Below are 144,179 nucleotides of genomic sequence, written 5' to 3' on the forward strand. Positions count from 1 at the left end.
TTGAGAGAATTTTACTTTCGCTTCTAAAAAAGCTAAACCGGAAGTGACACAATAGAACGGAGTGCTGTCAAGTTGAACAATAAGAAAGGAATTTTATCACAGGTTCATGCTCACCGTTTAAAAAGGAGTCTAGAAGAGATAGTAAGTGAAAGCCAACATGGCTTCATGGCCAAACATCATATTAGCTCTACTATCTGATTAAAATTATTTAAAATTATTAAAATAATTCAAACTACATAAATTCAAGTGCACTGCTTGTGTTTCTGGACTTCTATAAGGCATTCGATTCAATTGAACATTCTTTGATTATACAAGCCCTGCAGATATTTGGTTTTGGAAATTATTTTATTAATAATATTGCCATGTTTATAAGGACATAAATAGCTCCTTAATTTTATATCTCAACATTTCCAAAAGGTTTCCTATTTCAAGAGGTATACGCCAAGGATTCCCTATTCCTTGTTTTCTGATTTTGATTGTTGCTGAACTTTTGTTTTTAAATATTTCACATAGTCCAGATATTCAAAGTTTAACAATTTTTAACAGAGAGATAAAAATTACACAGCTAGCTGATGAGACAGTATTATTTTTAGGTTAATATTTATTCAAACTACATAAATTCAAGTGCACTGCTTGTGTTTCTGGACTTCTATAAGGCATTCGATTCAATTGAACATTCTTTGATTATACAAGCCCTGCAGATATTTGGTTTTGGAAATTATTTTATTAATAATATTGCCATGTTTATAAGGACATAAATAGCTCCTTAATTTTATATCTCAACATTTCCAAAAGGTTTCCTATTTCAAGAGGTATACACCAAGGATTCCCTATTCCTTGTTTTCTGATTTTGATTGTTGCTGAACTTTTGTTTTTAAATATTTCACATAGTCCAGATATTCAAAGTTTAACAATTTTTGACAGAGAGATAAAAATTACACAGCTAGCTGATGAGACAGTATTATTTTTAGGTTAATATTTATTTTTGGAGAATTTTCAGAAGCTTCAAATATTAAACTCAACATCAACAAAAATGAAATTTTATGTTTATACGAGACTGAAGAGAAACTTATGTTTAATATCCCTGTGAAACGATGTGTAAAATATCTTGGCATTCATATTTCAAAAGATATGGCTCTCAGACAGCAGCTAAATTTTCTTCCAAAAATTAAGTTAATTCTCAACATGTGGCTTTAGAGGGACCTTTCCATTTTTAGAAGAGTGTTATTGACAAAGGCTGAAGGTATGTCAACATTTGTTTATCCTTCTCTGTCACTTTTTGTTAATGATGTACTCTGTAAGGACATTAATAATTTATTTATCGAATTTGTGTGGAAGAATTGGCACCATTATCTCAAACAAGAAATGCTAAGTTTCGAGAGAATGGAAGGGGGATTGAAAATCTTAAATTTTGTTCATTTATGCTGTGCCTTTAAGATTAAGTGGCTTAAAAAATGTTTGAAACTTCTGCAATCATTATGGCATTTAATACCACATAATATATTTAAATATTTAGGTGGCTTAAATTTTCTAATGGGGTGTAACTATACTGTTTCTAAATTGCCGGTAAAACTCTCAAACTTACTCTCAAGGTTATGTTCATTCAATATGTTAATGTTTTGTTGACAATGTTGAGGATATCATTAAAATTAACAGTGAGAAAAATATTTCCCAGCAGCAGATCTTCCTGTCTGCCCACTAGACTGACGCAGACCATTGACTGCACTGATAAAATTAAAATAAAGAAATGAAAACAAGAACAAAATCTCATGATTAAATGTTAAGTAACGGAGTGGTCAAATATAGGTTGAAAATGTATAATGCCCAATGATGTTCATTCTATGGGCAGAGGACATCCCTTTTGGACAGTCTGCTCTCAACCAATTAATGAATAAAAATAAAAGTAAATAAAACTTGTACAACTTGTTCCTCGTATCGATTCACTTCACCATTTACATTCCCCTCTCACTCAAAACACACTGTTTTCCCCTGCAGTGATTGTGACATAGGCTACTATATGATCAGAACTGATAACACCTACACTTGGGTCAGTTCGGTTCCACTCAGGTATTGAACATATTGATATACAGACCTGAGACCTGTGGCAGTAAAAGGGGACCCAACCCAACTCGATTAGACTGAGTAGAATTTGGCCCCGGTCCAACTGCGGTCCCAGGACGGGTCATTATATATTTTGACAGGTGCCGTTGCCCCAGAATTGGACAAGGAGGTAACAAACTTTTGCCAACATCAACCCTTTGGTGTCATGTGTGATGAGAGTACCAACTGAAGCACAAAGAAGGAGTTTGTGATATTGGCCAGATTTTTTGATGAGGAAACTCAAGAGTTTGTCACCAAATTCCTGCATATGCCAGTGTGCAACAATGGAACAGCAGAGCTATGTTTAGGTCTCTGACCACAGTGCTAAGGTAAATGTATACTGTCTATATAAATTACAATACTCTAGGAGGCTGACCACTGACCAGTAATGTTGTACTTTGATTTCTAGTGAGAGAAACATTGACTGGAACAACATGGTGGCCTTTAACACTGATAGCACCAGTCTAATGAAAGGAAGGCATAACTCTGTGGCCAGTGGGATCAAAAAGATTCAGCCATGCCAAATCAACATAGATTGTATTTGTCATCTGGTCCAGCTGGCAACAGGATGTGGCATCAAAGCTCTCCACCAGCAAACTGAAGAGGTCTTAAGTAGCACATATGCTCACTTTGACATCAGGTAAGCATATTGATATTTTGCACATTACACTTACACATAAGAGTGCATTATAGTCTGTGTGGCACATTTGACAGATATTGGATGTCATTTTTGTCCATTTAACCATTTATTTCCTCATTTTTTCTTTAATTTACCTCAACTTTAGTGCCAAGCGATGTGAGCTCTACATGGAGTTTGTTGAGATAATTCAGAGACTCTGAAGCTTCTCAGGTATTGTGCAGCGAGGTGGCTCATCCTGCTGGCCTCCATAAAGTGTGTGCTCAACCACTGGAATGCACTGTAGGCATATTTTGACAGTCACAAGAACGTGGAGAAGCCTGGCAAGGTGAAAATGCTGGCAGGCCATTTAGCCAGCAAGGACACAAAGTTCTTCATCCCCTTCCTCTCCTGCACTCTAAAACTACTGGCAGATTTCAAAGTTGCGTTTCAGGTGAGCTGATAAGATAAATTTATCGCATCTTATCACCAGTGAATACTTGTGTTGTGGATAGCTTAAAGGATAATTCCTGCGTGATACTCAGATGGTTCTTTGGCTTGAGAATTATATTTTAATGTCCATTCTATTCCCACATTCTCTCCCAAATTAATACATTTTTTATTAAAATATGTCTCATGTCTAGGACCCCTGCTTTTGTTAGTGTATTGTTTTCATACAATTGTGTATTTGGGGTTTCCATATGTTCAATTTTATATTACTCTTTATCATTACCAACTCCTCAAGAACCACCCTTGCTAATTACATCATATTTTATAACTGATAAATCCTTCATGTGTTTCTAGGCTGAAGGGGTGATGGTGCACAGGCTGCACAAGGAGATGACCAGCCTGGTAGGAAGATGCCTGGGAAGATTTCTCCCTGCCCACCTTAAGGCTGATGTCCCACTGAAGGACATCAAATTCAAGGAGACCAGCCTACAGTGTGGAATGGATGACCTTTCCTCTTCAGTTCCAAAGATGTGTAAGTAAGCATTATTGTGTAATCCAAATCAGTTTACCTGATAAAGAAATAACTGAAATTCCATCATACAATGGCTGTAATTGTGCATCTGATCATATGTTGTAGGGCAGTGAGAGGCTTCTTTGTAGCTGTGACCACAAAGATGATGACAACATTTCTTTTGAACATCATCCTCCAAAACCGTGTTGGATCCAGACTCACAGCACCAGTTTTCCCCAAGCTCAGGTGCAGTAATGAAACTATTTTTTTTTTTTTTTAATTTATGTCATTAGTTGTTTATTTTATTATAATTAGTTACAGAAGTTACAGAAATGAAAAAAAGGGCACCTCCTCCAAGCACATCAACGTGGGGCCCCACTGGGTTGAGTGAATATTAGTTTATGCCAGAGATTCACATGAGTTCACACCAGAGGGGCAAATTATTCTGTATTCTGTCCTGAAATTCTTAAAATTAAAAGTATTTAACATAAAAATGCTGTTGCAGTGTACTTATTATTTTGTTATTTTCTTTCTTTAAAAGTCACCAGTATGCAGGAAACAAAGTCTCTGAACCTTAGACTTTTAACAACCTCCTCCCCCTTTGGTTTCAAAATTATCCCTATTTTTGAGGTCTCAAGGTGGCAACTATGGGTCTTGGTTCCTCAGAACCGGGTGGACCTGTGAAGACCTCTAGTAGTAAGTCACAAACCTCAGAGCTAGCATATGAACATGGGCACAAAATGTGGTTAAAGTATCTCAAAGTAAAGCAAAGGAAGTGATTCTTGTGTGGGCGGTCCAAACTTTTTAAGTGTAAAATGTGGTGAAGATTGAAACAAATTTGAAGGCTGCAAAAAACTTTTACATGTTTTGGACTTAAAGAGGCAATAATATGCCCCTTTTCCAAGGCCTCAATAAAAGGTCTTAATAAAATGTGTTTGTATCAACTCATCCTGTCTAAACAACCCTGCTCAGAACAGCCAGTTTTAATGTAAATAAACTTAGATTTGGTGTGATTTAATTGCAATAAATGGATCAAAAGGATCCTGAAATAACTACATCATGTCCACATGACAACAAGCAAACAACTGTTGAAATGCTTGTTTTCTGAATGGAGTTCAGATTGATCAGAGCTACGCTAACATTGTCGCTCCCCCGTCAACACTCAAAATAACGTCATCTAAAGGCATAAATACAACAGCTTTGTTATTGTTTATACACATTGATATCTACAGACTGTGTAACATTAAAATCATATAAACTCACCAGCATTTAAGATGTTTATTATTGATGACAACAGCTGAAGTGGTGTGTGACTCTGGTGTTAGCTAGGCTGAGAAGCCAGTTTGAAGATAAATCCACTTAATCCCAAAAGTTTAAAAAACAAAGTCCCCCCGCCGGTAAACTGCTCTGGATCAAAGCAGAATCAGGTTTTTATTCCTCCAGAAGACAAGGAAGCAGCTGCAGCAGCAGTGACGCAGGACACTTTGTCTGCTCCTCGGCTGGCTCTCTCCTGCAGAGCTCACTTGAGCATGTGTTGACAAGCAGTGGCTCTGTCTCCCAGTCCAGCCCTGCCATACGGGTGAATTTTTTGCCCTTAGCTTAGCTTATTTTATCCTAGCTTCGCCCCATGTTACATAAGAAGGAGCAAGAAATCTGAATGGCCTGTTGAATCACATGAGGACAGAGCAAGCCAGCCCACACCAAACTGACAGGGACCCAAATACATATGCACAAGCACTGAGAAAGTGAGTTTTTCTTAATATGACCCCTTTAAGTCAAACTGGAGGGTGTTCAAAAATGGCTGTGGCCTGCAATGAGAGGTGTATTCATCCAAGAAATCCAAAGAAAAAAGGAGTTTAGTTTTTATCTCATTTATATTCAAAGTGTAAAATTGGCTGTTCAGAGTGCCACCATGGGGTCAGGTTTTTGTTATTATCTCTGCCAGGCGTAAGTCTGGAGGGGATCATGCATTTGGTTGTGTGTCCTTTGTGTGTCTGTCCCCAGCTAATCTCACCTACTACTGGACCCATCAGCCTAATATTTTTTGTGCACATTTATGACTGGACCTCTCGTGGTTGTGGTGATTCGCAGTTTTGGAAAAATTCTTTATGAGCCTAAGCTTAGACTTTCATCTTTTCAGTAGTCCTCGCCATTTTACGATATCTGTTATGACATAGATAAAGGCATTTCTGGCCAGGCTAAAAAACAAAGCTTTGGACTTATTTTCCTGTTTATTGTTGCCTTATTAAGTTTATACAGTATGGACATTGTGTCCAAGGTTTGTCTCCATGTCGGCCAGTCTTTCTGCCGACATGGGAGTTTATTTGAGGATTTTCAGTCAGGATTTAGAGCGCATCATAGCACAGAGACAGCACTGGTGAAAGTCACAAATGATCTCCTAACTGCATCAGACAAAGGATTTCTCTCAATACTTGTCTTGTTAGATCTTAGTGCCGCATTCGACACAACTTACCATCACATCCTATTACAGAGACTGGAACATTTAATTGGCATTAAAGGAACTACATTAAGCTGGTTTAAGTCCTATTTATCAGACCAATTTCAGTTTGTACACGTTAATGATGAATCCTCCATCAAGGCAAAAGTTAGACACAGAGTTCCACAAGGTTCTGTGCTTGGACCAATACTATTTGCCTTGTATATGCTTTCTTTAGGTAATATTATTAGGAAACACTCCATAAATTTTCATTGTTGATACCCAATTATATTTATCAATGAAACCTGATGAAACCAATCAGTTAAACAAACTCTAAGCATGCCTTAAGGACATAAAGACCCGGATGACCTGCAACTTTCTACCATTAAACCCAGATAAAACTGAAATTATTGTGCTTGGCCCTAAACACCTTAGAAACACATTATCTAATGATATTGCTACTCTGGATGGCATTACCCTGGCCTCCAGCACCACCGTAAGGCGTCTGGGAGTTATCTTTGATCAGGATATGTCCTTTAACTCCCACATAAATCAAATTTCAAAGACTACCTTTTTCATTTACCTAATATTGATGATTGAAAGATGCAGAAAAACGAGTCCATGCATTTGTTACTTCTAGGCCGGGTTATTGCAATTCCTTATTATCAGGCTGCCCTAACAAGTCCCTAAAGACTCTCCAGCTGGTCCAGAATGCAGCTGCATGTGTACTAACAAAAACTAGAAAAAGAGATCATATTACTCCCATTTTAGCTTCGCTACATTGGCTTCCTGTAAAATCTAGAATAGAATTTAAAATCCTTCTCTTAACTTACAAAGCCCTTAATGGTCAGGCACCATCATATCTTGAAGAGCTCATAGTACCGTATTACCCCACTAGAACACTGCACTCCCAGAATGCAGACTTGCTGCTGTCCTAGTCTTTAAAAGTAGAATGGGAGGCAGAGCTTTCAGCTATCAGGCTCCTCTCCTATGGAACCATCTTCCAGGTTTGGTCCGGGGGACAGACACCCTCTCTGCGTTTAAGAGTAGGCTTAAAACTTTCCTTTTTGATAAAGCTTGTAATTAGAGCCGGTCAGGTCGCCTCCTCCTCCTCCTCAACATCTGTATGCATTCATGTACCATCATTGTGTTGATGGCATGTTACTAACTTGGCTTCTTCCCCAGAGTTTTTTGTCCTTTCTTTCTTTCTCAACCCAAAGCAGATGGCCTCCCACCAAGAGCTGGGTTCTGCTTGAGGTTTCTACCCGTTAAAGGGGAGTTTTTCCTTACCACTGTCGCCAAGTGCTTGCTCATGGGGGAATTGTTGGTCTCTGTAAATTAAAGAGTACAAGAGTACAGTCTAGAGCTGCTCTATGTGAAAAGTGCCCTGAGATGACTTTTGTTGTGATTTGGCACTATATAAATAAAAATTGATTGATTGATTGATTGACTTTGTGCCAGGGAGCTGGTAAGGTAAAGTCCATTTGGTGTCTGGTCCAACTGGATGTGTATATATATATATATATATATATATATATATATATATATATATACACAGTATTTATGTATATGCATGAGAGTATGCATGTTTGTGTAAGTGATTAGAACCTGTATATACTGTATGTATGTGCAAGTGAAGTTTTCAATTTTGGCTGAGGTGGCTTCTCATAGATTTTCCACCTCACATTCACACACCATTTGTTATTGTACCAAGGGGACACTAGGACCCATGCAGTGGTGATGTAAGGGTAGTGGTAGGTATTCAAACACAGTGAGATATTGTAATAATTAAATAATAATTAAATGGGTCTGTTTTAACTTTTATTGTAGGATGAGAAGCTGTAAAAAAGATACCTGGTACATAACATATTCATTTAAAATATCGCAAATTCATCTTTATGTTGCACCTAATTTGTAACAGTGCTCTTGTGGTTATTTTAGTATTGTTTTGTTATGATTCATAGCAGTTATTGACAGGTGTGGTCTGTGTACTGGGAGTCCTGTCACTGTTGATAGTGGTATGGTTTGATAGCACTGTGTTTTTATTTGAATTATTGTTTTTTTTTTTAATCCCTTTTCACAGGTAGGATACTCCCAGCACTCTACCATTGGGTGGTTGGTTCCCCGGCCGTGGTACACCTGTCTGCCCTCTCCTTTTCCTCCCTTTTTAGAGGTATTAATTCCTGTTTTTAATAAATTAAGTTTATACACTTATAAACAAAGTTCGGGAACCAAAGACCACGCCTTGTACGCAACCCATTTCTGCACCACAGGGTATTTAAACACACCATATCCGCAGCTTGCAAGCATCCTGTGACACACCAGCATAAACTTAAAAAACTTCTTACTCACATCATGGAGTCCCCCGGCGTCCGATCTTTCCGGCAGCCTCGCCTGCGCTCCTCGGTTTCCCTCATCCCGGCCTCTCGGCCCTCATCATCCGTCAACGACAGTATCGTCGAGCCCTCGATCCCCAGCGGCTCCAGGGGAAGGTCCCGTACTCGGCATATACATCCCACCACCCCAGCATCCCTTCCTCCTCAGTGGCTCCTATCTCTGCTGCCCCTTCCCTCCCGGCCATCTCAGCCGCTCCTCCACCTGCACCAACCTCGGCAGCCGGTCAGACAGCACAAACAACAGCTGGCCCCAACAGCTCCACGAGTTATACCCAACCTTTTCCCCCCCTTTCTTCTCTTCATCCTCCCTGCCACCTCCCCTACCTCCCTCCTCCCCACCACCCGCACGCTAGCATTACCTGTACTACAGCACCTGCACCTCCTTATCCAACTGCCTCACACACGGCCAGCCTCTGCCTTTTCCTGGCTCCCGCACATCCATCTAGCAACTACACCCTGGTCACCGCCCAGCCACCAGTGCGCCCCCCAGCATCCGCCCGGCCCTCCCCTGTGTCTCCCACCCTCAGGCAGCAGATCCTAACCGGTAATTACATTTATCTCGCTCAACTCATTCACCCTACATCAATCAATCCTCACATCCCTAGGGAACTGCTCACCTCATTCGGCCCCTTGGAACTTAAACAGCCACTTCCTGCCCGCTCCAAGGACCTCACAGTCGCCGAGTTCGCTTTTGCTTTCTCACTGTATAGGGACATAATTTGTTCAGCCTTCCCCGACCGCAGGTCCGAGCTCGATGATTACTTGTCATTAATTCTCGACCTGGCCTTGCGTTTCGGAGGCAACGGTTTCTATACCTATCATATCCTCTTCGCCTCCCAAGCCGCCGGTCGCCTCCAACAGTTCAACCAGGGCACGTACTGGGGAACACTGGACCACGAGCTATACTGCCGAGTTTTTGCAGCTCGCGATTCTCTGCACTGCGAAATGTGCGGCGCCCCTTCCCATCCCGCCGCAGCATGCACCCTCTCCGCCCCCCTGCCCCGCGCCTCGGTAACAGACAAGCGAAGCCCAGCCATGCCATACCACTTGCCATCGGCGGCTCCCCCACCATCCATCACCCCCAAACCTGCCTTAGATCACCCGTCCATCCTCGGCCCCCTCCCCAAAGGCATGGACAGGAGAGGGAGACCTTTCCTCTACCAGGGAGGACGGATGATCTGCAATAACTTCAACGACCTCGGTTGCAGCTCCTCCAGCTGCAAATTCCTCCACACTTGTTTATTCTGTGGGGGAGCCCATGCCAGAGCCACATGCCCACACAACCCGACAAAGCAACAGCTGTAGTCAGCCCAATCGGAGTGGCAACCAGGAAGTTGCTAGAGCAGCCCAAAAAAAAAAAAAAAAAAATTTCAACTCATTGTCCGAAGCCCCCGTCATACGGTCTCACCACAATGATTTCCGCATTCACTGATCTCGGCGTTCCCCTGTCTCCAGAGAAAATAGAAGGCCCAAGCACATCCTTGGAATTCCTCGGCATCACCCTCAACTCCATTACACTCCAAGCATCTCTGCCTACTGAGAAACTCCACCGCATTTCTCTACTCATTCAAAACTTTCTCATGGCCAACACATGCACCAAACGTCAATTACTCTCTCTGCTGGGCCATTTCAACTACGCCACCCGCATCATCCCTCAGGGCCAATCCTTCTTGTCACACCTTCTCTCCATAGCCACCGCCGTCCCATCCATCCATGACCACATCACGCTAGACAGCCGCCGACACCGCCCCTTCAGTCGGCTTTGGCGGTTACTACGGCGGCAGATGGTTCTCTGCCGAATGGCCACCCGACTCCTCTTCCCTGGCCCCTTCCTCCACCATTTCGGAAATGTACCCGATTATCATTGCTGTCATCCTTTGGGGGGCATGAATGGTCCAAAAAGACCATCGCCATCCACTCTGACAACAGCGCCGTCGTCGACATCCTCAACAAAGGCCGGTCACACAATCTGGACATCATGCAGTTCGTGCGCAAGCTCACATTGGTTTCAGCCCAGCACCAGTTCATCATCCGATCACTCCACATTCCAGGCCACAAAACGCAATCGCTGATTCACTCTCTCATTTCCTGTTTCAGAAATTCAGACAACTAGCTCCAGTCTCCAACCCTCTTCCAACTCCAGTCCCACCGTTTTCAGCCACAATCTACAACTGAACCCGCAACTGGAACAACTGGTCACCTTTTCATGGGACAACATCATCAACAGCGTCGCCCCTCGAACACTATCTTCGTACCTCACTGGCTGGAATTCCTTTAAAGCCTTTCACGTCTCCCACGGATTCCCTTCACTGGACATTCTTAACCTCTCCTGCTTCATTACATTCTCCCACATTCAACTCAAGATCAAGTCTTCCACCATACAGACTTACCTCAGTGGAATCAATTTCTTTGTTAAATTGATTTCCGGAGCACCATGCCCAGCCTTGTCCCACTCTCATATTAATATGTTAATTAAAGGTCTCCGCAAGGCGGAACCGCACCCCGCACCAAAACGTTCACCCCTCACGTCGGACCTTCTGGTCCGATGCATTCACACACTCCGCACAGGCTACTTGTCTCCCCACATAGACAAAACCCTAGAGTCCATGTTTTTACTAGCCTTTTTTGGCTTCCTACGCTGCTCAGAAATCACAGCTCCTTCCTACTCCTTTGATCCATCACTACACGCCACATTGTCCAACATCTCTTTCCACTCTTCAGACACACTCATCTACCACCTCAAACGCAGCAAGACTAACCAGTCGGGTCAACCTCAACCCATCTACCTTTTCCGCCTAGATTCATACATAAGTCCTTACGAACCCATCCATGAGTACATCAACACAAGACTAGCCAACTGAGCTTCCCCTCAAGACCCTCTGTTCATCACGGAAACGGGAAGGGTAGCAACACATTTTTGGTTCCATCACCACATGCGCTCAGTACTTGCCAGATCCGGAATACCCCCAGACCATTTCTCAGGACACTCATTCCGCATTGGAGCCGCTTCCACTGCCTCTAGACAAGGCATTCCCAACAACGTCATCAAAATCCTCGGCCGTTGGTCATCCCCCGCCTATCATACCTACATCCATCACGACCTGGATAACATTAAGAAATCCCATTCTCACCTCTCTGGTTGAAGTCTCTTTGGGGGCCTCGTACAGATGCCGGATCATCGAGACAGCACCCCCACCCTGAGTCTCAACCCCCTGTTCCCACTTACCTCCCCGACGTCAACGCCTCTCCTCCTTTCATCTATCACTCTCCTATCCACTCCCTCCTTCCCCTCTTTCCCGCCTGCTCTTCTTTCTCCCCATCCCTCGACCCTCATCCCCTCGACCCCTACCCCCTCATCCCGCATCCCACGACCTCGACCCTCACCCCCGCATCCTCACACCCCCGACCCTCTCCCTTCCCCCATCCATCCTTCCCTCTCCAACCATCCCTTTAACTATCCTTCCTCCTTTTCACCCTGCCTTCCATCACACTCCCAACAAAATTAAATTTAAATTAAATCCATATTCTAGAAGGAGTGGTCTTGGTTAGTGAAATAGCCATTTATAGCAACTAACCCACAGAGATGGTGTCAGATTGCAAAAGACTGCAGTAGTATTTACTTTCTAAGTATTTACAATATGTTGCAACAGATAAATGACTTGGCCTCTTGGGGATGAATCCACATGTTAAACTGCAAGGGGAGTAACGCTGCTGACTGGTCTGTGTTGATGTCACTGTTGACAGTGGAATGGTTTGTTAGTGTTGTGTTTTCATTTGAATTATTGGTTTGGTTTGTTTTATTCTTTTTCACAGATAGGATACTCCCAGCACTCAACCAATGGGTGGTTGGATTCCCTGGCTGTGGTACAACTGTCTGTCCTCTCCTCTTCCACCCTTACTAGAAGTATTAGTTCCTGCTTTTAATAAATAGCCATTTATGGCAGCTAACCCACAGATATCCTGTAAGATTGCAAAAGACTGCAGAAGCATTTACATTATGTTTCAACGGGTAAATGACTGGGCCACCTGGGGATGAATCCTCATGTTAAACTGCGAGGGGAGTGATGCTGCTGACTTTGGTTATGGCCTTGGTCGATGGTCAATCAATCAGGAATGTCCTGGGTGACTGGATTAAGGTGAGTAAAAAAGATTGAAAGAAACATACCACGCTATTTGCATGGAGATCATTTCAATGCTCATGTTAAGTTTTTGCAAGTAATCACTAACAAAAATACAGCTAAACAAGGTGTCAATTAACACTGTTTCTTTGTTTTATAGCCACAGATTAAGACTGATCGTCAATCATGAAGGCCAGAGCTTGTAGAAAAACAGTGGTCAGTTTTTGCTGTTTGAAGTTTGCTGCCATCTCCCTTTTCCTGGCTGTGTTTGTCCTCATCTTTTTTCTTTTTAACATGGACGTCCTGGAGGTGAGAATTTGGTCTTGAGTGGGACTGCTTGAAGGGTGGACCCTGTTTGAAATAGTCAGATTTAAGGACATTGTTTTCATATGCAATATGGCTTTGGATGACAGTAATGTCCTTCATCCATATTTCTAAACAAATGCAATTCGAGGAAAATGGTTCTTTTGCTAACAATCATGCATTTGGCTGACAGCAGAAACTCCTTCAAATAATTATACTTTTATATATTTTCATTTTATTATCCCATCTATATTTTTTTCTTATTGTCAATAAATCTTTTCAAAAGACCAAAACCAACAATGTGTTAGTCCATTTCTCAATATATTCCCTATCCTGTCTATGGCTCTGAGCCCCAAGCACATTAGTTTCTACTGAAGACGTACATGTAAATCTTTAAAAACAGGTCAAAAATATGCACAGCTTTTTTCCCTTATGCAGGGTAGTCACACTGAGCTAAAGCTGATGCTGTTACTCTTAAATGCCCTTCTCTATCGTCACTTGCATAAAGACATATTTTTGAGACAATCAGGCACTGATGGCATGGCTCTGTTGGTGGGGGTTGCTGCCCTGGTAGTATGCAGGACCAAAGCGGTGTGGCTATCCCCTGCTGTGAGGGTGTAGTGGAAATGCGTGTCATCATGGCATGGCTAAATCATAACAATCCAGGCCCATTCCAAAACTGCTTTAGTTTGTTGGGGACTATTCTCAACCATAGACAGATATGCATTTGCTGCACTGCTGAGTATTTATGGCAGCAGAACAGTGTATGACGTGCACATGAAAATGTTCATTCAAAATGAACTACAATGCCCATGTTAATGGTAATAAAAGAACATGTCACCCAGTGCAACAGTGTGGCTCACTGATGTGTTTTTAATCGTTTTTGGGCAACAACTGAGCTCTATGAAACAGAGGAATAATCCACATATATCAGGCCTAGGCTACACAGACAATACTTGTTAGTAGGATCAATTCATTGTTGGGTTTGGTCTTTTCATGAGTTCAGTGCAGAAATGTTTGTTTTTTGCAACATTCTTTAGTGGAAACAAATACAGTACTTCCACAATGAAAACCCAATGCATAGAAAGAGTATTGTTACAAACAGACATTTTAGACCGATTTAACATTATATTTGTACCTTCACTTCTGAGGGGAAAATCAAAACTACATTAGTTTTCCACCAGAATAACTAGTATGAACACTTAAGTTGTGTTACATATTAACATTGTAATCATATTGTAACATTGTCCTCATTTGAAAATTCATTAAGAAGGTTTTTTTTTAAAGGAGAAAAATTGCTCTCTGATAAATAGCACACCTTAAATTCATCAACCTGTATAACTGTCTGTAACAAGAAATATGAAAAGTAACATTTATTTATTGCTACAGTTGTTACTGAAATGGACTGTAAGGATATTCTGACTAGTTTTCCTTCCTTTCTCTTTTTCATGTTGCTGTTATCACTGAGTGTTTGATCAGCTTCTTTCATCAACCCCTACAAATATTCAGTGATTTTCTGATGTGGGGCAGGAAAAACAGTCTTTTTGTTTCATTTAGTTCATTGGTCTTACATTATAATTTTTTTGATATACAACTTTGTCACATCACTCTCTTGACCCCCCTCCCAGTTTCAGCATAAGGTGATCACCACCTTTCCTGTCACGAGACCTCACCTGCAACACCACTTCTACAACTTCCAGCCACGGTCCCCTGAAGATGCTCTTGAGGAACGCCTACTATTAGACTCCATTGCTTGGCCTGAAACTCCATCCCTGCCAGATCCGCTTTCCCTGGAGCAGACCACTGATCCTGCCCACAGTACCTTCACTATTCTCCCAGAGGAGAGTGGACGACAGTGGCTTGTAGGGGATCAGCTGGAAGTTATGATCAAAATGTATGACTTACAGGGTCGTCCTAAGATGTCTGGGGGAGATGTCTTACTCGCCCGTCTGCACAACCGAGCACTTGGTGCAGGTGTGGTTGGGCAAGTGCTGGATCATCTCGATGGCTCCTACTCTGCTGTATTTTCTTTACTCTGGGAGTGAAACGCACATGTTGAGGTGATGCTAAAAAATATGATGTTAAATATGATTGTGACTGTTACTCAGCTACTGTTGCTAGGCCTGTCAACTTTTCGTTCTTATATGAAACATATGCAGTTTGCAATAATACCCGGGGCAGATTTACTACTCAAAATCCTTAGTAATTTCCAAAACAGCGGGTCCTTTATTTCATGCAGTGGTTAGATTCTTCTGTATGCTGTCAATCATTCTTATCAAAATCAAGATAACCACTCTACTATCGTCTAGATTTGATTGCTAGCACAGGATTGAGAAGTGCTAAACGAATTCAGCAATCAAAGATTTGATCTGAGAAATATTATCCTGTTTAGCATCATTTAATATGTTAGTGGAAAATTTAAACTTATGTATCATCGAGTGGCAACTATTGGCAGCATATAAACCAACTAACATAATACAGCAATGAGAAACAGATGGATCTAAACCTTTGTCATCATTTAACAAAAGCAGAGTAGGAGAAAAGCTGTCAACCTCTGTGGACTTTGGTGTAGAGAAGATGAATACCTCTCTCTGACTAGTGGGGAAAGGTTAAAGTCTTACCACCCCACAGTGATGGATAACTGTTTAAAAGGGAAATACTTAGGTGACATTTACAAGGATGTTCCAAATTTCTGTTAACATCACAAGGAACAATCAGGATTTCTCAGGATTGAGCCATGAGTTCAAAGCTCTCATAGGGAAAGTCCTGAAATAAAATTTTAGATTAGCTCAGTTCTGACCACCTGCATTCCTTGCAGTATTTGATTCTGGGGGGCTTTTTTCCAAACAAGGTTATTAATAATGTGTAATTTATTCCAATATCCAGCTGGTGGTGAGAGAGGTATAGAGCTACAAAATGTGATCCTAGGCAGGATTTTCTTTTTAAGAATCAGTTCCCACCTAGTTAGATCTGCCAGTGTGTTATTAAATGTTGTGCCATAACGGTCTGTGATTATGGAAATTGCGGGAAAAATTTCAAACAAAGATAACAAAATTACTTAAAGAAATATCAGTGAGAGGCTTTGCTGCAGCTGGCATCATGTTCAGTGGACTTTTTTTAATGTAACCTGCAACCCTCAAAAGTAATGTAGTATGACATGCTCCTTGTCCTTTAGGTAATGCTGGGTTACTACTGTAGGTAGTAAACTCATTAGCCGGACATGCTAACATTTGCAAATTACATTAGAGCAGACAAACACACTAATTCATTTCTTAAGCTTTTACTCTAAAAAAGAGAGCACTTTGCAAACTCTTTGAATGTTGAGTATAGCTCAAAGCTGAGCTGTGATGCCAGGATCAACCACTCCAAGGGAGGATTCAATCAAAAACTCAAGGCTAAGGAGGAAATGCTCTTTAACAGGTAAAGGAGCAAAGAGACAGGACTGGCATTTTGCTTGACTTATAATAAATAAAAAAAACCCACAGAAGTGAACGTCGGGACACAGAAACTGAGACTCAAATGTTCCACATATTGACCCAGGCGGAGTAGCACATCAGGTTATAACTTTTTACAGATTTTGTGTAGTTACATAATACTGCTGTATAATTGTCTCTGTTACATTGTTATGGGGAATTTATCTGTTTTTCGGGTTCTAGCATACATCCATGCGACAACTGAGTGGTGCGCTGCCAAAACGTTCTGGTTGGAACATGTGCTCTAGAATTATTGTTCTGCACGTCTGAGTATGTGGATTATTAAACTATTTTGAAAGTAATTGTTTGGGTTGTAGCGTATTCTTTGTATGACTGCATGCATCAAACGGTGACATCCATACTATGACGCTTCGGGACAAATACATGGTTCTAGGAGAGACTCTTAATTAGGATATTGTATGAAGAGACAGTTGGTAGGAATGGTAGGAATGTTGGAGACATGACTGAGATCTCCTCTGTCAAGACAGGGCAAACTACTGATTTGTCACAATTTTGCAGCATTTTTGCCTTACTGAATTCCATTTGTGGATTGTACAAGGAATCTGTTGTACTTTTCTGATAAATAATGGAGCAGCCCATGTCCCAGACTGCAGCAGTACATTTCTGCCCAGCACAGAATTAAATACAGAATTTAAAAAATCTAAAATCTTATGTACAGATGGGTCACCTTTCTCCATTAAACACACACACACACACACACACACACACATATACACACATACACACACATATATATGTAGTATACATACAGTACAGTACTAGTGAACATACACTCTCTACACAAACAGATATGAAATAATCACATGTAAAGTTTGGCATTTATATTTTATTAGATGTAGATCTCTTTCTCTACACAAACAATAGCACAATTAAAATTTGCTCATTTAATTGGAAGTCTGCGGCTCAAACACATGGCATCCATACACTTTCTGACCTACAGCTGATTGTAATGTGTGAGGTCATCTGTAAACGATCTGGTGGACCGAGCCAATCTGGTTCCTATACTGGTTCTCGTGACAACGACCACGAGGAGAGGTTGACCTGACCCGGAGAAGATAAGACAGCTGGCTGCTCTCTCTATCTGCCTTGTCTAAGAAGTGATGTATGAATAGAGGATTATGATACATATATATATATTTGTACATAGTATATATATGTGAAAATTTTACACAGGTCCATTTTCAGCTACTAGCAAGAAAGCAGCAAGAAAGCAACAAGAAAGCTATGGATATTCAAGACACTTGAGGATGGAGTCAAGATGAGACCAAGTGTCTGCTCTCAATTTGTAAACAAAAGTATACAAGCAAAACGTGGCAATTATATCGCAACCGTGCCATTTATGAAGCAATGGCTAAGCAATTGGTGGAAAATGGCTACAACCAGTCCTGGCTGCAATGTCACAAATGAATGAAAACGAAAAAATTAAACACATTAAACTGGCATAAAGAAATGCTAAGGACAAGGAGAAAAGTGGCAGGGGCAGGGTAACTTGTCCCTTTTTTAATGAACTGGACGCAGTGCTGGGTGATCGACTCACGTTTTGCCCTGGTGAAGCTTGTCTTCAATTCTGATGATGCTAATGTTGGCATGGACTCCACCAACAGTGCCAGTGACGAGAACAACAGGAGTGGAATCGACGACGATAAAGATGGCATGTTGTTATCCACCTTCAACTTGCCTAAAAATACCAGTAACGTTAATACAATGTTGACTTGTTTTTGTGTGTAGATGATGAGGACCATGATGCTGCTATGTCATCTGCAACCTCAGAATCTTATAGCCGGAGGAAGCGATGCCCTGCCACTAATGACGCAATGCAACATGCCACAGCTCATTGGTCACGATGGTTATTTATTGATAATCATCTGTAAATTGATTTCACTTGCCTGTTCTTCGCTATCAAATGTTTGTGGTACAATAATACATTGGTTGACTGATTTTGTGTAAGGGAGCATAATACCTGCCAAATAGTTAGTAACATAGCCTATCTACAAGTGTCAGATATCTGTATGTAAATTTTTTTTTCTTCACCTTTACAATCATACACACACACACACACACACGTTTCTAGCATTTGCCTCAGAATAAGTCTGGGTGGGACTTTTCTTAATATTGTTTTTGTGTGTAGATAATGAGGACCATGATGCTGCTGTGTCATCTGCAGTAGTGCCCTGCAAGGGCCAAAAACTCCAGCTCTAGCCGGGTTCTGGCTTGCTGTGTACAAGCCCTAGCCTGGCCCCAGCCCGACAAAGTCTGCAATTTTCCAGCCCAAGCCCAACCCGAGACCAACACCAATATTTAAGCTCTCTCTGATGCGCGCTCTCTGATCAACACAAACGCAAGGATACTCTGTTGAGCCACACATATTTTGTCTGCATTGTCGTAGAAACATGAAGCATTATTAATGCAAAATGTAATACTTTATTTAATCAAACTTTTGAAATAAACTTATTATAGGCCTCAAACATAACAACCAGTGCCACTGACAATCATGCCCACAAATATTATATCGACTGTCTATTACAGATAAGCATAAGCATGCAGTAGAGAATAAAACAAAGCTACGTAATCCAGCAGCAAATAAGTAAATAGAGATTTATGGCCTACCTTTCTTTAATTTAAATTTACAGAAAATGAAGAACAATGCTCCAACTTCTCCCTGATTTTCTGCATGGTCAACTATCATATAATGTATGCACATATACATCTGTGTATGGGCACAGTGAAAGGAGAGGAGTTAAATGAGCCTGAGTCCGACCCGAGCCTGATCTAATAAAAAAAAAAATTGGTGCAAGCCTGACCTGAATCAACTCAGTGTGTTGGGACCCGCTGGGACCAAACAGGCTTGCAGACCTCTAATCTGCAGAAGCTGATAGCCGGAGGAAGCAATGCCCTACCGCTAATACAGGAGGTACTTGTTAATATTCTCATGACGTGTCTTTCCATACAATATTGCGCAGAGCCATAATTTATTATTTTGTTTTAAAAGTCTGTGTTTTGTCTACTTTTGTGAAGTGAAAGTCATAATAACAAAAATGATTATATTGTAAACTATTAACCTACAAATCTTCTTTCACGTTTCCATCATTCATTTGTTGAATCTATTAAATGCATTTAATAAACTTTAAGTTTGTAACTGTAACTGGCATGTGTACTGTGTTATGTGCAGTGTAGAGCAATGTGTGCTCTCAAACTTCTATGCGGTACCTTAAGGGTGTTTGTTTTATTTATTAATTTATTTTGTTAGTGTTGGGCAATGTAGCCACCTAAAACTATTACTTAATCAAAGAAAAATATTGTTAAAGTCAGCTAAAAATACAGTTCACCGTTTTTAAGGGTTGTAAGTTAAGACAAAACATTAGTCATGAGTAAACATATAGAGGCTATATGCAGTGTGAAAATTAAAGGTGGGTTAGCTATGAACTAGAATTGTCTATGAGCAGGAATTGTTAGGTGATCAGTACAGTCACAACATCTGAAGCTTGTGACTTGCAATGAACTCTGCTTGAAATGTGATGATTTGTTAAATCAGACTGTTAAATTAAATGTTTTATTATATTTGAATGTTAGATGTTTTGTTATATTTGAATGTAGGTTTATCACAGGATCACCTGTGAGAAACCTCACTGCTAATGTTTTAGAAAAATCATACAAATGTAGGAACAGTGACATCTAGTGGCAGTATACAAGTATAGAAATAGGAATAACATGATACACATGATGAGATTCAAATTTCAGCTTAAAAAACAAATAATAAAAAATATGAAATAAATCTTCATTAACAAAAATAAATCAGTATTTTCTTGATTGGAGGTTTTCTCATCCATCTTTATTAGCATTTGTTAGCCATAGTTGCCAATGCCCATCATGTCTGAAAGTCAAATATACAGAAAAGGATCTGTCAGATAATGAAAATTCAAGTCTTTATGTACTTGATTCACAGTTTATGATGCACGTTTTCTGTATGCTTTTTGATGTTTACTCTTAGTATCATTGGAAAAGCACTGTGTACATTCTGTATTATTTGCCATGAAAGTCCTCAGCCTCACACCTATTAGCCTGAACATTAAACCACACTCCCTTTAAATGTTTCAAAAGATCCCCATGACAACACAACAAGGCCTGCGAGTTAGATAGATCTCATATTACTAAGCAAGCAGATGTCAAAATACTATCACGGTCATTCAGTAACCTTTGACCTACATATTTTTGTTACTAAACCCACCTTGACCCCCTTTTATTGTAGGTTCCAGTAAAAACTTCCTCCCCTCTGACTAACAGAGTTAAAGCGTAATTTTTAGGCAGTAGGGCTTTGCCTTCAAAGTGTGGCATAGCTGTGACTTGGAAATTTGAAGGAAGAGTAATGTGATTTTATACATTTTTACAGCCACACAAGTAAGAAAAGTGTGATAAAAATTGCTTAGCTTACTTATTCCAGGCATTAGATGAATTTTCCACAAGAAATAATTTGAGGCACTTTAATCCTAAATTATTGGTAAGAGAAGCCCAACTTTGTGTGTCAGTATACTTTTTCTGTGTTAGTTTCAGAACACCCACCATTTCATTTAAACGCCAAAGATAGGATGGAAATTATTATTTCCTCCTCTAAACACTACAAAAAAAGTGACTTTATTGTATGAATATGAGAGTAATATCAAAGAGCTAAGAAAGCTACAAAGTTGTATATCTGCAAACTTTTTCCATTCTTTTTAGGAACAAAAAATCATGTTTAACAAAGAGGAACAGCAGTCATAAAGTGAAACTAACAAGGATGTGACTGACATGTCCAGAGATTGACTAACTAAAAAAAGGTTTGGGCTAAGCCCTGAATGTTTACAACGTTTGGCTCTGCCCCTGACTGGAGATGAGGACAGAGGAGCAGATTAAGGAAAATCAAGACCACTGAGGCAATTGTTGTGACAAAAAGAAAAGCACCATGTTTGAGGAGTGGCCTATGTGAGTGGTTAAGTAGAAAAGGCACCAAAAAGAATCATTACCCAATATCAAACAAAGAAAACAGACTTCCCTGTGTCGTGGAAAAATCTTCAAATGAATCTTCAGGTCACCCACAACTTAGTATTAAACTCAAAACTTATAAGAGAAAAAGTCAAAAAATACACTGGAAGCTGGTAGAGTTCAATGTGAATAGGTTTACTGTGCATAAAGAGATACAGAGCAAACCAAGGCTTCTTTGTCCCGGGACAATAAAAAAAACCTGATGCAAAATCATAAAACCTCATATTATATACTTTTCATAACTCCTCCTATCGTGGAGCTTATTTTCTAGTCTCCACCTCATTTTTCATTATATTCAACCATCTGGTCATTATTTCTGAGGTTCATAAGTGACCTTGACGCTTTGGTGATAATACAAGTGTGACTTATCTTAAAAATTACTGTCTCAGCATCTTCCACCTTTTTCTTTTCTTTTTCTTTTTTTTTCACTAAAAATGGACCTGGCGGCCTTTAATCATTTCACACAGAAAACCAAAATGCTATAACACAGATTAGCCGTCTTGCTAACTTCCTGGGAACTGTCTCTTATTGGCATAATGCTATCTTTGCACTCTCACTGGCACATTCATCATGGGAAGGCAGTTTTCCACCACACCTGCTGACCAGGAGGATATACTTCAGGGGTCTATTCCAGACAGCAGTTTTAACAAACTATGATCCCAACCCTGAACTCTGAGTCAATGAACCCTGAGATGGAAAACTCAGAGTTTCAGACATCTATTTGGATCTTGGCTCAACAGCATTTATTGACTTTTTTTCAAGTATTTTAACAAATGTAGTAAATTTAAACAGTCACTGAAATGCTGTTGAAACACGTACAGATTATAGGCAGCCTATTTAAAATACTCACTTTCAAATTACATTTAGTTTGCGGAGGCATCACAATCCTGCTCACTCATATTAATATAATCTCCAAACTGACATGAAAACTGTAATCGAAATGTTCAATCATTGCGAACAATCACATCATGAGTGACAGAGAAAATTATTCATTGATCTTCCGTCTAAAGCTTCATACATTTTTTTATCATAATTTAAACTGAGATTACACATTATGAGCCCTACCTTACGCACGGCACAAAGCAGTGCCAAGCGCGACGCAAGTGTCTTTGTTAGTTTAAGACCAACGCAGTTGTCATTTTCCAGTCCAGCGCCCACGTTGTTTAAATAGCAAATGCACTTGCGCCCATCAGAGCAGAGAAAATTGTCTGATTATTTGACCAAATCGTAGTAATACATGTAGCCAGACGGACAACAACGGATCAGACACAGATTGACTTTCTTGCTGCATCAATACATGATGACATGAGGAACACATGAGGAAATAAATGAGGTGAAAACAATGATTAAACTAAAGAAGGAAATAAATAAAAAAAAGGTGAAAACAATGATTAAACTAAAGAAGGAAATAAATATGCACAGATTCTAGCTGCTGCCAGCAGCCGGATCTGCACCTTGGAGAGCTGATCAAGACCTGATAACTGTGTTAATGAGTCTTTACATGATTAAAATTAATTATTTAATTTTTGAACAATATATAAGAAATATTCTTTAACATTTTTGAGAATACAATGATCAGGTTTCCATACTTTCAACAATTAATACCCTGCTGATTTTACCTGTTACTCCATGACTGAACAAAACAATTTTAAAGATCTGTAATCTGTGATTCAAAAAATAAACCTTTTCAAAAACCAAACGAAAATACAAATTACAAAAACAAATTAATGAACAGAATTTTAAACTGGTGGTCTGGGGCCATGGGAGGGTTCAGGAGCAGCAGGGGCCAGTGCTTTGAATCATGCAGAGCTACTCTAGTGGAGTCCAAAAATAAAAAATTACTGCTGAAATGAGCATAATAGGTCCTCTTTAACATTTCTCAACACAAAAACATGAAAGTCATTTCAATCTACCTGAACTCGATGTGCATAAATTAATTTTCAAAATAGAGAGACCCGACCAGAGGAGGACCCAAGCAGCCAGACCCAACCCAAATCGACCTGAACAGAGAGAGAGAACACAAACACTGTTGTATTGTTTAACATTGCTGCTCTTTCACTGCGGTGGGAGATTAATAAATCCCTGCTTTTGTTACAACAAGATGTTCTAAATAAATAAAAATGTTTAAACTGAAAAGTTTGGACTTATCGTACTGTTTATTGTTTATACAGTATGGACATTGTCTCTGAGGTTTGTTTCCAAATAGCCTGTCTACTGAGGTTACACCTTGATAATGTAACCTGCATATCGTCTCTCCTTCATTCCACTACTCGCATGAATAAACGCAGCCTGCCCTGCACTTCCTGTTCTCCACCCACATGGCGCCAGACACGCCTGGCAGAGATCTGCACTCTATTGAGTGCACTCTTCTAGACTGATAAGAGGTGAAACCGGATTACTATTTATGTATTTAGGAGTCAGGTGACATGGACCAGTGGAGAAGTCTGAGGGCATGTGGTGAGCAAGTAAAGATCAACAGAATACTCATACATGAATAGGCCAGGGGGAAGTAAACAGTGGCTGGGGATAAGTACAGAGGGGCAGTTTGATGAAAATCAAAACCACTAAGGCAACTGTTGTGACAAAAAGAGGAATCCTTACCCGATGTCAAGATAAGAAAACAGATTTCCTGCAAACCAGCAAAGTACACTCCAGGATCAGTCTGAGTTTATTGTGTTTCCTCGAACTGAATCTTTGCTAAGGTAAGATACATGATTTGCTTAAATGTATTTAAGTATACATGTATTTGATGACATTTGAAGTTTCAATTCATCATGACATCATGAAAACTAAATGCTAACCATTTTCAGAGTTTTAACAAGTTTAATTGCTTTAACTTGCAGCAGAAAGCCTGCCTCCTTATGTAATAAGTGATTACATTTCCCACAAATTGTTTTTGGCAAAATAAATTTTTGTAGAAAAAAAATGTCTAGGTTTGCCAACATAACATAAGCTCACAAATTTCTTTTGTTTGTGAACCAAATGATGTTTGGATATTCCTATATTGTATGTTTAACTTTACTAAGCCTTCCCTCAATGGGAAGCTAAAGTATCTCAAAACTTTTATATGTGTCCTGGTTTAACTAAAGTGCAAACTAAAGCTGAAATAAACTGAACTCTCACTTCTTTATGTTTGTTCCTGGCACGTTTCTGCACTAACACTTTATTTGGATTTTTCAATGTCTGAAACCCTGAACTGTGCATAAAAAGATGTGCGTGTGAATGAAATTATTTCATCTCTTTGCTGTATGTCTGCAGAACACTTCCTTAAATTAACTCTATCCTAAATGATACATTCAAGAATACAGTACATTAGATCAAACATATTATCAGACCTCTCTCTCATCATGGCTGTACTCTTTCAGATAAAAGTAAACAACCTGGAATCTGAAACTCAGACTTTGAATTTGACTGTTAACTATATTTGTTTACATCTGGCAAATATTCAGCATCCGCTATGCGTCCAAAAGACAAACATATTTACAGCCTCTCAAGGGGCTGAGTACCCAAACAAGCTTATGAATCAATTATGTCATTAAGTCATACATTCAACAAGTACAAGTCATACAAGTCAACATTTTTACAAACATGTCCACAGACACCTAAAAATTCTGGTGTTTTTTTGATATGTATTTTTGTCTGTTTAATACTCCACATATGGGCTGTCGCCTCAGGCCCAAGATTGCCACCCACACCACACCTACTGAGGAATTCTTTCCTGGTTAGTTAACCTGTATAACAATAATAATAATAATAATAATGATAATAATAATAATAATAATTAAAGCTGCAAGCAGCGTTGAACGGGCCCTCGCGCCTTTGCGCACGTCGGGTCGCGGCGCAGTCAAAGGGTTTCTGTCACGGGCATGTAGAGGTCGTCAGACCCGAGCTGTTTTCAGACAGTGCAAGAAGGAAATAAACATCACTTCCTTTGCCCACTATCTTACCTGCTGCTGGGGCTGCTGGGGCTGCTTTGCTGCGATTTCGTCGGGGGTGCTATTCAGCCAGTTTGATTGCACTTCTATGTGGCATATGTTTAAATGTACATTGTTACGAGTACTTGCTGGACAAAGACGTGTAACTTTAGTTTTTCACTGTTATCTAACATTGCATGAAGGATTTAATTATCATTTCCTGAGTTCACTATATGGTGCTAGAAAACACCCATTAAGTGAACATCATGTCGCTGTATATCAACTGTAGAGCACACCTTGAAAACTTCATGTGAATCAGATGATGTTTGTCATATAAGGCTGAGTTGCTCACACCTGTGTCATCAAAACTGTGCAAGTTTTGAGCCCGGTCACTTGAATTTCAATTAGTAAATTGATGAGTTTGTGTGTAAAACAAATTAATTTCCTATATTTAATCGTCTATTTTTAGAAAAGTAAAAACTTAACGCACATGATCTGGTCAAAGTTTGATTGAAATGTGTACTGTCACTGGGCTCTACAGTGTGAATATTTCACTCGCATTTGCCCCTAAAAATAGATATGTGTGAAGTGGAGAGATAATTTACTTGCACACTGTGTGACTACAAATTACAACCCTAACACTATATGAAACGCTAGAGGGATTTAAAGTTTAAACAATGGATACAGAAAGTGGTGACGCTCCTAAGGATAGCGGAGCGTAAGCTGCAGCATGACCAGAAAGAAGCACAACCAGTTAGCCTCCGCTCGACTCTCAGCTAGCCCCGGCTCTCTGTTTGGATCCAACCGTACCACCGAGCCCCGGTTTGTTATTCAGGTTAAAGTGGGAAAAACCAGTGGGTCTGTCGGCCAGCTGAGTGAAGTGAAACCTGCAGAAGAAACACCGGGACCATCATGGAGAAATAGTCCATAGAGGAGCTGCTGTGTTCAGTTGCACAGATAGGAAATCCCACGGCTGACAGGATGTACCACTCTGTTTGGAAAAATGTTTTACTCTCCTCTTTTCGGTTTATAACAGCAGTTGGCAACATTGGGACGTGATGACGTCGTTGGTCTGCGACGCGGACGTGACTGTGGGAGGAAGTCATGTCATGCGAGACCCGAGTACGGCGGTGTCTTGGCTAGACAAAAGCAAGATGGCGCCGCCTGGTGGTCAGTGTCTTGCACTCACCCAATTCCGTGAAAAGCAGATGGCGGATAAGGAAAGACAAAGCTTTGCTTTGTCCGACGTTATCCCACCATCAGATGTGCAAAAAGATGTCGGTGCGTGTATCTGTGCGCACGTGTGAGTGTGTGTGTTAGTTGCAAGAGAGGGAGGAGGGAAAGCAATCGTGAGAGGAAGAGAAGCGGTTCCTTTGTCCACAGAGAACGCACGTATGGACAGCTGTCTGTGACGCACATTGTCTGGTTTCTGATTGACAAAGCAATTTACTTTCTCACTCACCGTGGCACAAACACAGCAGTAGTCCCGAGCGGGACAAACCCAAAATAGTCTAGTGTGGTGAACACAACTAACAGGCAGCACACTTAAAATACTCCTAAGTGTAAACAGAGAAAAATGGACTCGGCGGTCCGTCAACTCACCCAACAAGAACAATAGCAATAAAGCTAAAACGCTAAATGCAAAACAACAGCAACTGATGCTGAAAAGAACACACAACTAACACTGCCTCTGCCCAGACTCATGCCTCTTACTTGGTCGCTTCAGAAAGCGAGCAGGGTGTGTGTGTGTAATCCGTCTTTCTGTCCAACTTTGTCCTTGGCTCAGATGCAGAGGGTGACCGTTCTCACACGGTCAGCGAAAATCACGGCAGCTGGCTCTCAATGGCGTCGCAGAGAGAACAGCAAAGTCAACTCGGTGAAGACGAGCGGGGAAGAGACGTTCCACGTTTTCCTGATGTAATTTTGTTTCTTCCTTTTCAAGGGAATTTGAGGACACTGGTTGCAGCAGCGGTCTCTCTCGGATCCAGGAATGTGTTCGGGTGAACACGGGCGAAGTCTCGTCTCGTCCGGCGAGGGGAGTCTTCAATGAGAGGAAAACATGTGCGTGGGGTACCCCCTTTAGTCAAGCTAACTCATACAGGAACAGAAGTTACCCCTAGTTCAGTGACATGGGAAAGACATGTGTCTCAGGGCGTGCTCAGTTTTTAAGGGGGCGGTGATGTCATGGCTGCGTCATCAGGACGCTCCACTGTGCAGGAGCGTCTCCGTCAATGAGGGACTGTATGTTGACTATTCCCTGCTGAGGTGTGAAAATCGCAAAGCATCCTTGGAAATGGAGTTTGCAATGGACTCCCATTGTCTGTAAGCAGCATTTTGGCGCTATGCCTTTGTCTCGGCGGAAACAAAATAAAAAGCACCTCGTGGTCAAGTCTCACAGGTTACATGTAGGCCTTCTCTGTGTGACCTTGTGGTTTGAGGCCCAACAGCAACCAGCATATTAGGTGCATTACTGCCACCCTTTGCTTCGGACTACTAACCAATGATTAAATCCTACACATTAATCCTGTCTGTCTAATAAACTAAAAAAAAAAACTGCTGCTCCACCCTCATGGCAGGTCCATTAAAGTTTTATTGCTGAGCTCCGGAACTCCAGTCTTCCTGAGTTCTGCCCTCATATAGGCTATACTCTTTCTTGATCATTAGTACAATATATGATTACATGTGTAATAGTCTCCTCAGCCAAGAGGGAAAAAATATGTGCATATATCAACATCAGCAATTGGCAAAAATTAAGTCAAAAAGTGATCATGTTAAATAATCATGATCTCAATATTGAACAAAAATAATCGTGATTATGATTTTTGCCATAATCAAGCACCCCTAAAAACAACATAAATTTTGAATTACATACATACACACACACACACACACACACACACACACACACACACACAGAGAGAGTTTAAATATGTATGTGATAAACTGTAAATATGTATGTAATGAATTGTTTTCTTTAAGAAACTGTTACTTGAACATTTTTCAGTGTGCTCCTAAAGTTATATGTGGTAAAAAAAGTAAGGGTTGAACACTGCTGTCAGATGTATAGAAACACTAAGTAACTGGGGTGGTGCGCAGTCCAAGGGCTTCAGAGCTCGAATTCAACCCTTCTTCGTTCACCCTTGAATGTTTATTTCTCAGATATTAACATTCTAGGTGAACTCCCATTTATGAGACTACCTTGTTCAGTTATTGGTCCCGGTTTCCGGGTGGTGCCCCGTATTTGTTAGTTCATATTAATAATTCTATTAATTGTTATAATTAGTTAATTATCTTTGATAATTGATAATTATTGCAAATAATCAACTGTGTTGCTCACAGATCCAACAGTTGGTGCCCGAATTATTGATTAAGGTTAACAATATTTTGATTTCATAATTCATAATTATTTGTGATAAACAGAGGGGTGGGCTCACAGAGAGAAACTGGTTAGTATTGTGTGTCAAAAGACTCTCAAACTGATCATCTCCAAACGTTTTCTTGGTTCCCAGAAGCTTAGGTGCCAAAATGTGCTCGAGAGCGCCACCTATGTATCTAAAACGGCTGCCACGGCCTGTAGGAATGTCGTAGAGAGATCAAACCAAAACTCAATTATTCGTCTCATCAAGCCCTACAAATCATATGCTGACACCCCTGACCTAAATCCAACAGGAAGTCCGCAATCTCATTTTCAAAGTACGACTTTGTGCCAATTTTGGACCTTGAATAAATGCTATCTCCTCCTAGGGCGTTAATGGTATCAGCTTCAGACTTTAATACATGACTTATCAGACTGTGCTGAACAAAAGTTATTAAAAACTTTGTAATAACTTGAACGGTTTAGATTTTGTAAGCCTCGAAAGTTAGAGTGACACATTGCACCTTACAATGTAAACCAATGGGGAGGCAATCTCTGGGCATGGACTTTGTGCCAATCTGAGTTGTCTTACGTCTAAACTATAAGTCCGACCACTTTCAAACCTGTGTCAATGGATTCGCGATGAAAATTCCTACAAAAAAATGTGATTTTTAATGTAAGATTTGGCCAAAGTCATGGGATTTATGAGGATATTTCACAAGAAGAGTACTCTGAAATCCTTCTCTCCAGCTGAGAGGGAGAGAGAGAGATGGGAGCGGGGGGAGATGGGTAAAGTCAGACCTGTCAGCCCAGGTCTGAAAACATCTACATGCCTGTGACAGAAGCCTTTGGACTGCGCCACACTCCAGTTACTTAGTGTTTCTACACATCTGACAGCAGTGTTCAATCCTTACTTTTTTTTTCAAAGAGTACATGTGCTCCTAAATGAAAGAAATTAGGAGCCCATATATAGCTTTAGGAGCACACTGAAAAATGTTCAAGTAACAGTTTCTTAAAGAAAACAATTCATTACATACATACAATTTATCACATACATATTTAAACTCTGTGTGTGTGTGTGTGTGTGTGTGTGTGTGTATATAAATCAAAATTTATGTTGTTTTTAGGGGTGCTCAATTATGGCAAAAATCATAATCACAATTATTTTTGTTCAATATTGAGATCATGATTATTTAAGATGATCACTTTTTGACTGCCATTTTTGCCAGTTGCCGATGTTGATATATGCACATATTTTTCCACTTGGCTGAGGAGACTATTATACATGCAATCATATATTGTACTAATGATCAAGAAAGACTATAGCCTATATGAGGGAAGAACTTTAATGCTGAGCTACTGAACTCCAGTCTTCCTAAGTTCTTCCTTCATATATTGTCTTTCTTGATCATACTATAATCTATGCTTGCATGCATAACAGCCTCCTCAGCCAGCTGGTAAAAATATGTGCATATATCGGCATCGGCAATCGGCCACAATGAGTTGGAAATATCAGCATATCGGATATCGGCAAAAATCTAATGTCGTGCATCCCAAGTTAAAAGTCTTTACATTCCTAAAAATAGACTTGATGAAAATCAGGTAATTAATTTGTTTTACACACAAAATCATCAAGGGTTTTCAATTTACTAATTGAAATTCAAGTGAATGGGCACAAAACTTGCATGATTTTTATGACACAGGTGTGAGCAAGACAGCCATGTCTCACCCTGCAGAAAATTCTCATCCTCACACAATTGAGATTTGATGTTTCGCCATGACAGAGGAAGTTGCTATAACTTTATTGTAAATGCTCCAATCTGCACCAAACTTTACATGGTTGATAAGACTCCCGGCCTGAACACGTGTACATGATATTCCATCAGTGATGCAAACTGGCTGAATAGCGCCCCCTACGAAATTTTATCCCCAACAGCGGGCAAAATAGAGGACAAAGGAAGTGATGTTTATCTCCTTCTCGCACTGTCTGAAAACAGCCTGGGTCTGAAGACATCTACATGCCCGTCACAGAAGCCCTTCGATTGCACTGCGGCCCGACGTGTGCAAGGGCGTGAAGGCCTGTTCAACGCTGCTTGCAGCTTTAATTTATATAGCACTTTTTAAAAACAAAGTTTACAAAGTGCTTTGACAGACAAAGCAAAAGCAGTACAATGCAAAGCAAAGACATGAAACAGAAGACAATAACAGATCTGACCTTAAAAAGATGGTGGCCAAAGGCAAAGAAAGACAATAAAGAGATGATAAAAAGTTTAAAAGAAAGATGAAAAGTAAAAAAAAAGAAGTTTAAAAGAAAGATGATCTAAAGACAACATTACATAGAAGCAAGTCTGTAAAAATGGGTTTTAAGAAGTGATTATTATATATTTGAGTGACATTATAACAGGTTAAGTCTAAGACCTGAATGTGACTGCAACTGTTGACTGAATTTGAATTTACATTAGACGATGTAGATTTTCACAGCTCACACTCACACACCATTTGCTATTGTAGCAAGGGGACACTAAGACCCATACAATGGTGATGTAAGGGTAACGGTAGAGGTGCAAACAGTGAGAAATTGTACTTATAGTTAAAAAATAATTCAGTGGGTCTGCTTTAACTTTTATTGAAGGGCGAGAAGCTGTAAAAAAGATATGTGATACAAGGTACATAATGTATTCATCTAAAATCACACCTATTTTGTAACAGTGCTCTTGTGGTTATTTGAAGCTTATCCAGCAAAGTTTCAGGAGCAGGACCACCCCTCAACTACGCCACTTCCGGTATTCCTATAAGTAGCACTTACCCCTTTCCTCCTCTTTCACTCTTGTGTTCTGCACTTCACATGCATGCAGTCTAACCCCTGGGACACACTGTATGCGTGAGCAGCGCGTGTGTGTCGTGGAACCTCTTGCTTTTCATTTCGGCGCCCATGTTAACAGGTTAGAGCAGCCACATTGTGCGCGTCTCACACGAGGCTGCTGCGTTGCTTCATCTAGAGATTCGAGGTCTCATCTATTTTGGCCGCGTGATGCGCACGGTTCTCAGCAGAAATAGACAGGGAACACGATAGAAAGATAGATCTGCCAATGGCAGAAACGCCGCAGCAGACACGCTCCCAGTGTGGACACTACAAGCGTGAGAGACACAGCAGTTCAGCGAAGCACGTGTGCTGCTGAGGTTCACGCATCCAGTGTGTCCCAGGCGTAAGTCTAACTTCTCGCAGTCACTCCAGAAACAAACTCAAGCTGCCACCAGCTATTAGCCGTTTTGTCTCAGATTTCTCAATAGACAAACCGTACTTCCCGCCTAATCGCATGATTGCATTATCTAAACTTGGACAAACACCGAAATCTCGATTCCAAAAAGTCAACTCACCTTGGATCACAAACTGCATGTTAACCCGTCCAAATTGGATGATTTATTTGAAACTGGTTCTCCTCCAGCCACAACACAGCAGGCAGACCACAGCCAAGCACCCCAGCGGACCTGCTGTGCTCAGTGGTTTGCGTACTGGCCTCGGAGGCACCTCCATTCAAGCTCCCTTAACATGACTCTCCATGTCCTGGTAGATCTCAGACCTCCTTTCCTCTGTCAGCGAGCAAACCATGGACGCAACAGGCAAAGACGCGAGGGCACGCGGCTTCAACTCTCTCCTCATCAGCTGCCTCTCTACAGTCTGGGATAGTAGCCACCATGGTGAACCCATGGTGCACCCTCCTCTTGATTCGGCAAATCTTTACATCCACAAACGGAGCCTGACATCTGAAACTGAACTGTCGCCCGCATCCAACAATTATTTTAAGACATTCCCATCGACCACAGTGACAATAAAGCCAGAGTATTTCATCTCCACTCAGTGACAACAATGATCACCGAGTCTCCCGCACTTCCGGCTTCCTCGCCAGAGCGAATCACTGCCATAGTTGGAAAGTGGGACATCACAGAGCCCCACTGCCTCCACAGCCACAGTCTGCATCATCAGCAGCCCCTGGTGGGGGCCAGGTTGTATCTCCCCCTGTGCAGCAAACATCGCCAAAACTTTTCCAGCAGCTTCAAGTTCCTCACTCTTCACAAACTTCCCAGTAAACAAACCATTGGCACTGGGATGCCAGGTTTTCATCATCCCTCATTCACCTCAACAACTCTTTTCTTACCTGATAAACCTAAAGCCATTACTGGCAGCGGGATACCAGGCTTGAATTATTCCTGCCCCCATTAACCTCTGGTTTCTGTGAGTGGCACCGGTTTGCCACTTTCTCATTCTATTCTCCATCAGTTTCATTTTAGAAGAGAAAAGTCAGTTATTCTCGCCACACTTTAGAAACATCCTGGCATTTCCACTATAGACACCGGGGTGCCAATTACCCGGTCATTCTCACTGACGTCACTTAAGTAATGCCTGCCTTTACATGCACAGGGCTGCCAGTTATTAATACAAACGGGTTGCCAGCAAATTACCAATACAACTAATCTAATGTCACTTCAGTAACGTCTACCGTTACGTACATTGGGATTGCAAGTTACTATACAACTAATCTAGAGTCCCTTCAGTAATGTCCACCATTACACACACTGGGTTGCCAAATACTATTACAACTAATCTAACATCACATCAGTAACGTCCATTGTTATGTGCACCAGGTTGCAAGTTAATAATACAACTAACCAAATGTCATTTCAGTAATGTCTGCCGTTATATGTACAGGGTTGCAAGTTACTAATAGAACTAATCTAACGTAACTTCATTAACTTCTATTGTTACATGCATCCAGTTGCCTATAACTAAAACTGATCTATCATCACCCTAGTTACGTCTGCCATTACCTGCACTGGGTTGCAAGTTATTAATACAACTAATGCCTACCGTCACTTACACCAGGTTGCAAGTTACCACTACAACTAATATAACATCACTTTAGTAACATCAATAGCTACTGGCACCTCTAACATGGCTTTAGTAATATCCATAGCTAATGGCACCAGGTTGCCAGTTACTAATACAACTAATCTAACGTCACCTCAGTAAGGTCTATCATTACATGCATCGGGTTGCAAGTTACTATACAACTGATCTGACATCACATCAGTAACATCTATCGTTATGTGCACTGGGTTGCAAGTTACTACCAAAACCAATTTAGCGTTACTTCAGTAACTTCACACTGTTTCCATTATTCTGCACCAGGTTGCCAGTGGCCCATTCTCGCCTCACTTAAATATTTCAGATGGAGCACCCAACACCAGAATTCCAGGGCCCTCCACCTCCCCTCAGGTTTTTCAACACCAGCACCAGCAGCCTACATCATCCAGGGTGAACAACATTAGGATGTCAGCACCCCCCGTCATCCAGCTCCAGCAATCACAACAGCCAGACTTAGCAGAGGAACCTGGCATGGGGATCACAGTGCCCCCTGCCACCCACTTCCAACGACCACAGCAACCAGCTTTAGTTGGGGCATCTGGCACTGGGATGCCAGCACCCCCTTCAGCCTATGTCCAGCGACCACAGCAGCTTGCTCTAGCCAGGGCTACAGGCACCGGGATGCCAGGATGCCCCATCTCCCAGCTTCACCGATCCCTGCAGCTCATTTCACCTGGGACCATTGGCACTGGGATGCCAGTGCCCCCTGCTGCCCACTCCCAGCAACCGCAGCAGACACAGACCCAGACAACATCAGCTCGACATAGATGTTGTTCTTCCTGACGGTTTTGGGGGTTTCCATGGTGGATGATGGTTCTCCACCAAATGGCCAAGCGAGATCACACAGTTCTTGCTTGCAGAAAATTCTTCAAACATCTCCAGCTGTTCATGAGATCTACCCAGTCATCATTGCTTCACAACAAGTACAACATAACCTACCCGTCGTTCAATCTCGTCATCATGCTCATTTTGTTACCTGCGCCCCTTCAGTGGTGGCCATCAAAACACATACCATCTATGTTTACCTTAGCGGTATCTGCTTCTTCTCCAAACTCCTAACCGCCAGCCGGGCCTGGTCTCCAGCATTCTCATTTAATTTCACTCCTCAGAGGACTTCAACACCAAGAGCCAGATAAAAATCTTCACTGCCTTCCTCTTACTGCCATCTTGCTGTCAGTCAGCATCCACACTATCTGCTCCAGATATTCAGACATTTCTCAAGTTGCTCGAACTTTAGAAGTCACATTCTTCGGTTTTCTCATATGCTCCAAATTCACTGCCTCAACTCTTCTTTCCTTGCTGCCATCGCCAAGTGCTTGCTCATGGGGGAATGTTGGGTCTCTGTAAATTAAGAGTATGTTCTTGACCTGCTCTATATGAAATGTGTCATGAGATAACTCAGCTGTAAATTGGCGCTATATAAATAAAATTGACTTGACTACTTAACTAAAACCGATCAATCCAGTGAGCCATACCCACTTTTACTTCAAAGTTCAATCTCTGCTTAATTCTTCTGAGACCAATGCAAAATACTTGCAATTCCAGAAATCCTAGAGTTTATCATTGACAGAGCCTCTCTTCATCTCTGAATCCAGACAAGTAGCTTCTCATTTCTGGCTCCACCAGCACTTCTGCCACATACTCTGCTTGTCTGGTATTTCTGCTATTGATTACCCCAGACACTTCTTCAGGATCAGAGCCACCACTTCAGCCTCCCATAATGACATCCCAAAGCATTTCATACAACTTATGGGCCAATCCTCCCAAACATATCATCGCTACACCCATTCAGAACTCAAATATCTCAGTTCTGCTCAATCTTATCTTAAGTAACTGGAGGTTTTTGGCGGCCCGTTGTGCACTATAGCGGATTTCCTATAAGCTTCCCCACAATGCAGTCAGCAAGCGGAAGAACTACACACATTAATTGTTTTTCTTAATAAATCATTGAAATGCATCTTGCTGATGGTGTGGTCCTTGCTGGTGAAGTGAAGCTAATCCAGTGAAGTTTCAGGACCACACCTCAACTACGCCACTTCCAGCATTCCTATAAATACCATTTAATCCTCTCCTCACTCTTGTATTCTGCTCTTGTTGATGGTGTGGTCCTCGCTAGTGAATTTAGTATTGTTTTGCTATGATTCATAGCAGTTATTCACATGTGTGGTCTGTGTTGATGTCACTGTTGATAGTGGAATGGTTTGTTAGTGTTGTGTTTTTATTTGAATTATTGGTTTGGTTTGTTTTATCCTTTTTCACAGATAGGATACTCCCAGCACTCAACCAATGGGTGGTTGGATTCCCTGGCTGTGATACAACTGTCTGTCCTCTCCTCTTCCACCCTTACTAGAAGTATTAGTTCCTGTTTTTAATAGCCATTTATGGCAGCTAACCCACAGATATCGTGTAAGATTGCAAAAGATTGCAGAAGTATTTATATTATGTTTCAACGGGTAAATGACTGGGCCACCTGGGGATGAATCCTCATGTTAAACTGCAAGGGGAGTGACCCTGCTGACTTTGGTTATGGTTATGACCTTGGTTGATGTTGATCAATCAGGGGAATGTCCTGGGTGACTGGATTAAGTTCAGTAGAAACAAGCGATAGGGAATCCTACCATACTATTTGCATAGAGATCATTTCACTGCACAGGTTAAATTTTTGCAAGTAATCACGAACAAAAATACAGCTGAACAAAGTGTCAATTAACACTGTTTGTTTGTGTCATTTTATAGCCACAGATGAATGATCAGCTCTCACTTCCTCGCTCTATATGCAAATAAACATGTACATCATTTCTGTTTGAAAAGACCAAATTCATTTGCGGGAGGACTGGGGGTCTGTGAACCTTCTGTCCAAAGTTGTGTTGAACTTGTTTGATAACAGGATAAACAAATATACAATGCATGTGCCCCCTCACAAAAATCTACTGCCCATCCTATTGATTTGCTCTAGTGCCGTGTCGGTACAGATATGTGTAACAAATACAATTATATGCAGCGATCTCCCCGCAACTGCATCTCCCCTTTGAGAGACACTGCACGTTCATGCACAAGACGCAGCAGACAGGATTGGTCAGGACCTAATGTTAATTAATGTTCTATGTTCTTCTACACATCCAAAAAGTCAGTAGGCAGTCCTTCAATATGGCCCACGACACATTTGCATTTACACTGCTAAATGAATGTGGCCACATGCGTCCCAGACCACCTCCAAATGTGGTCTAAGTTTTAAAAGTTTTGATAACTTTATTTTGCAAAATGTTGTATTTAATGCCTGCTATTACCTGCTATTAAATATATTGGTGGCTCTCACTGCCGTAGATCAAAGAATCTGTCCAGCTGGACATCTTATACCAGATGATGAGATGACAAGATATCAGCACACACAATTGTCAAACCTTCCAGGTTTGATGATTTGCATGTGACCGCTACAGTGGGCAGGTCTGTGCCCATTAGGAGTGACTTGGATTTGTATTGGATTTTCATTTGATTCTTGATGGCGAGTTCATGGAACTTAACCATTTTCAGTGCAACACCTATGGAATAATGAAGGCTGCTGCCTCTTTGCTGCCTACGTCAGACTTGTTTGGCCAGATGGAAATACTACTACTACTACTAAGCAAGCATTATGACCTTGGAGTGGAAGTGCCTGAAATAACAGTGTTTAGGCAACTGATCAAACAATAGGTGAATTGTGGTCACTCATACCCATCCCCAATTGAAGTCCCAGACTCATGTAATAAACATGTATTCCCCAATGTGAACAGTTTACATTGTGTTTTGATCGTAGTGCCTGTTACAAGCTGTTCCATTGAGTGCCTGTTCTCAACAGTCAACAGGTAACCATCCAGCAGAGCAACTGTTGTATCAGATTGTTGCAGAAAAATGTACCAGAGCAAAAAACTATCTTTTGAAAATAAAAAGGGAGTCAGAGGTCCAAGCAGCAAAGTGTTCTTTAATGCCGGCAAAAAAAGGGAGCAATTAGCACTTTTACAACAAACCAAATCGCTCCGAAGGTTTTTCCTTCGGGGCGTAGTTTTTAATTCCCTTGGGTCGGCATAGGTCACACCTATCATCCACCCTCCCTAATTTTTGACTAGTTATTCTGTAACTTTTATCTCTGTCACTCGTTGTTGGTCAAAACTCTTCAAAACAGGTTTTGAGCTGTTTGAGGATATGTACTGGCATATTCAATTCTACCTGATTATATCCAATTTTTATATAAGTATTGGGAATCTTTTTACACCATTATTGCCAAGTTGTCTTCTGGCCTTTTATTTTTTAGTTAGTTATTCTAGTCATTTTACACCCTTATTTCTTGATCTCCTCCAGAGAGTATTTTTTTTAAAAGGTGAAGACTTTAATGCAGACCCAAGCAAAGTGACATGTAATACAAACACACTCAAATTTCCCCAGTGTATGATTATGATTCTTCTACCGTGCCTCTATACGTACATTGTGATTAAATATGGTTCATGAGATTATAACTACACCAATACAAATTGTATCACACTAGCCCTTATTGCTTATAAACTTATAAAATCAATCTGCATAGTTTAATTTTGTCTTTAAGCACACCAATGACATTTAATGAAAATACACCACATTTCCCCCCTTTGGGACTAAAAGTCCCATCGATAATGCTTGGGGATGATAAGGTCCCATTGCCAATCGATGTATATATACACTGTATTCAGGTTCACATACCATGTCATATCTTAATAACAGGGATCCTGCAATATGGGGAATGGGTGACAAATACATCAAAGTCATAGGGGTTCAAGCACATCCATTTAGTTTCAGTATCATAAGTATTAGTAGTAGTCTTAAGTAGCAAGGAAAATGAATCAAAAACAATCATTGGACAATACAGTAGTTAGTTGATTGTAGGACTATCTGATTTATCATTAGCAGCTAAATGTCAGATTTTATGACTAATCACTATATGCAATCAAGCACACTTATTTATTGATTAAAATCAGTACATGTTCACATAACACAGGTAACTTAAGGTTACTCAAAATTGCAGAATATGCTGTTTTTTTGGTCAAGCAACCTAAAGTAATAGCAAGCTTAATACGCACTACTTTACGTTTCATCTGAGCCCACAGGCCCCTTGAAATACATTTTAACTCTGTTAACAATTGCCTTTATGGATGCCATTGCGTCATCTATTACATACAAGAATTCTTTTACCAATTCCATCAAGGGCAGAAGGGTGGACAAGCACTGACAATATTCATGGCAGTGGTAGGAGTTCGAATACGTCGCGTTCCGTTGCAGACGACCATTGAGATTGACAGTTAGTACTCAGCTGTCCTATCTGCTGAGGACAAGCAGGTGCCTGGGTGACCATAACACGTTCTGCAAAGATTCGGGGCCAACACAGTTCTGTCAGACCATCTCTCTTGAGGTGATACATCAGCACAATCAGAAAGGAGAGTATGACCACAGTGGTCAACCCTGCCGCAATGGACTTGTATGTTGTGGGGGAAGCAACCGTCGTGTTTGGGGCGTATCCTGTTGGTAGAGAAAATAAAATCCTTTGGGCTTTCCGACCTTCCTTTCCCCATGTTACTAGACAGTACACATCTCCGTCGTAGTCAACAGAGACTGCCAGGGTGAGATTGCCTTTGCTTGTGAACGTGTGGTCTGTATTCATCAGTGTTGTGACTGCAGTATCATTACTGGCCTTTACCAAGGGAAAAAAGAGCCATTGGATTTCCAGGGTAGGCTTGCCTGTAGCTGAGCAACTGAACATAATCCTCACAAGTCCTTTTGCAGGGGTGCTATCGAGCACTTTGGCATCAGTTCTTATTCTGGACAGTCCTTGTACTGAAAGACAAGTCTGCTGTCTTTGAGACCCACTTGGATAGATATTGAAAGAACAGACGTAACAGCCCTCACCAGTGTAATGCCCATGTAATGTTGCTCAGTGCAATGGATGAGGAGCGGTGAGATGGGCAAGAGTCAATGTCTTTTGATAGGGATTATTTACGTGAGGTCCATGTTTCTTGCTGTAGGTGGCCAAGTTCTCTAGGGAACCATCTTCAGACAGTTTTTGCCATGTGACCTGGAGCACATCTGTAGAGTTCTGTAGTGTACATCTGTAGTAGGCGTCTCCGCCATATTCAGCTGTTGTATCTCCGTGTGTTATAATGTGGTTACCCCGACCCTCACCAGCAAAGTAGATAGTAGAAGGAGATGTAGCACAGCCATTTGGGTTCCAATTTTTATCCGTCTTGTATGGCTTCGTTTGGCAGGGTCAGCCCAATCTGGAGCTGCATTTCCCCCTGGTGTTGGTCCTGTTGGCATGTGTAGGCCATCCTGGTAATCTGCATTGGATTGCCCATCCATGCCGTAATAGCACAGCCACTGTTCAGCCATGTCTATCTAGGGTGGAACATCACATAATGAGGATTGACACAGACTTCTGCCAGCTATTACTCCTCTTCCTCCTCTGCTTCAGCATCCATCTCCTTGCCAAGCTGCCATAACTCAAGTATCCTTTTATACTTCTACTCGTATCTAGTTGATAGTTGTTCTAGTCCTGCCATACCATATCTTTGTAGGAACATGTGAGAGCTAAACAATATGTCTTCTCCATAGAATATAGTAATCATGTTGACTGTATATTTAGTGCTGAGGGGAAAGTAGGGAAAATAAGGATAGTCGTGATATCTTGCTGTTGCCTGATTATATCCTGCTGTTACTAAATCATATTCATATGTTAATGAGATTTTAGCACAGTCCACCACAATGCCTTGTTCCATTTGGTAGGATTGAATTTTCCATGCATTAGACTTTATGGACCATATGTATATATTGTGAGGGGATACGGGCAATGGTGGGTTTTAGACTGCGTCACTGGGACAGGCCCAAAAGGTAGTTGGTTCAGAAAGTTCTGTAGGTCTTTATGATATTCGTGTGATCGTTGTGACTTTGATTTTCCTCTTCACTGTCTGCGCTTCATAACTACTTAAATATTGTCTGACTGTCCTGCATCTCATCGTCATACCAGTTGTCTAATCCTGTCTCTAGAGTCACGTGCCCCTGAATTTGTGGGGGGAACTGTCCGGGAAGCATTTTTGTGGCTTTGTTGACCATAGCTGAAATTATGGGTAGTATACAACACATGATGATGGCTACTATCAATAAGAAGCCCCCCATGAACATTCCCACCACCTGTAGGATTTTTTTCCAGGATAGATTGCTTAGCCAGTCCCAAAGCTGGGATAGTGCTTGAGACTTGGTATTCCAATTAGAATTTGTCACATGTTCATCTCTGAGGGTTTTTATTTTATTCAATAATTTTGTTAAATTGCCATCTTTTCCTGTCACTGTAGGTATCACTGTACAACACTCGTCTCCAAAGTAACTACAGACTCCATGTTCTTCAGCCATTATTTTGTCAATTGCAAATCTGTTCTGTAAGGTCATTGTAGTAGTAGCATGTAACTGGAGGTTTACACCTTCCAAAGCTGACAGAGTCCAATTTATGTGGCGCTGCTGATTATACCATAAGTAGTTCACCCATCGGCTGTTGCGAACGATATATTGCGAATTCATCATTGTTCCCACTATGGGTATCCACCCTGTTCCTTGTCCTGATTTTATCCAGTCTTCCCCTACCGCCTGATGGTCTTTTGGTACTCCAATGGGCTCCTGGTTCCATGCTATATATATGTTATCATCCAATTTCCATGGAGTCTGAGCCGTTCGCCTAATTCTTTTGGTTGTTCTATCTTTTGCTGCTTGCTCACTAATTACAGTAACTTGTCCGGTTACCATAACTAGCACGCATATCCCTGTCCACTTTTTAGGTAACGTTACTTTTACTTGTTGGTTGTCATCACACAGCCAAAATATATCTGCTAGTGGTCTTGTGCTGTTGTCTATGGATGGTAAGATGAACTGATTGTAGTACGTATTATTGTTCATAACAATCAGTGCTGGCCCTTGGTCTATTATAACTTGCTCACATTGTATTGCCGCAGTGTTTGTAGTACTATAAAGTAAGGCATGTTGGTTGGTAGAAGTTTAGCTCTCCCCTGTTCTGGCATACGCAGCCACCTATAACTTAGCTGTAGACTGTCTTCTGATTCTACACTTAGCACTATTCCCAAGTTGCTAACATTATCCGTCGTTGCCCCCATTTGTTCCAATGTTATCTTTTCAGTTTGTTGCAGTAGCTTACTACTGAGCGCTGCCATTTTCTTTTTTATTTCTTGTTATACAGAAGGGATGTTTTATCTTTTTGGTTATTTTGGTTAAGGATGGTGTCCATGTGTTCAGTTCATTATCTACTCGTTGAGGGCATATAGATGTATTTTTAGTCCAACTCATATTTGTTATACTCTCCCAACTTGCCATTACCGTTGCACAGTATGCAAAGCAAGTGGATTTATTCGAACATATTTCCTCTTTTATCCCTGGTATTGGTTTTATTTCTGGCAGTCTTTTTGAGTTATAGCATGTAATACAAGCGCGTTGGCTGACCTGTCTAGCAGAATATTTTACCAATTGATAAAATAATTTGCTCTCCCATCCTAATACCTCCTCTTCATCAATTTGGTGCACTGTTTCCTGCAAGCTTCTAACTTTACGATGGTTCACATACACCCGAGTCAATTTGATCGCTTCTTCAGCAGTCATTGTACGATTGGACCTTATGTTTGTACACTGATTGTGAGAGCATTGCACCCGTATTTGTACTATCCCCTCTGTCAGGCATTGTTGGTGGACTGCATATGTGTCTATTTTCACGTCTCAAGGCCCTAATGTTGGGGTTTGATTGTACTGGGCTGATCTTATGTATGTGAGTGTAATTACTTCTTCCTTCCATATCTTTCCCTCTAATGCTGCTACTAGGCCTGTGGCTAGGGCGCACTCTACCAACTGCTCTTCTTCTGACACTCTTCCTGTGCTACTATACCTAGTGAGCATTACACCCATCCCCAAAACTACTAGTAGCAAAGCTTTCCATCTGTCACTCCCTGGACTTCTCCCATGCTCTTGTCTCCCAATTATAGTAACTCTGTGGGTCACATTCAATGCGAATGGCTCCGACTGACACTCCCTCTCCTGATGAGGCACCTGAAGTCTCCCTGACTTCTGTTGGATCCTCATGACTCTGTCTGACTGGGGTTGAGCTACTACTCATTGGCTCACCACTGGTTGACCCTCTATCTGTCTCTCCTCCCACTGCTTACTGACTCTCTACGTCTAGCAGCTAATCTTTGTGATCTTCTTTCTCCTTGAGGCCCGTACTACTGTCTCTCCTCTTGTCGGGAGGCGTTGCCGTCCCTTTCTGGTTCTTGTTGGTGCTGTTGTCTATCTTCCAGTTGGGAGGCGTTGCCGTCCCTTTCTGGTTCTCCTGGACTTCATGCTCTACAGCAATGGTTGAGATGAAACCAAAATCTCTTACCCTCTACTTTCAGTGCAGTTGGGGTAGCTAGGATCACCTTAAACGGTCCTTCTCGTCTTGGCTGATCTCACTTTCATTTGAATACTTTCACGTAGACCCAGTCACCAGGCTCGACTGTCCTCAGTTGTTCTGGGAGTTCCACATCCTTGCTCTCGGCCACAGTTTTTATCTGTTGAAACACAACCTTGTGTATTTGAGTTAGATGTTGCAGATAACATGTTAGTTCTCTTTCACATTGTTCAAGGGGTGGCCCTTCATATGGCCCCCTACGATAGGGAACCGGCATCGGTCTCCCTGTAAGCACTTCATGCGGTGTTAGATGCGTTAGTCGGTTAGCTTGTATTCACATAGACATAAATGCCAACGGCAAAGCATCCACCCAGTTAACCTTGTATTGGCCATCTGCCATAATTTTCCTGAGCTTCGTCTTTAAGGTACCATTGGCCCTTTCCACAGCCCCCTGAGACTGTGGATGGTACACACACCCAAACTTTTGTTTGATCCCTAACATCTTTAAGGCTATTTTGAGTGTCTCTGCTACAAATGACGGCCCATTATCAGAACTGATAGTATCTGGTAATCCAAATCTCGGAAAAACCTCTTTGCACAAGAATTTAGCTACTGATCTACAGTCCGGACCTTTCATCAGGATCGCTTCTATCAATCTGCTGAATCTGTCAATTACCACCAGGATGTATCTGAACCCTTTTACTCGTTCTGTCATGTCTATGAAATCTAACATTAAGTGGCGAAACGGTCCTTCTGGTGGTGGGATGTGTGCTATTGGTGCTGAAAATGCTTTCCTTACATTATGCTGTGCACACACCTCACATTCATGCAATGTTCTATCCACCATAGCCGCTTAATATGGTGACCACCATACCTTCTGAAGCCTTCTCAATACCTCCCCCCTTGCACAATGGTCCTGACCATGTGCATCACGAATTGCAACTTGTATCAGTGATGTGGGGAGAACAAAGTGGCCTTGTGCACTGCGCCATAGCCCCTGTGAGGGACCCTCATCTGTTATTTTAACCGCCCCCCTTTGAAGCCATGCAGAGTGTACATATGGACCTGACTGCTGTTGTGCTGCAATAAGGGATGCTAAGTTTGTTAGGGGTTCACAATCTTCTGCCACTAGCTGTGGTCCCATACATGTGGACGTAGCTACGCGTTTTGCAGCCTCGTCTGCCAAGTTGTTACCCTTGGCAATCAATGAGTTTGGTTTTTGGTGTGCTGCGCATTTGATGATGGCTAGTGCCTTAGGGTGATGTATAGCTTCCAATAGAGCTGATATAGCCTCCTCATGGGTTACTGGGGAGCCATCTGCTCTCAAAAAACCTCTTTGTTTCCAAATGACTCCATGAACATGGCATACTGCGTATGCATACTGTGAGTCTGTGTAAACACTCAGCGTTTTGTCTGCAGCCAAATGACATGCCGCAGTCAAAGCATTAATTTCTGCCAATTGTGCTGAACAAGGCTGAGGCAATTTCAATTTTTGTACTTCCGTAAAGGTATCATCGGGATGCAACTGTATTATAGCATATCCAGCGTGGTTTCCTGTAGCATCCCTGAAACAAGAACCATCTACAAAAAGTGTAAGTTCTGCAATTAGAGGCTGGTTATGTAGGTCTTGACGAGGACGTAGGAACACATCTGTAGACTGGACATAATCATGTGGTGTGCCTTCTATAGGCAGCATCATGCGTGTGGCTGGATTAACTATAGTGCATCGTTGAACTGTGAGTTCTGGGGCTGAGAGGATTACCTCATAGCCTGTTCGTCTTGCTTGTGTTAACACAAATCTGGGGCTCGTGATCAAAGCGTACAGCTGATGAGATGTGTACAAAATGGTTGGATGGCCCATTGTGATAGCTGATGCCTTCTGAAAGGCAAAGGCAGCTGCTGCTAACCCCTGATAGCAGGGTGGCAGACCTGTTTCAATGTTGTCCAATTTGGTACTATAGTATGCTAGAGTATGCTAGTGGTTGCTTACCTGTTGGAGTATCCTGCATTAGTACCGCACATGCATAGCCTGCTTTTTCTGCAACATATAAATGAAAAACATAGCATAGTCGCAGATCCACGGTCGACTAAATCCAGTCATTCCCAGGAATGACAGCATGTGGCCCACTGTCTGAGGTTTTGGAGCTTTTGATACTGCCTCGATTTGTGAGGGAGCCACATAGCCACATAGCTGTCTTCCTAAATACTCTACCTGTGTTTGGCAAAACTGCAATTTGTCTTTGCTCACCTTATGTCCCCCTCTTGCTAAAGCCTGTAGAACTGAGAGTGAGTCTTGTACACATTGTTCTTTTGTCAGACTACAAACCAGCAGATCATCTACATACTGTAGCACTGTGCTAGTGACGTTTAGATGTTGCAAATCATTAGCTAGAACTCTGTTAAAAATTGATGGGCTGTCCACGTAGCCTTGCGCAAGACGTGTATAAGTATACTGCTGGTTTTTATATGTAAAGGCAAACAAGTATTGTGAGTCTAGATGTAATGGTACACTGAAGAATGCTGAACATAGATCAATGACTGTGTACCAGCAGGCATCATGAGGAATATTAGATAACAGAGTGTGTGGGTCTGGTACCACTGGCGTTTCTGCGTCTACAATAGCGTTGATGGCACGCAAATCATGTACCAATCGATAATCATTTGAGTGTGGTTTCTTGATTGGAAAAATTGGTGTTACACGGACTTTTTGTTGGTTTTAGCACGCCTGCTGCTACCAAGCCCTTGATAGTGGGTTCTATACCTGCTATTTGATGGGGCTTTAGCGGGTATTGTTTCTTATATGGCAATATGATGCCCTGCTTTGTTTTAATTTGGACCGGCTGCGCTGACCTAACCAGCCCTATATCTGTTTTATGTTGTGACCACAGCCCCTGGGGTATCTGTAGCAATAGCACACTGTGCTCTTCGGAGAGTGGCGCTTGAGTAGGAGATCTCTGGCTGAGCAACACTTGGATCCCAGTGCCTTCATCATATGTTCGTAGGGATATTTTCAGATATTGTCCACTGGCAGAGGACTGCACATGGACTTTTTGAGTTGGTTTCCATGTTGTTATTTGTAAGGCTTCCTTCACCATAGGTCCCATGTTCTTAGCCTTTTTTCCAACTGCAACCAGAGAGTGACATGTGGGGTGGAGTTGGCCGCTTGGAACCAATTGCGCAATTCTGGTGGCAGGATGACTGCTGCTGCAGCTCCTTGTGGTCCTACATAGAGGTCCAGACACACCATGGAGAATATTTTTCCACCCACCAGCTCTTCCCAACATTCTCTGTAATCCGCGTGTTGTTGGGTTTCATCATACATCATAGTACAGTGCAGTGGCAGTTGTGGTTCAGATGCAGAGGGCAGCTCCCTTTGTACCCACGCTTTCCAGGTGTTCCACTGGTGTATTAGCTCTGAGTTGGGTGGCCATTGAATCCAATATACTGCAGGCTGAACATGAGTAGTTGGTTTTTCAGATTCCTTTAGCACTTGGACTACCATCATGCCTGAAACACTGTCTCTTAAGTCCAATTTGAGACCTGTGTGGGTGCAAGTGATAGTTGCCTTTAGTGGACACAGGATGTCTCGTCCCAATAGGTTGACAGGGGTGCTCTCTGAATAGAGTAGGGGTATTGATTTTCCTGATACTATCATATGCACCGGTCGTGTTAGGGGAATTATTTGGGTTGTCCCAGAGAAGCCTACAGTTTGGATGGATTGTCCTGAGAGGGGAAGTGAGGAACCTCTGCTGCCAATACAGGAGTATGTGGCTCCTGTGTCCACCATGAAGGTGTATTTTCGACTCTGTATTTCAACGGCAACAGTGGGTTCTTCTTGTGGTTGTGTTGAGACGACCGGTGTCATGTGTACCCCCTCTGGCCTCTCTAGGCGCCCCTATTGCCAATCTTTGGCTGTTCCCACCCATGGATTGGTGGGGCAGTCCCTTCGGCGGTGTCCTTTCTGGTCGCACCCCCAACACAACATTTCTTCGTCTTGGTTTGGGTCGGACTGGTTTTGGGACTGTGTTTGTCTGTTCATCTGTGGATTTTGTCCTCTTCCTCTCCCTGGGCAATAGTTTCCTCCCCTTGACCTCGGCTGTCCTCTATAGGGCCCTTGATTTACCTGAGGCTGGTTAACATGTACATGAATAGGTGGTAGGGAAGCAGGTGGCGTCACAGGTGTAACTTCAGGCTGCGCTTGGGGCTGTTTGGGCGTCTGGGGTGTTGCAGACTGGAGCTAAAGGTTGTTCCACTGCCACTACTGGAGCCTGTATTTTTGTTTTTTCCTTTTTTTGTTTGGAGTGTAGATCATTCAATTGGAGCTGGGTGAGCTTACTAGCCAGGCTTTTATTTACTTCCGCTTCTTTCTGTTTTTCTTTTCTCACATTTTCCACATGATGTACAAGATGTTCAGAAAACAGAGGCCAGTCCATTTTCATCAGCCCTACTATATTATCCAAGCGCTTTTGCACTTCTTGTGGCATGGCTTTCTTTGCCATAACCTTGAACAGGCTTTCAGTTGTGTTGTTCTCGTTCCATGCTCCGCCAGTTTCCTCCCTCCATTTATTTTGAAAAGACCTTAGGAATTTTGCAGGACACTCTTCATCCCTTAGCCTCTCTCCCTCCAATTTAGTTGGGTCCATCTTTTCAGGGTATTGTTTCCTCAGCTGGGCCCATATTCGGCTCCGATATCCATTGAATCCTAATGGATCGTGGCTGTTTCCTAACAGTACCGCAGGCATGTGTGCTCCCTTAAAAACTTCTTCTGTAGCAGCAGTTCCTGCCATGTGCATGAGCAAAGCTTTGATGTCACCCAAAGCCAAAGTGACTCCTGCTGTGCTTTCTTCTAATGCTGTGATCCACTTATTTGCTCCCTCATTCAAGTCTGACAGTCTTCCTGCTAGACCAATCATGTCACAGAAGGACCACGGAGTATATTGAGGAATCTGGTTTCGACCCTTGGTCACTAATGGCATCTGGCAAAGGGGTGTCTGTTTAGCGTTTGGTCCTGTAGTTTTTCCATTTCGGAGTTGCATATCTAAGGGGCTGAAAGAGGCTTCTGGCCTGGTTGTCCATTCCGCCAATTCTATTGATTCCCCTTCTAATACTCTTGAATGTCTTTGCATCTCTTCCAGTTGTTCCATCTCCTCCAGATGTTCCAGCACCAGCCATTTTTTTCCAAATCTTTTAGCATTTCTCGTTCTCTCTGCTCTTTCTGCAGACGCTTCTCTAGGCGTTCTTTTGCTCTCGTAAACTCCTCACGTAATATTGCTCGGCATCTTTTTCCCTCCACTTCATCTTCCACTGTGTGAGCTCCTCTTGGTGATGGGAGCTGAGTCCCCTCACATTTTGGGAGGGAATGAGCACGGGGTGTCATTAGGTCGTCAGTTGGGTATCGTTCTGTATATTGTGACCCCTTCTGGCTGCATTCCTCCTTTTTCTGGCTCTGTACAGGTAAGGTGTGTCGTCTCTCCGATCCACAGGCTGTCATTTCCTTATCGTTATATGTTGTTCTGGCTTTGTTTGGATCTAATTTGTCCACCAGGGAGCGTGTCTTCTGTCCGTATGTTTCACAGGCATCGAGATATGCAGTCCTGGCTTTATCTGTATCTAATTCATCCTCCAGGGAGCGTGTAGTTTGCCTGTAAGTCTCATAGGCGTTGTCGAACCGCACACTTCCTCTTTCTTCCTCACAGAGAGAGGAGGCAGCTGATGCCCTTGATGACTGATTGCGCGCTGGAAGATCTTGTGTGTCCCAGTTCATTATGAATCGTCCAGTGATTTCTCCCTCTGCTTTAGCTTCTCGTCCCACCAGTGGGCACTGTTTTACTCGTACAGCTTCTTGCTGGGGGGAATATGGAGGTGGCTGGCTTGTTTCCATCGGAGCTGAGGGGGTAATTTGCTGCTCTGCCTCCTTTTTCTTGCTTCTCAAAGCGGGCATCTGTTTTATGTCCAATATATGTTGCTTAGCAGTGTCTCTAAACCATCTGAGCACTTCACGTTCTCTGGCGCGCTTTCCTTCCCTGGTGTTGCTGGTGTCTTTTGCCTGGTAGTGTTTGATGTTAGCTTCTACTTCTTTACAGCAGGCCACATCGAAAGTCCCCTTCTCAGGCCACTGAAGGATGCCTGTTGTTCGCTTATGCCACGTCTTCATACAATGTCTTATTTGTTTGACCTGGTCTGGATGCTGTCTTGTCACTAACTCCACTGGGGTTAGCAGTCCTTCCTGTTTTGTTATTTTAGCTCCCATCACTCCTTGTTTAGCACTGCCTTCTTGCCTGGTGATTTCTGGCTGTCAGTCCTCCCTTGTTCGTATTAAAACTAATATTTTGCCTACTGTAGTAGCCTGTTTTAACTTTGGTACTAACTCTGGGTTGTACTTTAAGAACTCACTCCCGTCTTCGGCTCAGGTTTTTTCGAGATACCCAAATTTACCTGTTTCCCACTCTACGTTCCTGGGAACAATCCAAATCTGCAGCCGCAGATCTATTGCCCCCCTATGTCTCCCCGCGATTGTTAAATTTTCAGAGATTCCTAAAAAAGGGCGCAAAGGAAGAATAGCTGCACTCTTGGGGGTTAGGCACAGGTTTTCTAATATTACGGCTAGGGTGAATGGCACCCATAAACTGCGTATCACGCCTTCCCAAGGTACTGCTGGGAACTCTTCTTTTGTTTGATTCAAATTTATGATCTTTGTCAGTTGCCACAATTTCTGGTTAATTTCTTGTTCAGTTTGCCAGTGTTCTATGCCATCTTCATCAAAATATGTGCGTTCCAGCCAAAAATGTGTTTTTACGGCTTTAGTTTCCACATTTCCCTTATTTAAAAAATGACTGGGGGTCAATACCTCATCATCACTATCACTTTCTTCTCTCTGTTGAGCCATTCACTGTTTTTACACTCTGTTCTATTTATTTAGTTTTACTCTTGTGTGTTTGTGTCTTTTTCCCCTTTATTCTGCAATATTTTATGTCGTTCGGAGCTATTCTAGTATGTTCAATACAATCATACACCTTTTCTGCACTTGTGTATGTGTGTATGTGTGTGTATGTGCGTGAGTGTGAGTGCGTGTGCGTATGTGTGTGTGTGTGTGTGTGTGTGTGTGCTCTGCACTCCTTATCTACAAAAGTTCTGGCTTCGCGCCCAGACTCATGCACAGGCTTGAAGGACCCTGCGTTGGCACTACGCCCAGGCTTATTATCGGTTGTTTTCTTTGTTGTTGTTTCTTTTTCTTCTCTCTTTTTTAGGCTCAGGTTCATACACTTTTTAACACTAAAAAAGGGCCTTTTGATTACATTTCGCACATTTATATATATTTATGTACACCACTTCATGCTAGCTTTAACAGAATTATCACTTCTTCTGGATGATGTAAAAAGATATGCCCTTATCCTAGAGGCATAACTTTTATCAGCTCGTTTTATCCTAAAACAATAATTTCTTATTCTTAAGATATATTTTGTTCACCCTTGCAGACCTCCCACCCTTGGAAGTGGTATCCGTGAACTTTCAGATATGCCCTTATCCTAGAGGCATAACTTTATCAGCTCATTTTACCCTAAAACACTGACTTCTAATTCTCGAGATGTATTTTGTTCACCCGTGCAGACCTCCCACCCTTGGAAGCGGTATCCATGAACCTACAGATATGCCCTTATCCTAGAGGCATAACTTTTATCAGCTCGTTTTGTCCTAAAATGCTGATTTCTAATTCTCGAGATATATTTTGTTCACCCGTGCAGACCTCCCACTCTTGGAAGCGGTATCCGTGAACCTATAGATATGCCCTTATCCTAGAGGCATAACTTTTATCAGCTCGTTTTGTCCTAAAACGCTGATTTCTAATTCTCGAGATATATTTTGTTCACCCATGCAGACCTCCCACCCTTGGAAGCGGTATCCGTGAACCTACAGATATGCCCTTATCCTAGAGGCATAACTTTTAACAGCTCGTTTTGTCCTAAAACGCTGATTTCTAATTCTCGAGATATATTTTGTTCACCCGTGCAGACCTCCCACCCTTGGAAGTGGTATCCGTGAACCTTTTTTTTCTTTGACTCTAAGCGCTTACAAAAACTCACACTTGTGTTTGTTTTGATTAGGTATGGCGCAATACTGGCAACAGTCTATTTTACTATACAAAACCGTTAGTTTAAGAAAACCTCAACATTTGATCTGTTGGGCTGGTTGCGTTCCATGGTATTCCAATCCACCAGATTCAACTTAATGAATGGTCCAGGATGGAGATACCATGCAACTCCCAACTCAACCCTTCATTAATTTTTACATTGGGTTAAGAAAAACTTCAACACTTAAATCTTTTTTGCTCGTTGAGTCCCATAGTATTCCAATCTACCAGATTCAACTTAATGAATGGTCCAGGATGGAGATCTCATGCAACCCAACCTAACCTAACCCTTCATTGATTTTTACATTGGGTGTCAGGGAAATACTGCTCTGATCTTTCTAGCTATCCGTGATTTATTGCCAACCTAATCAACCCTCCCGCAAAAACCACAGTTGCTAACATCCAAACAGCTATACATACATTAAATATGATCTCATCACATTCATTTCTTTCCGCACCATGGTTTTGCTGAGGCATAGCAAACACAAACAACAAAAGACAGACAAAAACATTTAACACATATTACACCAGCTACTTGGCCTCTTATAATTGCTTAAATTTAGACAGGTTAGGTTCAGAGGAATAGATCATTTACCTGGGCGGATCACATCTCCCACACAGACACCACTATTAATTGGCAGATATTAAAAAGGCTCTGCTTACCTCAAAGGATTTGGGGGCCCGTAGGTCTGGGGGAGGTGAGAGTGCCGCCTGGCAAAGGATCCGACTTCCTCCTGGCTGGCTCACCATTTATGTTGTATCAGATTGTTGCAGAAAAATGTACCAGAGCAAAAAACTATCTTTTGAAAATAAAAAGGGAGTCAGAGGTCCAAGCAGCAGTGTTCTTTAATGCCGGCAAAAAAGGGGAGCAATTAGCACTTTTACAACAAACCAAATCGCTCCGAAGGTTTTTCCTTCAGGGCGTAGTTTTTATTCCCTTGGGTCGGCATAGGTCACACCTATCATCCACCCTCCCTAATTTTTGACCAATTATTCTGTTACTTTTATCTCCGTCACTCCTTGTTGGTCAAAACTCTTCAAAACAGGTTTTGAGCTGTTTGAGGATATGCACTGGCATATTCAATTCTACCTGATTATATCCAATTTTATATAAGTATTGGGAATCATTTTACACCATTATTGCCAAGTTGTCTTCTGGCCTTTTATTTTTTATAAATTCTAGTCATTTTACACCCTTATTTCTTGATCTCCTCCAGAGAGTTTTTTTTTTTAAAAGGTGAAGACTTTAATGCAGACCCAAGCAAAGTGACATGTAATACAAAAACACTCAAATTTCCCCAGTGTATGATTATGATTCTTCTACCGTGCCTCTTATAAAACTAATCTGCATAGCTTAATATTGTCTTTAAGCACACCAATGACATTTAATGAAAATGCACCATACAACCATGCTCACAGGAAGATTAAATTGCCTCATTGCTGGCATTTGAAAGTAAATTTCTAATCTTGTGTTTCGTTTTTAGTCAAATGAAATAATTGAATCATTTAAGGCCAAGCCACACCATCTTGCCCTTTAAACTGTCAACTTACACGGGTAGGCTGTGTCCCAATGAATTTTCATGTAAATGTCATGTGGGGGAATGTTGTGTAGGCTTATGAGCCTTGGTAATTCATCAGATTCAGTTCTAGTCATCTTGTCTACTTGCTGTTGTGCTATTGAAGGCCTGTTTAGTTTTACTTGATAAGCATATGCAAATAATGACTGCACTCATTTAAAGTATCCATTAAATGAATGGATGTTTTATGGCTATGTTATAGACAAGCTTATATTGAGAGTGACAGATGGTTATGGCTCTGGGTCAGAATAGGCTAATTTATTGCACTGAAAGTCAAAATAGACAACAACAGCATGGCAGCTACTTCACAAAGGTGCTGTTTAGCGTTGTTAACCTAATCTTTGTTGTAGAAAAAAATATATGTGGCATACACAGTTTTTCTGATGCACACTCACAGTCATTTTTCTGTAATGATAGTGGATAGACTGTATCTATCTACCATACATCTTAATCTAAAATATTGGAAATTCATGTACCTTGCACCTACTTTGTAATGATGTGTTCAGACAGAACATGATGCAAATTTTCATGTTGGCCTAACGTGCAAGTTTGACTGCTGGACCATTTGTGTTTATTTGCTCCAAAAAGCCAAAAAAAATTACTGCACATTAGCTGTAAGCTACCTCTCAATGGAAGGCACTAGGATGTGCAGGGAGCCCAGTATTTACGTTTGTATCTATATTTGTCAGCAAAATCATTTATATTTGTGTTTGTATTCGAATAAAAGTGGAAAAATCCAGCTATTGTTTTATTACGCTTTTAATTTTAGGATATTAAAGTGTTAAAGTGTTTATGAATAAACTATCTTATGAAGTAGGTCCCCACACCGGGTCTCAAACTTGAGTCTCCTAAATCATACATGACTGCGCTGACTACTGAGCTAAAACCAAGTGCATCACAAATGCGCAGACAGACCTCTACTTATCTATACACCCATAACACAGAGACTGTACAGCATGTAACGTGTTGAGAAGAACTTCAAAGGCGATTGTTGCTTTGCACTTTTCATTTATTGCCTATTTTTTACAACCTAAGTTTGTGGAAAGGAGAAAGGGAACAACAGGTTATGGAGAGTCCCTTGGGAGCACTTTGCTTGTGTCAGTAGCTCAACTTTATCTCTGGGGAACACCCCCAACTTTGGGAGTGATGTCCAAGTAAGGAAATGTGCATGTAGCAGGTGGATGTGACTTCCCTCGTTGAGACATGCTGATAGACGTATCAGCAGAGCAGAAGAGAGAGACTGAGATATCGATGTAACCGACCTGCACACTGGTATTTGACATGGGTTTTTTTTCACTCAGAAACAAATAATTTTCAAAATATTTGTACTAAATAAATGTTTGTAAAAAACCCATTATTTGTGCTTTGCTGAATAACATCATTGGATTCAGGCCCCCCCTAGAAGGCATGGGCCATTTCTGTGGGAGTGTGCCTGTCTGTTTGTGGTCAGTTCAGCCTCTGACCTAACTGACTCCAGTTCTTTCTGTTATTTCCCTCAAGTCTATCTCCTTTTCCTTCTCCTTTCTGTACGTTTTATGGGGTACATTCATAAAGGCCTGGGATACATGTAGATTTTTTGCTCAAACATTTTCAACCCAGACAGAAATGCATTTGTGTGTAACACACATAAACACTTGTTGCTTATGGCCTTTGTGACAGTTGATCAATCTGAGGAATTTCCTGGATGACTGGATTAAGTTTAGTTGAAATGATGGAAAGGCAAAGGTATCACACCATTTGTATAGAGATGAATTCACAAGTCAGTTTCTGTCTTTGCAAGTAATCACTAACAAAAATGCAGCCAAGCAAGTTGTTAATTTTTTTGTGTTTGTGTTTGTGTGTCATTTTATAGCCACAGGTGAAGACTGATCATCAATCATGAAGGCTGTTTGCTGTTCAAAGTATACTGCCATCTCCCTTTTCCTGGTTGTGTTTGTCTTCATCCTTGTGCTTTTTAACATGGACGTCCTGGAGGTGAGCATTAGGTCTTGAGTGGAACTGCTTGAGGGGTGGACCCTGTTTGAAATAGTCAGATTTCAGGATATTGTTTTCATATGCAATGTGGCTTTGGATAAGTAATGTTCTTCATCAACATTTGTAAACAAATGCAATTTAAGGCAAATGGTACTTTTGCTAACAATCCTGCATTTGGCTGACAGCACCAACCTCTAATTAAAATATTTATATTTAGGGCCTGAGCCCAAAGGGCTAAAATGGCCGCCACGGCCCCTAGGAATGTCATAGAGAGATCGAACCAAAACCCAATTATTCGTCTCATCAAGACCTACAAATCATATGCTGACACCCCTGACCTAAATCCAACAGGAAATCCGCAGTGCGCTCATCAAAGTATGACTTTGTGCCAATTTTGGACCTTAAATAAACGCTAGCCTCCTCAGCCAGCTGGTAAAAATATGTGCAGATATCGGCAATCGGCCACAATGAGTTGGAAATATCAGCATATCGGATATCGGCAAAAATCCAATGTCGTGCATCCCTAGTTAAAAGTTTTTACATTCCTAAAAATAGACTTGATGAAAATAAGGAAATTATTTTGTTTTATACACAAACTCATCAAGGGTTTTCAATTTACTAATTGAAATTCAAGTGAATGGGCCCAAACTTGCATGACTTTTATGACACAGGTGTGAGCAAGACAGACATGTCTCACCCTGCAGAAAATTCTCATCCTCACACCGTTGAGATTTGATGTTTCGCCATGACAGAGGAAGTTGCTATAACTTTATTGTAAATGCTCCCGTCTGCACCAAACTTTACATGTTTGATAAGACTCCCGGCATGAACACGTGTACATGACATTATTCCATCAGTGATGCAAACTGGCTGAATAGCGCCCCCTACGAAATTTCAGTAAAGCAGCCCCAACAGTGGGCAAAATAGTGGACAAAGGAAGTGACGTTTATCTCCTTGAACGGTCTGAAGACATTTACATGCCCGTCACAGAAACCCTTAGACTGTGCCGCGACCCGACATGCGCAAAGGCGTGAGGGCCTGTTCAATGCTGCTTGCAGCTTTAATTTTATATACTTTTATTAGTGTAATTGCTGCCCAGCAGTCACACTCATGTTCTTTTGCATACTCATTATTATTATTATTATTATTATTATTAATAATATTGTTATTTTATTCTGCATTTCTTTGCACAATGCTCATCTGCAACTCGAAAATCGTTCAACCAACACATACCATTCTTATATCAAACTGTGCAGAATTATGTGTAGATTATGCAATGACTTTGAATATTTAATGACTTATTGCAGAAAAACATGATTTTTAAAATATTTTTGTCACCTATCTCTTCATTGACTGTCATGAAGCCCATACATACAATGCAGTGGAAACTCCATTCAAATATTCAACTTCATTCAATCTCCACATGCTTATCACCCCTTTATGAACTCATGATTACAACACTCATAGTTTGACATACAACATACGTTAAGCTAATGAGCTGTTTTCATTTCCAGTGCGTTAATAACAGGCATCATTTAAAGTAGCAACTTCACGCAAGTTTCTAAATATTTACTTCAACATGCAAATGAACTGTAGTGGACTACATAATTCTAGGAATTATTTTTGAGTTTATGAGGGTGATTACAGACAAGTAGCTGCATTCAAATGCAAATATAAGTCACTCAAATATTTTACTACATTGAACGCTTCAAATGCATATAATAGCCTTCCAAACTACTGAAAACACATCAATGCAAAACCAAACTAATCAATCATATGCATTGTCTTCAGGAAATGCTCTTCTAGTTTTTCATTTTATTATTTTCATCTATATTTTTCTTATTGTCAATAAGTCCTTTGAAAAGACCAAAACCAACAATGTTTTAGTCCATCTCTCAATACTTTCCCTACCCTGTCTATGACTCTCAGACCCAAGCCCATTAATTCCTGCTGAAGATGTACATGTAAATCTTTAAAAACAAGTCACAAATATCTACAGCTTTTTTTTCCTTTATCGAGGATGTTTGGAGGGTGTATGGAGTTGTTTTGAGCTAAGGCTGATGCTGTGACTCTTAAATGCCCTTCTCTCTTGTCACTTGCATACAATGACATATTTTTGAGCCAATCAGAGGCCTGTACCACGAAGCAAGTTCAACATACCCAGGATATCTTTTCGTTATCTGGCTTCACTGAGCCTAACATTGGCTGCCCAGATAACCAGTACTACGAAGCTGGTTATCAACCTGCTCAGTCAACCCGGGGTTTTCCTATCCAGCTATGGGCACGTTCATGTGAAAGAGGCGGGGTTTGTAATTACGAGCGACATCGTCAGAGCCATGAATGAAGTACCTCATGATATGAAGTGAAACGGTGATACCAAGTACTTGTGGGAAACTTCTGCTAAAAACAGCAAAAAAGTTATATTCAACCAAGTGCGATGTAAATGACAGCCTGTGATCATACAACAGAATAAGAAGATGCAGAAACACTAGCAATAATTTCCACATAAGTAGGCTACGGCTTAAAATACATGTAGGAATTATTATATATATGACTTTAGTACAGAGAGATTTTTTTGCTATTTAGTTGGATGATGAAGAAACCATTCTGAATATGTCACATAAAAAAGAAACTTAAAAGTAATGTCAGACTGTTTCTGCTACTGAAGCAATTAACAGTGTGTGGATTATTTATTTCGAGTTATCATCACACAGTTGTCTCTGTTATTCTGAGCTGCAGTGGTGGAATCGGAGTGTAAAATCATCCACACTGTCAGTTATCACTCCAGGGATAAAATTGACTTTGCACAATTAAAATGCAGCTAAAATCATCATTATGTGATTATTGTCGTAAACGATCTCTCTGTTTGTTAGGAGCTCTGTTTTGAAACCAGAGTGGAAATAGAAAGTCTGGAACAATAAAATGTTTCCACTGACCTATTAAAATATATATCGCTCTTTTTACTCGTCACTTTATTGTAAACTCAGGACTTTTGTCCATGTCGGGATCTTGTAAGAATGATGACTCTTTTTTTTCCAGTGATCTGATTGGTCAGCGGTCGGAGTGTTGACAGGTTGTGATCAAATCCTCTGAAGTTAACCTGCTCCGGAGCAGGTTAGCTGTTAAGCATAAGTTACCATGGTGATGAACCCCAGTAAGAAGTGAACCAGCGTCATAGGACTGAAAACCCAGATTTAAACGTGAAGTTACCTCGCTAACCCCAAATCCTGCTTCGTAGTACAGGCCTCAGGTGCTGATGACATGGTTCTGTTGGTGGGGGTTGCTGCCCTGCTAGCAAGCAAGACCAAAGTGGTGCAGCTAACCCCTGTTGTGAGAGTATAGTGGAAATGTCAAATATCATCATGGTGCGGCTAAAACGTAGCTAAACGGGCCCATTGAAAAACTTCTATGGTTTCATTATCCACTTTCTTAAATCTACTGTAGTTTTTAGCCAACATTAGTCAATCAGTTGAAAATAGTGAATTTGTTGGGGACTATTCTCAGTGACAGATAAATATGCATTTGCTGCATTACCCAGTATTTATGGCAGCAGAACAGTGTATGTGGGATTGACTCTAAATTAACTACAATCTCCATGTAAATGGTAATAAAAGAACATGTCACCCAGTGCAACAGTGTGGCTCACTGATTAATTAATTGATATTAATCGTTTTTGGGCAACAATGGAGCTCTGTGGCACAGAGGAATAATGCACATATATCAGGCCTTTGCAACACAGACAATACTTGTTAGTACAACCACTTAATTCAGGAAACAAAAAACTGTATTAATTTTCCATCAGAATAAGTAGTATGAACCCTGTTAAATACACTGTTGTGTTAAATATTAACATCATAATCAAATTGTAACATTGTCCTAATTTGAAAATTAATTAAGAAGGATTTAGAAAAGGAGGAAAATTCCTCTCTGATAAATAACACACCTTAAATTCATCAGCCTGTATAACTGCAGACAAGCAATATGAAAAGTAACATTTAAATTATTGCTACAGTTGTTACTGAAATGGATTATAAGGATATTCTGACTGTAGTTTTCCACTCTTTCCCTTTTTCATGTCACAGTTATCACTGAGTGTTTGATCAGCTTCGCTCATCAACCCCTACAAATATTCGGTGATTTTCTGACGTGGGGCAGGAAAATTCTTCCTTTTGTGTCATTTAGTTCATCTGTCTTACATTAGAAAGTTTTTTATATATATATCTTTGTCACATCACTCTCTTGACCCCCTGCCAGTTTCAGCATAAAACTATCACCACCTTCCCTGCTCCAAGACCTCACCTGCAACACCGCTTCTGCAGCTTCCAGCCACGGACCCCTGAAGATGCTCTGGAGGAACGCCTCCTATTAGACTCCATTGCTTGGCCTGAAACTCCGTCCCTGCCAGATCCTCTTTCCCTGGAGCAGACCACCGATCCTGCCCACTGCACCTTCACTATTCTCCCAGAGAAAGGTGGACAACAGTGGCATGTAGGGGATCAGCTGGAAGTTATGATCAAAATGTATGACTTCCACGGCTGTCCTAAGAAGTCTGGGGGAGATGTCTTATTCGCCCGTCTGCACAACCGAGTACTTGGTGCAGGTGTGGCTGGACAAGTGCTGGATCATCTCAATGGCTCCTACTCTGCTGTATTTTCTTTACTCTGGGAAGGAAGCGCACAGGTTGAGGTGATGCTAAAAACTATGATGTTAAATGTGATTGTGTCAATCTTCTAACTGACCATTAGCTAAGCCCCACCCCCCAGTTAGTATTGCTGGACTGGCCTATCGACTTTTTGGTTTTGCATGGCACATATGCAGTTTACAATGATATCGGGGGCAGATTTACTACTCAGAATCCTTAGGAATTTTCAAAATAGTGGGTCCTTTATTTCATACAGTGGTTGGATTATTCTGTATGCTGTCAATCATTCTCATCAAAATCAAAATGACAGTCTACCTATGATGGCATATCTGCAAAAATCTGCAAAATCTGTACAAACAAGATCCACAAGTGTGGATGTAGAAGAGCTGCACACAGAACTCAAACAGCTGCGCATACATATTATTTTTGCGAGTGTTTTCACAGCACTCGTGTGCAAAATATCTCTGCATGCACAAGCAATATTGTAGCCTGCAAAGAGAAAACAATGCTTTGAGTGCAAGCAGAATCTGAAAGAGAGCGTGACTGTTATCCACGAGTGCACAGACATTGCTCTCCTGCTTGCAAAACTTTCATGTGCTCACTCGCAAGTGATTTTTCTTTTTGACAGTAAGTGGGTGGACCCAGTCACCATTGTATCCCTAAATATAATTGGTTGAGCGGGTCTGCCATCTTGGACAGCTAGGTACAGCAACACCATTTGGACAAACCACATAGACCAGTTCTATATGAAAAGTGCCCTGTGGTAATTTCTGTCCTGATTTGGCACTATATAAATACAATTGACTTGACTTGGCAGAGATATGTCGTCATATCTACCATAGTCCAGATTTGATTGCTAGCATAGGAGAGAGGTGCTAAACCAATTCAGTAATCAAAGATTTGATCCGCTCTCTAGCACCATCTGGAAAAGAAATATCCTGTTTAGCGTCATTTAATGTGGCAGTGGAAATTTTAAACACACTATGTCCAAGAGTAATAAATACCATCAACATATTGAGAAATCAGTGTTTTCCATCAAGTGGCAACTAATTTATTGGCAGCGTATAATCAAGCTAACATAATACAGCAGTGAGAAACAAATGCATCTAAATCTGTGTCATCATTTATAAAACAGAGTAGGGGTTTCTGGCACAACTTCACCTCCTTCCAAGGTGCACAGAAAAGGGAAAAAAGTCTAAAGAGGTAAAAACTCCAGCAACACTTACAATATATAGAACTACTTTATTGCTAGACCAACACTGTGACCCTGATGAAGGCCACAAGCTGAAACAATTACAATAAAGTTGTTCTATATATCACAAGTGAGTTTTGACCTCTTCATCATTTAACAAAAGCAAAGCAGGAGAAAAGGACATATTTTTATTAACAATACTTGTTTGAGCAGATGCCATTGACTCAAGATTCAGATTCAGATTCAGACAACTTTATTTCTCCCAAAATGGCAATTCGGTTTCACAGTCTACGTGGTTCACATAAATAGAAAAACAGAATGAAATAAAAATAAAATAAATACAACTCAGTCAAGCAGCAGCATTCCAACATGCACATCAACACATCAACATGTCAGTGACAACAGGTCAACGAATGGTAGAGTTCACAGTTTACATGTTTATGGGGACTGGACCACATTTCATTTACTGCTGTCGGCATTTAGCACCCTGATAGCAGAAGGAATGAAAGAATTTCATTCCTCCTGCCACACCATGGCAGAAGCAGCATCGTCACACAAAGGAGTGCAAAAAACTGTACAAATGTTCCGACAATCTGCATCACTGAATTGCTGACAAGTTCTTTCACACACAAATGTTAAAAACTGGTTAAAAGAGCAGTTAAAATCTGTTAGATACACAGTCAAGGGAATAGGTAGACTGCTGGGTTGCACACTGTGAAGCAGTGGGAGCCCAATTCGTCTGGATCAGTCAGAGAGTGGGAAATCCAAGACTTTCAAGTCTTTTCGACAAATATTACACATTACACAGTGAGTTGTATTACAAAACAGTAAAATTTGGAAACTAAGGTAAAAAAGTAAAAGAGAAAGGCAGAGCCGAGCAGACCATAAACATCTTTCATGTCCTGGAATGCTTGGAGTCTGTTGTCATGTATAATGTTGTTAAAAAGATGAATACCTCTCTCTGACCAGTGGGGAAAGGTTAAAGCCTTACCACACCACAGTGATGGCATAACTGTTAAAAAGAGGACTACTTAGGCGACATTTACAAGGATGGTCCAATATTCTGTTAACATCACAACAAAAAATCTCGATTTCTCAGGATTTAGCAATGAGTTCAAAGTTCTCAGAAATAAAATTTGAGATCAGGTCAGTTCTGACCACCTGTAATGCAATATTTGATTCTGAAAACTTTTTTTCCAAACATGGTTATTGATAACATGTAATTTATTGCAATACCCAGCTGGTGGTGAGAGAGAAACAGAGCTGCAAAATTTGATCCTTGGCAAGATATTCTATAGGAAATGAGAAATGATCTGCTAGTATTTTATTGAGGTAACACTTTACAATAAAGGTACATTAATTAATATTAGTTAATGCAGTAATAAGCATTAACTAACGGTTAATCAATAGTTTACTAATGTTTCTAGTAATCATTTACTAATGGTGTTCATGTTAACTAAGGTGTTCATTTAGACACTATTTAATAGTGTATAAAGATGTTATTAACATTTGTTAATGCAGTAATAAGCATTAACTAACAATAATTTACAATAGGCAAGAAACTGTTAACAAATGTTTCTTGTTAACATTTATTAAGGGTTTACATGTTAATTAGGATACTAATTAATAGTAGTAAATGGTTGATAAAGATATTAATTAACATGTATGTCATGAAGTTTGCCGCTAAGCCATTTCATTAAGAAAAAAATGATTTTATAAATCTTTATTTAAGGGTAATGATTGTCCACTTACTTGTCCATGTTCAACTCATGACATATTTTGTAAAGTTGAGATCAGTGGACACACATCATGGTCTTCATGTAGAAGTTTGCTTGTTCCTTTATCTTCATGTAGATGTTCCTTAACTTATAGCCTATCATATCATAAATGCATAAGAATACTGAATAGTGTTACTTAACCACAATTAACCATGTATTACTGCCCATTGTGACCCTTGTAAATTTGAAACAAACAATCACACAGCTATTAGAGTGAAACATTTCCAACTGGAAATCAGTTCATCATGACAACCATCTGTTATCAACATGATTCATTCCAAATTTAAAAAGATGAAGACTTTATGCTTCATGTTTAAAGGAAATGCAATTACTTTCTTTGGAAAATGTAACAATTTTGGCGTTCTTTGAAAGGAATAATGAAAAAGTGATTCAACAATTTCACTGTTCTATGACAATAACCACAAAAAAGTTTTTCTCACAGACATGCCAATTGCATGTTATTTTGATAAAAAATAATACATTTTGAATTAAAATCAAAGAGCTTTTAAGAGGAGTTAACCATGAAAAACATGGCTTTGAGTGAAGGGGATTTCTGAAAAAGGGGACCGTATATTTTACCATATATGTTCTGCAATGTTTCTAAGACAGTATAATTACAGAGTAAGTAAACTGAAACTGTACTGTAGTGTTCTATAATGTTACGAATTATCTGTCCTGCTTAAAGTGAAGCCACCACATGTAGACAGCTAGCCAAACCCAATTCACAAACAACATGAGAGTCAGAATGAAGCCTTCAGCTCTAAATATTTATTGCAGACTCAAGGTGCATGAAGATGTGAAAACAGGGTGAAAGTGAAAGGACAAAATACAACGTAATTACTGTAATGTTTGCTATACAGAGATAAGTATCCAAGTGCACAAGCATGGTCAGCTCTGTGCTAAATCTTATGTAATGATGATCAATAAAAGGCTCATAACTAAATGAATAGTAATTAAACAGCTACATACACACAGCATCACTAAGGATGAAGGCTAAAATCTAAATATTAATTGTTAGTCATTGAAGAAACCAATATGGCTGAGTTAAACACTAACATAGAAACAATACTTTCTATTATGGCACAACAATACCTATTAGAAACAATATCTTCTTTTATGGTACAACTTTTACAAAAGTTTCATTAATACACATTGTTGAATTGATTATTAATAGATTCCAACTTACAGGCAATGCTTTCTATTGCACAACAACCAGGATAGCAGCGGACGAACATTCAGTGCTCTGGTTTGACTGAAATCTAACCTCCTGTGGCCAACATATGTTTTCTTTTCCTTACAAGGAAGTTTTCCCAAAAGGTTGTACAATTAACCAAATATAATTATAAATGCCTGGAGGGCAGGATACTAACTGAAGCATGACATTTTATTGAATAAGTATGCTGAAACAGGAGAACTGCCACTGAAATGTTTAATGACGTGTGAGACCCATCATCTTTGGTTTGCTGTTTATTCACCTGTCTGTCTGCTCTACAGGTGGTTTGTTAGCCCAACTGGGAACACCTGGCCCAATAAAGCCTGGCCTGATGATTTTGTGCTGAAGCATTAGGGAAATTTTTCAGAAATGTGCTCCTGGGGTGATGGGACAAATGGGGATGACAGCTGTGGTAACTCCCATGGTGGTGCAAAATTTTCACCTGCTTCCTCAGGTAAGCCTGCATTTATGGGGCGACCTGAAGGTGCCAGAGTGTGTAATTACTGTCATGGGGACGGTCATTGGAGTCGCGAGCTAAGTGTCATTATCCATCTGCATCTTTTGCCTTTGCCTCGTTCGCTGTTGTATGCTCCAGCTGTGCTATGTACTACAGTTCTGGAACAGAGACCATTGTGTGTGGATTTGAGTACTAGTTCTGATTCCCAAAACTGGCTCTGTACAGTTCATCACTGATGCTGCTATGTCATTGGCTGGTACTGACAAGCGTGTTACGATTAAGATGTGACACTGGTGCTAAACACTTATTTATTGTGGAGTTGGTGCTGCCTTTTTCGCCCGAGGATTTTGTACTGATGCAGGGTATGGAGCTGGGCTTAATTCCTATGTTGTGCCATTATATTGTGCTGGATTGTGAGCTGGTACAGAGCATTGTTCCTGTCATAGTGCGTCCTGCACTGCTACTTGATGATGTGGTTATGATTTTGGGCAACAACTTGGCTGGTAATGCTGTGTTGGCCGATGTGCTGCTGTCTCCTGTGATTATTTCCAAACTGCTAGCATCTGGGGGGCTGGATGACACTGCGCCGTGACATGTCCATTGACCCATAATGTTTCTGCTGTGGACCCACCTGATCCAGGTGTTTTCTCAGCAGTGATGCATGAATAGAGCTGTGACATGTCTGATCCAGACCCGTCTGTTCTGGGGTATAGTTAAGGTCTTCCTCTGTCCGTTTCAAGGGAGAATAGGGTGAAGAGTCAGAGGGCTGACTCATCTCTGTTTGCTTTGTGGGATGAGGTTTTGCCAGCTGAAAAGTACAAGATGTTGCTCATGGGTACTTTGTCCAGGAGGATTTGCTGGTGAGGAAGTGGGTGCCCTGTGTTTTCGACTTTGTTGTTGAAGCAATTATTCAGGTTGTGAACATTTGGGGGTAAAGAAAACCTATGACCGTGTCCTGCGCTATTTCTTTTGGACTCGATTGAAATGTGATGTCTCCAAATATGGTAAGTCATGCCATACTTGCCAGCTCACTGGGAGGGTTGTTGAGCATGCTCTTCTTTGTCCCATTCCAGTTGTTAGCCAGCCGTCTGAGCATTTGACCATAGTTGGTGTAGCGGCATGAAGAAATATGGAAGGTGCACAGGCTGATATGAAGGAACTGCATGACCTTCAAACTGAGCACCACCAGTTTAGCCCTGGTGATCAAGTTCTAGCTCTAACCTGTAATGCAAGTGACTCTGTAGCTAAGGAAGTGAATGTTACTCCTGTACTTGTTATAGCTTCTGTGCTTTCAGATCCTGAGGTTCCTGCTGTGAGTTTGGATGGTGAGAGGGACCTTTAAAGCTCCTGATCCTGTCATATGTGGTAGGCTAAAAACCCTGAGTCTTAGTAATGTAATGTCCACACACTGCTTCATTTAGCTCTGGTAGATAAGATCTATCAGCGAGTGGTTAACGTTGGCAGGTTTATTACAGTACATTTCAGTTTATGCAAAACTGAAAAAAAACACAATGAAAAAAATCAAAATTGCTCTTGTAACCAAGAATGAAAAAAAATAAAATAAAATGTCCTTAGTTTTTTTTAGTACAATGTATTTGTTAATGACATTGTACATGTCATCAAATGTTACTTTCTTTGACAGTTCTCCTGTTTCAGTGTACTTATTCAATAAAATGTCACGTTTTAGTTAGTGTTCTGCCCTCCAGGCATCTATATTCTGTAATGTTATTTGGCTAATTGTACAGCTGTTTGGGACAGGAAGCAGGAAAAGTAAAAAGCATATCTTTGCCACAGGATGTTAGATTTTAGCCCAACCTCATCTGCTGCCATCAGGGCTCAACATTAGGGCTTGTCTGCTTGTCTGACGAGAAATTTACTTGCCCCACTGGACAAGTTAAAAGTCATAAACAAACAAACAAAAAAACAAAAAACAAAATGTGTCTTCACATTATATCAGGGTTTCCCTTAACATTGGCTGACCTCCCACCCCTCCTGAAAGACCCAAATAAAAACAAATGGTAGGCTCCCGCGTATTCATATCTGTGTTGCATGTACTGTATATGATGTATTGTAATCAGGGCTGTAGTGGAGGCTAAACGCACATAAATGCCATTTAGCCACCTTTGAAATTCAGAAATTGCATTTACACAAATTTTCCATCACTTAACAGCTATTAGCTCAAACTAGCTCCTATTGCAGTTCCTGTTGCAGCTTTTAGGAGCGCTCATTTTGTTTTCATCTGAACACTGTAGCCTTGTATCAGACACGGAGACGGCTGTTACTGTTAGCATAGACCAACAAACCACCACCTGCTCCTGCTAAATGGGTATTTAAAACAAAAGAAACCCTCTGTGCTGAAGCAGGCAGACTGGAGCCACTTTCATGAGACAGACAAATGAATCAAAGTTCAGAGGATCATATATGACATAAACTGACGTGCAACATCAAATAATAATGTCAGGCAAAGGACCACAAAGTAAGTAGCTAGAAAAGCTCTTCAGTGAAGCTAAAGTTTTAGGTAGATAGTTTCAGTTATTATGAAACACAGAATGCTGATTCATCATTCATCTGACTCATTCATGTATAAGTCAAACTTTTGTCTTGATTTGGCTTTAAGTTTGAGCAAATGAATTCCCCAAAAGTAAGTTTTGTTATTTTGTTATATTACAAACACTGATCTATATTAAAGACCATATAGACAGTGTGAGAATTGAGGTTTGTTTTTAAGATAGAAGCTGATTGATCCATCTATCATCCATAAGGCCTACGTTTATCAATGTGTTGTGAATAAATATTGTTTATTTATTTATTATTTATTTACTTTACAAATAAATATTGTTATTATTTACTTACAAAAATATTGTTAACATTTATTTATTTAAAATATTTAAGTTAATAATATTTATTTACCTAATTTATGTGCACTTGATTCATTTCAGCTCAGTGTAGAGAAATACACCCATGCAGACAACCACCTCTCTGCATGCATCCATGACAATATTGTCAACACCACATATCCGTGACACGCCCACCCCATGACAAAAGTAGTAGTTTCAGGGGCCTTACACCGTTTGGATGCTATTGTCATTTTTACCCAGAGAAGTAACTTTTGTGCCTGGACAAGTGCAAGATAAGTTTATGGTCTGAATGACAAGTACCTCAAAAAGTTAAAGTTGAGCCCTGTGCCATCCTGTTGTTGTGTCATGGAAAACATTGCCTGTAAGTAGGACTCTTAAATAAGCAGCTGGACTTATTAATAAGCAGTTCAACAACGTGTATTAATGAAACCTTTGTGAAAGTTGTACTGTGAAAGTAACTTTTGAAGGTATTGGTTCTATATTAGTGTTTAACTCAGTCATGCTGGTTTCTTCAGTGACTAGCTATTGATATTCAGTATTTAGCCTTCATTCTCGGTAGTGCTGTGTGTATGTAGCTGTTTAGTTATTAATCATTTGTTTTTGAGCCTTTTATTGATAATCATTACACAAGATTTAGTACAGAGCTGACCATGCTTGTTCACTTCGATACTAACCTCTTAGTTAGGGAATACATGTTTTCAACTTTACAATAAGCATCACAAAGAACATTAATAAATGGTTAATTATGGTTAAGTAATGCTTATTCAGCATTCTTTTACATTTATGAAGTGTTACTTTTTCTCTTAATGAAATGACTTAGCTGTGAACTTCATGACCTACATGTTAATATCTTTATCAACCATTTACTAATATTAGTGCCTTAATTAACATGTAAATCCTTAATAAATGTTAACAAGAGACATTTGTTAACAGTTACTTAATACTTATTATTGTATAAATTAACTTTTAGTGAATGCTTATTACTGTAACAATGTAAATAATGTATACATTAATACCTTAGTTAACATGAACACTACCATTTAATGATTACTAGACACATTAGTTAACTCTTGGTTAATGCTTGACCAATGTTAATTAATGTACCCTTATTGTAAAGTGTTACTGTTATTGAGTGTTGTGCCATAATTGTCCATGGTGATAATGGAAATTGTGGGAAAATATTTGAATTAAGATAACAAAATTGCCTAAGGGTTAGGGTTTTTAAAGGAATATCAGTGGGAGGCTTTGCGCAGCCAGCATCTTATTCAGTGAACTTTTTTAACGTAACATGTAACCCCACAAAATAATGTCGTATGAAACATTACTTGGCCTAGGGTTACTACTGTTGGTAGTAAGCTCGTTAGCCAGACTGGTTTCAATCTGGTTTACACTTGGAAAAAAGTGTGTACCTTTAAGTAGTGTTCATTTTATTTGTTTTTAATGCCATGACAGACACCAAATAATGGGGTTGAACTTTGAACTGTGGTTCTCTGTCCTATCAGGTGACACTGGTTCACCCCAGTGAGGCTGTAACGGTGCTGCACAGGCTAACCAGAGAACAGCCAGATAGGATTTATTTTCAGAGTGTCTTCCGCTCAGGCTCAGTCTCTGAAACTACCACATGTAATGTCTGCCTGCGTCCGACCCAACAGCCACTGTGCAACTACACTGACCTCCACACAGGCGAGCCATGGTTCTGCTACAAGCCAAAGAAGCTGAGCTGTGATGCCAGGATCAGCCACTCAGTGGGAGAATTCAAGCAAAAGCTCAAGGCTAAGGAGGAGAAGCTCTTTCAAAGGTGAGTGAGCAGAAAGACAGGACTGGCATTTTGTTTGACTTCTAATAAATATGTATCTAAAGTTTTACTTACGTATCTCCTTAGTGGAAAACTGTGTAATTTCAGACAGTAAAGATTGAATCTAGAGATGTTTCCAGTATAAAATAATACCAAGTGGGAGGTCTCTGAGGTGTTTTTCACCATTCTGCTCCCATTTCAAATTTCTTTCTAAACAATATCCCCGATGTTATATACTGTAGAAACACAGGACACTGCAGGATAAAGTAAGGTTCCTGTAGAGTGAAGTTAGTCAGTTTTAATTATTTCAGCCTCGCCTCTGAGAAATCCTGTTTTGTCCATCATTTTGGGATGGCGCACGGCTCAAACTACTACAATAATACAAGTTGACAATAAAGCACAGTGGCATAGTTGTTGAATTCTTTGACAGTTGACCCAAAACTCAAAACAGAAATGACGCATAATTGAAGGCTTGAAATGAAGGCTTATATTTTCTGGTATGGCGGTCAGGTAAACGGTGGCAGGTGGAGTAAAGTCCTTTTGGCGTGTGAGAAAAAACTTTGTAATTCTCGCTTTTATTCTTCAATTTTGCAAGTCCGGTACACACATTTAATAACCTCCCTAACACTGCCTCTGAAAATGTCACAATCAAATGGTATATAGTACCAGAAGAAAAAGACACAAACAGTCCACGCCAGTGGAGGACCCAGCAAACATGGAAATTATAATGTTTTTGACTGAAATGTGCAAGGGAAACAAAAACATTTCCTTGGAAATAAAGGATGTCATTACAGAGGTAAAGAAAATCTAGATTGAAATGACTATGTTTGGAAAGGGGATGACCAAGCAGAGTCAGCAACGTGGAAGACGCCAACACTGCCCTGAGGGAAATGGTGAAAAGCCAAGGAGACATCATAAAGAGGTTGGAGATAAGAATTGGCAATGTGGAGAATAGGAGCCGCCGCTTCAACCTCTGCTTCCGAGGCTTCCCAGGAAGTTGTGGGACCCAGGAAATTGAGAGTTTCCTAGAGGAAACTTCACTAGAGATGCTGGGCCAAGATAACTTTCCAACTCGGCCTATGATAGAATGCACACACCAAATTGGACCACGAGCAGAGGAGGGAGGTAAACCAAGAAGCATTATCGACAAATTTCTCAACTACCGGGAGAAGGACAAAATTCTGCACCTGGCCACTCAAGCAAACAAAACCAACCCATTGCTCTACGAGGGCCACAAGATCTTCATCAGTGCAGACATGTCTATGGAGTTGTACCAAAAGTGCAAAAAATACACTGTGGTGAAGCAATAGCTTTGGGAAAAATGCATCCCATTCACATATATATATATTTTTTTTATTATTGGTTTGTACTAGCAGGGCACTATGGACTTTTTAAAAAAATCCTTTTTCTTTTGTTACTGAGAATTACAAAGATGAAACTGATAAGGAATACATCAGGATGTGCCAGGGGTGTCCTTAAAAGAGCTCCCACCTATACAGAGGTGCAGGTGAACCATGCAGGAAATTTCAGGGTTGGGTTTGGGGAAGGGGGGTTGTTAAATGTTACAAGTTATGTGTTTTTTGTCAGGCTAGGACTAGCTACAGTTTATTTAAGCAATTCACATTTACATCGTTACTTTCACCCTTTTAGGAGGATCTTGTCATATAGTTTACCGGCCATAGTATGGCCAGTAAACTCCCTCCTGGCAAGGTAGAATACAACAACTGATGGATTTCATTTGTAACATGGAATGTTAGAGGGATTAATCAACTGGTCAAGAGAGGCAGGCTTTCAGAATATTTGAAAGAACATAAAGTAAATATCTGTTTTTTACAAGAAACCCACCTCCCAACTTAATCAACAGTTAGACAGATCTGCCCCTCAGAAACAACCCCTCTCAATATGTCCATGATGTTAACTGAAAACTTAAAAGATGTAGGCCTATGGAGAACAATGCACCCTACCAGGAGGGAGTACTCATACTACTCCCAAGCATAATTCTTACTCAAGGACTGACTTTTTTATGATAAATATTGCTCTTATAGACTGTATCTCAGAATGCAAGTATTTACCTGGAATTATATCTGAACATTCAACTTTGTTATCGACTATAGCACCAACAAGAACATGGTGTTTTAACACTATGCTTGTAGCAGACACAAAATTTGTGGAATTTAAGAATACACAGATTGATAGTAGCTCATTTTAAAGTGGAAGTGGACCCAGAAATACATAAAGTACTTGGTGTCCTGATTTCAAATAATTTGGATGAAACATATAAGATTAACTGTACCCCAGCACTGGAAAACATACTTCGCTCTGTGAGAATGAGAATATGGGATTGTGCTCATAAATATGTGACCTGGAATCACCCTAATCAGCCTCTATCACCCTGCTCTCCTGTATGGAAGAACCCAGCACTACCTTCTATATTCTGTGACAGTGTTTTCAAACGTTGGGCAGAAAGAGGCATTCTAACTTTTGCTATCTTTGTATGAAAATGGAGAACTTATTTCATTTAAACATATCCTGGAAAAATATGTGTACCTCACAAAGGCTTTATTCAGTAGACACAGCAAACACTGGAGGAACTAAAGCCCTCTGTAATAGAGAAAAGACTAAGACACTAAGACTTAGACATCTGTCTAAACTTTACCAAGGTTTGATAGAGGCTTATTGAGATGATACTCTTTCTACAAAAAAAATGGGAAGTTTACCTTGAGGAAAACATTGATGAGGAGAAGTTGTTACAGATTGGTTCAAATGTACATTCTGCAATCTACAATTGGAGGCACAACCAAGCAGGGTGATTAAACTTATCTGATCCCCTTCCAGCAGTCAAATTGCTGCACATATAATAGCTGACAAGGGTCAGAGCAATACCACACCAAAGGTATTCAATTTACTGCTCTGGATGAAGATGCTCTCATGGCAGGAACAACACACATAATTCACTGGCACTGCTGTTCCTCATCTGCTCCGGGAGCTGTGTGTAGAGCAGCAGCTGCATGGAAAACTGCTTCTGTGGAAGACAGTACCGTTACACATAGAGTTAATTTACTATTTCATACATTTTATACAGTTGTACATGTGAAAATAGTGATATTTAACCAAGAGTAGGACTTACAGGGTAAGTTAATATGCTACATAGGCAAACAAATGTGTATCACTTACCTAGACCTCTCCTTATTTGGTCTGCAATACTTCTGATATGGCGGGTGCGAATGTCACAGACATGGTGAATAATGCCAACCCATAGTGCCTGAGAAAAATAAAACAGCACAAATGAATGAACTTACTATTATAAATCATCTATCTATCTATCTATTTTATTATTATTTTATTTATTACTTATTTCATACAGATTTTCATCCCAACAACAGACTTGATGAGGTTATTTAATTGATTAACACACTTTCAGCCAGAGACGAATAGCTATTCAGTGAAATCAACTTTTGTTGTCTTTGGTTGTAATGAAAAACAAAGTACTCCCAGCCATCAATGGCACATGGTGAAATACCCCTGACCTATTACACAGTCACTTTAGGATGAAGATAAAGGCAATACCATGCATTGATGCTACAGGACCTCTCTCATAGCTGGAGAAACAACAGCAACATCAAGAAAATAAGTGCTACATGACACAGTCACAAACCCTTGTAATACATTATGTTACATCCTAAGATGCTGGGAGCCTTGGCTGGCCTGGATAAACACATCAAAATAAATAACAGAAAAATTCTGTTCTGACTGATGAATGTAAAATTAAAATTCTGGTTGCAATTAGCCTACATATTTTTCAACATTGAAACGGGGAAAACGTTACTTGTGTTGGACTATAAGCTAACTTTGCCCCCTAATGTGTACATGTGCTCTTAAATGACAAATTAGGAGCAAACAATGAAGTCATGGAGCACTGTGAAAAATATAAATATAAATTCACAGGATGTATTAACTCGGTGATGAGCAGACTTCTCCTCAGTTTATCTTTCACACTAACTCATTACTCTGACTTACTGTCTTTATCACATTACCAGCACTAAATATCTTAGTTATCAGTCAATGTGTTGTCTTACTGCCACAGAAAATGAATAAATTGTTGGGTTATTAGCACGACGTTGCCTCCCTGTTGTCTCTTAGCAGACCACCAGCTCCGTGAGAGGCACAAACTGAGGCTAAAGTGTGCTAATATTTAACATTACGTGGTGGCATTTCTTTTCAGGGAAACTAATGTACTGCTAATAAACATTGTACATCATCTAGGTTTTGAACCGTTACCAGCGGGGCAAAATAAATATACATTACACTCTTACCTGTCCAGCAGTAAACAGGAAACTTCGGCGTCAGTCTGCAAACATTTCTCTCATCAGGGATTTCCATCTGGGTTTATCCTCGTTTTATGCCGCTGCTTGTCCCGATTTCGTTTAGCTTCTTCATGTTTTCGTTTCTTTGACGACGACAATTCACGCTCCTCTGATTTTCTAAATAAGTATTATCCTCCATTTATCAGATCTTGGTTTCAAAAACGTCTCACAATACAAAATGTTTGGTGCGCTCTTCTTCTTTGTTTTAAAACCGGTGCATTTCCAGTAATCGCCCACTAAATTGCGTAAGGCCCTCACTGGAGCCAGTGTTAGGTTTGTCCGTTCTGCGCTACTGTAGAAACATGGTGATGCAACATGGCGGCCACCGTGGAGGGTGACCCACTCCCATGTAGATATAAAGGGCTTATTTCTAAGGTAACGAAAACACAACAATTATTATTTTCAGCTGATTAGACACTAATTAAGATATACTTATAAATAATCTATTCAATTTTTACCAAGTCTGTTCTTTTAGATGTTACTAAATACTACACACTGGACCTTTAATTCCAGACAGAAACTTCACCCGTTAGACTAAACTAAGGTTGAACCGTAAAAGCAGTTTACCTCCGTTGGTTCATCCTGCTGCCCATCAAACATGTCTGCGCTCCCATTGGGTCCCACTTATACTGCCTCGGTCTCTGTTTTTTCTCCTGTGTATGCTCGCTCTTCTCTCTAGGGCAGTTTAACTTAAGTTTATTAATATTGAACATGTTGCATGTCCCAATTGCACCAAATTTTGACAATGCACTCCCTTGTATTCCCAGCAATACACCCACCAAGTCTGAAGTACATTGGATGAACGGTTCTCGAGATATGCAAAGGACAAACATACATACATACAGACAGGCAGACAGAGATTCCTTGCTTTATATAGAAAGATGCATAACAAAGGTTACGGTATTGTAACCCTAGTTCTAATAGCACAGGCAGCACCATCCACTGGACTCTATGGGTAATACTCTCCTCCAATCACACTCACATATTTGCCCATTGAGGGTGGGGGGCAGCGTTAGCCCAACATGACCGTTCATGTCGGTGGCAGACTACTGTGGGACGCTGACGCACTGGGCACCAATGTTGTTGTCATCATCTACAAACGGAGCTGTCATCTCAGTGGGGATGACCAGAAGTGGCGATAGTGTGTCATCAGCTGGAGTGGGGGTCTTGGCGTCATCAATCATTCATGAGGAAGTGACATTCATGCCAGTGAGGAAGCTGGCATCTAATCTTGGGCAGCTCTCAGCAGTCCGTGCAGAATGGTGGCTGCTGAACACCTCTCTCCGTGCAGTCTCATCCAAGGCACTTCAAGCAGAATTCATGAGGTTGTGCTGGCTATGGGGCCGGGACACAACAAGTGACAAGTTTTTTGTGGTGGCAACTCCATCCTAGGAGAAAGCAGATAAATAGGTAAACCTCACTGTCAACGAAGAGCAAAGGATGGCAGACAGTGGTCTCGCTGCCTTATATACTGTCGGTTCCATATGTATTCAGGTAGGCATGTCCTGACTGGCCAGCTACATCTATGCAAATTTCAGTGGGCAAATACATGCATGTGATTGGAGGAGAGTATTACCCATAGAGTCCGGTGGAGGAAGGAGCCTGTGTGAGATAGGAAATCCAGTTATATGTAATGTTGAATATTTACTTCCAAGCAGTTGTTTCCCATATTAGTGCTTGATTGAACTTCATAAAATAATTTAACATTTTTGTCTTCTTTTCTTGTGTCTTCCTTTCTTATGTTGTGAGTCTTGTAATGTGTGTTAAACATTTTATTATGCATGTTTTTCTTCAGTGGTGTCAACATGAAAATCTCCATTCGAACTTCAGGATCTGACAGTGTCACCGTGTTGCCAAAAAAGAAAGGTAATGCACAATTTTTACTACTACACTCACCATAACCTGTATGAATAGTAATTCAAAATTGAATGTTTTACAGATTATTTGAAATAAAACAGTCAGAGAAATTAACATTTGTAAAACAACAACAAAAAAAAGAAAATAAATCTAACTACCACTTTATTGTAGATAGCATTCTCCTGTAGAGCTGCCAGTTTGAAAAGAGTGATGGAAGCATGAAGCACTAGGCTAAAAGTATTAGCTGTCAGCAGTATATCTAGTCATTGGGGAATAAAGATAAGCCATAAGAGGTTTTTAAATGACTGTATACCATTTATACTATTTGCATGTACCAGTGCCCCATTAGAAATAAATCTACATGATTATTATTTATCTTCTACATATGTAGACTACTTTTTAAATAAACACACACAATTAAGTTTCTGCACAGCCAAATCTCAAAGAGCATATTATGAAGATGCTCTCATTTCATCTTCCAGTCACAGCAGTGTAACATGTAATATATACTTGAATAACCACTTGAATAAAATAAATAATATTCCTCGTATCAAAATACTGGGTGAATTTTAGAAAGAATGAAGAACACAGACATCAGTCAGTATCAGTCATTCCTCTTGTCCTCTGTCCTCCTCCCTCTGCTGCTGATGTAAATCAATACCTGCAGGTGCCCTCTAGTAGAGAGAGCAGAGGCTGGTTTGTCTCAGCCAGTAGCTAAGTTTATAAGAATATGCCAAATTTTAATTTAATGCTACATACAAACAGCGTTCGTTTTAGCTTGTTCATGACAATTAGCTGTTAGCCTAACCAGCATGCTATGGTTGTGTAAACCAGTGGTGGATGGGACACGGTGGACCAAGCAGTTGAAAATATCGCTTTTCTACATGTTTATGCCTGTTGAGTTGGTGGTTTGATAAATTGCTTATTTGCTTTTATTGCACCTACAGCAACGAGATGTCATCAACTTGAGTAAAACATTATTATCACTTCACCTGGTTCACTGTCTCCTCTCTGCTGCCCACTCAGTGCCGCTGTGTGTGTGTGTGTGTGTGTGAGCCCCGCCATAGGTCAAACACAGAGAGCAGGGAAAGGGACAGAGAAGCTAGCACAACCACAAATGACACCAAAACGTGGTAGAGAACTCTCTACATAGTTTTTGTCTGTTCATTTTGCACTAAGTGTTATAATGGTAACTGGAAAGTTTCCAAGTGACAATGTTGTTGATGCAGGAGACTTTGTGTGTTGGACCAATCAGGTGTCACAATAAACATGGATCTTACCATCAGGTCAAAAGCAATGAAAGGGAGGGGGGACTGCTTGTCAACAGATCTGAAGAATGTGGCTGTCCCGTGTTGTTTTTGCTATGATTAACCATAATAATTTTGTGTTTTGACATTTGTGCTCCTGATGGCCAGTCTGGACCTGTGTTTGTTTCTTGTTTCTTGCAGTTTTGAAGAAAGTTTTCTACATTCATATGTCTAGTTAGCCATATCCTTTAACTCCTCCTCAGATCAACCCGAGGTAAAGAGCAGCACTGTGCAGTTTGGACCCGCTGGTTATTACTACCAGGGTGTGTGGCAAGCACTAAGTGGCACCACAGTCCGCCAGTTCAATACTCCTTCTGCCATCAACCAGTGTCTAAAAGGGAAGTTTGTTCACCTTCGTGGAGACTCCACCATCAGGCAGTGGTTTGAGCACCTCAACGCAGTACTACCAGGTAGTTCATCTACAGAAAATCTCTGGCAAAGTTTTGATTTTGTTCACACTGCAGATTAATGTGTCCCAATTTTGTCCTTCTGTAATACTTTTAGATCTAAAGGAGTTTAATCTGCACAGCCTGAGGAACCTTGGACCTTTCATGGCCTTAGACTATGCAAACAACATTTTGATTAAGTACCGATTCCACGGTCCCCCTGTCCGTTCTCCCAACCACGTCCCAGCCATCGAGCTGCACTACATTGCCAATGAACTAGACCGCTTAGTTGGAGGCACCAACACTGTTGTCATTTTTGGCATCTGGGCACACTTTGGCTCTTTCCCTATTGAGCTCTACATCCGACGGCTGCAGAGCATTCGCAGGGCAGTGGTGCGGCTGCTGGACAGGGCTCCAGGTACACTAGTTATCATCCGGACTGGAAACCCCAGAGCTTTGACGCTTTATGTGGCACTGACCAACAGTGACTGGTACTCGCTACAGCGTGACAAGGTGCTCAGAGCCATGTTCAAAGGACTAAATGTTCATCTGGTTGATGCCTGGGAGATGGTCTTGGCCCACCACCTGCCGCACATCATCCATCCACAACCTCCCATTATTAAGAATATGATCAATGTTGTCTTGTCCTACATATGCCCTCAAAAGGGTGGCTAGATTTGTATTTGGTGGGGGAAAGGAGTGGGAATCCAAGTACTCGTGCTGAGTTTACATGTTTCTGTTTTCGCCAGATGCTGAAATGGACCTAATATTTCATGCCTTAACCTCAGTTTTAAGTTGAACGTGGAGAAACTTTCCCCCTTCAGCAGATGAATGACAGAACAGCCTTCTAGTGTCAAACTCTGCACATACATCATTCTGCATAGTGAAGCTGTGCATCCAACTGAAGTGAAAAAAGCGAAACACATTTTTGAGTGAGGCAGGACTTTAAAAAAAGACCTTGCAAGATTACATTTTAACTGCACAAAGTATTCAATTGTTACTGTATCTTTGTTGCAACATTTAAATGCCTTGTTCATTAATCAGGACCACGCGAACAAGAATATGGATTTGAAATAGTTTAATTGAGAATAATGAAAGAGAGCTGAGATGTTGAATGATGGGTGGGTTGTGGGACCGGAGGAAGGGATTAGGGATGGAGGGATGAAGGAATGGATGGAAGAAGGGGTGAGGGTCGAGGCATATGGGATGGAGCATTGAGGGGATGAAGGTCGAGGGATGAGATATCCCCCCTCATGTTAATGGAGTGGACAAAATATTAGGAACACCATTCAATATAATGCACCCCATTACACCACCATCACCACCAGCCCCTATGACCTCAATAATAAGCATAAAGTAGAATTATCACCTTTCTGATAATGTTGACTAAATCTGCAAATCTATAAGCTTCATAAATGTAGAATTTATGGTAGAGTTGTTGTATTGGATGGCATTAGATTGCACAGTCGTTCCTAATAAAGTGTCAGGTGAGTGTATGTTCTTTTATTATATTCCAATTTGATATATTGACATATCTGACAATTAAAATGAACTTTGAACCTACGTACCACTCTGAAGAGTATGTGTATTTCAATTTGTAGGGTGAATCTGTGAAATGGTTTAGATGTAGATTTCAAGCAAGGTACAAATATATATCAGTTCAAGAAGATGTACAAAAAATATGTTTTGAGAGGTACAGGGATGAGGAAGGGGCCTTGTTTCCCTCAGGACTGTGATGCTCATTGTTGATGATGATGTTGTTGTTATTCCTTTTTTTCTCTGTGAGTGTTGGGACATGCTGGGTGGGCACCTGCATGATGATTATGTATGTTTATATAGGATAAACATTAAGGAAATTATTTAAGTTATATTTGATTAATACTGAGGTAAATTACCTCAGTATTAATCATGTATAACTTAAATATTATACATACATTATAAATATTATATTATACAACTTAAATATTTATCTTAGATAAATATTCAAGTTATACATGTATACTTTTTCCTTCTCCTTTTCAGACATGTAATATTTATCTATGTTGTTTATTGAGAATTTGCTGTATATGTTTACCGTTCATTTTACTGGTTATACTTGTTTTGTATTCTTACTAATTATTTGTTGCATATTGGAAATTAAAAAAACAAAAAATAAAAAACCCTTGAACAATTCCAAGAGGGTTCCTGCACCTTCAGCAGTTGGAAGCGTAATGAAGTCAGCTGTTAAATCCCCAAAATAAGAAGGAGAGGTAGCAGAAGAATGAATAGTGAGGAGAACATAATTGTGATTGTGAGAACTTGTCTTTCTTAACCATCTCACTGTCACACATGTGATTCGCTAAAATTGTATATTCTTATGAAGCTACTATCTCCTATCTCTTTTTGTTTGTTTGTTTTGTTTTTATTTTTACAGCTATGCTGGTAAGAGACAAGTGTCACAATCTGCTCCTCAGTCCCTCTATGCAGCCATGTTCTCTTATCCCCAGGCCTCTGCATTGCTCTCTGACTCTGTCTCCAGTCCCTGCTCACTTCTCCCAGTGTACTTTCCTCCAACTCCCCAGACCTGCCGTCCTCAACCTGTCCACCAGATGCCCTCAGACTTTCCCTCCTTTCCCAATCTAGACACCTGTTCCCACTTCTTATCAGTCCTGCAGTTACCTGGCCTGTCCGCCCACTCCTCACCTGCAACTCATTCCCTCATCAGCCACTCACTACTTATACCAGTCCACTTCCATTGTTCCATAGCCTCTGTATCTGTGTTTTGTTCATCTGTTGTTCCTGAGTCCTGTTGCCTGCCTGTTTTGGACTTTGTCCGTTTACTGCACTTTTTTATTACTGCCTGTTCCTTGTCAGATTACTTTGCCTGTTTGGACTGCTTTCTCTGGTTTTGACCCTTACCCACCTCACCATCCAGTAAGCCTTTGTACCTCCATTTTGTGTATTAAATCATTGAATTGCATCAAGCTTTGCTTCAGATGTCTGCATTTGGGTCCTTCCCCTGTATCTCTGTTCCCCCTCTTGCACCAGCTGTGACAACAAGCACCATGCATACTGGGGCAGTTTTTATGTGACATGGCATATGGGAGTGGTTTAGAATATTATTGCTGTGGGAGGGATATATGCTATAGTGTTTTATTTGCTCACTACCCATAAATTACCTGGATGTCAAGCAAAGAGAACAGACTTTGCTGCAAACCAGTGGGCTATACTTCAGGATCAAGCTGGGTTTTTTCCGGAGTTTGCTGTGGTAAGACATGTATTCATCTTGTAAAATTGTATTTTCTTGTCTTTTATAATTAATATTGATTTTACTTGTGTTTTGTTTTTTAATCTAATATAGTTTTAAATCATTTTTTCACTGTTATTATTATTATTATTATTATTATTATAGCTTTTGTATTAGTCTCGAACTGTTTTACTGTTTACTGTCTACACTTGTTTATTATTTGATTGATTTGTGATGGCAACGGGTACAGTGCAGGTAGAAATATGAATGCATGTGCATGTGGGCTGTGCTCATTTATCTTTATAAACACAACAATAGTGAAATACCCTGAGTTGAAGTGGGGATAAGTGTCAATATGTTAACATAATAAATCATAGTCCATTAATTCATCATTTACCACACATGAATTTCCTTAGTGTATGATCAAGTGGTGAAATCTTTTTTTTTTTTTAGGCAATACGCCATAAAAGGCCTATATTTAGTTTTAATCTGATAGGGACAAAACACGGGGGCAGCAACCGAAGATGAAAAATACTGAAACAATTTCAAACAGATAAAGTAATGGCTCAAAAACACAGGGCTCAAGTGCAAGACTCAGAGATACTGTTAAAAAGTTCAAATTGTTCACCTTTATTAAGGTAACACAGGCAAGAGCGGGTTTGGGGAAAAGGCAATGGGCAAAGACAGCTAGCAGGCAGGTAGGTAACAGGCAGGCAAAAGGCAAAGTCAAAAAAACGAACAGGTCATAAAAGAGGCAGGATAAAGATAAGGACACAATGGAGTTAACGAAGGAATGGGCAGCAGGTGGATGTGGGGAATCAGTTAACTGGGAAAGGTGGGAGGGGCTGGGGTTACTCCAGGGCAGATGGGACTTACTGGGTACATCTCAAGTCTCTTATTTTATGGCTCCCTGCTCCTCGTCTGAACCGGAAGTTGTTCCTGATGCGCCATTTTGACGAGCGTCCCAAGTCTCTTATTTTGCTCGGAGGAGCGAGGAGCGAGGAAACACGAGAGCAGTCTTCACGGAAGTCTTTTACCGGCCAACATGCACCCTTATTCGATATCAATTATTGATTGGATGCTGCAGCTGATCACATCACTGCAGTTTAATACCGAAGTGGAGACAGATTACAGATTAAATTTAAGTGTATCATTCCCAAGTTTTATGTTTTATTTGTTTTCTGATTCATCATATAGTTAAAAATCTGTTAATTGTCGGTCTTATCAACAAAAGAACCATACCGAACTTTCTTCATTTATTAGAAAGATTTTTTTATTTCTTCCATTAAACTGTTTCTTGCTGACAGATAGACTCTTCTTGACTTTAATTTTTATCCATAATAACAGTTAAACACATTTATATTTTACATCATTTATGAAAATTCCTGAGCGTCGGGTTTGATATGAGTTACATCATTTCCATTTGCCCTGAAACATTTAGCCAAATAAATATTTTCCAGTGTTCAGAAGGCACCCTGATCATATTCTGGGTTATTGAATGATGAATTCACTAACAGGATTATCAAAAGATACAGATGCAAATAATCAATAAATAGTAAACGCATTCTGCAAGTAGAAATGGTTCCTGTGCGTCTGAGCAGGACACAGTATAAATGCAGGACGCAGGTTTTTATTTAGGTGTTTGTTAAACAGATAACAGGCTGCAGAGAGGAAACAGCTGCTCTAGCGGTGATAACTGCGAACCTTTATTAGTGTCAGCACAGTGCACGTGTGCAGACACAAACTCCATCACAAGTTTCTACAGCTGTTAAAGCCGACTGACAGCTGATCCAGCTGTGATCAGCTGTCACCGTCATCAGAAACGGACGTCGCCTCACATGACGCTTCAGAGGAGAGGACGTCTCATATCTCTAAACAAATGTTCTAGTTTCCTCTCTCCTCGCTTGGTTTCCTTGCGTCTCTCCTTGCATCCACGGTGGGAGGGACTAAGACGCAAGGAAAAGACGCAAGTGAAGGAAACGTGGATGCAATTTAAGAGACTTGGGATGCACCCACTGAATCTGAAATGACAGGACAATTAGTGCAGATGGCAAAGGGTAAACAGAAAAGTTAATAACTGAATGAAAAGATGAACTGTGAAAGATACATAAAGACATATGATTGTAACCTCACAGTCTGATTCAATAACAATGAGTTTGGAATTTGCATTTGAAAATGTGTTGAGGTTAAAACTGAGAGTACATTTTTAGATGTCTTTTTGAATCTTGGCTTGACAGCATCCCATCACCATATTTTAGCTATTTCAACAAATATATTAAATTTAAACATAGTCACTGAAATGCCAGTAAAACCCGTTAAGAAGATATGCATTGTATTAAAAAAACAACTCACTTTCCAGCTACATTTAATTTAATTATCTTAACATCTGCAGTGCACCACAATCCTGCTCACTCAGAAATATTAATCTCTAATATATGAAAACTATGATACACATTGGTCCATTAGTGTGACCAATTATAACATGAGAAATATGAGGTGATTATTCATTGATCTTATGTGTCTAAAGCTTCATACAGATTTCTTTTATTACCACATTATATGCAATAAACATTTCAGTGCAGAGGAACTGCTCTAACAAGCTGACAATCAGCTAAATTACAATCAGCCAAAATTAAAGCGGCAAGCAGCAACAAACAGGCTTTAGACTTCACAAGGGTGAGCAAAGTCACTTCAGCTAGTTTAATTCTGTTGAGGAGTGAGACCAATCACACACTTGTTTCATCATCTCAAAACCTGCAGCATTTCAATAATTGCACACTGAGTTATGCCATTCGTCCCCCCCTTCATTGAAAATGAACGAAATTCGGTGTGTATGTTCAAGAGACTGTAAGTTTAATCAGGATTGCTCAAAGGCGTCTTGAGTTATGAGCCAATATGTGATAGGCCACAACCACGTGCACCAATCAATATGGCACTTCAGATTTTGGGTAATACTCACGCCCAAAGCATGCATGCCAATTTTAGTGAAATTCTGTCCATGGGGTTTTCAGATATACATTTATGGCATTTGCTGCACCCCCTATGGGTCGGGCTCACAATGCTTTGGTAGAACTATTCCCAAACATGGACTGAAGTAATGATTTATGATGACTGGACAAATGGTTAATGAGTTATGGCAAATATTTGCTAAGCCCTGCCCTTTGCAAGGATATTTTGGTTGATGTTTTTCGACCAATCTTGCCAATTTAACCTGAACTGGCTGACTACTGCATCCGACCATCTGAAAGATGTGTATAACAACCTCAGTTTAACACAGTTAATCACTAATCCTACAGGGCCAAATCCAAAAGATCATACAAAATCAACCCTAATAGATTTAATCCTCTGCAATAGAGATGTCAAAATTACTGCTCATGGTGTATTTGACCAGTATCACTGTCCGACAACTTGTGTTAGAAACACAAAACTAAAAAGAACACAGTCACACATAGTTACTAAAAGAAATTTGAAAGCTTTTAATGAACAAGCCCTTTTAAATGACATATTTCACTGTGATATTCACTGCACCTCTTTTATCCTAGACGTCGAACTGGCTCTTGACCACTTCAGAAAATCCTTCCTTTTCATCGCCAATAAAAATGCACCATTTAAAAAATTTTAGAATAAAAAACAGGCTAAGTCCTTGGTTCTCCCCTGACTTATCTGCTCTTTTTAAGGAAAGTAATGAAGCGTCTACGAAACAAATGTACAGCTGCAGTTAGAGCTGCCAAGTCATCATACTATCTGGACTTAATTACTAACTCATATTCAGATTCAGCAAAATTCTGGAAAGCAGTCAAAAATAACAAAGCCACCATTCCTCTTCCCCCAAATCAAGTTTTACAGTTATTTTGTGACTGGACTGAATGATGTCTGTTCAGCTTTTAATAATCACTTTGCTGCTATTGCCCACTTATCTGAGGACAGACTGACAGAGACTCATTTCACAATTACAGACTGTGCACATACAGCTAGCCCAACATTATAGTTCTCTATTCAACCTTTCCCCGTTGAGCATGTTCTTTCCTTGTTCTGGAAGCACAGCAAGCCATCGACATCAGGAAGTCAGTTGGTGAGAGACTGGTGGTATTTTGGACCCATTTCTTTTAAGACTGTCTGCACCTATTATTAAGGAACATATTTTCAACCTTTCTATCTTATCAGGCATAATCCCCAGTGTTTCAGCCCACGTGGTCCCTATGCACAAAGGTGGAGATATCAACGATCCCAATAATTATCGTCCAATTTCAAAACTGTCTCATCTCTTAAAAATCCTAGAATCATTGGTGAATCATCAGCTGAAATCATTCCTCTCAGAATAGTTGTCAGCTGTCACACTTATACACTTACGTATTAAATGATCTCATCCCCAGCATAGGTAACAAGAAACATTGTGCTGCTATATTCATAGACTTAGAGAAAGCATTTGACAGAGTCAATCATTCTCTAATTATAGATAGACTGCTCACTACTGACTATGATAAGGATGCTTGCAGATGGTTCCAGAATTACTTGTGTGACAGACATCAATGTGTGAGGATGGGGGGAGCCCTGTCTGGATTCTTACCTGTTACTAAGGGCATGCAGCAGGTATCCATTCTGGGCCCTTTCCTGTTCACCATTTATATTAATGAAATTGTGTTTTCCCTACATGGCTGCCAAACTGTACACGGACGATACTATTTTATACTGTATCACTGATTCTGTTCAATTAGCCATTGAGAAACTGCGACTTTCCTTTCTTGCACTGCAACATTCCTTCATTAATCTCGGACTGATACTTAACGCAAATAAATCAAAATTTGTTTTTTTCAAGATCCAAAAACTCAGACTACAGCAATCTGCATATCTCTACTATCAATGGTTCAAACATCAAAAGGGTTACAGAATACAAATACCTACAAATACAAATTCACATTCAGTCACCATATCAAGAACTTTGTTGACAAATTAAAACAAAAAATTGACTTTCAAAACAGGAATAAATCCAACTCTCCCCTGATCTGTTGGAAGAGGATTGTTGAATCAACTATCTTATCAGTGTTAAATTATGAGGATATAATTTACAGAAATGCTGCTGCCTCCATACTTAGTAGACTTAGTTTACCACTCAGCCCTGAGATTTATTACCAGTGATGGCTACAATACTCACCATTGTATCCTCTATGATAAGGTCGGCTGGCTCTCTCTGACTGAAAGATGCAATAATCACTGGTATCTGTATATCTATAAAGCGCTGACTGGAAAATTAACATCATACATCACATCTCTGTTGCACTGGAAGTCTGGTCCACTTCTAACCTGCTTCAGTGACTGTCTGGCTCTTCAGGTACCTCGTGCCAGGAAAGACTGTTTTTAGTGTTAATGCAGCAAACTGATGGAACCTCATCAGGTAGAGAAGGGCAATTTGATTCTGAAATTAAACTGAGTACATTTGAGACTATTCCTTTATTGTTCATCTTAGAGGACATGATGGCATCCAATACATCATTTGGTGGGTTTTGAGGGAACTTTGGGATTACATCCTTGATATAGTACATATAACCTGCAAATATCTAAAAAAAAACAATCAGAATCACAAAGCACTTGGTTGCTCATTAGCTCAATGAATTCCTCCTCTTCCTGTGAAAAAGGGGTCAAACTCACTTATCAATTCTAATATGTCCAGAATATCTTGAATAGAAAGAAAAGCATATTTTATACAGGAAATGATCAGGAAAAGAAAGCTGTCTTCGGAGAGGTGTGAAATGAGATAAAGAGAGCACAAATAAGGTAAAGAATAAGATAAAGGTATAGTATGGTAGTGGGGACCTTCAGGTAGCTTGCCAAGGGGTCAAGGCTGTCTTCAGTTAAGCAGTGACAGTGATAGGAAAATTATTAGACTGGAAGCTCTAGATTATTTAGAATTACCTGATGCTTTTAATTCCTTTTACTATGACTTCTATGCAAATATTTTCACAACACTACTAAAATTGCTCTTACAAGAATAAATTAAGTTGTATTGAACTGAATATAACCAAAAATTGAGTTGAGGTGTAATGGACCACCAATCCACATTTAAATGGGCATGTACTGTATTTCAAGAGCACATCAATTCATAAATGTGCCTGCCTGTCAAATATAAGCACCCCCATTATTAAGTAATCATATTAGCTTAACTTGCCTTGCCAAATACCTAGTTGCACAGTTCCAGACAACTTCATCAGAGTAACACAAAATCCACACATTCAAGCTTTCAGTTTAACCGATTAATATGCCTGGGTTCCAAAATAAAAGGTGGTGTCTACCTATATCATAAAATGTCCGTTAAAACAGACAGTGAGAATGAAGGCTCATGGGTATAAACGGTTACTAAAGTGTCTGATTGTAGGTGGGCTACTATTCAATTTTCCCCATTCACAAAAACAAACAAACAAACAAAAAAAAATCAGTCCACAGCTTGGTTCAGTCGTAAACAGAACACTAACTAGCTGGTTATATAGTGGAAAGAGAGAATGAAGTGCATACTTAATCCGGATTTATTCAACATTAACATCAGTGCCAGTCACAAAAACAATAGAAGGGAAGTAAGGAATACTTTCTATCAGGGTCCATGATTAAGACATTTTCTTATAAGCCTCTGCTACTGATTCAAGCCAGATCTGCAACTCTTGCTAGTCAGAGCAGAATTGGTTTCAGTTCTATTATGTAAAGTTTGTTCATCACCTCCTTGTCCTAAGCTTGTTAGTTGGCAACATCTTGAGGGTAGTCTTCGTACGTATGAAAAGTGTGCTGCTGGTACTTCAAAGACCCCTTCTTTTGGATTTCACATACCAGTATCTCCTTGGCTTGGAATCAGTGGAAGCAAAGCAGCACAGGCTGCGATTTTTTTTTTTCAATAGAAGGGTCAGTGTTCTCTTTTTGTTTTGTTATAGCAGATTTATGTGAGATATTTAGCGATGCACTGGGAAACTAGTTATCATTCGGATCGCTAGGAAGTACCCTTGTGGAAAGGTCCGGGGGAATATTTTGTAGCAAGAAGGCAGAGGGCATGCAGAAACTGCAAGTGCATGCTTCTACTCCATGCGTGATCCAAAATAGAAGTCCAGTAAAGATAATCCTTGAGTATCAAACTAATATCCCACTTAGATTTTGATTCCTTTGCAGATTGATCATCTTTGATATATGCTTTGATATCAACTAAATGAATAAGAAAATTAAACAGCATGTCTGACAGCTCCTTCGGGCACTGCAGGAGGGAGGAGACAAGAGAAGAAAGAGAAATTCTGGATTTGTTGAAAAATGCTGTAAGTAATTAATGTAACTATAGATGTGTGTGACTGAAAGATGACCATCATTACAGTTTAAACAGAAGGGTAGCCTGCCTTCCGCCTACTCTCAAGACTGAGAACCTACTCTTGAGACTGAGAGAAGGTGATGTAAACAAAATTATGTCCATGACCCAAGGCGGAACTCGACCTTCGCGCACTATACAAGCAGGGTCAGCTTCTGGCTTGTCCTCTTATGTTGACCGCCTCGGGGTGTTCTGACCAACAAGGATAGTGATGGTCATTCTTCTGTCTCACAGATCTATAGTTAAGTTCATAATCTACGATCTGTTTCAATCAATAACCATTTGTGATCCTAAAGCTAAGTCAAAGGAACTTTTGGGTGGGCATTTGAACATAAGAAGTATTAAATCTAAAAGTGATCAAATCCATCATCTTTTACTAGACTCTAATTTAGACTTCCTTTGTTTATCTGAGACTTGGCTTCACGAAAACACTCCAGCAGCATTAAAAGTTGGTTTTAACATTTACAGGAGAGACAGAGTGGGCTCAAAGGGAGGTGGAGTTATGATTTATGTGAAAGATAGTATCCAGTGTAATGAAATCCATTGGTCAAACTGTAAGGAATTGGAATATATTGGTCTAAGTATCATTTTGTCACCACAAAAGTCCTTTGTTCTTATTGTAATTTACCATCCTCCCTCTAGTAGTTTCTATGAGAAATTATTGAAAGAATGTAATTTCAACAAAGAGGTAATTATTATGTGAGATTTTAACATCAAGTGGGAGGACAAATCCTCTAGAAAGAACCTCAAACAGATAACCGACTCTGGTGGCCAGAAAGCTAATCAATAAGCGATTCAGCCCTTTTGCCAGGGAATATGAATCTTTTGGAATTCCCAAAAATGAACAGGGGAACTTTAAAAATGCTATGCAACAGATTGATTGGGATGACCTACTGTTGGGAATAGACCATGAGGAAGACAGTCAAATATTCTCAAAAAAACTAGAGAGCACTACTAAAGATTTTAATTTCAAATTTAGGCACAAAAATAATAAAAACACTGTCTCTTGGATAAATGTGGACATTTTAAGACTGATGAAAGAACAGGATCTTGTCTTAAAAATTGCAATAACAACTAATTTGAGTCATGACAGACACCACTTTGCTAGTTTAAGGAACAAGGTGGTAAACGTAATAGAAAAGGCAAGAGGTAATTCTAAAATGATCTGGAACCAGTTAAAAAAAATTAACAGGACATTGCAATAAAGAAAGGAAACAATCCAGGGGAAGTAGTGGAAGCTCTTAACCACTACTTTATTGACTCTGTAGCTACCATAGCACAATGTTTTTCACCTTAGCACACAAATGTTTGTCCAGTTAATACAATGGAACCGGCTTTCAGCATAAGGAATGCCACTGAATCAGAGGTTACCAGAATGATTAGATATCTCAAGCCATCCAGAGCAAAGGGTATATTTGGTTGGAGGCTGACTGGCAACAAGCCCGTTGGACAGTTTCCCTCAAAGTAAGGCCCTGTTTACACCTGGCATTAACATGCTTCTCGGGTGATCCGATCACAAGTGGACATCTCTAAGTACGCCTGTTCACACCTGGCATTAATATGCGTTTTGAGTGACCACTTGTGATCGGCATTGAACACAGCTTTGGACCAAGGGGAAGCAATGCAATTCCCGTGCCTAGTCTATAGGAAGAGGACGTCAGTTGAGTAGGCATTCCTTCAATGTGGCCCACGACAAAGGACAGACAAGTTTTGATAACTTTAATTTACATCATGTTGTATTTAATACCTGCTATTACCTGCTATTAAATATATTGGTGGCTCTCACTGCCATAGATCAAAGAATCTGTCCAGCTGGACATCTTATACCAGTTGATGAGATGACAACATATCAGCACACACAATTGCTGATTTGCATGTGACCGCTACAGTGGGCAGGTCTGTGCCCATTAGGAGTGACTTGGATTTGTATTGGATTTTCATTTGATTCTTGATGGCGAGTTAATGGAACTAAACCATTTTCAGTGCAACACCTATGGAATAATGAAGGCTGCTGCCTCTTTGCTGCCTACATCAGACTCATTTTGCCAGATGGAAATACTACAGGTTCAAAGCAAGCATTATGGACTTGGAGTGGAAGGGCCTGAAATAACAGTGTTTAGGCAATTGATCAAACATGGGTCACTCATACCCATCCCTAATTGAAGTCTTAGACTCATGTAATAAACATGTATTCCCCAATGTGAACAGTTTACATTGTGTTTTGATCATAGTGCCTGTTAGAAGCTGCTCCATTGAGCGCCTGTTGAGACAGGATAAGATCCAGCAGAGCAACCATGCTCACAGGAAGATTAAATTGCCTCATTGCTGGCATTTGAAAGTGAATTTCTAATCTTGTGTTTCGTTTTTAGTCAAATGAAATAATTTAATCATTTAAGGCCAAGCCACACCATCTTGCCCTTTAAACTGTCAACTTGCACAGGTAGGCTGTGTCCCAATGAATTTTCATGTAAATGTCATGTGGGGGAATGTTGTGTAGGCCTATGAGCCTTGGTTAATTCATCAGATTCACTTCTAGTCTTGTCTACTTGCTGTTGTACTATTGAAGGCCTTTTTAGTTTTATTTGATAATGACTGCTCTCATTTAAAGTATCCATTAAATGAATGGATGTTTTATGGCTATGTTATAGACAAGCCTATATTGAGAGTGACAGATGGTTATGGCTCTGGGTCAGAGTAGGCTAATTTATCGCACTGAAAGTCAAAATTTTCACATTTGCCTAACATGTGCAAGTTTGACCGCTGGACCGCTTGTGTTTATTTGCCCCAAAAAGCCAAAAAACATTGCTGCACATTAGCTGTAAGCTACCTCGCTATGGAAGGCACTAGGATGTGCAGGGAGCCCAGTATTTGTGTTTATCTATATTTGTTGAGTGAGCAAAATTATTTATATTTGTGTTTATATTCAAATAAAAGTGGAAAAATCCAGCTATTGTTTTATTACGCTTTTAATTTTAGGATATTAAAGTGTTAAAGTGTTTATGAATAAACTATCTTATGAAGTAGGTCCCCACACCAGGTCTCAAACTTGAGTCTCCCAGATCATACATGACTGCGCTGACTACTGAGCTAAAACCAAGTGCATCACAAATGCGCAGACAGACCTCTACTTATCTATACACCCATAACACAGAGACTGTGCAGCATGCAACATGTTGAGAAGAACTTCAAAGGCGATAATTGCTTTGCACTTTTCATTTATTATTTCATTTATTTTTTACAACCTAACTTTGTGGAAAGGAGAAAGGGAACAACAGGTTATGGAGAGTCCCTTGGGAGCACTTTGCTTGTGTCAGTAGCTCAGCTTTATCTCTGGGGAACACCCCCAACTTTGGGAGTGATGTTCAAATAAGGAAATGTGCATGTAGCAGGTGGATGTGACTTCCTTCGTTGAGACTCGCTGTTAGACGTATCAGCAGAGCAGAGGAGAGAGACTGAGATAGCGACGTAAACAACCTGCACACTGGTATTTGACATGGGTTTTTTTTTCACTCAGAAACAAATAATTTTCAAAATATTTGTACTAAATAAATGTTCGTAAAAAACCCATTATTTGTGCTTTGCTGAATAACATCATTGGATTCAGGCCCACCCCTAGAAGGCATGGGCCGTTTCTATGGGAGTGTGCCTGTCTGTTTGTGGTCAGTTCAGCCTCTGACCTAAGTGACTCCAGTTCTTTCTGTTATTTCCCTCAAGTCTATCTCCTTTTCCTTCTCCTTTCTGTACGTTTTATGGGGTACATTCATAAAGGACTGGGATACACGTAGATTTTTTGCTCAAGTTGCTCTAATATTTTCAACCCAGACAGAAATGTATTTGCATCAGTTTGTATGTAACACACGTAAACACTTGTTGCTTATGGCCTTTGTGACAGTTGATCAATCTGAGGAATTTCCTGGATGACTGGATTAAGTTTAGTTGAAATGATGGAAAGGCAAAGGTATCACACCATTTATATAGAGATGAATTCAAAAGTCAGTTTCTGTCTTCGCAAGTAATCATTAACATAAATGCAGCCAAACAAGTTGTTAATTTTTTTGTGTTTGTGTGTCATTTTATAGTCACAGATGAAGACTGATCATCAATCATGAAGGCCAGAGCTTGTAAAGAAAGGATGGTCCGTATTTGCTGTTCAAAGTATGCTGCCATCTCCCTTTTCCTGGTTATGTTTGTCTTCATCCTTGTGCTTTTTAACATGGATGTCCTGGAGGTGAGCATTAGGTCTTGAGTGGAACTGCTTGAAGGGTGGACCCTGTTTGAAATACTCAGATTTCAGGATATTGTTTTCATATGCAATGTGGCTTTGGACAACAGTAATATTCTTTATCAACATTTGTAAACAAATGCAATTTAAGACAAATGGTACTTTTGCTAACAATCCTGCATTTGGCTGACAGCACCAACTCCTCTAATTAAAATATTTATATTTTTATATACTTTTATTAGTGTATTTGATGCCTAGCAGTCACACTCGTGTTATCTTGCATACTCATAATTATTATTATTATTATTATTATTTTATTCTGTGCATTTCTTTGCACAATGCTCGTCTGCAACTTGAAAACCGTTCAATCAACACGTACCATTCTTATATCAAACTGTGCAGAATTATGTGTAGATTATGCAATGACTTTGAATATTTAATGACTTATTGCAGAAAAACATGATTTTTAAAATATTTTTGTCACCTATCTCTTCATTGACTGTCATGAAGCCCATACATACAATGCAGTGGAAACTCCACTTCAAATGTTCAACTTCAATCTCCACATGCTTATCACCCCTTTATGAACTCATGATTACAACACTCATAGTTTGACATACAACATACATTAAGCTCATGAGCTGTTTTCATTTCCAGTGCACTAATAACAGGCATAATTTAAAGTAGCAACTTCATGCAAGTTTCTAAATATTTACTTCAACATGCAAGTGAACTGTGGTGGACTACACAATTCTAGGAATTATTTTTGAGTTTATGAGTGTGATTACAGACAAGCAGCTGCATTCAAATGCAAAACATCAATGCAAAACCAAACTAATCAATCACATGCATTGTCTTCAGGAAATGCTCTTCTAGTTTTTCATTTTATTATTTTCATCCATATTTTTCTTATTGTCAATAAATCCCTCGAAAAGACCAAAACCAATAATGTTTTAGTCCATCTCTCAATACTTTCCCTACCCTGTCTGTGACTCTCAGACCCAAGCCCATTAATTCTTGCTGAAGATGTACGTGTAAATCTTTAAAAACAAGTCACAAATATCTACAGCTTTTTTTCCCTTATCGAGAGTGTTTGGAGGGTGTATGGAGTTGTTTTTAGCTAAGGCTGATGCTGTGACTCTTAAATGCCCTTCTCTCTTGTCACTTGCATACAATGACATATTTTTGAGCCAATCAGAGGCCTATACCACGAAGCAAGTTCAACATACCCAGGATATCTTTTCGTTATCTGGCTTCACTGAGCCTAAAATTGGCTGTCCAGAGAACCAGTACTACGAAGCTGGTTATCAACCTGCTCAGTCAACCCGGGGTTTTCCTATCCAGCTATGGGTGCGTTCATGTGAAAGAGGCAGGGTTTGTAATTACGAGCGACATCGTCAGAACCATGAATGAAGTACCTCATGATATGAGATGCAATGGTGATACCAAGTACTTGTGGGAAACTTCTGTTAATAACAGCAAAAAAGTTATATTCAACCAAGTGCGATGTAAATGACAGCCTGTGATCATACAACAGAATAAGAAGATGTAGAAACACTAGCAATAATTTCCACATATTAAAAGTATGCTACAGCTTAAAAAACATGTAGGAATTATTATATATGACTTAAGTACAGAGAGATTTTTTTGCTATTTAGTTGGATGATGAAGAAACCATTCTGAATATGTCACATAAAAAAGAAACTTAAAGTAATGTCAGACTGTTTCTGCTACCGAAGCAATTAACAGTGTGTGGATTATTTTTCTGATAAAAGACAATATTTTGTTTTTATTTCCAGTTATCATCACACAGTTGTCTCATGTTATTCTGAGCTGCAGTGATGAAATCAGAGTGTAAAATCATCCACACTGTCAGTTATCACTCCAGGGATAAAATCGACTTTGCACAATTAAAATGCAGCTAAAATCATCATTATGTGATTATTGTCGTAAACGATCTCTCTGTTTGTTAGAAGCTCTGTTTTGAAACCAGAGTGGAAATAGAAAGTCTGGAACAATAAAATGTTTCCACTGACCTATTAAAATATATATCGCTCTTTTTACTTGTCACTTTATTGTAAACTCAGGACTTTTGTCCATGTCAGGATCTTGTAAGAATGATGACTCTTTTTTTTCCAGTGATCTGATTGGTCAGTGGTCGGAGTGTTGACAGGTTGTGATCCGATCCTCTGAAGTTAACCTGCTCCGGAGCAGGTTAGCTGTTAAGCATAAGCTACCATGGTGATGAACCCCAGTAAGAAGTGAACCAGCGTCATAGGACTGAAAACCAGATTTAAACCTGAAGTTACCTACACTAACCCCAAATCCTGCTTCGTAGTACAGGCCTCAGGTGCTGATGACATGGTTCTGTTGGTGGGGGTTGCTGCCCTGCTAGCACAACCAAACTGGTGCAGACCGCTCCTGCTGTGAGGGTGTAGGGGAAATGCATATCATCATGGTGCAGCAACCTTGGTCCATTGAAAAACTACTATAGTTTCATTTTCTTTAAAAGCCAATTTCTCAGATCAGTTGGCTACTGTAGTTTTTAGCCCACATTAGTCAATCAGTTAAAAATAGTGAATTTGTTGAGGACTATTTGTCTTACATTATGCTTGTCTTACATTATTATTATCTTTGTCACATCACTCTCTTGACCCCCTGCCAGTTTCAGCATGAAATGATCACCACCTTCCCTGCTCCAAGACCTCACTTACAACACCATATCTGCTGCTTCCAACCACGGTCCTCTGAAGATGCTCTGGAGGAACGCCTCCTATTAGACTCCATTGCTTGGCCTGAAACTCCATCCTTGCCAGATCCTCTTTCCCTGGAGCAGACCACCGATCCTGCCCACAGCACCTTCACTATTCTCCCAGAGGAGGGTGGGCAACAGTGGCATGTAGGGGATCAGCTGGAAGTTATGATCAAAACGTATGACTTCAAGGGCCGCCCTAAGAAATCTGGGGGAGATGTCTTACTCGCCCGTCTGCACAACCAAGTACTTGGTGCAGGTGTGGCTGGACAAGTGCTGGATCATCTCAATGGCTCCTACTCTGCTGTATTTTCTTTACTCTGGGAGGGAAGCGCACAGGTTGAGGTGATGCTATAAACTATGATGTTAAATGTGATTGTGTCAATCTTCTAACTGACCATTAGCTAAGCCCCACCCCCTCAGTTACTATTGCTAGGCTGGCCTATCAACTTTTTGGTTTTGCATGGCACATATGCAGTTTACAATGATATCGGGGGCAGATTTATGACTCAAAATCCTTAGTAATTTTCAAAATAGTGTGTTCTTTATTTCATACAGTGGTTGGATTATTCTGTATGTTGTCAGTAATTCTGATCAAAATCAAGATGACACTCTACCTATGATGGCACATCTGCCAAAATCCATGAGTGCAAATGAAATCCACGCCTGCGGATGTAGAGGAACTGCGCACAGAACTCAAACAGCTGTGCATACATATTATTTTTGCAAGTGCTTTCACAGCACTCGTGTGCAAAATATCTCTGCTTGCACAAGCAATATTGTAGCCTGCGAAGAGAAAACAATGCTTTGAGTGCAGGGATTTCTGGTGTTGGATCTGGCAGGAGTGCGTTTGGTTATTAGTAATAATTAATAATTATCAGATATAATTGTTAATCATAAAAATGTATGCAATTATTAATATTTACTCATAATTATGGGGCACTACCCGGAAAATGGGACCAATAACCAAACAATAAGGTAGTCTCATAAAGGAGTTCACCTAGAATGTTAATATCTGAGGGATATCAACATTCACAGATGAACGAAGAAGGTTTGAATTCGAGCTCTGACTCTCTCAATCAGCCACATTTCACAATAATATGTATATATATATATATATATATATAATGACAAAAGACTTCTCTTTAAAGATATAACAGTGTTTATTAAACAATAGCACAGTTAACAAAGTTAGCAGATGCTTAAACCACTGTCCTAAAATCTAATTCTACCTAAGCAATAACATACATAAAACAGCCATGTACAGTGAAAACACACGCAAGCAGGAGCATGTATGTGTGTGTTTGTGTGTGGACGGCAAGATGGTGACGTGATCTGGCATGATGACGTCAAGAATTTAGATGCGGACGTGACTCTGGGAGGAAGTCATGTCACATGAGAACCAAATGGCGGAAGTGACCGTGGTGTCTTGGTTAGAACAATAGCAGGTTAACAATAGAAGTCGGCATCTCTAAACTCACCCAATGCTGAGTAAAACACATGTGTCTGATGGCAGATAAGGAGGGACAGAGCGACGCTGTGTCCGATGTTATCTGACTGTCAGATGTGTAAGAAGATATGTGTGCATGATTATGTGTGTGCGTGTGGGTTAGAAACAAGAGGGAAGAAAGCAACTGTGGGGGGAGGGAGAGAAGCAGTTGTTTTGTCCACAGAGAGCACGTACGGACAGCAGTCGGTAACACACGTTGTCTCTTATCTCTTATCTCTTATTTCCGATCGACAAACATTACTTTCACACTCACGTTGGCACAAACACAGCAGTCCTGAGTGGGACAAACACAAAACAGTCTAGCGTGGTGAACATAACTAAACAGGCAGCAAACTTCATAATTCTCAATGGGTGTGTCACTGAGTGGGGAGGACCTGTTAGAAACGTGAACTTCTGCTAAGGACTATGCTTCCTTTGGACAGTCACTCAGCCACCCTGGCTTCCTGACTGTTTGGGAACTACCGGGGAGTAGGAGCTACTTTAGGTCGGCCTGCACCGGCTACTGGGGACTGGCTAACTACAATAGCTAATGACTGGTTTTCCATGATGTGGAGACACATTTCCTATTCGCTGAACCTTATCTCCAACACTGCAAATAAACTACATGTATTACATGTACCATTATCACTAAAAGACGCAGAGGAATAGCTAAACATGTGACACACCGAGAAAGAGAGAGCGGGAGAGGGAGAGAGAGAAGCCATTGCTCACTGCTACTGCTCACACCTTTGCTCTTTGTGTTTTCCTGTTTGGAGAAGCTAAAAAAGAGAACACCCTTCAAACTCTTTAAATGCCAAATATAGCTCTCACTACAACCCGTGCACACCACCATGTGGAGAAATCCAAAGATTGACAGATCTGCTGTGCCTAGTTGTGGTGGCTAAACTATGATTGGACAATCGCTGCTTGGGGGAGGGGTTTAGTGAATGGTTAGTTCTTCACACATGGGTATGTGTAGATCAACCTTAAACGAAATGTTCAACTTTAACTAATGTTCAGTTTATTTGTCTTTACTGCTATGACAGTTTCAAGTAATGGGGCTGAAATTTGAACTCTGGTTCTCTGTCCTATCAGGTGACACTGGTTCACCCCAGTGAGGCTGTCACGGTGCTGCAAAGGTTGACCAGAGAACAGCCAGATAGGGTTTATTTCAAGAGCGTCTTTCGCTCAGGCTTACTGTCTAAAACTACCACCTGCAATGTCTTCCTGCGTCCAACCCAGCAGCCACTGTGCAACTACACTGACCTTCACACAGGTGATCCGTGGTTCTGCTACAAGCCAAAGAAGCTGAGCTGTGATACCAGGATCAAGCACTCCAAGGGAGGATTCAATCAAAAACTCAAGGCAAAGGAGGAAATGCTCTTTAAAAGGTGAAGGGGCAGAGAGACAGGACTGGCATTTTGTTTGACTTCTAATAAATGTATGTATCTCCTTGGTGGAAATCTCAGGAGTTTGTCAGCTGGTAAAGATCGAGTCTAAAGGTGTTTTAAGGACCATTTTAGCAAAATACATTAGTCTCTGCATGAAAAAACGGTTTGGTTATTACATTTTTATTTCTTGACGTGGCGTACTTGTCAGCAAACAGTGTCATATTTACACAGAGCAATATTAGCAGTCATTTAGAGTTTCTATATACACTCACTGGCCACTTCATTGAGTACACCTGTGCAATCTAATGCAATCCAGTACAACAGCTCTGCCATAAATTCTACATTTATGAAGCTTATACATTTTCAGTTTTTGTAGACATTATCAGAAAGTTGATAATTCTACTTTATGTTTATTATTGAGGTTGTAGTGGGAGGTGGTCATGTACTGGAGTGTATTATATTGAAAAGTTTTCCTTTGAGGGGGGCAAATATTTTGCCCCCCTCATGTATGTTAATGGGGTGGACAAAATATTAGGACAATTCAGTATACCTCAACAATAAACAAAAAGTATAATTATTGTTTATCAATGCTTTTTTTGCTGAAAACAGCTGTCTGATACATATGTGTATTTTATTATGCACGTTTTATTCTTCAGTGGTGTCAACATGAAAGTCTCCATTAACGCTTCAGGATCAGCCAATGTCAACGTGTTGCCAAAAATGAAAGGTAAAGCAGAATTTTCACTAATTCAACCTCTGCCTGTAACAATAATTCAAACTTTAATGTGCTACAGACAATTACAAGTAAAAAAAGGCAGGAAGAAACATTTACAAACAACCTACCATTACCTTTACTGGCACGCTATTGGTTTTAGTCTTTTAATGGGATTTGTTTATAATAGGAAAAATATACAATAATGCCAGCTATATCCCTTAATTTCTTTTCAGGTCAACCAGAGGTAAAGAGCAGCAGTGTGAAGTCTGGCCCTTCTGGCTATTACTATCAGGATGTGTGGCGGGCCCTAGATGGCACCACAGTCCGCCAGTTCAACACATCCTCTGCTATAAGTCAGTGTCTGAAAGGCAAGGTGGTCCACCTGTATGGAGACTCTACCATCAGGCAGTGGTTTGAACACCTCAATGCAGCACTACCAGGTAGTTAATAAACAGAAATCTCAAGCAACAGTTTAAGCTGCAGTGTGAACATAATCAATGTGTCCCAATTTGTGTTCCCTGTGTGATACTTTTAGATCTCAAGGAGTTTAACCTGCACAACCTGAAGCAAGTTGGTCCCTTCATGGCCTTAGACTATGCAAACAACATTTTGGTGACATACCGCTGCCACGGTCCCCCTATCCGTTTTACCAACGTCCCAACCAATGAGCTGCGCTACATTGCCAATGAACTAGATGATTTAGTTGGAGGCATCAATACTGTTGTCGTTCTTGGCATCTGGGCACACTTCAGCACCTTCCCCATTGAGCTCTACATCCAGCGGCTGCAGAGTATCCGCAGGGCAGTGGTGCGGCTGCTGGACAGGGCTCCAGGTACGCTGGTTATCATCCGGACAGCAAATCTCAAAGCATTGTCGCTTTATGAGGCGCTGACCAACAGTGACTGGTACTCGCTGCAGCATGAAAAGGTGCTCAGGGCCATGTTCAGAGGACTGAATGTCCATCTGGTGGACGCCTGGGAGATGGTCTTGGCCTACCACCTGCCTCACAGCCTCCATCCACAACCTCCCATTATTAAGAATATGATCGACGTCCTCTTGTCCTACATATGCCCTCAAAATGGCGGCTAGATGTGTGTTTGTTAGGAGAAAGGAGTGGGAATTCAAGTACTTGTGTTCAGTTTACACATTGTCTCTGTGTTTCTGCCAGGTGCTGAAATGCACCTGATATTTTTCTATTTTTAATCAGGGAAGTTGACAGAGCACAAAATGCCTAGAAAAAAAGGAAATAGAATAGGATAAAAAGCAGCTGCATGACAGGTTGAAGTTTGAGTTGTAGTAAACTGCTGATGAACAAAAACACAAATACAACATTATGCCCCGTGTCACGGGATTGTCAAGCAGCATCCTGGGAGATGCAGGATCACTGACTGTAGAAGATTCAAATGAAGCAGATTATGAGAAGTAATGCCTTGAAATATTGATGCAGAGGCCCAGTCCTTAATTAGTTCATCTATGATAAATAGTATAGGATTCTGAGCTAACCATCTACCTCCAAGAGTCATTGCTGCATCTCTGATTGGTACAACGTGATCAGTGTAGTTCACCACAGGTATCTGAAATTAGTATTGTGGTTGCTGGAAACAATTTATGGTAAAAGATCTACTATAAATATATTTAATTGTAATGTTAATTTCTGGATCTGTCAACTCAACTACTCATCTTGCCACTTCAGAATTGACTTCTACAGGCCTGACTTAGACATCACCTGCAATTTTACATCATACCACTTAAAACTAATCAAGTGGAACTTGAACCATTTACTTTGGGAAAATATTACCTATACTTCTTCAATGAAAACTATGACGTAAACTTTTGTTGCTGAAACTTTTTTCACAATGAAAACAGGATTAAAAGTAAATAAACAGAAACGTTTGATGAAACTTATTACATTTTTCATCAACAAATATTGTAGGGCCTCACAAGCTAAACCGCATGTTCGTCACTCTAAGCAACAAAGAAAGTCCTTAAAAGACTCAGTCTCCCAGAATTCACTAGGTACTTCACACCTGGATGTTAACTCCGCCACTGGAACCAGCTTTCAGCTACCATTGGTCGAGTGTGGCCTGCGACTAATGACGTCAACTTAACAACAACACCAATAAACAATTTTAAATCCGTCTCTGTGCAATGTCCCATCACTGTTAAAAGGCCCTCTCTGTGCTGTACTTCTGCAAAGGTGACAGAGATACCCTTCTGATCAGACAAGAACAAAGAACAAAGGGACCACATTTTTCTTATCCTAACCACTTGGCCATGTATAGTGTGAGATTAACTCAGCTTTGTTCAGTACTCGTGTGATTACAAGTTTATAACGGGTTAACCACTGCAAGTCACGCAGTGTTTTTGAAGAGTGAGAGGTGATCAAATCCCTTCTATCTTCCGACGTCCACAAGATCTCTGCTTTCCTCTCCACTGCTACACACGGGACCAGAAAGAGACGTGACCCAGACCCAGCTGATGAGCCAGCACAATGGGATCACATGGTGTGCTGTGGCACAGGACCCACTTCACTATAGGATTGTGTGTTATTTTGATGCTTAACACTGATGTTAGATGGTAGATGCTAAAGCCTGATGTTAAATGTTTTGTGAGAGTTCCACCTGTTGAGCTGTGTTGTTTCGGTCAATCTAACTGTTGATTCAGTTTTCACTTTGTTGTGGTTTCACCCAGTTAGACTTTGCATGCATTTCTCTCTCTCCCTCTATCTCTTTCTTTCTCTCTCTCTTACTAACATACACACACACACAAACATAGTGAGTACCTATGGTTCACGCTCAACTCTTTTCAAATCCTTCTACCTGTGTTAGCAGCTCCTTTGTGTCTGTCTGTTTCCACACACGTGATCTCATGCACCATATGTGGTTTGTCTGCCATATTGTTGTAGTTCTTCCTTCCTTTGTCTACTTCACCCACCTGACATGGTTGAGTCAGCCATAATGCTTTGTATTTCCCCTTTTGTCTTTCATGCCACATACACATACACACAAACACACACACACACACACACACACACACACACACACACACACGCTATATATAATTACACCATTAGCTAGAATTTCCAGTTATATTGATGTTTGTTGTACTTGAATAGTTTTGGATGTAGTTGTTATTGTTGAAGTAGAATAAAATCCTGTAGTATTGTAAGTTGCATTGGTGGTTTTCGCTTGAATATTGTTGAAGTCAACCTCTGCCGTACAGTAAATTGCCTTTATTGTGTTATTTTATTGATGCTACAGACTCAGCTATAATGATGTTATGGCTGAATGTGGGTATTAATCATTTAATCATTTCATCCTCTTATTTGATTAATCTCAGTGAGTTGGTTGTCAGTTCCCTGTCTTCCAGGGTGGTGCCCCCAAGGTGGATTTAATGTGATGTAGGAAAATGATGTAGGAACTACATTTTCATAATAACGTACTTGTATACACACTACAGCGACTTCTGGAGTTGTTTTTGAGAGAATTTTACTTTTGCTTCTAAAAAAGCTAAACCGGAAGTGACACAATAGAACGGAGTGCTGTCAAGTTGAACAATAAGAAAGGAATTTTATCACAGGTTCATGCTCACCGTTTAAAAAGGAATCTAGAAGAGATAATAAGTGAAAGCCAACATGGCTTCATGGCCAAACATCATATTAGCTCTACTATCTGATTAAAATTATTTAAAATTATTAAAATAATTCAAACTACATAAATTCAAGTGCACTGCTTGTGTTTCTGGACTTCTATAAGGCATTCGATTCAATTGAACATTCTTTGATTATACAAGCCCTGCAGATATTTGGTTTTGGAAATTATTTTATTAATAATATTGCCATGTTTATAAGGACATAAATAGCTCCTTAATTTTATATCCCAACATTTCCAAAAGGTTTCCTATTTCAAGAGGTATACGCCAAGGATTCCCTATTCCTTGTTTTCTGATTTTGATTGTTGCTGAACTTTTGTTTTTAAATATTTCACATAGTCCAGATATTCAAGGTTTAACAATTTTTAACAGAGAGATAAAAATTACACAGCTAGCTGATGAGACAGTATTATTTTTAGGTTAATATTAAGGTTAAATGGCAAATACAGAGTGCATTACATGTAACTGGAGAATTTTCAGAAGCTTCAAATATTAAACTTTTATTTTTATTTGAGACTGAAGAGAAACTTATGTTTAATATCCCTGTGAAACGATGTGTAAAATATCTTGGCATTCATATTTCAAAAAATATGGCTCTCAGACAGCAGCTAAATTTTCTTCCAAAAATTACGTCAATTCTCAACATGTGGCTTTAGAGGGACCTTTCCATTTTTAGAAGAGTGTTATTGACAAAGGCTGAAGGTATGTCAACATTTGTTTATCCTGCTCTGTCACTTTTTGTTAATGATGTACTCTGTAAGGACATTAATAATTTATTTATCAAATTTGTGTGGAAGAATTGGCACCATTATCTCAAAAAAGTTTAAAGAGGATGGAAGGGGGATTGAAAATCTTAAATTTTGTTCATTTATGCTGTGCCTTTAAGATTAAGTGGCTTAAAAAATGTTTGAAACTTCTGCAATCATTATGGCATTTTATACCACATAATATATTTAAAAATTTAGGTGGCTTAAATTTTCTAATGGGGTGTAACTATGCTGTTTCTAAATTGCCGGTAAACTGAACTTCTATCAGCAGGTTATGTTCATTCGATATGTTAATGTTTTGTTGACAATGTTGAGGATATCATTAAAATTAACAGTGAGGAAAATATTTCCCAGCAGCAGATCTTCCTGTCTGCCCACTAGACTGACGCAGACCATTGACTGCACTGATAAAATTAAAATAAAGAAATGAAAACAAGAACAAAATCTCATGATTAAATGTTAAGTAACGGAGTGGTCAAATATAGGTTGAAAATTTATAATGCCCAATGACGTTCATTCTATGGGCAGAGGACATCCCTTTTGGACAGTCTGCTCTCAACCAATTAATGAATAAAAATTAAAGTAAATAAAACTTGTAAAACTTGTTCCTCATATCGATTCACTTCACCATTTACATTCTCCACTCACTCAAAACACACTGTTTTCCCCTGCAGTGATTGTGACATAGGCTACTATATGATCAGCACTGATAACACCTACACTTGGGTCAGTTTGGTTCCACTCAGGTATTGAACATATTGATATACAGACCTGAGACCCGTGGCAGCAAAAGGGAACCCAACCCAACTCGATTAGACTGAGCAGAATTTGGCCCTGGTCCAACTGCGGTCCCAGGTCGGGTCATTATATATTTTGACAGGTGCCATTGCCCCAGAACTGGACAAGGAGGTAACAAACCTTTGCCAACATCAACCCTTTGGTCTCATGTGTGATGAGAATACCAACTGAAGCACAAAGAAGGAGTTTGTGATATTGGCCAGATTTTTTGATGAGGAAACTCAAGAGTTTGTCACCAAATTCCTGCATATGCCAGTGTGCAACAATGGAACAGCAGAGCTATGTTTAGGTCCCTGACCACAGTGCTAAGGTAAATGTATGCTGTCTATATAAATTACAATACTCTAGGAGGCTGACCACTGACCAGTAATGTTGTACTTTGATTTCTAGTGAGAGAAACATTGACTGGAACAACATGGTGGCCTTTAACACTGATAGCACCAGTCTAATGAAAGGGAGGCATAACTCTGTGGCCAGTGGGATCAAAAAGATTCAGCCATGCCAAATCAACATAGATCGTATTTGTCATCTGGTCCAGCTGGCAACAGGATGTGGCATCAAAGCTCTCCACCAGCAAACTGAAGAGGTCTTAAGTAGCACATATGCTCACTTTGACATCAGGTAAGCATATTGATATTTTGCACATTACACTTACACATAAGAGTGCATTATAGTATGTGTGGCACATTTGACAGATATTGGATGTCATTTTTGTCCATTTAACCATTTATTTCCTTATTTTTTCTTTAATTTATCTCAACTTTAGTGCCAAGCGATTTGAGCTCTACATGGAGTTTGTTGAGATAATTCAGAGACTCTGAAGCTTCTCAGGTATTGTGCAACAAGGTGGCTCATCCTGCTGGCCTCCATAAAGCGTGTGCTCAACCACTGGAATGCACTGTAGGCATATTTTGACAGTCACAAGAACGTGGAGAAGCCTGGCAAGGTGAAAATGCTGGCAGGCCATTTAGCCAGCAAGGACACAAAGTTCTTCGTCCCCTTCCTCTCCTGCACTCTGAAACTACTGGCAGATTTCAATGTTGCGTTTCAGGTGAGCTGATGATAAGATAAACTTATTGCATCTTATCACCACTGAATACCTGTGTTGTGGATAGCTTAAAGGATAATTCCTGTGTGATACTCAGATGGTTCTTTGGCTTGAGAATTACATTTTAATGTCCATTCTATTCCCACATTCTCTCCCAAATTAATACATTTTTTATTAAAATATGTCTCATGTCTAGGACCCCTGCTTTTGTTAGTGTATTGTTTTCATACAATTGTGTGTTTGGGGTTTCCATATGCTCAATTTTACATTACTCTTTATCATTACCAACTCCTCAAGAACCACCCTTGCTAATTACATCATATTTTATAACTGATCAATCCTTCATGTGTTTCTAGGCTGAAGGGGTGATGGTGCACAGGCTGCACAAGGAGATGACCAGCCTGGTAGGAAGATGCCTGGGAAGATTTCTCCCTGCCCTCCTTAAGGCTGATGTCCCACTGAAGGACATCAAATTCAAGGAGACCAGCCTACAGTTGCCAGATGAAGACCTTTCTTGGAGAGAATGCACAACGATTCTTGGAGGACAAAATGGATGACCTTTCCTCTTCAGTCCCAAGGATGTTTAAGTAAGTGTTATTGTGTAATCCAAATCAGTTTACCTCATAAAGAAATAACTGAAATCCCATCATACAGTGGCTGTAATTGTGCACCTGATCATATGTCGTAGGGTAGTGAGAGGCTTCTTTGTAGCTGTGACCATAAAGATGATGACAACATTTCTCCTGGACAACATCATCCTCCAAAACCTGACCGTGTTGGACCCAGACTCACAGCACCAGTTTTCCCCAAGCTCAGGTGTAGTAATGAAACTGTTTTTTAAAATTTATGTCATTAGTTGTTTATTTTATTATAATTGGATACAGAAGTTACAGAAATGAAAAAAGGGCACGTCCTCCAAGCACATCAACGTGGGGCCCCACTGGGTAGAGTGAATATTAGTTTATGCCAGAGATTCACACGAGTTCACGCCAGAGGGGCAAATTATTCTGTATTCTGTCCTGAAATTCTTAAAATTAAAAGTATTTAACATAAAAATGCTGTTGCAGTGTACTTATTATTTTGTTATTTTCTTTCTTTAAAAGTCACCAGAATGCAGGAAACAAAGTCTCTGAACCTTAGACTTTTAACAACCCCCCCCCCCCCTTTGGTTTCAAAATTATCCCTATTTTTGAGGTCTCAAAGTTGGCAACTATGGGTCTTGGTTCCTCAGAACCGGGTGGACCTGTGAAGACCTCTAGTAGTAAGTCACAAACCTCAGAGCTAGCATATGAACATGGGCACAAAATGTGGTTAAAGTATCTCAAAGTAAAGCAAAGGAAGTGATTCTTGTGTGGGTGGTCAAAACTTTTTAAGTGTAAAATGTGGTGAAGATTGAAACAAATTTGAAGGCTGCAAAAAACTTTTACATGTTTTGGACTTAAAGAGGCAATAATATGCCCCTTTTCCAAGGCCTTAATAAAAGGTCTAATAAAATGTGTCTGTATCTTCTCATCCTTTCTAAACAACCCTGCTCAGAACGGCCAGTTTTAATGTAAATAAACTTAGATTTGGTGTGATTTAATTGCAATAAACGGATCAAAAGGATCCTGAAATAACTACATCATGATGTCGATTTGTAAAAAGCTCAAATTCAACCTTTGTCAGGTCTGTCCACATGACAACAAGCAAACAACTGTTAAAATGCTTGTTTTCTGAATGGAGTTCAGATTGATCAGAGCTATGCTAACATTGTAGCTGCTCCGTCGACACTCAAAATAACGTCATCTAAAGGCATAAATACAACAGCATTGTTATTGTTTATACACATTGATATCTACAGACTGTGTAACATTAAAATCATATAAACTCACCAGCATCTAAGATGTTTATAATTGATGACAACAGCTGAAGTGGTGTGTGACTCTGGTGTTAGCTGCGGCTAGGCTGAGAAGCCAGTTTGAAGATAAATCCACTTAATCCCAAAAGTTTAAAAAACAAAGTCCCCTCGCTGGTAAACTGCTCTGGATCAAAGCAGAATCAGGTTTTTATTCCTCCAGAAGACAAGGAAGCAGCTGCAGCAGCAGTGACGCAGGACTCTTTGTCTGCTCCTCGGCTGGCTCTCTCCTGCAGAGCTCACTTGAGCATGTGTTGACAAGCAGTGGCTCTGTCTCCCAGTCCAGCCCTGCCATACGGGTGAATTTTTCGCCCTTAGCTTAGCTTATTTTATCCTAGCTTCGCCCCATGTTACGTAAGAAGGGGCAAGAAATCTGAATGGCCTGTTGAATCACATGAGTACAGAGCAAGCCAGCCCACACCAAACTGACTGGGTGGTCTTATGTCACATCTTCTGTTAAAAGGAACATCAGGGACCCAAATATATATGCACAAGCACTGAGAAAGTGAGTTTTTCTTAATATGACCCCTTTAAGTTAAACTGGAGGTTGTTCAAAAATGGCTGTGGCCTGCAATGAGAGGTGTATTCATCCAAGAAATCCAAAGAAAAAAGGAGTTTAGTTTTTATCTCATTTATGTTCAAAGTGTAAAATTGGCTGTTCAGAGTGCCACCATGGGGTCAGGTTTTTGTTATTATCTCTGCCAGGCGTAAGTCTGGAGGGGATCATGCATTTGGTTGTGTGTCCTTTGTGTGTCTGTCCCCAGCTAATCTCACCTACTACTGGACCCATCAGCCTAATATTTTTTCTGCACATTTATGGCTGGACCTCTCGTGGTTGTGGTGATTCGCAATTTTGGAAAAATTCTTTATGAGCCTAAGCTTAGACTTTCGTCTTTTCAGTAGTCCTCGCCATTTTACGATATCAGTTATGACATAGATAAAGGCATTTCTGGCCAGGCTAAAAAACAAAGCTTTGGACTTATTTTCCTGTTTATTGTTGCCTTATTAAGCTTATACAGTATGGACATTGTGTCCAAGGTTTGTCTCCATGTAGGTTGTCTACTGTAGTTATACCTTGATAATGTAACCCGCATATTGTCTCTCCTTCATTCCAGTACTGGCATGCATACTCGCCGAACACACTTCCTGTCCTGCAATTCCTGCTCCCCACCTGAATGCCCCCAGGCTCTATTACTACTCAAAAACTAAAAAACAGGCAGAACAAGAAACAAGTCATCAGGCAGAATACAAATAGAAATATGACACAGTAGAACCGGATATACAGTTCTAACAGGATTCCACATAGGTAATTGCTCACATTTGACAGGCAGATGAGTGAGAACAGGTGAGCAGGTATATGTGGGAGTCAGGATGCTTGGGCCAGTGGAAAAGTCTGAGGGCATTTGATGGGCAGGTGAAGATTGACAGAACACTCATACATGAATGGGTCAGGGGGAGTAAACAGTGGCTGGAGATAAGGACAGAAGGGCAAATTGAGGAAAATCAAAACCAGTGAGACAACTTTCAAAAAGAGGCAACAACAAGAATCATTATGTGATGTCAAGCAAAGAAAACAGACTTCCCTGCAAACCAGCAAGATACACTCCAGGATTAATCTGAATTTACTGTGTTCCCTCAAAGTGAATCTCTGCTGAGGTAAGACACATGATATGCTTAAATGTTGCTTATTAAATGTTTGTATGCTTAGATTAAATTTGTTGACATTTGAAATTTCAATTCATACACATCATGAAAACTAAATGTGGCTGCTAACCATTTTCAGAGTTTTAACAAGTTTAATTACTTTAACTTGCAGCAGAAACCCTGCCTCCTTACGTTATAAGTGATTACATTTCCCACAAATTGTTTTTGGCGAAGCATATTTTTGTAGAATTATGTAAACACAATGTCTAGGTTTGCCAATATAACACATAACCTCACATTTTCTTTTGTTTGTTTGTGAACCAGATGGTATTTGAATATTCATATACTGTATGTTTCCTTTACTTTACTAAGCCCTCCCTCAATGGGAAACTAAAGTATGTGATAACTTTTATATGTGTCCTAATTTTAATGAAGTGCGAAGTAAAGCTGAAATGAACGGAACTCTCACTTCTTTGTGTTTGTTCCTGGCACATTTCTGTACTTACACTCACACTCTATTTGGATTTTTCAATGTCAACCCTGAAATGTGCGTCAAAATATTTGCATGTGAAAGAAATGATATCCTCTCTTTGCTGTATGTCTGCAGAACACTTCCTTAAATTAACTCTATCCTAAATGATACATTCAAGCATACAGTACATTAGATCAAATATATTATCAGATCTCTCTCTCATCATGGCTGTACTCTTTCAGATAAAAGTAAAAAACCTGGAACCTGAAACTCAGACTTTGAATTTGACTGTTAACTATATTTGTTTACACCTGGCAAATATTCAGCATCCACTATGCATCCAAAAGACAAACATATTTACAGCCTCCCAAGGGGCTGAGTACCCAACCGAGCTTATGAATCAATTATATAATAAAGTCTAAATATTTTTTTACAAACATGTTCACAGACAACTAAAAATTCTGGTGATTTTGATACAGCTGACACATCCTGATTCACAGATCTTATCTGTTGGTAAGATAAATTAAGTGTAAATTTAGCCTACAACTGCAGTCATTTAGTAGTAATTTATTATTTATTTATTTATTATTTATTTGTTATTTATTAGTGATACAAAAGCTGAAAATAAATTAACAAAATATTTTTGTCTGTATAATACTCCACATATGGGCTGCCACCTCAGGCTAAAGATGTTCCCCCACACCACACCTACTGAGTAATTATTTCCTGGTTAATAAACCTGTATAACAAAAAACATTTGAGTGACAGACACAACCTGGGTGTGTATCTGCAGTGAAATAACAGGTTAAGTCTATGATTTGAATGTAACTGCAACTGTTGATTCAATGTTTAGATTAGACATATATACCAGTACTTACCACTTGCACGCACACACACCTATCTATATCTATCTTTCTCTCTATATATATACACACACACACAACGCACACATATATATAGTACTATACATACTATATGTATACTGTGTATTTATGTATGTGTGTGCATAAATATGTTTGTACTGTATATTCCAGAGGAGGCTGGTCCATAGAGGCAGAGGAGGTTGCTCCTCTTCTATTTTTTGAGAGGCAGGAGGGAGATCAAAATATAAAAAAGAATATCTGATTGAAACAAACCATTACCAAGTCTCAGTATCATTTATAAAATATTTTTTCTCTCTTCTTTGGAAAAATGCATTATTGAAATTCTGATTAAAATGCTTCAACAGCGACACCTGCAGGGCAAGAGGAGAAAGGGCAGTCTGTGTGAAGTGGTGGTGGGGAGCAGTGGGTATAGTGGGGGGCAGAGGAGGATGGGTTCCTGCTGTTCTCCTCAGAGCGGGATTTCTTACATCAATTTAATGTACTTGCTACTCTATGATTGGCCAAGACACGTTAAATGCTCCAAGGGAGGATGTCCTCCCTAACCAATCAACAACCAGAATGCAATATTGATGTCACAATGGTCCAATGATAGTTTCCAGATTTCATCTTCAATTCTCCCTTCTTTTTCCTTCCAACTTTATTGATAACAATCAAACTCAAACAACAGTAACATAAACAAATTTAAAGAATAAAAAGAGGACACAGAATCCCAGGGAATTCAATTATGACATTAAAAAAACATTCGGAAAAGGGATTGTGCAAGAAGCTTTTTACATTCACTAAAAGCAAAATAATACATAGGAAAATAAATAAATAAAGGGGCACAGGTTAATAAAGTGATATAGTTGATAATTTTATGTTTCAAATATTGTTTGGGTCTTTGCTGCTTTTCTATTTGTCATCTTGACTATAGAGTTGTTATAGAGGCTAATATCAATTAGAAATAAAGTAAAGTTTGGTTTTCTGTTGGTATATTTCATTTTATGTATGTGGAATTTGCCAAAAAGTATAAACAGTTGGATTAAAAAGCTAACATTTTTATCTATTGAGTTATTTTTAAAATAAATGAAGCTATCACTACCAGACAGGCAGTCACTACCGGGCGCAGTGTTACCTTTTGGCCTCTGGTCGGCTCCTTGGGATGTCCAAGTTGGTGAACAACATCAATGGCAGCAACAACATAATTTTTCTCTGCCTCAGGAAGTGCAGTTCTGCAAATGTCTTTCACTTTTGAATGAATGTTCTTGTCTGTTTTCTTTGTGATGCCATACAGTCTCAGGTTTCATCTTCTGCTGAATCTGTCCGTTTCATTAACTTTTTGTTCGGTCTCAAGAACTTTCCTCTTGAGGCCACTTGTTTTTCAGTGTGGAATTTTTTTGTTTTAGATCAGATACCTCAAGAAAGCAGTGATCGATGGATTTTTTTAAGGCCCTCAATACTCAATACTATTTTTGTTAACCATGCGTTTAAGGTCATCTACGCTTTCGTTGATTTAGTTAGTTTTGGTTGTCAGGACACGAATAATGTTATCTTGTTCTTCACCTAGAGATAACTCAGGATTCATCTTTGCCTTCTTTGTCTTAGCTGATCCGTTCTTTGCTGGTGTGTTGGGGCAAGAGTCACATTCACCACCTTCGTTTGATTTGCAGAAATAGGAATGAGTCATACTTGTTTCTCCTTTCTCTTGAAATGTCCATTTCCATTTCTATCATCGGGTCTTCCATGATGAAGGTTTGTTTTTGGTCTTCCATTTTTTAAGCTAATGCTAGCTTCAAAAAGTTGATGCTAAGATGTGTTACAAGAGAAGGAGATTTTTCCAAAAAAATAGTCGGTAGCTAGTAGTTGGCAACTTTGGTAATTAATTTGACATTTAAGTACGGGTATTTGCAACCTAAATAAACTTAAACAAAATATTAGTGAGGAAAACCCGAAGAGTCGTTCCTCAGCTGAGGTCCATACAACCACTCACTCCAGTGCCATCTTGGCTCTTTCTTCAATTCTCTACCACTGTAACGTGCATGGATGTGATGAACTGCAGAGAAGAAGACCAGTGAGATATAGATAAATTGATAGAGTAGCATATTAGAAAATAAATTTACATGTGCAAATTGCAAACTATATTTTTAAACACATCAGTAAAACATTACATGTTATTTAGGCCCTTTCAACAACCAAATTTCCTTTTATCAGATTTAGAGGTTACATTTCACTTCTTTTATCAAGCACTAGATAGCTGCTTCTGTTAGCCAATACAACAGTTGGCTTGTTTTAGCAGCCTTGAAGGACTGTTAAGGATACCACTGCCCTGAGGTGAGCTCCTCTCAACAACAATAGAAAGTTAACGACATAAAACCCTCAACAGGCAACGATTTATCCCCAAACACAGGAACCTTAGAAACAGCTGTAAAACCTGACATATATTTGGACTGTTTTTTTCTTTCCTTAGCTAAATTCAATGATTTGTTCAGCTAAACCATCAACCTGTCTCTTAGACCCCATCCCAACTAGATTGGAAGCCTTACCCTTATTTAGGGCTTCTTTACTAGATATGATCAATCTGTCATTAGTAACAGGCTATGTGCCACACTCTTTTAAAGTAGCTGTAATTAAACCTCTTCTTAAGAAGCCTTCTCTTGATTCAGGCATTTTAGCCAACTATAGACCTATATCTAATCTTCCCTTTCTCTCTAAGATCCTTGAGAAAGCAGTCTCTAATCAGTTATGTGTCTCTCTACATAACAATAGTTTATTTGAGGATTTTCGGTCAGGATTTAGAGCGCATCATAGCACAGAGACAGCACTGGTGAAAGTCACAAATGATCTCCTAACTGCATCAGACAAAGGATTTCTCTCAATACTTGTCTTGTTAGATCTTAGTGCCGCATTCGACACAACTTACCATCACATCCTATTACAGAGACTGGAACATTTAATTGGCATTAAAGGAACTACATTAAGCTGGTTTAAGTCCTATTTATCAGACCAATTTCAGTTTGTACACGTTAATGATGAATCCTCCATCAAGGCAAAAGTTAGACACAGAGTTCCACAAGGTTCTGTGCTTGGACCAATACTATTTGCCTTGTATATGCTTCCTTTAGGTAGTATTATTAGGTAACACTCCATAAATTTTCATTGTTGATACCCAATTATATTTATCAATGAAGCCTGATGAAACCAATCAGTTAAACAAACTCCAAGCATGCCTTAAGGACATAAAGACCCGGGTGACCTGCAACTTTCTACTACTAAACCCAGATAAAACTAAAATTATTGTGCTTGGCCCTAAACACCTTAGAAACACATTATCTAATGATATAGCTACTCTGGATGGCATTACCCTGGCCTCCAGCACCACCGTAAGGCATCTGGGAGTTATCTTTGATCAGGATATGTCCTTTAACTCCCACATAAATCAAATTTCAAGGACTGCCTTTTTTCACTTACCTAATATTGCAAAAATCAGGCACATCCTGTCCCAAAAAGATGCAGAAAAACTAGTCCATGCATTTGTTACTTCTAGGCTGGATTATTGCAATTCCTTATTATCAGGCTGCTCTAACAAGTCCCTAAAGACTCTCCAGCTGGTCCAGAATGCAGCTGCATGTGTACTAACAAAAACTAGAAAAAGAGATCACATTTCTCCCATTTTTGGCTTCGCTACATTGGCTTCCTGTAAAATCTAGAATAGAATTTAAAATCCTTCTCTTAATTTACAAAGCCCTTAATGGTCAGGCACCATCATATCTTGAAGAGCTCATAATACCGTATTACCCCACTAGAACACTGCACTCCCAGAATGCAGACTTACTGGTGTCCTACAGTCTTTAAAAGTAGAATGGGAAGCAGAGCCTTCAGCTATCAGGCTCCTCTCTTATGGAACCATCTTCCAGATTTGGTCCTGGGGACAGACACCCTCTCTGTGTTTAAGAGTAGGCTTAAAACTTTCCTTTTTGATAAAGCTCATAATTAGAGCCAGTCAGGTCGCCTCCTCCTCAACATCTGTATGCATTCACGTACCATCATTGCATGTTACTAACTTGGCTTCTTCCCCGGAGTTTTTTTGTCCTTTCTTTCTTTCTCAACCCAAAGCAGATGGCCTCCCAACAAGAGCTGGGTTCTGCTTGAGGTTTCTACCCGTTAAAGGGGTTTTTCCCTACCACTGTCGCCAAGTGCTTGCTCATGGGGGAATTGTTGGGTCTCTGTAAATTAAAGAGTACGGTCTAGAGCTGCTCTATGTGAAAAGTGCCCTGAGATGACTTTTGTTGTGATTTGGCACTATATAAATAAAAATTGATTGATTGATTGATTGACTTTGTGCCAGGGAGCTGGTAAGGTAAAGTCCATTTGGTGTCTGGTCCAACTGGATGTGTATATATATATATACATATATATATACACATCCAGTTGTGTGTGTGTATATATATATATATATATACACAGTATGTATGTATATGCATGAGAGTATGCATGTATGTGTAAGTGGTTAGAACCTGTATATACTGTATGTATGTGCAAGTGAAGTTTTTAATTTTGGCCAAGGTGGCCTCTCATAGATTTTCCACCTCACACTCACACACCATTTGTTATTGTAGCAAGGGGACCCTAGGACCCATGCAGTGGTGATGTAAGGGTAGTGGTAGGAATTCAAAAACAGTGAGATATTGTACTTATAATTAAATGATAATTAAATGGGGTTGCTTTAACTTTTATTGAAGGATGAGAAGCTGTAAAAAAGATACCTGATACATAACATATTAATTTAAAATATCGCAAATTCATCTTTATGTTGCACCTAATTTGTAATAGTGCTCTTGTGGTTATTTTAGTATTGTTTTGTTATGATTCATAGCAGTTATTGACAGGTGTGGTCTGTGTACTGGGAGTCCTGTCACTGTTGATAGTGGTATGATTTGATAGCATTGTGTTTTTATTTGAATTATTGGTTTTACTTTGTTTTTTTTTTTTATCCCTTTTCACAGGTAGGATACTCCCAGCACTCAACCAATGGGTGGTTGGATTCCCTGGCTGTGGTGCAACTGCCTGTCCTCTCCTCTTCCACCCTTACTAGAAGTATTAGTTCCTGTTTTTGATAAATAGCCATTTATGGCAGCTAACCCACAGATATCGTGTAAGATTGCAAAAGATTGCAGAAGTATTTACATTATGTTTCAACGGGTAAATGACTGGGCCACCTGGGGATGAATCCTCATGTTAAACTGCAAGGGGAGTGATGCTGCTGACTTTGGTTATGGCCTTGGTCGATGGTTAATCAATCAGGAATGTCCTGGGTGACTGGATTAAGTTTAGTAAAAAAGATTGAAAGGCAAACATACCACACTATTTGCATAGAGATCATTTCACTATTCAGGTTATGTTTTTGCAAGTAATCTCTAACAAAAATAGAGCTAAACAAGGTGTCAATTAACACTGTTTCTTTGTTTTATAGCCACAGATTAAGACTGATCGTCAATCATGAAGGCCAGAGCTTGTAGAAAAACAGTGGACAGCTTTTGCTGTTTGAAGTTTGCTGCCATCTCCCTTTTCCTGGCTGTGTTTGTCCTCATCTATTTTCTTTTTAACATGGATGCTCTGGAGGTGAGAATTTGGTCTTGAGTGGGACTGCTTGAAGGGTGGACCCTGTTTGAAATAGTCAGATTTAAGGACATTGTTTTCATATGCAATATGGCTTTGGATAACAGTAATGTCCTTCATTCATATTTCTAAACAAATGCAATTCGAGGAAAATGGTTCTTTTGCTAACAATCATGCATTTGGCTGACAGCAGAAACTTCAAATAATTATACTTTTATATATTTTCATTTTATTATTCCCATCTATATTTTTTTCTTATTGTCAATAAATCCTTTCAAAAGACCAAAACCAACAATGTGTTAGTCCTTTTCTCAATATATTCCCTACCCTGTCTATGGCTCTGAGCCCCAAGCACAGTAGTTTCTACTGAAGACGTACATGTAAATCTTTAAAAGCAGGTCAAAAATATGTACAGCTTTTTTCCCCTTATGCAGGGTAGTCACACTGAGCTAAAGCTGATGCTGTTACTCTTAAATGCCCTTCTCTATTGTCGCTTGCATAAAGACATATTTTTGAGACAATCAGGTACTGATGGCATGGCTCTGTTGGTGGGAGTTGCTGCCCTGATAGTATGCAGGACCAAAGTGGTGCGGCTTGCCCCTGCTGTGAGGGTGTAGTGGAAACGCGTGTCATCATGGCACAGCTAAATCATAACAACCCAGGCCCATTGCAAAACTGCTTTAGTTTGTTGGGGACTATTCTCAACCATAGATAGATATGCATTTGCTGCACTGCTGAGTATTTATGGCAGCAGAACAGTGTATGACGTGCACATGAAGATGTTAATTCAAAATGAACTACAATGCCCATGTTAATGGTAATAAAAGAACATGTCACCCAGTGCAACAGTGTGGCTCACTGATGTGTTTTTAATCGTTTTTGGGCAACAACTGAGCTCTATGAAACAGAGGAATAATCCACATATATCAGGCCAAGGCTACATGGACAATACTTGTTAGTAGGATCAATTCATTGTTGGGTTTGGTCTTTTCATGAGTTCAGTGCAGAAATGTTTGTTTTTTGCAACATTCTTTAGTGGAAACAAATACAGTACTTCCACAATGAAAACCCAATGCATAGAAAGAGTATTGTTACAGACATTTTAGACCAATTTAACATTATATTTGTACCTTCACTTCTGAGATTTATATGAGGAGGAAAATCAAAACTACATTAGTTTTCCACCAGAATAACCAGTATGAACACTTAAGTTGCGTTAAATATTAACAGTAACATTGTCCTCATTTGAAAATTCATTAAGAAAGTTTTTTTTAAAGGAGAAAAATTGCTCTCTGATAAATAGCACACCTTAAATTTGTCAACCTGTATACCTGTCTGTAACAAGAAATATGAAAAGTAACATTTATTTATTGCTATAGTTGTTACTGAAATGGACTGTAAGGATATTCTGACTGTAGTTTTCCTTCCTTTCTCTTTTTCATGTTGCTGTTATCACTGAGTGTTTGATCAGCTTCTTTCATCAACCCCTACAAATATTCAGTGATTTTCTGATGTGGGGCAGGAAAAACAGTCTTTTTGTTTCATTTAGTTCATTTGTCTTACATTATAATTTTTTTGATATACAACTTTGTCACATCACTCTCTTGACCCCCCTCCCAGTTTCAGCATAAGGTGATCACCACCTTTCCTGTCACGAGACCTCACCTGCAACACCACTTCTACAACTTCCGGCCACAATCCCCTGAAGATGCTCTGGAGGAACGCCTACTATTAGACTCCATTGCTTGGCCTGAAACTCCATCCCTGCCAGATCCTCTTTCCCTGGAGCAGACCAGCGATCCTGCCCACAGCACCTTCACTATTCTCCTGGAGGAGAGTGGACGACAGTGGCATGTAGGGGATCAGCTGGAAGTTCTGATCAAAATGTATGATTTCCAGGGTCGTCCTAAGAAGTCTGGGGGAGATGTCTTACTTGCCCGTCTGCACAACCGAGCACTTGGTGCAGGTGTGGTTGGGCAAGTGCTGGATCATCTCGATGACTCCTACTCTGCTGTATTTTCTTTACTCTGGGAGGGAAACGCACATGTTGAGGTGATGCTAAAAAATATGATGTTAAATATGATTGTGACTGTTACTCAGCTACTGTTGCTAGGCCTGTCAACTTTTTGTTCTTGTATGAAGCATATGCAGTTTGCAATAATACCAGGGGCAGATTTACTACTCAAAATCCTTAGTAATTTTCAAAACAGCGGGTCCTTTATTTCATGCAATGGTTAGATTCTTCTGTATGCTGTCAATCATTCTTATCAAAATCAAGATAACCACTCTACTATAGTCTAGATTCGATTGCTAGCACAGGATTGAGAAGTGCTAAACCAATTCAGCAATCAAAGATTTGATCTGAGAAATATTATCCTGTTTAGCATCATTTAATATGTTAGTGGAAAATATAAACTTATGTATGTATGTCCAAGAGTAATAAATGCCATTGACATATTGAGAAAAAGGTTTCTTCCATCAAGTGGCAACTATTGGCAGCGTATAAACCAACTAACATAATACAGCAATGAGAAACAGATGGATCTAAACCTTTGTCATCATTTCACAAAAGCAGAGCAGGAGAAAAGCTATCAACCTCTGTGGACTTCCACATCATACCTGTGTGCCTGGAGTTTGGGAAAATTTGAGCATTTAGAAGAATCATTCAATGAGACCCTGGCAAGCCTTTTTAGGTGCATCCTCATGAAAAAATTGTAGTGGATCACTTGATGATTAGGATTTCTATATGCCAGCTTGATGTGCCATACTCTGGACCAGCTGATATGAATTACTGTTTATTCTAGACTTTTTGACAAATATTACAAACTGTATGGTGAGTTGTATTAAAAAGCAGTAAAAATTGGAAAAATTTTCAAACAAAGATAACAAAATTACAAATATCAGTGGGAGGCTTTGCTGCAGCTGGCATCATGTTCAGTGGACTTTTTTAATGTAACCTGCAACCCCCAAAAGTAATGTAGTATGACATGCTCCTTGTCCTTTAGGTAATGCTGGGTTACTACTGTAGGTAGTAAGCTCATTAGCCGGACATGCTAACATTTGCAAATCACATTAGAGCAGACAAACACACTAATTCATTTCTTAAGCTTTTACTCTAAAAAAGAGAGCACCTTGCAAACTCTTTAAATGTCGAGTATAGCTCTCACTACAACCCCATGCACACCACTTCACCATGTGGAGAAATTCAAAGATTGACAGGTCCTCTGTGCCTAGTTATGGTTGCTGAACTATGATTTGGACAATCACTGCTCAGGGGAGGGGTAAATGAATGGTTAGTTCTCCAGACATGAGTATCTGGAGATCAATCTGGTTTACACCTGAAATGAAATGTGCAACTTTAAGTAGTGTTCACTTTAATTATCTTTACTGCTATGACATGGTTTCAAGTAATGGGTATGAAATTTGAACTGTGGTTCTCTGTCCTATCAGGTGACACTGGTTCACCCCAGTGAGGCTGTCACGGTGCTGCAAAGGTTGACCAGAGAGCAGCCGGATAGGGTTTATTTCCACAGCGTCTTCCGCTCAGGCTCAGTCTTTGAAACTACCACCTGTAATGTCTTCCTGCGTCCAACCCAGCAACCACTGTGCAACTACACTGACCTCCACACAGGTGATCCATGATTCTGCTACAAGCCAAAGAAGCTGAGCTGTGACGCCATTATCAACCACTCCAAGGGAGGATTCAATCAAAAACTCAAGGCCAAGGAGGAAAAACTCTTTAAAAGGTAAAGGAGCAAAGAGACAGGACTGGCATTTTGTTTGACTTATAATAAATAAATACTATGTATCTCCTTGGTGGAAATCTCAAGAGTGCATATGATACAAATCAAATAATAAGCCTGATTCACTTTAGTTTATGTTCATGGTGTGAGAGCTGCAGCTCTCACAATGTTATCTTTGCTTTCTTTATTATTATTTCGCTTTTGTTTTTGGCGTCTATCTACTTCTGTACTGTTTGCCATACAAACTTTGTTTCAATGTCAAAATGTACATCTTGGTAAGGAGATGTATGCTGTACGTGTTTTATGTTTTGGCTAATAACTCATAAACCGTGTGGCGTGGCAAAACAATATTTGTACAGCATGTTACTTGGATAAAGCTGATTCGAATGACATAGGCCACGCTCATTTGCACCTGGAAAAATCTTCCGCCATTTTTGATTATTTTTGATTTTTTGGTAGACACATCTTTTGCTTCATTTGGCACATATTTCATGTAATGTTTACCAAACTTGGTACATACCATATTTAGATGACCCTGAACAAAACTTATGAGCTTGTTTTAAGATATCACTTACAGTTTGTCTGGAATTGGTGATCAAACTTTCGAAGGCATGACTCTGATGCCCTTAGCGGGCCATAACTCTTCAATGCTAAATTGGATTGCAACCAAATTAGGGAATGTTGTACATACAGCCATAATACACAAATGTGTAACATTTGATACAGTTTCTGCAATTCTGTTGTCTTTAATAAAATTAAACCTGGTACACAAGTTCTTCATGAGAATGCCCATGACATATTGAAGCATGGCACCAATACCCCTACTTTGTGGCCTTAAGTGAAACAACACCATACTACTTATTTACTGCCATATCTCCTAAATGTAATATTCCATGGTAATCAAATTTAGCAAAGTTGTACAGATGGGTGTGCTGAGCAAGTCTGTTGCATTTGATACAATTTCACCTGTAGGTGGCGCTACAAGATTTTTTAAAATTGCTGCTGGAGCAGCAGCTTGCAGCTGCAGCAGCTAACAGCCTCCAGCTCTCACACGCATTTTTTTCAGAAAATGCAAATATTCCAGTTTAATGTTGTTATTTTGTTGTTATTCAGTTATATTCTAATTCACATTTTAACCATGTATTTAGGATGTGGTCTTTTAAAAAACATAAAGATACACATTTCAAAGCTGTAGCAGATGTCAACTTTTCTTCTTTTGTGACACGAATGCAGCATCTCTGCATGTACTGGACCATTTTAGGAATATACATTAGTCTCTGCATGAAAAATAGTTTGGTTATTACATTTTATTTCTAAACCTTGTTGACATGGTGTACTTGTCAGCAAACAATTGTGTATTTACACAGAGCAACATAAGCAATCATTTAGAGTTTCTATATATATATAAATATATATTCAATCGGTGCTAGGCAAATAGTGTGCAATTGGTTTATCAATGCTTTTTGCTGAAAACAGCTGTCTGCTACATATGAGTATTTAATTATGCATGTTTTTTTCTTCAGTGGTGTCAACATGAAAGTCTCCATTAAGGCTTCAGGATTGGCAAATGTCAACGTGTTGCCAAAAATGAAAGGTAAAGCAGAATTTTCACTACTTCAACCTCTGCCTGTAACAATAATTCAAACTTTAATGTGCTTCAGACAATTACAAGTAAAAAAAGGCGAGGAGAAACATTTACAAACAACCTACCATTACCTTTACAAGCCTAATGTTGGTTTTAATCTTTTAGTGGGATGTTCTGACAATAGGAAAAATATAGAATAATGCCAGCTATAATGCCTTAACTTCTTCTCAGGTCAACCAGAGGTAAAGAGCAGCAGTGTGAAGTCTGGACCCTCTGGCTATTACTACCACGATACGTGGCAAGCCTTAGGTGGCACCCCAGTCCGCCAGTTCAACACATCCCCTGCTATCAGTCAATGTCTGAAAGGCAAGGTGGTCCACCTGTATGGAGACTCTACCGTCAGGCAGTGGTTTGAACACCTCAATGCAGCACTACCAGGTAGTTAATAAACAGAAATCTCTGACAACAGTTCAAGCTGCAGTGTGAACATTATTAATGTGTCCCAACTGTGTTTCCTCTTTAATACTTTTAGATCTCAAGGAGTTTAACCTGCACAACCTGAAGCAAGTTGGGCCCTTTATGGCCTTAGACTATGCAAACAACATTCTGGTGACGTACCGCTGCCACGGTCCCCCTATCCGTTTTGTCAATGTCCCAACCAAAGAGCTGCGCTACATTGCCAATGAACTAGATGATTTAGTTGGAGGTATCAACACCGTTGTTGTTCTTGGCATCTGGTCTCACTTCAGCACTTTCCCCATCGAGCTCTACATCCAGCGGCTGCGGAGCATCCACAGGGCGGTGGTGCGCCTGCTGGACAGGGCTCCAGGTACGCTGGTCGTCATCCGTACTGCAAATCTCAAAGCATTGTCTCTTTATGAGACGTTGACCAACAGTGACTGGTACTCGCTGCAGCGTGACAAGGTGCTCAGGGCCATGTTCAAAGGACTGAATGTTCGTGTGCTGGACGCCTGGGAGATGGTCTTGGCCCACCACCTGCCACACAGCCTCCATCCACAACCTCCCATTATTAAGAATATGATCGACGTCCTCTTATCCTACATATGCCCCCAAAAGGCCGGCTAGACTGGAAGACTGCACAAGTTTAAGCTAACAAATAAACTCACAACCGTAATTTAACAGGAAGACCACAATGTCGCTTACCTCTCCCATGGTGTACAATAAAAAAAGGGAGAGGTAAGGGCGGGAGACATCATTTATAGGGGAGGGGGACCCACAGAAGTGAACGTCGGGACACAGAAACTGAGACTCAATCCACATATTGACCCAGGCGGAGTAGCACATCAGGTTATAACTATTTACAGATTTCTTGTAGTTACATAATACTGCTGTACAATTGTCTCTGTTACATTGTTATGGGGAATTTATCTGTTTTTTGGGGTTCTAGCATACATCCATGCTACAACTGAGTGGTGCGCTGCCAAAACGTTCTGGTTGGAACACATGCTCTAGAATTATTGTTCTGCATTTCTGAATATGTGGATTATTAAACTATTGACAGTAATTGTTAGGGTTGTTGAGTATTCTTCGAATGACTGCATGCACCAAACGGTGACATCCATACTATGACGCTTCGGGACAAATACATGGTTCTAGGAGAGACTCTTAATTAGGATATTGTATGAAGAGACAGGTGGTAGGAATGGTAGGAATGTTGGAGACATGACTGAGGTCTCCTCTGTCAAGACAGGGCAAACTACTGATTTGTCACAATTTTGCAGCATTTTTGCCTTACTGAATTCCATTCGTGGATTGTACAAGGAATCTGTTGTACTTCTCTAATAAATAATGGAGCAGCCCATGTCCCAGACTGCAGCAGTACATTTCTGCCCAGCACAGAATTAAATACAGAATTTAAAAAATCTAAAATCTTATGTACAGATGGGTCACCTTCCTCCATTAAACACACACACACACACACACACACACACACATATACACACATACACACACACATATATATGTAGTATACATACAGTACAGTACTAGTGAACATACACACAAACAGATATAAAAAAAATCACATGTAAAGTTTGGCATTTATATTTTATTAGATGTAGATCTCTTTCTCTACACAAACAATAGCACAATTAAAATTTGCTCATTTAAATGGAGGTCTGCGGCTCAAACACATGGCATCCTTAAAAATTGATTGTAATGTGTGAGGTCATCTGTAAACGATCTGGTGGACCGAGCCAATCTGGTTCCTATACTGGTTCTCGTGACAACGACCACGAGGAGAGGTTGACCTGACCCGGAGAAGGTAGGACAGCTGGCTGCTCTCTCTATCTGCCTTGTCTAAGAAGTGATGTATGAATAGAGGATTATGATATATATATATATTTGTACATAGTATATATATGTGAAAATTTTACACAGGTCCATTTTCAACTACTAGCAAGAAAGCAGCAAGAAAGCAGCAAGAAAGCAGCAAGAAAGCAGCAAGAAAGCTATGGATATTCAAGACACTCGTGGATGGAGTCAAGATGAGACCAAGTGTCTGCTCTCAATTTGTAAACAAAAGTATACAAGCAAAACTTGGCAATTATATCGCAACCGTGCCATTTATGAAGCAATGGCTAAGCAATTGGTGGAAAACAGCTACAACCAGTCCTGGCTGCAATGTCACCAATGAATGAAAACGAAATATTAAACACATTAAACTGGCATACAGAAATGCCAAGGACAACAAGAAGAAAAGTGGCAGGGGCAGGGTAACTTGTCCCTTTTTTAATGAACTGGATGCAGTGCTGGGTGATCGACTCACGTTTTGCCCTGGTGAAGCTTGTCTTCGATTCTGATGATGCATGTTTTTATCCACCTTCAACTTGCCTAAAAATACCAGTAACGTTAATACAATGTTGACTTGTTTTCGTGTGTAGATGATGAGGACCATGATGCTGCTATGTCATCTGCAACCTCAGAATTTTATAGCCAGAGGAAGCGATGCCCTGCCACTAATGAAGCAATGCAACATGCCACAGCTCATTGGTCATGATGGTTATTTATTGATAATCACCTGTAAATTGATTTCACTCGCCTGTTCTTTGCTATCAAATGTTTGTGATACAATAATACATTAGTTGACTGATTTTGTGTAAGGGAGCATAATACCTGCCAAATAGTTAGTAACATAGCCTATCTACAAGTGTCAGATATCTGTATGTAAATTTTTTTTCTTCACCTTTACAATCATACACACACACACACACACACACACACATCTTTCTAGCATTTGCCTCAGAATAAGTCTGGGTGGGACTTTTCTTAATATTGTTTTTGTGTGTAGATAATGAGGACCATGATGCTACTATGTCATCTGCAGTAGAGCCCTGCAAGGGCCAAAAACTCCAGCTCTAGCCCGGTTCTGGCTTGGTGTGTACAAGCCCTAGCCTGGCCCCAGCCCGACAAAGTCTGCAATTTTCCAGCCCAAGCCCAACCCGAGACCAACACCAATATCACTTTAAGCTCTCTCTGATGCGCGCTCACTAATCAACACAAACATGTGGATACTCTGTTGAGCCACACATATTTTGTCTGCATTGTCGTAGAAACATGAAGCATTATTAATGCAAAATGTCATACTTTATTTAATCAAACTTTTGAAATAAACTTATTATAGGCCTCAAACATAACAACCAGTGCCACTGACAATCATGCCCACAAATATTATATCGACTGTCTATTACAGATAAGCATAAGCATGCAGTAGAGAATAAAACAAAGCTACGTAATCCAGCAGCAAATAAGTATATAGAGATTTATGGCCTACCTTTCTTTAATGTAAATTTACAGAAAATGAAGAACAATGCTCCAACTTCTCCCTGATTTTCTGAATAGTCAACTATCATATAATGTATGCACATATACATCTGTGTATGGGCACAGTGAAAGGAGAGGAGTTAAATGAGCCTGAGTCCGACCTGAGCCTGATCTAATAAAAAAAAAAAAAAATTGGTGCGAGCCTGACCTGAATCAACTCAGTGTGTCGGACCCGCTGGGACCAAACAGGCTTGCAGACCTCTAATCTGCAGAAGCTGATAGCCGGAGGAAGCAATGCCCTACCACTAATACAGGAGGTACTTGTTAATATTCTCATGACGTGTCTTTCCATACAATATTGCGCAGAGCCATAATTTATTATTTTGTTTTAAAAGTCTGTGTTTTGTCTACTTTTGTGAAGTGAAAGTCATAATAACAAAAATGATTATATTGTAAACTGTTGACCTACAATTCTTCTTTCACATTTCCATCATTCATTTGTTGAATCTATTAAATGCATTTAATAAACTCTAAGTTTGTAACTGTAACTGGCATGTGTACTGTGTTATGTGCAGTGTAGAGCAATGTGTGCTCTCAAACTTCTATGCAAGTGGTACCTTAAGGGTGTTTGTTTTATTTATTAGTTTATTTTGTTAGTGTTGGGCAATGTAGCCACCTAAAACTATTACTTAATCAAAGAAAAATATTGTTAAAGTCAGCTAAAAATACAGTTCACTGTTTTTAAGGGTTGTAAGTTAAGAGAAAACATTAGTCATGAGTAAACATAAACAGTAGTCATGAGTAAACATATAGAGGCCATATGCAGTGTGAAAATTAAAGGTGGGTTAGCTATGAACTAGAATTGTCTATGAGCAGGAATTGTTAGGTGATCAGTACAGTCACAACATCTGAAGCTTGTGACTTGTAATAAACTCTGCTTGAAATGTGATGATTTGTTAAATCAGACTGTTAAATTAGATGTTTTATTATATTTGAATGTTAGATGTTTTGTTATATTTGAATGTAGGTTTATCACAGGATCATCTGTGAGAAACCTCACTTCTAATGTTTTAGAAAAATCATACAAATATAGGAACAGTGACATCTAGTGGCAGTATACAAGTATAGAAATAGGAATAACATGATACACATGATGAGATTCAAATTTCAGCTTAAAAAAACAAATAATATAAAATATGACATAAATCTTCATTAACAAAAATAAATCAGTATTTTCTTGACATTGGAGGTTTTCTCATCCATCTTAATTAGCATTTGTTAGCCACAGTTGCCAATGCCCATCATGTCTGAAAGTCAAATATACAGAAAAGGATCTGTCAGATAATGAAAATTCAAGTCTTTATGTACTTGATTCACAGTTTATGATGCACATTTTCCGTATGCTTTTTGATGTTTACTCTTAGTATCATTGGAAAAGCACTGTGTACATTCTGTATTATTTGCCATGAAAGTCCTCAGCCTCACACCTATTAGCCTGAACATTAAACCACACTCCTTTTAAATGTTTCAAAAGATTCCCATGACAACACAACAAGGCCTGTGAGTTAGATAGATCTCATATTACTAAGCAAGCAGATGTCAAAATACTATCACGGTCATTCAGTAACCTTTGACCTACACATTTTTGTTACTAAACCCACCTTGAACCCCTTTTATTGTAGGTTCCAGTAAAAACTTCCTCCCCTCTGACTAACAGAGTTAAAGCGTAATTTTTAGGCAGTAGGGCTTTGCCTTCAAAGTGTGGCATAGCTGTGACTTGGAAATTTGAAGGAAGAGTAATGTGATTTTATACATTTTTACAGCCACACAAGTAAGAAAAGTGTGATAAAAATGGCTTAGCTTACTTATTCCAGGCATTAGATGAATTTTCCACAAGAAATAATTTGAGGCACTTTAATCCTAAATTATTGGTAAGAGAAGCCCAACTTTATGTGTCAGTATACTTTTTCTGTGTTAGTTTCAGCACACCCACCATTTCATTTAAATGCCAAAGATAGGATGGAAATTATTATTTCCTCCTCTAAAGGCAAAAATAATGAATAATTATAAAAACACTGCAAAAAAAGTGACTTTATTGTATGAATATGAAAGTAATATCAAAGAGTTTAACAAAGAGGAACAGCAGTCATAAAGTGAAACTAACAAGGATGTGACTGACATGTCCAGAGATTGACTAACTAAAAAAAGGTTTGGGCTAAGCCCTGAATGTTTACAACGTTTGGCTCTGCCCCTGACTGGAGATGAGGACAGAGGAGCAGATTAAGGAAAATCAAGACCACTGAGGCAATTGTTGTGACAAAAAAAAGCACCATGTTTGAGGAGTGGCCTATGTGAGTGATTAAGTAGAAAAGGCATCAAAAAGAATCATTACCCAATGTCAAGCAAAGAAAACAGACTTCCCTGTGTCGTGGAAAAATCTTCAAATGGCCCAATAAATCTTCAGGTCACCCACAACTTAGTATTAAACTCAAAACTTATAAGAGAAAAACTCAAAAAATACACTGGAAGCTGGTAGAGTTCAATGTGAATAGGTTTACTGTACATAAAGAGATACAGAGCAACCCACGGCTTCTTTGTCCTGGGACAAAAAAAAAAACCTGATGCAAAATCATAAAACCTCATATTATATACTTTTCATAACTCCTCCTATCGTGGAGCTTATTTTCTAGTCTCCACCTCCTTTTTCATTATATTCAACCATCTGGTCATTATTTCTGAGGTTCATAAGTGACCTTGACGCTTTGGTGATAATACAAGTGTGACTTATCTTAAAAATTACTGTCTCAGCATCTTCCACCTTTTTCTTTTCTTTTTTTTTTCACTAAAAATGGACCTGGCAGCCTTTAATCATTTCACACAGAAAACCAAAATGCTATAACACAGATTAGCTGTCTTGCTAACTCCCTGGGAACTGTCTGTTCACTAACTGAGACCACACCGAGAACATTAGATTTCAATAGTTTAATTGAGATAATGAAAGAGAGCTGATATGTTGATGGATGGGTTGGAGAACCTGATGAAGGATTAGGGATGGAGGGATGAAGTGATGGGGAGAGGAAAGGGGTGAGGTGTGAGAGTTGAGGAACATAGAATGGAGGGTTAAGGGACGATGATGGATGTATGGTATGTCGACTGGACGACGACTGCCGACAGTAGGGAGGTAGGAGGGAACAGGGGGGAGAGGTTGAGACTCTGAGTGGGGAAACTGTCTCTCCGATCCATCGCCTGGATAGAGCCCCCAAACAGAACTTCATGCAGAGATGTGTTCAAGAATGTGGCTGGAGTATGGTTCTGGAGAAATCGCCGACTTGTGCAAAACTTGCAGGTTTGCAACCAGGAACATGTGGCAACTCGCCTGGTTTGGCGGTGGAGAGCGGGTCTTGTGGATATGCGTGGTGGGCTAGCCTCTGGTTTATGTAGGTTTGAATTGTTCTGAAGGCTCAAATAAGAATTTACGTGAAAAAAAAGTGGGGCAAGAGAAGCCGAGCTGGTTGGTTTGCTTGCTTAAGGTTAAATATGAGGGTGTCTGGGAGTGGCGTCCTTGTCTCCGAAGAATGAATGGGAATATCAGACGTCGTTGCATGCTGTAGAACGTCTGTAGAGACGTGGATTCTACGACTTTGTCAGGGTAGGGAGGCAGGTGGCCTGTACGGGGAATTCTGGCATAGCAGGCCAGGATGATGATGATGATGAAGTCGGGGGCAAGCGCTTCGACTTAAGGCTGGGTTCGGCCTTACTGACCTTTGGATAACATGCCGAAGTGTGGAGCGAGGCTGGATATGATGTCCTTGAGGATTTCTTGTTTATAATGGTTAGCAACGATATAGCGTGGGAACGAGGATGACTAAGACCTCTTTTGCCCCCAAAGAAGGGCTTCGATGATGACGGGGGGGGGGGGCAGTTGAGGTGGCCGACTGGAGGTGAACCACCTAAACTGCTATAACCCCGGAAACAGAGAGAGACGCTGAGTCAGTGCTCATGTTGCGAGAACAGGCAATGTGGTTGTCTCCGGAAGGGTCGAGTGTCAGGACTTGGTGGAAACTGTGGGACAATCACGTACGAAATGGATGGAAATGGATGGTCTGGCGGTTGAGATGGTTCTTTGGAGTTAATGGCAATTAGTGCTTTAGGATATAGTGGTGTCATGGACCGTGCTTGGTGGGGTTCTGAGGGCCACTGCACCTAACATAGGCACCACTGAATGAAGGATACTGTACGTGGGCATCGACGGGCGTGATGCACCTGGATGGGTACGATGGCCGTCGGAAGCGAGAAGAGAAGTGCGTGGCCTGCGATGAGCTCTAGCTGTCAAGACTTTAGTAGCCTGTGATGGGGCTTGAGACTGTCAGGACCTGCAAAGCCTGCTGCATGAAGGGAGTCGAAGAAAGGGGGAAAAGGGGGGAGATGGTTGGGTGTGGGGTGAACTGTGGGATAACCGTTTAAAGGAAAACTGATGGTCTGGATGGCTCTTTGGAGTTAACCGAATGGAGTGGGTCGGAAGAAGGAAGCTCCGTGGCCCACTGATGTCATGAACTAGTGGTGGGGGAATAGAGGCTGACTGGAGCACTGAATTGATGATGAATGGTTGTATTGGAGATGATTCGTTGTGTTGAAGCATTTTATATAGTCGGTTGACGACAATGAAAGAGTGAGGGCACACCCTCCATGGTGCCTTGAGATTCAGATAAAGGTAGAATGGATGGATTTGAGTGAGCCATGTCGGCTGTGGCTAGAAAGCGAAGAATGAAAAGGTGCTGTTTTATGGATAATATGGGAGGATGGAAGCTGAAGTGATATAGGAGGAAAAGATAGAAAGTCTGGAGGGAGGCACGGGGGATGAAGGGGTGAGGGTTGGAGGGATGAAGGGTGGGGAACTCAATTCAATTCTATAATATAGTGCCGAATGACGACGAGGTCGTCACGTGGCACTTTAGCGTAAAGCAGGTCTAGACCATTCTCTTTAATTAATGGAGACCCAACAATTCCCCCGTGAGCAAGCACTTGGCGACGGCGGTGAGGAAAAACTCCCCTTTAAAAGGAAGAAACTTCAAGCAGAACCTGGCTCTAGGTGGGCAGCCATCTGCTTTGACCGGTTGGGTTAGAAAAAACAAACAAACAAACAAGAACAAACAAAAACAAGGGGGGGGGGGGGGGGGGGGGGGGGGGTGAAGGAGGTAAGGATGAAAAATGAAAGGGTGAGGGTAAAAGTAGGGTGGAAAAGGAGGAAGGATAGAGTTAGGGGATGATCGATGGTCCGTTGTTTGGAGAGAAGAGGATGAGAGTTCCTGAAGAGAAGTAGAAGCGTTAACGAAGAAACATGAAAACAGAAAAGTGAGTTAGTATGAACCATGGAGTTACACGAGCACTTAATAAATAAGCAGGAAAATGGGATGAAGGGTTAATTAGGAAAATAAAATTTTAAAAAAAGGAGGGAAGAAAAGAAAGTGGAGTGTGCCCTGGCCGGAGCTGGAGAGTCAGGGCTCCGTTGTAGCGGGCAGCGTGGTGACGACATCGGTGTGCGGCATGCGTCGGGTTAGCATTAGGCGGTGAACCCGGAAGAGCGGGACGATTTGAGCTGCCGGCCGGAGAGGTGAGGAAAAAGTTTCTGTAGAGTTGGAAAAGTTTGTCAACGCTATTGTTTCGCTGGAGCGGTGTGTCCGTCTGTTTGGGGGCACTCTGTAGGTGAGTGAGTGTCTGGTTGAAGATGTTGCTTGAAGGAAAACGAGCCGGGTCAGAATCGGCTATAACATGGGTGTGTATGGGTCCCAGCTGATCAGCAGTGTGGCGTCTGAGGGAGTAGCTTTTCTTCTGAGGAGCAGCGGTGTAAACGGCCTCTGCGTGGATGTGGTGGTGAAGGAGGTATCTTGTTGGTACTGCGAGTCGTGGATGGTATTGCTGGGTAACGTGATCCAAGGAACGCGGGCGAGGGGTAAGCGTTTGCGATGCGACCCTGTCACGGGTCACTTGCAACTGAGACGAGGGGAGAAGAATGAATGGGGTGTGCTTAAATACTTTGTAGTGCGGAAGTGGGATGTGTACTCAGCGTGGTCTCTGTTCCTGAACCTTGTTTATAAATCTATAAACTTCATTTATTGGCATAATGCTATCTTTGCAGTCTCACTGGCACATTCATCATGGGAAGGCAGTTTTCCACCACACCTGCTGACCAGGAGGATACACTTCAGGGGTCTATTCCAGAAAGCAGTTTTAACAAACTATGATCCCAACCCTGAACTCTGAGTCGATGAACCCTTAGATGGAAAACTCGGAGTTTTAGACATCTATTTGGATCTTGGCTCAACAGCATTCAGTGACTTTTTTTCAAGTATTTTAACAAATGTAGTAAATTTAAACAGTCACTGAAATGCTGTTGAAACACAAACAGATTATAGGCATTTAAAATACTCACTTTCAAATTACATTTAGTTTGCAGATGCACCACAATCCTGCTCACTCACATTAATATAATCTCCAAAATGACATGAAAACTGTAATCAAAATGTTCAATCACTGCGAACAATCATATTTTGAGTGACAGAGAAAATTATTCATTGATCTTCTGTCTAAAGCTTCATACATTTTTTTATCATTATTTAAACTGAGATTACACATTATGGGCCCTACCTTACGCACGGCACAAAGCAGTGCCAAGCGCGACGCAAGTGTCTTTGTTAGTTTAAGACCAACGCAGTTGTCATTTTCCAGTCCAGCGCCCACGTTGTTTAAATAGCAAATGCACTTGCACCCATCAGAGCGCCCATGGGCATGTTGGTCTTAAAATGAGGTGTGGTCAGGCTCATTGTTGGCGCATTGCTAACTTGAGGCAGCAGAGAGCAATTGCACTATGGACCAACAAAAACCTGGTCTGAAGTCAATGGCGCAGTGTTACACTGTTATTTTAAAGGCGCATTATCAAGACAGTAATATGCGCCTACATAGGCGGGTGAACAACATACACTCTGCTTTTACACACAGGAGGCGCAGCAGCACACAGACATGCAAAAGATTACAAATAAAAGAATTACAATGTGAAAGATTATTATTGTGTACATCAAAATATTTTAAAAAATACATGTCATAATGGTTAGGCATAATATTTATCAGAATTAACTAATCACAGTAATGACGGATAAAATTGTCTAATTATATGACCAAATTGTGGCAATACACGTGGACAGACGGACAACAACGGATCAGACACAAATCGACTTTCCTGCCGCATCAATACATGATGACATGAGGAACACATGAGGAAATAAATGAGGTGAAAACAATTATTAAACTAAAGAAGGAAATAAATCTGGACAGCTTCTAGCTGCTGCTAGCAGCAGCAGCAGCACCTTGGAGAGCTGAGCAAGTCCTGATAACTGTGTTGATGATTCTTTACATTATTAAAATTAATGATTTAATTTTTGAACAATATATAAGAAATATTCTTTAACATTTTTGAGAATACAGTGATCAGGTTTCCATACTTTCAACAATTAATACCCTGCTGATTTTACTTGTTACTCCATGACTGGACAAAACAATTTTAAAGATCTGTAATCTGTAATTCAAAAAATAAACCTTTTCAAAAACCAAACGAAAATACAAATTACAAAAACAAATTAATGAACAGAATCTTAAACTGGTGGTCTGGGGCCATGGGAGGGTTCGGGAGCAGCAGGGGCCAGTGTGCTTGTTATGGATCGTGCGCTGTGAAAGCGCACAAGCAGATCCGTTTCCTCTGCAGAGAAGTGTTCCTTCTTACTACTTGGCAAATGCGCCATCATAATAGCAGTCCGCCAAAGTGCAAGTGCACCTGGCTTTTAAAGGGAATGGGAGATGACACTCTGATTGGTTTATTGCATGTTACGCCAAAAACACACCCATGATTAATTAGGAGACTATGGACCACCTCTTTGAACCGTGTGCCTGGCCAGCGACCATTTTTTCCACCGTTAAAATAGCAAAAGTGGATTTGGACACAACCTAAATGCACTGTGCCAGGCACTTCAGACGGTGCGCTTTAGATCGTTAAAATAGGACCCTATGTGTGTCACAAAAAGGCTCAGTGCACGTGACAAAGAGGGGAGTCAAGTCAGGTTAAAGTGCCAATTGAATATTTTTTTGGAAATAAAACAACATAACTATTTACAAAAGGCATGAGGTATGGAGAGTAACTGCATCATGAATGGGCTGTATGGATGAGTGAGGAATGTGTATGCTACTGTTGAATGCAGGAAAAAGTGTCAAAACAAACCCAAACCCTGGAGTGATGTGGGACCTAGGAGAGAGAAAGAGACAATGAGACCAGACTGGTAGATATAACCTTGGTGGAGGCCTACTCAAATGTCACCACACCTTAACAACCACTGCAGGCAGAAAGGGAGGGGTCGTAACATGTGCAATGAACATGTCAGTGCAGGAACTGCTCTGGCAAACTAATAGCTGTCCATGATAGCAATGTGCACAGAGTCAGTGTTATAAACAAAAAGGAAAGAAAAAGAAGGACATGCAAAAGTTTTATTCTGAGCTGAGGGTGAATTCATGCTGTGTAATATTTGGATGCCAAATCAAAGAAATGACTGATGCACACAAAAGCAGTAACTCTAGATAGTACTGGTGTAACAAACTAATATCCAACTGGGATTTTGATTCTGACATACAGTAAACCTCCACTAATGAATGCACTTTGAATGGACTGAATTAATGACGAATGAAACGTTGTGTCCAACATCTGCTTCAGACTCTGCAGGGGCAGCAGACAGAGCGAAACTCAGGGTTTGTTGAAGAAAACTTGCCAGTGAGCAGGTTAGCTTCACAGAGTCAGCAACCCGGTCTCATATTAAAATGTGTGATAGTTATGTTGGTCCACAGCGCAAAACATATTAGTTTCACAATGACAGCTCTAAAATTGTGAGATGACTATGTTTTTGTTTTTTTTGTTTTTGTTTTTTTTGGTGTATTGTTTTCTATTGGCCTGCATCCATGTCACATAACTGTCAAGTTTCTGTCTGCTTAAACAACAACAACAACAACAACAACAACAACAACAACAAAAGGGCTGCCATTCCTTTTTCTTCTAAATGGAAAATGCAATATTTTAAAATAGTATGGCATTAAAATACGTTTTGATAACATTTCTAGCAAAAAATGTGCATTTTATTTTCATAATCTTTGTTCAGTGAATATATATGATGTTTAGTTTGATAGTTATTGCAAAAATTTTTGCAGGCTTTCTATTGTTACTATAGCGGTTGCTATTGACACTGCTATCGCTGAAACCACGTATGGATCATCATTAAATTATTGTCTTTACGTTGTGTTGTTATCTGACCTGTTATGTTATTTGTTATTTTATGTAACTGTTTGATGATGTTCTTTCAATAAAAAAATGTAGATTTTAGAGCACAAATATTTGAGTGACAGACACATCGTGTACCTGCAGTGACATTATAACAGGTTAAGTCTAAGACCTAAATGTGACTGCAACTGTTGATTGAATTTGAAGTTACATTAGACGATGTAGATTTTCACAGCTCACACTCACACACCATTTGCTATTGTAGCAACGGGACACTAAGACCCATGCAGTGATGATGTAAGGGTAGCGGTAGAAGTGCAAACACAGCGAGATATTGTACTTATAATTAAATAGTAATTCAGTGGGTTTACTTTAACTTTTATTGAAGGGCGAGAAGCTTTAAAAAAGATATGTGATACAAGGTACATAATGTATTCATCTAGAATCGCACCTATTTTGTAATGGTGCTCTTGTGGTTATTTGAAGCTTATCCAACAAAGTCTCAGGAGCAGGACCACACCTCAACTACGCAACTTCCAGCATTCCTATAAATACCACTTAATCCTGCTCTTGTTGATGGTATGGTCCTCACTAGTGAATTTAGTAATGTTTTGCTATGATTCATAGCAGTTATTCACATGTGTGGACTGTGTTGATGTCATTGTTGATAGTGGAATGGTTTGTTAGTGTTGTGTTTTTATTTGAATAATTGGTTTGATTTGTTTTATCCTTTTTCACAGATAGGATACTCCCAGCACTCTACCAGTGGGTGGTTGGATTTCCTGGCTGTGTGTCTGTTCTCTCCTCTTCCTCCCTTATTTGAAGTATTAGTTCCTGTTTTTAATAAATAGCCATTTATGGCAACTAACCCACAGATATTGTGTAAACAGGTAAATGACTGGGTCACCTGGGAATGAATCCTCATATTAAACTACAAGGGGAGTGACGCTGCTGACTTTGGTTATGGCCTTGGTTGATGTTGATCAATCAGAGGAATGTCCTGGGTGACTGGATCAAGTTCAATAGAAATGAGTGATAGGGAATCCTACCACACTATTTGTATAGAGATCATTTCACTGCTCAGGTTAAATTTTTGCAAGTAATCACTAACAAAAATACAGCTAAACAAGGTGTCAATTAACACTGTTTGTTTGTGTCATTTTATAGCCACAGATGAAGACTGATCATCAATCATGAAGGTCAGAGCTTGTAGAGAAACAGTGGTCAACTTTTGCTGTTCGAAGTTTGCTGCCATCTTCCTTTTCCTGGCTGTGTTTGTCTTCATCTTTGTGTATTTTAACATGGACGTCCTGGAGGTGAGAATTTGGTCTTGAGTGGGATTGCCTGAAGGGTGGACCCTGTTTGAAATAGTTAGATCTCAGGATATTGTTTTCATATGCAATGTAGCTTTGGCTAACAGTAATGTTCTTCATCAATATTTGTAAGCAAATGCAATTTGAGGAAATCATGCATTTGGCTGACAGCAGAAACTCCTAATTCAAATATTTATATTTTTATATATTTTCATTTTATTATTTTCATCTATATTTTTATTATTGTCAGATTCTGATTGGTTTATTGTATTTTACGCCAAAAACACACCCATGATTAATTAGGAGACTATGGACAACCTCTTTGAACCGTTAAAATAGCAAAAGTGGATTTGGACACAACCTAAATGCACTGTGCCAGGCGCTTCAGACGGTGCGCTTTAGATCGTTAAAATAGGACCCTATGTGTGTCACAAAAAGGCTCAGTGCATGTGACAAAGAGGGGAGTCAAGTCAGGTTAAAGTGCCAATTGAATATTTTTTTGGAAATAAAACAACATAACTATTTACAAAAGGCATGAGGTATGGAGAGTAACTGCATCATGAATGGGCTGTATGGATGAGTGAGGAATGTGTATGCTACTGTTGAATGCAGGAAAAAGTGTCAAAACAAACCCAAACCCTGGAGTGATGTGGGACCTAGGAGAGAGAAAGAGACAATGAGACCAGACTGGTAGATACAACCTTGGTGGAGGCCTACTCAAATGTCACCACATTACCTTAACAACCACTGCAGGCAGACAGGGAGGGGTCGTAACATGTGCAATGAACATTTCAGTGCAGGAACTGCTCTAGCAAACTAATAGCTGTCCATGATAGCAATGTGCACAGAGTCAGTGTTATAAACAAAAAGGAAAGAAAAGAAGGACATGCAGAAGTTTTATCCTGAGCTGAGGGTGAATTCATGCTGTGTAATATTTGGATGCCAAATCAAAGAAATGACTGATGCACACAAAAACAGTAACTCTAGATAGTAATTGTGTATCAAACTAATATCCAACTGGGATTTTGATTCTGATATACAGTAAACCTCCACTAATGAATGCACTTTGAATGGACTGAATTAATGACGAATGAAACGTTGTGTCCAACATCTGCTTCAGACTCTGCAGGGGCAGCAGACACAGCGAAACTCAGGGTTTGTTGAAGAAAACTTGCCAGTGAGCAGGTTAGCTTCACAGAGTCAGCAACCCGGTCTCATATTAAAATGTGTGATAGCTATGTTGGTCCACAGCGCAAAACATATTAGTTTCACAATGACAGCTCTAAAATTGTGAGATGACTATGTTTTTGTTTTTTTTGTTTTTGTTTTTTTTTGGTGTATTGTTTTCTATTGGCCTGCATCCATGTCACATAACTGTCAAGTTTCTGTCTGCTTAAACAACAACAACAACAACAACAACAACAACAACAACAACAACAACAACAACAACAACAACAACAAAAGGGCTGCCATTCCTTTTTCTTCTAAATGGAAAATGCAATATTTTAAAATAGTATGGCATTAAAATACGTTTTGATAACATTTCTAGCAAAAAATGTGCATTTTATTTTCATAATCTTTGTTCAGTGAATGTATATGATGTTTAGTTTGATAGTTATTGCAAAAATTTTTGCAGGCTTTCTATTGTTACTATAGCGGTTGCTATTGACACTGCTATCGCTGAAACCACGTATGGATCATCATTAAATTATTGTCTTTACGTTGTGTTGTTATCTGACCTGTTATGTTATTTGTTATTTTATGTAACTGTTTGATGATGTTCTTTCAATAAAAAAATGTAGATTTTAGAGCACCCTGGGGATGAACTGAATTTGAAATCCACTGAATGGAGGGAAAAAGGCATAATACATCTACACCACGTCTTTGAAAATAATACTCTACTCACCTTCCAACAGTTAATGCAACAGATTGGTGTTGGGGAAGGGCAATACTTAAAATGCACCCAATTAAAGATTGCAATCAAGGCAAAAACCAACATTTCCAATAACAATGTTCATGTTGGGTGCACCATCCTTCTATCCCCATCACTGTGCATACTAGTACACTTGGACATACTTGACATCACAAAAAAAAACAAAATCACATCAACTTTACTGGTAGCCCTAACTATTGCCAAAAAACTATTTTACTAAATTGGAAAAACAGAAAACAACTCATCATCTCACAGTGGTTATCTTTTACCTGAACAATTCACTCTGGAACAAAACTCAGCCCTGCAAAAAAGCCTCTCTTTTTGTCTCCCTGTTATATTGTTGTTGTTATCAGTTGTATTATTGCCTCCCCTCCTTTTTATTTTGATTTCTTTGAGTCTAGTTCTCCCTTTTGTCTTGCTAGTTCTCCCTTTTGTCTTGTCTTGTACTGTGTCATATGTGTCTCCATGATGGTCACCTGTATTGCACAAAAAAAAAAAAAAAGAAATCCAGAATTTGCAGTTTTGCGATTCGCTGACCAGAGGAGATGCCACCCGCAAGATTTTTCCTCATTGTCACTGTGTTAAGGTTTCTTTTAATGATATCTTTAAAGGGGACGTATTATGCTTTTCCTTATTTTCAGACATATATATAATGTCACAATGTCAGATATTCATGTTAAAAGTGGCTGACGTGTCAAATAACAAGGTAAAAGTATGTAGCAGTAATCCCTGTGAGCGAAAAGCAGCAGCTTCAGACTGCTCTGAACGCCAAGTTTTCAACAGTTTTTTCTACTTTCAGCCCGAGCTGACGTCAGTTTGTGATGGATTTCTTTATATGGACATCTGCTATGTGCACAGCACGCGGGTTCGCTGCTCCGCTCCAGGAGTAGTTACGCCGAGCCACAACACTATTACACAGCACAGCAAAGTAAAATAAGTGGTTTACCTGTTGTGTGCTAATTGTCTGAAGCTCTTCATAAAACATCTCACTGTGGCTGTTTCTGCTTGTACTCTTCCTCCCTGCATTATTTAGCAAATCGCTCCATATGTTGTTGTTTCAACCGGTTTTTAACGCCGCTAACGAAGGTCCACTGAGGCAGTGAGGAACATGTTTTTAAGTCCTGTAAATTCTTCACAATAAACGTCTCCCAGTAGTTAGTCATTTAAAGGCTTTAAATTTGAAGCAGTAAAGCAGGAAATGTTTGGTTTGCAATGACTGTAAAGTTGCACAACTCTGATACATAAAGCTGGCCAATCAGAACAGAGTGGGCTCTTTGGAAGGGGGGCCTTAAAGAGACAGAAGCTAAAACGAAGTGTAAGACAAACTGTGTGTATTTATTTAAGGAGCTGTATAAAGGGCCAGTATAAGATAAATAAGGAGTTTTTTGAACTTTGAATCATGCAGAGCTACTCTAGTGGAGTCCAAAAATAAAAATTTACAGCTGAAATGAGCATAATAGGTCCTCTTTAACATTTCTCAACACAAAAACATGAAAGTCAGTTACATTTCAACATACCTGAACCCGATGTGCATAAATTAATTTTCAAAATAGAGAGACCCGACCAGAGGAGGACCCAAGCAGCCAGACCCAACCCAAATCGACCTGAACAGAGAGAGAGAACACAAACATTGTTGTATTGTTTAAGATTGCTGCTCTTTCACTGCGGTGGGAGATTAATAAATCCCTGCTTTTGTTACAACAAAATGTTCTGAATAAATAAAAATGTTTAAATTGAAAAGTTTGGACTTATCGTACTGTTTATTGTTTATACAGTATGGACATTGTCTCTGAGGTTTGTTTCCATATAGCCTGTCTACTGAGGTTACACCTTGATAATGTAACCTGCATATCATCTCTCCTTCATTCCACCACTCGCATGAATACTCACACAGCCTGCCCTGCACTTCCTGTTCTCCACCCACATGGCCCCAGACACACCTGGCAGAGATCTGCACTCTATTCAGTGCACTCTTCTAGACTGATAAAACAGGTAAAACTGGATTCAATGTGCGTAGAACATCTTACTTCACTTCTTAGTGGAGAAGTCTGAGGGCATGTGGTGAGCAGGTAAAGATCAACAGAGTATTAATACTGGGCCATGAATGGGCCAGGGGGAAGTAAACAGTGGCTGGATATAAGGACAGAGGGGCAGTTTGATGAAAATCAAAACCACTAAGGCAACTGTTGTGACAAAAAGAAGAATCCTTACCCGATGTCAAGATAAGAAAACAGATCTCCTGCAAACCAGCAAGGTACACTCCAGGATCAGTCTGAGTTTACTGTGTCTCGTCAAAATGAATCTTTGCTAAGGTAAGATACATGATTTGCTTAAATGTATTTAAGTATACATGTATTTGATGAAATTTGAAGTTTTAATTCATAGACATCATGAAAACTAAATGTGGCTGCTAACCATTTTCATAGTTTTAACAAGTTTAATTACTTTAACTTGCAGCAGAAACCCTGCCTCCTTACGTTATAAGTGATTACATTTCCCACAAATTGTTTTTGGCAAAATATTTTTTTGTAGAATTACATAAACAAAATGTCTAGGTTTGCTAACATAACATAAGCTCACATTTTCTTTTGTTTGATTCCTATATTGTATGTCTCCTTAACTTTACTAAGCCTTCCCTAAATGGGAAACTAAAGTATCTGAAAACTTTTATATGTGTCCTGGTTTACTTACACTTTATTTGGATTTTTTAATGTCAACCCTGAAATGTGCGTCAAAATATTTGCATGTGAAAGAAATGATATCATCTCTTTGCTGTATGTCTGCAGAACACTTCCTTAAATTAACTCTATCCTAAATGATACAATCAAGCATACAGTACATTAGATCAAACATACTATCAGACCTCTCTATCGTCATGGCTGTACTCTTTCATACCACCTGGAACCTGAAACTCAGACTTTGAATTTGACTGTTAAATATATTTGTTTACATCTGACACAATCCTGATTCACAGATCTTCTCTGTTGTTAAGATAAATTAAGCGTAAATTTAGCCTACAACTGCAGTCATTTAGTAGTGAAACAAAAGCTGAAAGTAAAATTAACAAAATATTTTTGTCTGTTTAATACTCCACATGTGAGCTGCCACATCAGGCCAAAGATTTTCACCCACACCACACCTACTGAGGAATTCTTTCCTAGTTAGTTAACCTGTATAACAACAAATATTTGAGTGACAGACACATCGTGTACCTGCAGTGACATTATAACAGGTTAAGTCTAAGACCTAAATGTGACTGCAACTGTTGATTGAATTAGAAGTTACATTAGAAGATGTAGATTTTCACAGCTCACACTCACACACCATTTGCTATTGTAGCAACGGGACACTAAGACCCATGCAGTGGTGATGTAAGGGTAGCGGTAGAGGTGCAAACACAGCGAGATATTGTACTTATAATTAAATAGTAATTCAGTGGGTTTACTTTAACTTTTATTGAAGGGCGAGAAGCTTTAAAAAAGATATGTGATACAAGGTACATAATGTATTCATCTAGAATCGCACCTATTTTGTAATGGTGCTCTTGTGGTTATTTGAAGCTTATCCAACAAAGTCTCAGGAGCAGGACCACACCTCAACTACGCAACTTCCAGCATTCCTATAAATACCACTTAATCCTGCTCTTGTTGATGGTGTGGTCCTCACTAGTGAATTTAGTAATGTTTTGCTATGATTCATAGCAGTTATTCACATGTGTGGTCTGTGTTGATGTCATTGTTGATAGTGGAATGGTTTGTTAGTGTTTTTATTTGAATTATTGGTTTGATTTGTTTTATCCTTTTTCACAGATAGGATACTCCCAGCACTCTACCAGTGGGTGGTTGGATTTCCTGGCTGTGTGTCTGTTCTCTCCTCTTCCTCCCTTATTTGAAGTATTAGTTCCTGTTTTTAATAAATAGCCATTTATGGCAACTAACCCACAGATATTGTGTAAACGGGTAAATGACTGGGTCACCTGGGAATTAATCCTCATATTAAACTACAAGGGGAGTGACGCTGCTGACTTTGGTTATGGCCTTGGTTGATGTTGATCAATCAGAGGAATGTCCTGGGTGACTGGATCAAGTTCAATAGAAATGAGTGATAGGGAATCCTACCACACTATTTGTATAGAGATCATTTCACTGCTCAGGTTAAATTTTTGCAAGTAATCACTAACAAAAATACAGCTAAACAAGGTGTCAATTAACACTGTTTGTTTGTGTCATTTTATAGCCACAGATGAAGACTGATCATCAATCATGAAGGTCAGAGCTTGTAGAGAAACAGTGGTCAACTTTTGCTGTTCGAAGTTTGCTGCCATCTTCCTTTTCCTGGCTGTGTTTGTCTTCATCTTTGTGTATTTTAACATGGACGTCCTGGAGGTGAGAATTTGGTCTTGAGTGGGACTGCCTGAAGGGTGGACCCTGTTTGAAATAGTTAGATCTCAGGATATTGTTTTCATATGCAATGTAGCTTTGGCTAACAGTAATGTTCTTCATCAATATTTGTAAACAAATGCAATTTTAGGAAATCATGCATTTGGCTGACAGCAGAAACTCCTAATTCAAATATTTATATTTTTATATATTTTCATTTTATTATTTTCATCTATATTTTTATTATTGTCAGTAAATCCTTTTAAAAAGACCAAACCCAACAATGTGTCAGTCCATCTCTCAATACTTTCCCTACCCTGACTGTGGCTCTCAGCCCCAAGCCCATTAGTTCCTGCTGAAGAGGTACATGTAAAAATTTAAAAAAGTCAAAAATATGTACACCTTTTTCCCTTATGCAGGGTAGTCACACTGAGCTAAGACTGACGCTGTGACTTTTAAATGCACATCTCTCTCATTGCATGCATATAACGACATATTTTTGAGTCAATTGGGTGCTGATGACATAGCTCTGTTGGTGGGGGTAGCTGCCCTGCTCACCCATTTCGAATGTTACCACTTGATTGAATGGGTGTTATTAGTGGCTATCAGCCTCATAGATACAGGTTAGAAGGGGCCTGCTACACCCACTAGTAGGTGCATATCAACCCACTGGCATTGGACCATGACACCTACCAGAAGGTAATATGCCGCTACATTACATTACACTACAAAATAATTATGTTTTATGATGTGATAATGCTGTGGTTAAGGTCTGGTTAGGTTTAGGAACAAAGACCACTTGGTTAGGGTTAGGAAAAGATTATGCTTTGGGTTAAAATGATCACTTGAAATGTGGTTAAACGTGGCAACTTTCTGTTACGAATGCAGTAAAATGTGGTGAATTTTTCTTAATGGAGGCGAACCGTGGTGTTGAACTGTCATATCTTGCTTGCAACTTGAAGGATGCCAACTAACTATCCTAGCTATCCACCTAACCCGCCTCATACTAACAAGAGAAAAGTCATCTTATCAAGTCATCTTATATATACGTCATAGCCTTCCTGACTGAACTTTCACTAAAGCTCTATTTTCTTTTTTTTTTTTTTAAATCCAAGTACTTTCTTGAAACAGTTGGCTACTGTAATTTTTAGCCAACATAAGTCAATCAGTTGAAAATAGTAAATTTGTTGGGGACTGTTCTCAACCATAGATAAATGTGCATTTGCTGAGTATTTATGGCAGTGGAACAGTGTATGTGGGATTATCTCAAAATGAACTACAATGACCATGTTAATGGTAATAAAAGAACATGTCACGTCACACAGTGCAACAGTGTGGCTCACTGATGTGATTTTAATAATTTTTGGGCAACATTAGAGCTCTATGGCACAGAGGAACAATCCACATATATCAGGCCTTTGCTACACAGACCATACTTGTTAATAGGATCAATTCATTGTTGGGCTTGGTCTTTTCATGGGTTCAGTGCAGAAATGTTTGTTTTGTTTTGCAAAATTCTGGAATGGAAACAAATAATTCCACAATGAAAACCCAATGCATAGAAGGAGTATTGTTACAAACAAACATTTTAGACGAATTTAACATTATATTTGTACCTTCACTTTTCAGATGTATATGAAGAGGAAACACAAAATTACATTAGGTTTCCACCAGAATAAATAATATGAACAAGTGTTCATACTATTTAGTTGTGTTAAATATTAACATCATAATCAAATTATAATTGTCCTCATTTGAAAATTCATTAAGAAGGATTTAGAAAAAGGAGAAAAAATGATCTCCTAATAGCGCACCTTAAATTCATCAACCTGTGTAACTGTTGACAGCAATATGAAAAGTAACATTTAAATTATTGCTACAGTTGTTACTGAAATGGAATGTAAGGATATTCTGACTGTAGTTTTCCTCCCTTTAGCTTTTTCATCTTTTTCAGTCTTTGATCAGCTTCTTTTATCAACCCCTTCAAATATTCAGTTATTTTCTTATGTGGGGCAGGAAAAAAAATCCTTTTGTTTCATTTAGTTCATTTGTCTTACATTATAAAGTTTTTTTTTCTCCATGTCTTTGTCACATCACTCTGCCCCCCTGCCAGTTTCAGCATAAGGTGATCACCACCTTCTCTGTCCTAAGACTTCACCTACAACACCACTTCTGCAGCTTCCAGCCACAGTCCCCTGAAGATGCTCTGGAGGAATGCCTCCTATTAGACTCCATTGCTTGGCCTGAAACTCCATCCCTGCCAGATCCTCTTTCCCTGGAGCAGACCACCGATCCTGCCCACAGCATCTTCACTATTCTCCCAGAGAAGGGTGGACGACAGTGGCATGTAGGGGATCAGCTGGAAGTTATGATCAAAATGTATGACTTCCAAGGCCGTCCCAAGAATTCTGGTGGAGACGTCTTACTTGCCCGTCTGCACAACCGAGCACTTGGTGCAGGTGTGGCTGGGCAAGTGCTGGATCACCTCAATGGCTCCTACTCTGCTGTATTTTCTTTACTCTGGGAGGGAAGCGCACAGGTTGAGGTGATGCTAAAAACTATGATGTTAAATGTGATTGTGTCAATCCTCTAGCTAAGGGGGGTGGGGCTTAGCTTAACTAAGCTAAGCCCCACCCCCCTCAGTTACTGTTGCTAGGCCTGTCAACTTTTTGTTCTCGCAAAGCACATATGCAGATTGCAATAATACTGGGAGCAGATTTACCTCTCAAAATCCTTAGTAATATTCAAAACAGTGGGTCCTTTATTTCATATAGTGGTTAAGTTAATATATATAAGCTAATATATATATATATATAATATAACCACTCATAGTGCAGATTCGATTGGTAGCATAGGATTGAGAAGTGCTAAACCAATTCAGCAATCAAAGATTTGATCTGGTCTCTATCACTATCTAGAAAAGAAATATTCTACATCATTTAATATGTCAGTGGAAATTTTAAACTTAGTATGTCCAAGAGTAATAAATACCATTGACATATTGAGAAATAGGTTTCTTCCATTGAGTGGCAAGTATTGGCAGCGTATTAACCAGCTAACATAATACAGCAATGAGAAACAGATGGATCTAAACCTGTGTCATCATTTAACAAAAGCAAAGCAGGGGAAAATACATTTTTATTGACAATACTTGTTTGGGCAGATGTCATTGACTGCCAACAGCTGTCAACCTCTGTGGACTTTCACCTCAAACCTCTGTGCCTGGAATTCCGGGAAATTTGAGCATTTATAAGAATCATTCAGTGAGACCCTGGCAAGCCTTTTTAGGTGCATCCTCATAAAAAAAATTGTAGTGAATCATTTGATGATTAGGATTTCTATATTTCAGCTTGATGTTGTGCCATATTCTTGACCAACTAATATGTCGAGTATAGTTCTCACTACAACTCCATTCAAACCACTTCACCATGTGGAGAAATCCAAAGATTCACAGATCTACTGTGCCTAGTTATGGTTGCTAAACTATGATTGGACAATCACTGGTTTAGTGAATGGTTAGTTCTCCACACATGGGTATGTGGAGATCAATCTGGTTTACACCTGAAATGAAATGTTCAACTTTAACTAGTGTTCACTTTATTTTTCTTTACTGCTATGACAGTTTCAAGTAATGGGGCTGAAATTTGAACT

At 39.9% G+C, this 144,179-nt stretch overlaps 5 protein-coding genes across 5 annotated transcripts in view; all 5 read left to right on the plus strand.

The window, feature by feature from the left end:
* The first annotated feature begins 23,892 nt into the window (after window positions 1-23,892).
* LOC122975285 (NXPE family member 3-like) lies at window positions 23,893-79,717 on the plus strand. Its single transcript, XM_044343635.1, has 7 exons — window positions 23,893-24,143; window positions 54,631-54,752; window positions 59,007-59,438; window positions 68,395-68,690; window positions 74,847-74,917; window positions 76,419-76,625; window positions 76,720-79,717. The coding sequence occupies exons 2-7, from the start codon at window positions 54,657-54,659 to the stop codon at window positions 77,274-77,276; spliced, it is 1,659 nt and encodes a 552-aa protein (XP_044199570.1). The 5' UTR covers window positions 23,893-24,143; window positions 54,631-54,656; the 3' UTR covers window positions 77,277-79,717.
* A 14,337-nt stretch (window positions 79,718-94,054) lies between these two features.
* Window positions 94,055-98,825, plus strand: LOC122975283 (NXPE family member 3-like). The gene is made up of 5 exons (XM_044343634.1): window positions 94,055-94,479; window positions 96,719-97,014; window positions 97,671-97,741; window positions 97,963-98,169; window positions 98,265-98,825. The coding sequence occupies exons 1-5, from the start codon at window positions 94,060-94,062 to the stop codon at window positions 98,816-98,818; spliced, it is 1,548 nt and encodes a 515-aa protein (XP_044199569.1). The 5' UTR covers window positions 94,055-94,059; the 3' UTR covers window positions 98,819-98,825.
* Window positions 98,826-106,913: 8,088 nt separating this feature from the next.
* Window positions 106,914-118,124, plus strand: LOC122974707 (NXPE family member 3-like). The gene is made up of 4 exons (XM_044342594.1): window positions 106,914-107,543; window positions 114,337-114,485; window positions 116,103-116,534; window positions 117,933-118,124. The coding sequence occupies exons 2-4, from the start codon at window positions 114,363-114,365 to the stop codon at window positions 118,122-118,124; spliced, it is 747 nt and encodes a 248-aa protein (XP_044198529.1). The 5' UTR covers window positions 106,914-107,543; window positions 114,337-114,362.
* A 1,618-nt stretch (window positions 118,125-119,742) lies between these two features.
* Window positions 119,743-121,186, plus strand: LOC122975180 (NXPE family member 3-like). Its single transcript, XM_044343458.1, has 3 exons — window positions 119,743-119,819; window positions 120,042-120,248; window positions 120,343-121,186. The coding sequence occupies exons 1-3, from the start codon at window positions 119,759-119,761 to the stop codon at window positions 120,894-120,896; spliced, it is 822 nt and encodes a 273-aa protein (XP_044199393.1). The 5' UTR covers window positions 119,743-119,758; the 3' UTR covers window positions 120,897-121,186.
* A 21,066-nt stretch (window positions 121,187-142,252) lies between these two features.
* Window positions 142,253-144,179, plus strand: part of LOC122975148 (NXPE family member 3-like) — a 5,853-nt gene continuing 3,926 nt past the window's right edge. Inside the window, exon 1 of the mRNA XM_044343406.1 lies at window positions 142,253-143,073. Coding sequence (XP_044199341.1) covers window positions 142,534-143,073 — 540 coding nt within the window. The 5' untranslated portion in view covers window positions 142,253-142,533. The remainder of the gene's footprint in view (window positions 143,074-144,179) is intronic.

This window comes from Thunnus albacares, chromosome 23 (genome assembly GCF_914725855.1).
Source record: "Thunnus albacares chromosome 23, fThuAlb1.1, whole genome shotgun sequence".
NCBI lineage: Eukaryota > Metazoa > Chordata > Actinopteri > Scombriformes > Scombridae > Thunnus > Thunnus albacares.

What these genes read in the sequence shown, in the direction of transcription:
- LOC122975180 (XM_044343458.1), top strand. Translation starts at nt 119,759, where the DNA reads ATGAAAGTCTCCATTAAGGCTTCAGGATTGGCAAATGTCAACGTGTTG. An exon ending in CGTGTTGCCAAAAATGAAAG is followed by an intron (nt 119,820 to 120,041) that starts GTAAAGCAGAAT and finishes ACTTCTTCTCAG; the next exon opens with GTCAACCAGAGGTAAAGAGC. An exon ending in CCTCAATGCAGCACTACCAG is followed by an intron (nt 120,249 to 120,342) that starts GTAGTTAATAAA and finishes TAATACTTTTAG; the next exon opens with ATCTCAAGGAGTTTAACCTG.
- LOC122974707 (XM_044342594.1), top strand. Translation starts at nt 114,363, where the DNA reads ATGAAGGCCAGAGCTTGTAGAAAAACAGTGGACAGCTTTTGCTGTTTG. An exon ending in TTAACATGGATGCTCTGGAG is followed by an intron (nt 114,486 to 116,102) that starts GTGAGAATTTGG and finishes CCCCCCTCCCAG; the next exon opens with TTTCAGCATAAGGTGATCAC. An exon ending in AGGGAAACGCACATGTTGAG is followed by an intron (nt 116,535 to 117,932) that starts GTGATGCTAAAA and finishes CTGTCCTATCAG; the next exon opens with GTGACACTGGTTCACCCCAG.
- LOC122975285 (XM_044343635.1), top strand. Translation starts at nt 54,657, where the DNA reads ATGAAGGCTGTTTGCTGTTCAAAGTATACTGCCATCTCCCTTTTCCTG. An exon ending in AAGGAAGCGCACAGGTTGAG is followed by an intron (nt 59,439 to 68,394) that starts GTGATGCTAAAA and finishes CTGTCCTATCAG; the next exon opens with GTGACACTGGTTCACCCCAG. An exon ending in CCTCAACGCAGTACTACCAG is followed by an intron (nt 76,626 to 76,719) that starts GTAGTTCATCTA and finishes TAATACTTTTAG; the next exon opens with ATCTAAAGGAGTTTAATCTG.
- LOC122975283 (XM_044343634.1), top strand. Translation starts at nt 94,060, where the DNA reads ATGATCACCACCTTCCCTGCTCCAAGACCTCACTTACAACACCATATC. An exon ending in AGGGAAGCGCACAGGTTGAG is followed by an intron (nt 94,480 to 96,718) that starts GTGATGCTATAA and finishes CTGTCCTATCAG; the next exon opens with GTGACACTGGTTCACCCCAG. An exon ending in CGTGTTGCCAAAAATGAAAG is followed by an intron (nt 97,742 to 97,962) that starts GTAAAGCAGAAT and finishes ATTTCTTTTCAG; the next exon opens with GTCAACCAGAGGTAAAGAGC.